The 142,887-nt window shown below is 46.7% G+C and overlaps 2 protein-coding genes and 3 long non-coding RNA genes across 9 annotated transcripts; 2 read left to right on the top strand and 3 right to left on the bottom strand.

The window, feature by feature from the left end:
* The first annotated feature begins 623 nt into the window (after window positions 1–623).
* On the top strand, window positions 624–4,173 carry INS (insulin). The gene is made up of 3 exons (XM_065685703.1): window positions 624–702; window positions 1,252–1,455; window positions 4,037–4,173. The coding sequence occupies exons 1-3, from the start codon at window positions 624–626 to the stop codon at window positions 4,171–4,173; spliced, it is 420 nt and encodes a 139-aa protein (XP_065541775.1).
* A 20,485-nt stretch (window positions 4,174–24,658) lies between these two features.
* Window positions 24,659–42,987, top strand: IGF2 (insulin like growth factor 2). Its single transcript, XM_065682764.1, has 4 exons — window positions 24,659–25,010; window positions 32,683–32,845; window positions 39,756–39,922; window positions 40,348–42,987. Exons 1-4 carry the CDS (start codon window positions 24,906–24,908, stop codon window positions 40,588–40,590), a joined length of 678 nt encoding a protein of 225 aa, XP_065538836.1. The 5' UTR covers window positions 24,659–24,905; the 3' UTR covers window positions 40,591–42,987.
* A 2,309-nt stretch (window positions 42,988–45,296) lies between these two features.
* Window positions 45,297–90,767, bottom strand: LOC136016096 (uncharacterized). Of its 4 annotated transcripts, none has more exons than XR_010613494.1 (4): window positions 90,626–90,767; window positions 86,437–86,578; window positions 85,695–85,839; window positions 45,297–45,409 (listed from the first exon to the last, which is right to left on the bottom strand). It is a non-coding gene; the product is annotated as an uncharacterized LOC136016096 (long non-coding RNA). The 4 variants fall into 4 exon arrangements; XR_010613493.1 differs by lacking the exon at window positions 45,297–45,409 and adding an exon at window positions 70,134–70,407; XR_010613492.1 differs by lacking the exon at window positions 45,297–45,409 and adding an exon at window positions 80,675–84,611.
* Window positions 90,768–92,761: 1,994 nt separating this feature from the next.
* On the bottom strand, window positions 92,762–96,131 carry LOC136017412 (uncharacterized). The gene is made up of 3 exons (XR_010613932.1): window positions 95,689–96,131; window positions 94,457–95,078; window positions 92,762–93,035 (listed from the first exon to the last, which is right to left on the bottom strand). It is a non-coding gene; the product is annotated as an uncharacterized LOC136017412 (long non-coding RNA).
* Window positions 96,132–113,946: 17,815 nt separating this feature from the next.
* Window positions 113,947–142,599, bottom strand: LOC136017406 (uncharacterized). 2 transcript variants are annotated; one of them, XR_010613931.1, is made up of 4 exons: window positions 142,563–142,599; window positions 142,360–142,441; window positions 117,670–117,731; window positions 113,947–117,142 (listed from the first exon to the last, which is right to left on the bottom strand). It is a non-coding gene; the product is annotated as an uncharacterized LOC136017406 (long non-coding RNA). The 2 variants fall into 2 exon arrangements; XR_010613930.1 differs by lacking the exon at window positions 142,563–142,599 and having other exon boundaries at window positions 142,360–142,526.
* Between the last annotated feature and the right edge of the window lie 288 nt (window positions 142,600–142,887).

Below are 142,887 nucleotides of genomic sequence, written 5' to 3'. Positions count from 1 at the left end.
ACTATGGCACCATGCTGAGCTAAAATGACCACCCAAACGTCTCTTGCTAAACGCAGATGTTATTTCTCCCCCAGCCCTAGCCGCGGACGTGTGTCTCTCACTGTGCACATGGCCAGCGAGTGGGGCTGCAGACAGCCTCAGCACAATAATGTGTTTTCCTTCTTCTAACACCTGACAGTGGCATGCTCTCACGACAACTTGGTCCCATCGCTGCATACTTTCCAAGGTGATATAAATCAAACAGATTAACATGTTTGCCTTTAATTTTACATTTTAGAAACAGCTGTTGAGCTACCTCAATGCCAGCAGTGTCTATTGCCAGCATTAGTGTCATTAGTAATCATTGTGGCTGTAATAGCACCATTATCTCCCGCTAAAAGGGTCACTGATGGCTCAGGACAGAGCTTCAGGGAAGTGAAAACAGGTCAGATGAAATGAGACGGAAACTGCAAACTGTTGCCTCTATCTTAACTTGCATAAGGATCTGTGGATGCTACATAGAGGGAAATTAATGTGCACAAGCAGCAAAAAATTTGGCTAGAGTGTCATTGAGGAGGTGGGGTTCGCACTAGCTCTTGTGTTATTTGGGCTAATGTAAAGCATATATATATGGGAAAGAGACAATGGGGATATTACTACCAACCAACCAGTCTTCACCTCTCGAAGCAAACTTCTCTCCATCTCTTGCAGCCACTTCTTCGGGTAAGTCTGATTGCCGCCCTTTTAGCTTCTGCCTGTTTCTTAGAGCTGTTTTCTTAAGCTGATGTAGCTGTGGTGGTGACAAGTGCTAGCTTGTTAGATCAAGTCTCCTCAGGTCTTTGAGCACATTGGGCTGTTCTTGGGCCATCATCATAAGTAACAGGCCTTTATGGCTTGTCAGAGAGAGTTTTTCCTCTGAAGGTCTCTGCTGATCTCGGCTCTCCTGGGCACATGTGCTACAGGACTTGATGGGATGGCTTTTCCAGTCCAGTTAGGCCTTTTGGGGAAAAACAGCAGGGAGGACAGAAGTGACGCATGTGAGCATGTGGATAGAGGTGGACTTCTGGTTACGATCATTAGTCACTTACTGTGACTTGTAAAGCCTGATGCAGAAAGCTTTCATTTCCCGTCAAACTAGGGCATCTTTATAAGGTCCATCTGCTACTTTGGTCTCATTTTCCTGCTCAAGGAGCTAAAGGACATAATTTGCTTGATGACAACCAATTTCTTCCCCCTAGACCTCCCTGTGTCTCATCTGCTTCTTAACCTTAGGCCTCACCCTGCTAACCATGGCTCTCTGGATCCTATCACTGCCTCTCCTGGCCCTTCTTGCTCTTTCTGGCCCAGGGACCAGCCATGCAGCTGCCACCCAGCACCTCTGCGGCTCCCACTTGGTGGAGGCTCTCTACCTGGTGTGTGGAGAGAGGGGTTTCTTCTACTCCCCCAAAGCCCGGCGGGATGTTGAGCAGCCTCTAGGTAAGTGAACACAGTTGTATGGTATATGATGCAAAATATAACAACCGCCTATCTTTGACAGTGACACCAGAAATGTCCTTGATGGGGAATGCCAGGAATACCTTTAGCATATCAACAGCATCACACTGCCAATGAAAAGCTCTTCAGGTTAAAAAGGTGGATGGGAGGGCAGGCAGGGAAAGATTTATGAGGCAAAAGGAACTGCTCCTGAAAGCTCAAACTCACCTATTTCTTTGTGTGGCCATTACACTGGCCTGGGAGCATTCATAGAAAATGAAGGTGGAAGGAACTCAGGGAGCCTCTTTCTGCACCAAGACAGGATCAGTTGTCCCCATCCTATTCCTGACCTGTGCTTGTTCAGTGTGTTCATAAAAACCTTCAGTGAGAAAGCTTCTTCTATCTTCTGAAGCTGCCTGTTCCCATGTTTAACTGACCTTCTTCTCGAGTGTTTCTTCCCAGTATCATCCTGATCATCCCCTGCTGTAAACTGTTTCTTCTCCTCTCCGTAGTGGACATGCAGAAGAGTCTACTCTTCTTGCAAATTGTTCTGCACTTGATCCGCATCCTTACTGACTGGTGATGATGCCTAGAGAAGCACACAGGATTTCAGCTGAGGCCTTGCTATTGCCAAGTAGAGTGAGAAAACTGGAAGAACAATATTGCATGTTTTTCACACCATGTTACTGTCTACACAGACAGCTTGCTTTTTTCAAAGCAGCACTTCGCTGTTGATTGACAGTGATCACTGTCTCCCTTGGATGCCCTAGCCTGCCTTCAAGTGGATCAGCAGTCCTTAGACAGCTACCACAGTCAAACCTTCAACCTGAATGAGCAACAGTCTTCCTGCCTACCTTTAGCATCTTTCCCATTTTTCACTGAACAGCATCCTGTCTTTTCAGTGCTTTTATAGTTTTTAAGGTAATTTTTATTACTAATCTTGCTGTTCATGACGCTTGCAGCCCTCATAGATTTATATCATCTCTTATTTTATGGTGGTGAAATGCTGGTGGAGCTGCTCTAGTTCCCCTTTTTAGGACTCCTGGACTGCTGACAAGTGTGAACCAGGAGGCAGGAGGAGATGACAGACATGTCTGCACACCTGTGGTGCGGGGTCACTGCCTCTGGTTCAGCACTTTGCGTCTGTGTGGCAGCACAGGTAGGATGAAGCAGCCCAGAGAGCTTCCTTTCAATAAAGTGTTTGTATCTAAGTGGGGACAGGACCTGTAATGCTCCAGCTGTAAAGCAAGGATAATGTCTCTCCTAGAGATGGACACCACAGCTCCTCTCAGCTTTGGCTCCTTTAAGAACCCAACAAGCACAAGGGTTTTTCATGATTTGTTTTGAATAGCCAGCTGGGCAGTTAGTTGCCTCCTTCCCTGGTTATTTGTTTCTGAAGACCACCACGAGTGGGTTGGAAATTTTGTCATCCAAATTTTCTAAATACTGTATAGAGAATTTAATTAAGGCCAACCAGTCTGAAAGTGTTTGAGGACTCTCTGGTTTTGTTTCCAGGACTTTCGGCTGAGCCACCACTTCTTTGTCACAGAAGCTGGTTGTGTTTAGTCTGCTCACAACCAGCTTGAAGGATGAAGACAAGTAAACCACAAAACATTGACTAGCTATTTCCTCTTCTTCTTAATGTTGGACTAAATCTTTCCTAAATTTTCCCCCTAGCACACTAGCACAATGATTTCTTGCTACTCTTGTGCCTTGTTCATTGCGTCACGCTTTGGGGGCTTGGGGATTTTGCATCTTGCACTGTACTTTCCTATTGCCTTAGAAACCACGTCTCATTCTTGCTTTCCAGGCATATTCTTTTTGTTGTTATGGTGTCTTCTCTCCCTTCAGGAAAAATCACTGGTTTATTTGCCATTTTCTGTGTTTTCGTTGGACAACTAAAACCTGAACAGTTCGGTTCACAAGTTTTCCAGCTCCCACCAGCAAATGAGGCATTTTGTTGAGTTTTGTCTATATCCAGATACCCCAATTCACCATTTCTTCTAAAACCTTGTCCCCAGCTGTGAAAATGGACATACACAAATTCTTCTGCCAGCAGCTCGAGGCTGCATCCAGACAGCCAACAGGAGCAGGCTGTTCAGGACCAGCTGGGAAAAGCATCCAGCCCCAGGACTGGCCTGTCCTTGCAATCCCAGGGACATCCCAGTTGTTTGCCTTGGCTCCCAGAAGAGTAACTGCCTGAGATGGGGATGCAGTCCCAAGCAACTAATCTCCCTGGAGCAGAATGGCCCATTTTATTGTCTTACTTGCCGCTCACCTCAGGGAGGGTGCGGGGTTTCTCTTCTCCACACAGATTCCTCAGTAAACCCCCTGTATCCCTTTATACCTCATCCTGCCATCCACTCCATAGGATTCTGGGCACCATAGGATTATTCTGGGAGAAGAAACACAGAGCCTGAAGGTGCTACAGCAGCATCAACCTAGGGAAACTTTTGCAACTTCACTTTTCCAGCTAACTCTGGCTTAAAAATCTGGTGTCTTCAAAAGGGGGTGTCTGCAGGACTCAACATCCAGAGATGATGTTGTGTGATGTCCCATGGCTTACCCTTTTCTTCCCCGGCAGTGAGCGGTCCTTTGCACGGTGAAGTAGGAGAGCTGCCCTTCCGGCCGGAGGAATTTCAGAAGGTGAAGCGAGGGATTGTTGAGCAATGCTGCCACAACACCTGCTCCCTCTACCAACTGGAAAACTACTGCAACTAGCAGCAAGGCCAGCAGCAGGGAGCTTGCAGGCCACAGGTAGAAACATGCACTTATACTACTGCACCTTCAAGGCAATTGAATAAATGTTGTGGATCTATTTGAAGGACTGTGCCAATTCATGTGTCTGGGTCTTGGGGAGGGGGAACTGATGTTTAATTTAGCATATTGTCCTCTGTGCTTGGATAAGGCAGTTTTAAAAGGTACTGGAGCCACCCATCATTTCCCACTGTCCTTCTGCCATCCAAATGAACTCCCTGGGAGGGAGGAAAGGAGGATTACACAGCACTAGAGTGGGTACACATTGCACCCAGAACCCCTAATGCTGGGAAGACAAGAAGGAGAGGGAAAAGAGGTTTGAATGAGGTTTCTCTTTCCAGGGAAATGTTACAGGGAAGTATCTGTGGCAATATCATGATGATCAGCTTCCTGCGGTTCACAGCCCAAATATAGCCAGGCAGCTGGGAGACCAAACTTCCTCAGCTGCGTAATGGAAACAGTTCAGATTAAGCAAAGAATGAAGTCACCTATTAATTGTACCCAGAAAAATCATGGATGACCGCCATGACCAATTTAGAAAGTGTGTCCAGTTCCTCCTTCTGCTTGTGGCAGGCCTCGGCAGACTCCCTGCTGTGGGACGTGCTTGTCATTCACAAGTATTTGACAAGTCACATGCAGAAAGGCAGTTTAATCCAAAAGGAGTTTTGAGTGTATTGGTCAAGAGCTGGGCACCTCAGGGCAGCATCCCTGCTTCTCTTGATGGAAACTTCTTTCAAGTAACTGCCCCCAAAATCTCTGCTTTCTGAGAGGGAAAGCTGCCATGGAATGCCACCTGGCTGGGGTGGCAGACAGTGTGGGGAAGGGTCATGTCCCCTCTGCTGAGGGACTCCTGGGACAGTGTAGTAGAAGCCATGCAGGGTCCATGTGGGATGGGTGCAGTCTGGCAGAGGTGGCAGCAGTGACCAGGGCTGCATTTTGCTGGTGGCAGATTTTGAAAGCATCTGAGAGGAGGCTATGATTTTGACAGCCTCTGCTCCCAAGCCACACCTGGCCACTATTGGAGCCGTGCAAATAGAAGCTGCCATCTCATCCCTCCCAGGATGCGTTGCTTCTGCTCATATTACGAGCACAAAACTGGCAAAACCACTGCAAACTGGAAGAGCTGTTGAGAAGACACATCCATAAAATAGGAAGGAAATCAGAAAGCACCAACAGTGGTGACCCTCCATATGGGCTCCCTTGGCGCATCCCACAGTCCGTGACAACAGCCCCCTCCTGCAACTGCCACACCAGTGTTGCTCTGCCAGTGCTGCTCCCTCTTGACCACCCTTCCACCTCTCTGTATCATCCCTTCTTTTGGGCCCTGCCAAATATTCCCAGCAGCACATCTTGCAAGTATGACAGGCAGCCTTGGGCCAAAATCTTGTGGTTATGAAAGATGGCAAGACACTCGCTGTTTCCGGGGTACTTGGCTCCCACTGAGTAAACCTCACAGCATACAGTTCTGGCAGTTTCTAAAGGGGGCTCCCTAGAAACAATTCTCCTACCTGTCCTGGTGCCCCATGAGATCAATGTGTTACTGGTGTGTTACTGCAGTGAGAATAGCAAAGACAACGCTCATGGTAAGACCACCGTCATATTCAACATGTAACAGAGTTCCAGCAATCCCATACATCTGTCCACTGCAAGGAGATGCCACTCTGGTCCCAAGGGCAGAATGTCAGGTGCACTTGCATGGCCTGAAGGGAAAGCACATCCAAGAGAAATTCTGCCCTCCACAGCTGAAAACCCAAGCCTTGCTGGAGTCACTGACACTTGCCCTGCCTCAACTACGGCCAAGAACCTGCACTCAGCATTAGGGGTCCGTGGACAGCAAGGGAGCAGAGAAGCTATTCTGAGACAAGACTGAGAGTTTCTAGTGCAAATCTGAGATTTCCATCCATATGTACTTAACAAAATTGTACAGGTCTGCTGATGAGAAAGGTTGGAAGTACGAATACTGCTCCTACACCAGGAGCAGCCTTACATGCCTGACTGCCAGACTGGTACTAGTACTTCACTTCTCCAAGTGCTGCATAGTGGTAATGGAAAAAGCTAGAAGAGGATGGATATAGACAAATCTGTGGAGATACCTCTGGCTTCTCCAGGAATGGGGAACATGGGTCATGCCAAGGACAGGCACAGTGTGGAGCTGTCTAGAGCCCTAATTAATAATATCAGAGCTGCATTTTGCGTTACAGAGGTGGCCTAGACGTGTTCAGCACCAAAGAGACCAGCACTCACCTGCAGCGAGGTCAAGCTCCCACAGCAGAGCATGGTGGTTCCTGCATCCATGCCAGAGCTGTTTATCTGCTGGCACTCCTGCCCTGGCAGTAATGCTTGGGCAAGGAAAGTGCTTCGCAGATGCCCAGCGCATTTCCTGCCCTGTGTCATTGTTTGGTTTGCTCGTTTGTTTGCTTTTTCTGAATGCTCTCAATTAGGACTGGTTGGAAAATTGTTAATACCACGGGTTTTTTTCTGGAAAATGTTGATTCATCAAAATCAGGACTTCCCACAGGACTGGGCTGGTTTCAGCAAGGCAGGATCTGAAGGGATGAAGGAACATGGGAGTTCAGGTGCCTGCTCTGCAGGCATCAGAGCAGGGATTTCATCCTTTGTGCCCGATTGCCCAAGACCACATACTAACCACCAGGCTTTGGTCTACCCTGGGGTGGACTCTTCTGCTGAAAAATTCCAGTAGGTTTTAGCAAACACAGAGTGGGAATTGTTTTGAAACCTCAAGATGGGGCAGGACCATCCTCTCCTACCCAGCTCAAAATGCAGTCCAGTATTTTCTTGGCAGATTTGGATGCTAGGTGAGATGGAAGTCTGGATACATCAGAAGCCCAGCTGGTGATTACCTGGGGCTGGGGCAGAAGAGAGGAGCAGAAAGAGGTTCTTATGAATATTCCCAACCTGTCGTTGTGCCTCCTGGGAAAAGTAGTCAGCAGGTCCCTGGTAGAGAAAGGAAGAGGATGGAGTGGTGACCACCTAGGATCAGGGAGGGAGGCATGGCACCACATCCACTTTGGAGACACAGACAGTCTGACTCTGCAAAGCACATGCAGATGCCATTGCTCCCTTCCTCCCCAAAGCAAGAGCTCTCCAGGAAGCATAGAGTGAGCTACACCACTCTCTGGGAGCCCCAGGAGAAAATGCTGCACCAATTTAAAAGCTGTAGGAAACCTAGAAATAATACTAACAATAAAAAAGTCCTTACAAATACACTTCTCTTTCCAGAACTGAAAACAACATAAAGGGACAGCTCTTCACTTTCTAAAGGGTGCAGCAAGGTGAAGGCCAAGGGAGAACAAAGGTACTTTTTTCCCTTTTTATTGGGACCCTGGGGAAGGAAGCCTGAAGGCAACCCTGCACACTTTCCACACTGGAGCACACGGCTGTTCAGTTTGCAAACATGATGCTACCAGCTCACTGGCCCTGAGCTGCAGCTGGGAGGGCAGCCTTAGTCCCCTGCCTACCCAACCTGAGAATGGGCAACAGCCCAGGATGTCCTTAATGGTAGTCTGGGATGGAATTTCTTTATAATGCCCCTCTCAGACCCCTGTGCCCTCACCCAGGCCATTCTCTGGTCTTAGATATGCTTGGGAGATGCCAGATCTTATGAATTTCTGCAGAAGTGACTCAGGGACAGGGAATGCTGCATCCATTGACCTCCCTCCCCACTCCTCCTCCTGCGTTGTGATCTTTGGGAAGCAAATGCATCCAGCCCCCTTTCTTCTGACTCAGCAGTTGCTTTGAAGTATCTTTGTGGTAGCGGTGGAGCATCATGCCTGGCTAAAATATCTTGGCTCTGCTACTCTCGCAACAAACTTCCAAAGGTCTCATGCTAGCGGTGGAGGGCAATTTGAAGAGAATGCAAATAAAGGTTTCAGTTCATTCATGCTGCTTGAATAGAGAATAGAAATCTGAGCCACAGAGGAGTTTGCAAGACAAATTCTTTGGACTGATGAGCTGTTAACATTGCCTAGAAAAGAAAGGCCCAAAGTTACCCGTTTCCTGTGTGCGTGAACACTTACCCAAAAGGGCTCCACTCCAGTTTTGAGGAAAGGGGAGTGACAAGCACAGAAATGGGAACGGAGGGGAGACACTGTGGAGCACCGACCGGAAGGGTCACTGGTGGTTGGGTGACAGATCCTGTCCTCCAGGTTGCTGGATGGGCTATGCTGCTCCAGCTTATCTGAAGAGGAGGGGAGGTCATCCACTTTCCCAGAGCTAATCTGACTGTATTATTTCCTTTTCCTGGAAGCCACAGATAGGAGAATGCTGTCTATTACCCTGGGAACACACAGATTCACTTTATGTAAGAAATAGTCAGACTATACTCTGGGTTTTTTTTCTTTTCTTTTTTTTTTTTTTTAACCATCTTATGAGCTTTTTAGGAAATTTTAAACCTGCTTATGGCCCCTTTCCTTATCTGCAGCATGATTCCTTAAAAACTGGCTTGCAGCAATGACTTGACTTGGAAAGCATGCACTGAGCACATTCAGTGTTAACAACCCAAATTCCCTCTGATTTAGACTGACCTCATCAAAGACACCTATTTTGAACAAAAAATAGCCTTTCCTCCTTCTCCTTTCACCCTGGGCAGGAAGAAAGCTTTAAGTCGGGCTATAAATTGATCTGGAAAGTCACTGCCAGCACATTGTCTCTGGGTAAATTATTCCTGCGTGCCGTGGGGAGGAAGGAGGCTGGTTTTTTTCTGAGCCCAATGCCAGGCTGGCTCTAGCTTTCCCCGTGGTCCTGTTGGGCAGAGAGGGTGAGAGCAGGTCCAGGACAATAACGGGAAGCAAAGCAAGCCCGTACGAGCACACAAGGAAATGATCTGAGCCTCAGTCCTTTCCCTCTATCCCCAGCCAACTTCAGGAGCAGCAGTGGGAGGTGAACAAACCATTTGGGCTCCTCCAACCTCCTTTCTGTTCCAGAAGGAACTGGCCAAAATATGGCCTTTTTTTTAAATGCTTGGTAAATGCCAGGATTTCCGGGATGTGCATAGTTGTTCACACTGAAATTTCCTACTACATGTTTTCAGATTTTGGAAGAAAATGAGTAACGTATATATATTTGGCTTTTGATTTTCAGCTTGTTGTAATTTGGGCTTGGTAACATAGGATTTTAGGGATGTACAGAACCGCCGACTTCTGAAATGTAACTTTTCATCAGAAAATAACACAGCTTCCTCTTTTCTAATCATGAAATGGAAAATCAAATACAAATGACACCACCAGCCCTGCACCGATGATAAACCATTCTGTGGATGTTTCTACTCTTTTTTTCCACTTATCAGAAACCTCCAGACTGGAGGTTTGGACCCAGCAGGGTCCTGGCTCTGCAGACATGCTTGTCAGCAGACTCAAGTTTCCAGCTTTTCCTACCTGGTATGGGAACATTTGAGGGATTTTTAAGACTTATCCTTAATAAAGTGTCTCTTGGCCCCTAGGCTTCTGCTGATTGCAGTGGCAAGAGAGAAATCATGGTGAAACATCTCAAGACCTGCAAACTGCAGCCTGCTCCTCTCCTGCCTTTGAAACTGCTTTTTCAGTAACTTTCTAAGTGTCTGCAACCTAAAACTGGCCACATTTTAACGAATGCTGACATCCTGTCCTGGAATAATGAATTACCACCTCAAACGAGGAAAAAACCTGACCTCACAAAATTCCAATGAAATATAGAGAGTTATTTTTCAGTCCTAGTCCCAGCACAGGTATTACAAGGCAGGTGTCCAAAGTGCATCAGTGTGCACCCAGGTGCATTTTGGCTGACCGAAGCACAGGTCTTTGTCAGTGGTGAGGAACCGGTGGCATGCAGCCGGGGTGGGGAGGGGGCACCTGGCTCAGCCAGGCTTATGCCAAGGAGGTGGGAAGTCCGCCAAAGGCTGAAGCATCTCTCAGAAAGCATTCCTGCAGTCGCTCCTTTGCTCCTGCAAGATTACTGACCTCACCATGGGGCATCGAGCGGCACCGAGCACTGACGTCTTGCCTGGTTTTCCTTTATGGTTTTGACTACAGAGCCTCAATGTCATTCTCAAGATGCTTGACCTTAATCTTCACCCCGTGGAGCTGTTGCTTTGACTACCCCATTTCTCTCTGCATCCCATTTAAGAACATAGGACTGGGAGTGACTTTCAAGCCATTCACCTTGGCCCTCGCTAACCTCGCGTCACTGTGACTTCTTCATCTCCGAAAAGGCTTTTTACATCCTCATTTCTTCCTTTAGACTGTCTGCAGTTTTAGTTTCTGGAACCTTTCCTGAGGAATTCCTCCTCTCCTGTTGGGCTTCGCAGTCCTCACAACCTGGAAAAGATCCCGAGGTTTCACATACCTGTTCAGAGCAAAGCAATTATCCATGGCTCTGCCACCTAAATAGGGCACCACAGAAATGCTGGGAATCTGTAAAAGCCAGATTCCTATGACAGCTTTTCCTTCTACTGCAGTCCCAGCTGCTGCCAGGGGATGGAACACAGGGTGGCCCACAGCTGGATCTGGCAGCCCTGCCTGTAGCTGTCTGCACTGTTTAAGGCAGGGCAAGGTGGCGGGGCACCAGGGACCCCAAATAATAGGGGGGAAGGATTAATAAATACAAACGATGCAGGATGTTGGAGGAAAACTCACTGGAGATGGGATGCCAGAGTAAGACTTTGCACCAGTGCTGTAGGACTAACGGATCTGGGGCATCAAGGTGATAGCTGGAGCAATGCAACCAAACTGCCTGTTGACACATGTGTGGCTTCTGACAATGACACCAGTCCTTGCTGTCATGGCCAGTGACCTGGAGCTATGATGACTTGGGTTGCTGTTCCTCTTGCTCTGGTCTTTGTTTAAGGTTGCATTTCTCCAACAAGGATTTTAGTTGCCTTTTTGAACCTCTGGGCTCTTGAAGCTGAGACTGTGAGTGCAGCTCTCACATCCCAGGGTACCCTCACCCCTGTTCACTTGCCAGCCCACAGTGCACCTCTCTGCCATGTACTCTGGGGAAGCTTTACCTGCCCAGTATTTCCCCTGATGTAGCATGTACCTATGGAGTGTTTGGGCTGCATGAGCATCTGTTTTCAAGTCAGAGATCTCCTTTTGAGTAGACTTAAGTTTTAGGTCTTCAATAACCTCCTGCCCCAAAGAGCTTGTGTTGTGCAACAACCCCTGGGCTCTTCCACCTTTCGCTGGCACTGAAGGACTGCCGAAGCATAAATACATTTCCTGAATAAAAATATTAATATTTCAAAGAAATCTGGAATGTCTCTCCACCCAGCGTTACCACTGGTGCTCAGATCCTTACTTCCGCCCAGCTCAACAGAGCATTTCATGGGATCATGGTCCTCCTCCTCAGCCGTGACACAGCTCTGATCCGCTGCTCTGCTAGCTGGAATAGGCATTACCCCTGCCAGCACCCCTCCCGAGTGGGGATGAGGCCCTAACGAGGGGTAATGAAATTATGAACTGATGCTGTAGCCAGTAGAGGGAGCGCTCAGAGTTTCAGCCGAGCACAGGGACAGCTTGGATAGCGCTGGGACGGTGTGTTAAACCCTGGCTGGAGCGATACAGAGCGGAAACAGCGGTTTGCCAGAGCTCAGCCACCTGCCTGGGGATGCTCAGTTGTGAGAGGATGAGGGAATGGATCTGCCACAAATTCCCCTGGAGACCCCAGGTATCAGGTGACCCAGAGATAAGGACCCCAGCGAGGGATATGCTCGAGACTCTTAGACTTCAGTCATTTTGCAGTGCCTGCTCCAAGCTGTCAAGTGAAATTCCCCCATTAATTCAGTTCTGGCTTTGGGTTCTCACAATTGCTTTCCAACAGAAGGTGTTGCTGCAAATTAATTATCAATTATTCTTATAGCATTGTATTTCCAAAGGCATCATACCTCCATCCCAACACCAGCTCAGTCCTTGTGCCTCATGTCGGTGTCAGAGCCAGAAGGGACATGATGGGCTGGCAGTTGGAGGAAGCTTGGGCTCAGCTCCACCCACCACCTGAGTGTTTTAGGTAGAGCTTCGTTTGAATTTAGGCCAAACAGAGCAACACACAGCTGATTTGTATCACATTAGTGAACTAAATACTTCACACCTGGCAGCCTCTGTAACAGCCCCTTATCTTAGGAAAAGGGTCTAAATTATTCTTCATGAAATGCCTCAGTGGTGGGGGGCCCTCTCCATTCACATACAGTAATAGAAATACAATTAGCTACCCAAGTGCACATTGCAAAGACTTGTGCCCAGTCCCTTTCTAACTGTGGGGATCCCCCAGGTTTTTAAATGAAGACTCTTCAAGCACCAATGGGCAATTTTTCAACTTGTCTCTAAGCAGATCAGTAATGTAACTAAGTCAGGTGTCTCTAGGATTGAGTCAGGACAAGCCCGGGAGGGAATCCTGATGTGGATGAGATAAATATGTCAGTAAATCACTTGCAGAGTGAGGTTACCTAGGAAAGGCAGAGTGCTGAGTGTTGGGAAGATGTTGTGTATGGTGAGCACAACCACAGGATGATTAACACCCCTTGTGAAGCTTATTGCAAGCCCGATAAAAGACAATGGGCCACATTTTCACTGCTAAATACATCAGGGATGAAAGGGAGCTGGGGAAAGAAGCAGAAAAGAGCAGCGGGAATGACCTGACCTGCCTAAAACCTCCCTTTCTTCTGGAGAGCAAAGAAGCTCACTCTACTTATCAAAAAAAGGTTGAGAGAGACTTTGCCACAACTGAGATGGTGGGTTTGAGAAGAGTCCTCATGGTGCACAGTGGCCAAATGCCTTGCAACATTAAATGTCTGGAAGGTGAAGTTAAGCCCATTTTGATTGGAATAGTGTTTGGTGGGCAAAAGGCAACTACTCAGTGGGATAATTCAGCTGTCCACATGAAAGATTTGTACTCTTTGACTCAATGGAAGATGAAGCTTGTTCAGTGGAAACTGGTTGCTCACCCCAGCATCAGGTCCTTGCTCTGGGAGTGGCTGGATACAATCTTCTGGCCATGGCGTGTGGAAAATCCCCCTTTCTCCACTCAAAACCTGATGTTATTATTGTTCTCTTTCCTTAGCCAGGATCAAATGAGGAGAATAAACCCCAGGAAGGAAAAGTTCCCTTCTCCCTTCACTTGCTTTCTAATTAATCTTCCTCCTGGTTCAGGAGAAATCTCATGCAGCTCTGCAGCAGAAGACATTCTCTGCCTTACCAACTATATTGTGTGCTGGTCCCAGCTTTTAGGTGGTGATGCTTTCACCCAGGACAGCCTGGTATTTCCAGTTTATAGCTACTCATAAAATCTGAGATGAGAGCCAGCACTTGCATGTGATATGGGTGACTTCTTCCAAACCTGAGCCTGTCTCACTCACAGCAAATAGGGACTGGGAGGCCTTCAGAAACATGGGATGGCAAAAGCTGCAATGGGTTCAGTAAAGAAATAGAGAAAAAAAATAATCAGTGCAACAAGGCTCAAGCAGTGATTTGTTTGGACTTTGCAATTTGCTTCAAATCAGCAAGCACAACCAAATTGTTGGCAAATCCATTTCAGATATGAGTACCCCTCCAAAATCAGTCCTGCTCTATAGTATTCTCCACATGTGCTAATACACATTCCCTTTTTGACAACACCCAATGCCTGGTGCAGAAGTAGGAGAAGACTTCATCTCCCAGGGCTGTAGGAATGGGATGATGCCTTTCCCCTTGGCTACCACATACTGCCCCTGTAACAAAACCTGTGCTGCAAACCACTCTATCCCACTATTTCTGATCACCAAATTGTGTATCCTCTGGGCAGCCCAGTGGAGATATGGGCACCCTGCCTGGGCACTCACCAGGGCACAGTGAGGTTCAACACGCCAACAAACGTCCTGCAGGAAACTTCTTGCCAGGGCTGCAGGTCCCCTGACTTTGTCTCAGAGATGGGGATGTAGGGATGCTGTTTCTGCAAGGGAGCTCCAGGCTCCCTCTAGGTTAAAGAGGTCACAGTGTTCTCCCTATAGTACATGGTCTTCTGAAAGCCTCACGGGATCAGTCCTGGTGCTGGAAACCGGTGGGCAGAGTGAGGTAGGTCAGAGGGGATGGCATGTTTGGTACCCAGAGGCCATGTGTCAGTGGCAGGGGGAAGCCTAGAAGGTGGGAACCACCACCAAAATCCTCCAAACACTGTTCAAGTCACTTCTTTTGTCACAAGCTTCTGCAGTGGCCTTGTGCAAAGCCTGCTTTCAAACTATTCATGTTCCCTGGCTCTCACCTCCCCATGAATTGCCCATCAGCGAGGGCAGACCCTCCAAAGCAGTTAGTGAAGCTCAAGGGCAGGTTTCCCATTTTATTGTGGGAATCTGGGGCTATTTTGATTCCCAAGACCAGAACCTGTCTCCAGTCATTGCTATCCTGGCAGAATTGTGCCCAGAAAAGCATGCTTAATTATAAAAGCCAAGTGCCAACATCCCAAGCCAGTTGTTTGGACTAAATGAAAGGTTTTCATAAAAAAAAAATCAGTCTGACTTAAATTCCACCCCGCTTCCCCAGGAGATTGCTCCCTATCTGGTTGCCTCCCAAAGGTGGGAGCAAAGGCTTCACGGTGAGTCATCTTTTACTTTGTACACCCCGACAGTGCTATTACTGCTTTCATGTGGGTCTCCAGGAACGGTGAGGGTGGTTGTGGGTGGGAAAAGAGGCTGTGAAAAAGGCATCAGCCACGTGGAGGGGTTTTATCCCCTGATTGCATCGCTGGGAGGGGGATGACACACCAGTGAGGCATCTCCAGATATACTGCCCTCTCCAAGATGGCTCTGGCTTGGGGCACAACCTGCACGAGTGGGGTCTCCACCAGGGATTAGGATGGGAGCTCTTGAAGCACCCCAGTGACTCAGGCAAATAGGAGATGATGCCCAGGCAAGTCAATTAGGGAGCAATGGCAGTACTCAGCCTGCCCAACTGAGCCTGAAGCCGCAGGGCTGACTCCCTGGAAACTGAGATTCACCCAGAAAGGGACAGTGAAACGGTTTTAAGAAACAGCAGTTACAGGCGCTCATGACCTCTGACGACAGGAGACCCAGAGTGGGACCCAGCAGGTCTGGCCTGAAATAATTCCCCAGCTCTGACACTAAGGTTTCTTGGAAGAAAAGCAGCTTTCCTCTAAAAGCCCCTTTTAGGGATGTCTGCTGTTCATTGTTAGATTTTTCTCTCTCCTTATATCAGACACAGAGACAAAGGAATTCACTCTATCTATGGAAAACATCTTTTTCTTTTTCATTTTTTTTCCCCTTTGGATTAGGTTAGTGGAGAAGAGGTTGTTCCAGTCTGGCACCTCTTGTGGTTACTGTGCTTGTTTTGACTAAAAAACACCCGTGTGATCTGTACATATTTGAAATGGTTGCCTTTAATGCAAATAAAAATGAAAGAAATCTAAACGAAAACCTACTCACTGTACTTCCAAGCGAAAAAAAAAAACAGACCCAAAACAACCTTCTTCTGCCTGAAGATCTCCCTGGTGGACTGAGATGTCTCAGCAAGAGACCCACCTGGAAAAATAAAAGGAAGACTGGCAGGCAGACTTGAACCAGGGGTGCAATTTCCATTGCTGTAATTACACTTACTAATCATCAATCATGTCCAGGTATTTGTGTAGCTACAGAGGCTCACTGCAGCCACCTCTCATGACTAGGGATGCCCTAAACTGGGGCCTACCGAGATCAAGAGCATTATTTCCACCCATTTTTGTGTTGTCTCATCAAACATTTGTTCATTCAGGTGTTTTAACTACTCTCTGGCTACCATGGCATAAGCAGCTTGTCCTTGCACTCAGCCCAGATACAGGCAGAGGGTCTGTTGCTGGGCGAGGAAGGGCCATGCATTGCACAAGAGCAATGTCACAGAGATGGAGGAGCCACCTTCAGCTCGTATGGGTCCAACATTAGGGGGTTGATTGTAGGGGCTGCATCCCATGAGCTTCACCGGGGGTGGCTGATGGTGTGTATATCCACGTATGGATTATGCAGGGAAAGGCTCGTGGGGGGTCTCCCTTCGCTGTACTGATATCTTGCTTTGCAGATTTCTTTAAACTGTGGGAAGCTGAATTAGGTGAGGAATTCCACAATTTCTTAGCTTTTCAAATAACATGTCCGCGATATCACCCAGTCTGACTCGCTCTCCCACCTGCCTTGGGAATTCAGTTAACCCTTTGCCTCTTGACTTTGGGGCTTGCACGGAGGCTTCGTGGAGGTCCTGTTTGGAGCTTGTTGTCTTCAGCTGATGAACAGACAGGGACTCAAGCGGCAACACCAAAGCGGTGCCAGAAATAGGGGGTAGCATCTGAATCACCTGCCATTTGGCTCTACCTACTTAGCCAAGCACTCTCTTCCCCCTCAGCACAAAAATACATGTGTGCACACACACGCCTGCACATGCTATGCAGGCATACCACCTGCTGTTTTGAAAAGATACATGCATTTCTTTTGGTGGGGGTTACCTTCCTAGTAATTAGTCATTAGCTTAGCAGTCCAAAAGATCCTATCTTGTCAGGTCTCCTGCTCCAGGAGCGCTGCGATGTCTACAAAAACTTTGCTTCTCCTACCAGACCCTTTCTAGAGCACAACCACAAAACACCTTCTCTCTCCTCAACCTACCCTAAATTGCCCTATGCCTGTTTGCCCTGCAGGACTACTTGGAGATGCCAACCCCATCTATACACCTGTCCTTGGAGGTTAAATAGCTCCCACAGCCGACAGGAGACATAGAGGTGAGGCTTTCAAGGGTGTGTGATCCCAGGTGGAACCACAGGCAAGAAGCAGGAAGCCCAAAGCAATCCCCATGCACTTTCCCCCGACCCTCCACCCTCTGTCCCCACGTGAGAGACCCTGGAAGCCTTCTGCCAGGATGTGCTGGTGACTTCCCCAATCCCACTCTGGCTGGGGCCTGGTGTGGGGCGCAATCCCCAGCTCGGCTGCCTGTGCTCTGCCAGCACCACGCCACACTATCGCCTCACTTGGTGGATTTTTCAGCAGTGCAGTATAAACATTTCTAGTGAAGTGCACTTAATGTAAGTTGCTTTGCCAAGTGCTGTTGCCTCCCTTCCTTCGTTATGATTACAAGAGAGTGTTTTGTTTAAGCAAGAAAACAAATTGCCCACACATCCTACCTCCCTGTGGGCATCCATCACCCAGGGCAAGAACATGGTCTGGAGGGGATGCTGGCAGCACTGGTGGGCACAGTGTGTCCCTGTGTCACCTGCTTTGGGAATGGGAAAGAGCGGAGGGGGCAAACAGTGGGGACATTATTGCAGACTCCCGTACACCCACTGCCAGCCATTGGCATTGAAAGTCCCAGCCCCTAAGGGGATGAAGCAACAGTGGACAGATTTATTCCTGTCCTGAGCTGATGATGGGGATGCAAACCAGAGGGAAATTACGATGATATATGGATGCAGTGGCAGAGCAAGGCTACACCTGGGGCACAGGAGCCCTGCATGAGTCCACACTGCCCCTTCTCTGCACATCCACAGCCACCTTCCCATGGGACTGCAGCCCCTTTTAAGACTTCACTGCTCAGCTCAGACTGCTGAGCACCAGTGGCTGGGCCTGGTAACCCATTTATCCTGCCCAAAAAGCTCCTGGCCTGAAGGAATGAGGGGGTAACCACCACTGCAGGCAATCAGAGGTGGGGAGAGGGGTCCTGATAAGGGGTGAAGCCCTGGTCTGGGGAAGATGCTGCCACCTAACCTTCTGCCCAAAGACAATGAGAGCTGTGAACAAAGACCTGCAGTGAAGCACAGCAGCAATGCAAAAAGAAGAAGAAGAAGAAAAAAACAGAGGAAGAAATGCCTGAAAGATACATAGCTGAGATTCCTGAACCCCTCAGAGGTATTTGGGCTTAGCCAACAGGCTCGGGTTTTTTTTTTTTTTTAAAGCCATTAATTACACAACAGAGACGTATCTACACCACTCCACCTCTCCACAGCAAATAAGGGCCCCATGCATAGTCCTTAAAATGCATCACCCTCTGTGCTCGGTGCCATTGCCTCTCTCATTCTCTTGGAAAAATAGCCCATCAGAAGGTGATATTTCCAGCTGGCTCTTCCATCTGATTTTCTGCAGTCTTGACTAGGCAGTCAAAGTGTGCTCCTCCAAAGGGTGCATCTGAAATATGTGAGCTGCATCAGTAGCAAATGCCAGAGGACACAGCAGAGGGCTGGAAATACCATCCTGCTCACCTGGGCAACTTTGCTGAGTGAGCCAACTGCATGATGAGGCAGTCGTAAGGGGAAGCTCTCCAAGAAGCTTTACCAAGTTAAAATCAGTGCAAGGACTGCATCCATCTCCAGCATGACCCATCGCAGGCATTTCCACCGGGCACTCAGCCATGGCTGCTCTGTTGAAGCTGCTGGAGAGGACCTCAGCAACTGTTGTATCTCCTTTTTTTGAGGAAGGAGAATTTATTAAGAGCTCACCTGCTTTTGCTTTCGAATCAAGCAACACGCAGCCAGACTGACAGGCTCATACTGATGCTCCCCTGGGAGTAGGATGAAACAGTTTTAAGAGTGAACCCTGAGTTTTCTGAGTAAGGGTAGAGCAAAGCAGTATGTGAGGGTGGTGGTGGGAATGAGTGGCTGAGTGGTACTTAGTTGCCAGCTGGGATTAAACTCTGACAAGGTGCCATGCTACCCTTAGCGGGCACAGTGTGCTCCCACTCAGAGGCGGGTGGCATCCCTGAAGCCCACCTTTCCACTGCTCAGCTCCTCCTTGGGGGACATGATGATGCCTGCTAACACTGCCATGCTAGAGCATACTCATTAGGCTGTCCTTGCAGGGGGACAGCTATGCAGCACAGCCTTCACCCCAAATTGATTATAGTCAGGTTTCCCACTGCTTCCCGCAATGCATTTCATTCACAAGCTGTTTTGGCTCAGAGCTTGCCCCGTAGACAGACCCATATTTGTACAATGCTATAAAGAGCTAACTTCATCTCCTGATGTTTGGAAGAACTAATTGTACCTGCTGGAGATTTTATTGGTCCTTAAACAAGCTTGGACTTCTTCTTCCCCATGACATTCCAATAAGTATTTTCATGGAAATGCTTTTGAAAAAATAACAAAAACAGGAAATGGTGATGTACTTAGCTGTTAATATAGGCACAGACCCATCTTCCTTCTCTGCTACTGTATTTGTTGCACATTTTTGACACAAAAAATCAGACAAAACTTGGAGCCTTCCAGGCTCCCTCTGCAATGAGAAGAAGTTGGGAGGAGGGCGGGCATTCCTCCTTATCTACTCTATTCCACCTTTCTCCAAAAACCCTTCTGGGAAGCTGTTAGCTGAGCCGGAGTAAACTTTGGCAACCAGGGATGACCCAGAGTTGTTTGCTGTTGCACAGGTCATGGGGAGAAAGGTGACATTTCTCTCCCTTTCTGGGATCATCTGACCCTGGGACCCCTTGTCCTCCTTCTTTTGGGCCATGCTGCAGACAGCCTCCCGACAAGCAGACCCACCACATTTCACTTGCTGAATGTCATTCTTGCTTGTGCAATTCTTACCTCACACTTGGACACCATGACACCACCCTACCTCTTGAGCCTTTTGAGCCAAGCGAGGCTGCTCAGGCTGGAGCTTTTCTCTGATTGCTGGGGAGGCTGAATTTTAAAAGATGCTACAAGAATACCAAGTCTGTCTAGCCCACAAAAATGTATAGTTTGTCTTCCACATAAACAGGGGTGAAAACACTTGTGCCTTTTACCGCTGTCACAAATTCCTCTGGCATGGTGTAATAACTTACCTTGGAATTACTTAATTTGTGCTATGCTCAGCACCTGCCAGGTCCTCAGGATGCATCTGCCAACACCCCTCCTGAACACCTACGTCCAACAAGTGCTCCAAGGAATTGTTAGACCTGGGCAGGAGTTGCTACAAGAATCCCTCTTTCACTCTGAACATGCCAAAGAAATGTCCTCTGCTGATGCGTAAGGGCATCCTGCTTTTCCCCTGCCCATATAACAATCCTGTAGTAGAGACCCTCTGGGTTACAAGCATGGCCCCAAAATGCTCTCCCCACCCAGGGGTGACAGAAGCCCTGAGCAGACCTGCCCAAACTCTGCTCTTGTTTGCTGCTTGTTGACCAGGGGCCCAGGTGAATTATTTCTCCCACGCTTAGCTCTTTGACTTCAATTTCACACAGGGACCTTCTATATATCACATCCCTTTTTGCCAATGAATCTCTCCTGTTCCAACAGTTTAGTGTGCCCAGAATCAATATATTTTAGCAGCATGCAAGGACACGGTGTTATTGCCAGGTTCCTGAGTTGTACAAAACAAAAGGTATCGCTTTCTTAATGCCACTGAAAAATCCTCTGGGCCAAGTACTATTGTTCCTCTGCCATTAAACAGCTGTATACAGGACTCTGGCTAATCACTCTCCATTCTCACTAGGGATGACTTTTTCTCCTAGTCTTCAATGACAGGAGACCCAAACCCAGGGACCACCCTCACCCTCCTTTTGTCTTGTCTTTGGCATCTCAGCCTGCAGTGCCCAGATCTGTTGGGCACACCAGCAAAGCAATCTAATTTCTCCCGATTGTCCTCACTCTTGACATATGAGAACATAAGGTGCTTTACAAACTGGGGTACCTTTGTAATACTGTAGGTACCCGAACCAAGCACCTCAAATCTCTATTCAGCTCACCCTGACATCTGTGATATAACTGTGAAATAAGCCAAACGAGCATCACGGGGTGTCTTGGTTGGGCTGGGATTAGGTGACCTCTTCCCTCTTTGGATTACAGGCGAAGAGAAAAGAAAAAGTCATGTAAATGTGCCCATCCCTGAAGGCATCTGCCTGGCTCAGCTCCCCAGCAGCATTGCTAACATCCACCCTGGCCCACAACCACTGCAGTTCTGCAGCTATTTACATTCCTCTGCCTTTGCTGAAGCTCACATCCCTGCCTGCAAGGTCCGGGCTGGCTCAAGCCTTCCTGTTCTTCCCCCTTTCCCTGGAAAGCTTTCCGGCTCACTGCCGTGTGTTGGTGGCCACCCACGATCCGCTTTGATCAGCTCAGATGGGCAGTGCCATCAGGGGCCTTTGCAGCCTGTCTGAACACTTCTACAGCCGTTGCAGCAGCAGAGGCTTTCTCCCCAAGTCCCAGGCATCCCCTGGTTTTTTAGGGCACCTTTCAGATGTCGCATTTTATTCCAGGTCCTGCTTAAGTTCCATTTAGTTTCAGCTTGCTTTGGCTGACTTTGCTTTGTGAATGCTGTCCTTGCTTCTTGTGAATTTAATGGGAACCCACAACCATGGTTTCTCTACAATTTCTCTCCCAAACTGTGCCGATGATCATGGAGGTCTGACAACTGCAAGACATGGTGGGCTATTTTTACCGCATTTCCAATGTTTTCAGGTGATGCTTTGCTACAGCCCATCTACTTTCAAACCTAAATGCTTCCTGGGGTGCTGCGTTTTGGCAAGCCCCTGGTGGTCAGTGCTGTGATCCAGAGGCCTTACTCTCCCTCTTTCTGCCTTTCTGTCCTTAGGTTAGCCATGTCCTTAGCTTTACTGGTACTCCTACTTTCCTTCACAAGTCCCCCTTGCAGGCAGTGCCAGGGGCTGGAGTTTGGGGTGGAGGCAGCTATTGTTCCAGCTATCTGCAGTGTAATGTTCCTTATGACTGTATTAAATGAAGGGCGGAGGTCACACATCCCTAGCTTAATTTAGGTTTAGGCTGACCTTTAACAATATTACACTCGTGGATCCTCTCATAACTCACCGAATAAACTCCCAGAGGGTTTTACCACCTCCCTCTTCCTACTGTAAGGATGCCCGAGGCTTAATGCACTTCTCTCCAATTTCGCTTTGATTTCTAATCCTATCCCCTTCTCCCCACCAAATACAGATATATTCACTCCTTTAAAGGTGGGGGGAAAGAACCTGTTCCTTTTCTCTTCTGGGCCACAGCTCTTTCTTTTGTGTCTCTTTCTTCCCTTCCCCGCCCCCCTCCTCTTTCTTGACACAATGCACTATTTATTTGCACTGAAGGATAACTAAGAAGCAATTAAAAGATCAAAAGGCACAAACACAAGTAGATCCAGTGGCAACTTGTGGGGTTTATTTTGCTGCTGCTGCTGTTGCTGCAGCAGCTTCACCAAACTGCTGCCTTGTTTTTCGCCCAGCCGGAGAGACACCTCTCTTGTTGGGTCGCCTCTTCCTCCAAGGCGACTTTTTTATGATCGCTATTTTTCACCCCCATTGTTTGCTATTGCAGTTGTTTACTGGAAAATCAGTTGTTTTTCTCAGGGAGATTAACCCTCCAAGCTTTCTTTTGTCTACTCTCAGGAGGTCCTTGTGGTGAGCTGGGGGAAGGGAAAGGAGCTGGGCTCCTTAGCTATTAACAGTAGCTTACAGCCCTGCTTACCCCCCTGCCAAGGTTGGGTCTTTCCCTTTGATGGGGTTTTCCTTTTGCACTGAGGAAAGGTGGTTAATCTTTGTTAAGGAGACCAGCTCTGCTGAGCGTTTTGAGGACCCACCATTAGGGTTTACTAAGTGCTGGGCATCTAGGAGAAACTCTTAAAGCCCAAGGTAAGCATTGATGGAGATGCCTCTTTTCAGGAAAAGTCTAGAGCCCCGACACATGCCAGCAGATGCTCAGATGGCCAGGCCACTTCTTTACATGCTTAAATATCGGTGTAGGAACTGAGACTCGATGCCTGTTTGAGTGTGGTGTGCACAGAACTGCTTCCTCAGCATCACCTCTCTCTCCCAGGTGTGCTGATGTTTCGGTCAAAGCCAGCAGCCGTGACACGAGGTCTGCTGGGTACGATACCCAGCGACACAGCCTGGAGAAGCACAGCCCAGAGGACAGCTCAGAGAACAGAAGGATGCTGGGGAAGGAAGGATGTCCAAAGCCTAGTGAGAAAGGACATGTCCTGCACACATTTTCTTGGGCATGTTTAGGGCAAATCATGTTTGGACATGTTCAGAGATGCACCGAGCCCCCATCCTTGACAGAAAAAAGTGCAAACTTGAAAAAAAAGAGAAAAAATTGTTTTCTTTATTGCACTGGCTGCTGTACCCTTGCCCTTTCACGCCACTAATTATGGCAAGTGCTGCCCGAGATGGACCAACCTGCTGATCAAGTTCAGGCAGCGCTGCTCCTCTTCACACCAAGGATGGTGTGTGCCCCTACAGAGGAGCACCCACCAAGCAGCAGTGAGGCTGTGGTCACTGGGTGCTGGCCAGGGCTGCGAGTGGGGTCCCTTCCCTTGGAACAGCTGCTTACCCAGTGGGGCAGACTTGGAGGGCAGCTCTTTGGGAGAAGGTGAGTTTTGCTTAATGCAGCACAATGTGACTGCCATGCAGCACGGGCAGAGCAGCGGGAGCGCCTTCAGCCCGCGCGCTGCTGTACATGCACGGTGAAGGCTGGGAAAAGTCCCTTTGCCCTAAAGGCAACTGTGCTCGCTTGCAGAAGCCCGCCGGAAGCAGAGGTGACCAAGAGAACAGGAACCTCTCCCGCCCAGGTGCTCTTGAGGGGTGCAAACCCGAGTGCCGCTGCCCTGTGGAGGGGCAGTGTCCATGCTGTCCGCACGGACACACGCGGGTGGATGCAGAGGCTCGCTGCTGCCGCTGCCTTCCTGCACCGGGACACTTAGCGCGGGACAGGCGTGTAAGCCCAGGGGAACCCTGCGGCCGGCACCCCTGAATGGCTGTGCGTTCACCGGGGAGCCCTTCGGAACAGCTCGGCGCCAGTGCGGGGCAGGACGGAGGGTGCGGACACCTGTGTCCTGTGCGCGCCGAGAGAGAGCCCCGGGAGCGGGACGGGCAGAGCAGTCCCCCGCTGTACCCTCTCATCTCCCCCCACCAGGGCTTGGGGCTCGCTGCTCGGCAGCGAGAGGCGCTGAGGGGGTGCCGCCCAGCATCTGGGGCATGGGCTCGGAGCGCAGCCCCCCACCTCCTCCCCTCACCTGCGGGGATGGCGGGGGATGCTCTCAGCCTCCCCCCGCCTCCACCCTCCGGGACCAGCCGGGGTGGGTCGAAGCTCCCACCCGGGAGCAACCAGCGGAGAAACCGTGCGGCAGAAACTTTCTGTCCCCTCTTCCCTCCCCGAGCTGGACTCCTGAGGGTTACGAGGGAGAAGGAGGGAAGAAAGGAAGGGAGGGAGGGAAGAGAGGGGGTTAGACCGCTCTGCAACATTATTGGCTGCGTGGCCGGGCTGGTGCTCGCTGGGGACGATAGAGCATGCCCATTGGGGGGGTATAAAAAGGGGGCAGACTGAGCGCCCTGCCTGTCTCCTCGCTCGTGGGGCAGCCAGCCGGGAGCAGCGGGCAGTCAGGTAGCCAGGCCCTCCGCCCCAGCCAGGGGAACGTAGTCAGTAAACACAAAAGTGAGAGCCACCCAAGAGGCAGCCAAAGCAGGAAGAGAGAAAGAGAAGGAAAAAAAAAAAAAAAAAAGGAAAAAAAAAAAAAAAGGAAAAAAAAAATCAACAAAAGGAGGGGGGAAAACAGGAAAAAAAAAAAAAAAAAGAAAAGAAAGGAGAAAAAAAAAAAAAAAAAAGAAACCGGAAAGGAAAGCGCTCGCTCGCTCTCTAGAATAACAAGATACCTGATCGTAACAAAATAACATCCTTCTGACAAAATCAAGCAGGGACTTGACATACCAAAAGGCAAGGCAAGGCGAGGAGAGCGAGCCAGGGCGCGGGAAGGCGAGCCAAAGCCGCGATCGCTGCCAGGGCAGGAGAGCAGCAGCATGTCAAGCGCAGGGGCACACACGGATGAGCGCTGCCGGCAGCCTGCCTTCCTCCCCGGCCCGCCGCCGCCGCCAGAAGTTGAGAGTAGCAGCGGCAGCTCCAAGGTAAGCGCCGCTCCGCTCCGCGCGGCTCCGCTCCGCTTCTCCGCGGGCAGGGGCAGGAGCGCGCCCCTGCTCCACGCCGAGCCGCGCAGGCTGTGTGCCGTGCCGTGCCGTGCCGTGCCATCTCGCGCCGTGCCATGCCATGCCGAGCTGCGCCGTCCCCGCTGCCCGCCGTCCCCACGCGTGTCACTAGAGGGACCCCGAGAGCCGGCCGAGGCGCGGGCTGGCGGGGCGGCCCGCTGCGGTGGGTGCGCGGGGCATCCCCGGGGGGCAGCCGGCACCTCGGCTCCGCACCCGGCGCTGGGGGGGGGGGGGCTGGGGGTGGAGGGAGCAGCGGGGCCGCTTGCGCGCCGTTTGCGCGGCCGAGCAGCGGCGGCGTGCCAGCGCGGGGCGGCCCCGCGTGGGGAGGCGCAGAGGGGCGTGCGGGGCCGGGGCTACGCGAGGTCACGCGGGGCTGCGCGGGCCCGGGCGCCCGTGGCGGTCCTGCCGCTCGCCGGGCGGTGTGGGGAGCGGGAGGCGGCCGTCGCGGCTCGGTCCCGGGCAGGGACAGACAGCTCTCCGGCCTCGGAGACCGAAGAGATTGTTCAACTCTCTTCTGCAAAACACTGCGGCGTGTTGGGTCTCGGAGGGATAAAAATACAGAGAGGAAAAACAAGAAAACGAAGCCAAAATGGAGTGAGAGTTAATGGTTGGCATGCAGCCTTCGACTTTGTGTGATTTTTATTTTTTTCTCCTTCTTCTTCCTGCCCAATTGCTTTTCCCTACAGTAATTGTTTTAAGAGCACAACTTGGAAAGGTTTTAGCACTCTGTTGAGCAGTAGGGAATTGGGGCACATGAGGAAACTCGGATTTAGCGTAACTGTACCAGCAGATGTGGCTGCCTTGCCTTGAGCCAGTGGTACTTCAGCAGGGTTTCTGGTGCCCCAGGGCTCACTCCGGCAGTGTGGAGCAATCAAGTGTAAAAACAAGGGTTGTGAGGGTGGTTTTAAATAGACACCTCGGGAGAACCGCTGCTTTCAACCCTTGAGCCGAGGCTTCCTATGCAAAGTCTGTCGTTCTCTTCCATATGCTGGGATATGCTTGGGAGGCCGAGGCCTGGTTTTCTTTGGGTTTATTTGTTGTCAGGTTGTGTGTGAGTGTGTGTGTGTGTGTGTGGTTTTCCCTTTCACTTCGCAGGGTTCAGCGTGTTGTTTTTTTTATTCCTCCTCTTGCCTTGATTTAGAGGGGAGTTGCGGAGCCTGGGTCGCGTGGTTTTGTGAGGGTGACTTTGTGCTAAGGACATCTGGAGGAATAAAACTGACTGACACTTCTGATTTGAGCTTCACTGAGCTGTTCTGGACCCAACTTGACAATTTTGGTGGGGGTGAATGGGTCAGAGCTGTAAATCTCGTTCCATGTTGTCGACACCCACACAAGTTCACTCAGCCTTTCAAAGGGGCTATCCCAGCTCCTGTGAAAATTCATTAAGGGATAAAAGATTTGACACCGTGGGTCCCCTCCCACCGCCGCATGAAATTCGAGAGCCAAAATGTGTCTGCGTGTGTGTCCCAGCGTTTTTTCTGACAGGTGATCCTTTTTGCAGCCCGGCTGGAGGGCTGCTGCTTTGACCAGGCAGCCCGGAGGTGTCAGTGCGTGTCTTCCCATTGATTCCTATGGGCTTCGGCGCGAGCCCGGCTTGCCTCACGGAGCACCAGAGAAAAGCGTTTCTGTACTTTTCTTTTTTTAAATAAAGCAAACACAGCAGGTGAGGTCTTATTTTTAGAGGGACCGAGGAGCTGGTGTGTTTCCAGCAGTGCATACGAGCGCTGTAAGTGGCCCACCCTCTCCCTGCTCGTGTCCTGGGACTGACCTTTCCGATCCTTCTTTGGATTGCCTTTGCTTTTAGAGGCTGCTGTGTGTCTTAATGGGGCAAAGGGATACCGGCCTCCCTCAGCGCACTTGAGTAAGGGGTCAGGAGAGTTGGGGGCACCAGGGGAAGAAGTCTGCCTTGGGGTAGCAGTCCAGCTCTGAAAGGGTTAAAGCCGCTCTGCCAAGATATAAAGCAAGTTCAACGTGTTGTGGGAATATCACTTGCCAGTAGACTCCAGTCACCACAACTTCTGATTTAACAGCTTAACTTGCTGTTAACTTTCCCTGATACACTCCAGGTTTTAGATGGAAATGCAGAAAGGAGAGAGGAACAATAAAGAAAGGAGTTAAGTGAGGCTACTAAAATGGACTTATATCCCTTCACTGGATCCTGCCAGCTGTCTTTAGAAGAGTTAAGCAAGATTGTGTTTCCTTTTTTTTTTATGCAATAAATCAAATGTTTCTGGGCTGCATACCAAAATTTGTGCAATACAGCCTTACTCCCCAGTGGGGTGAGTAAATGGTACTGAATACCCCATTCACCTTTTTCAGCTTGATTTTTCCATAGCTATGGTAGTTCTTGCTGCAGCACGTATAGACATGGGGTGTGGGCAGTGCTCCCTTGTCCCCAGGCAGAGGAGGCAGGTGCCTCTCCCCACTTGCTGGAGAGAGGCTCCGGAGGTGAGAAGGTGACCCCTGATGTGGGGTGGGCTGCTGATGGGGATGAGCAGCAGAGACAAAAAAGTGAGGGCTAAAAATAGTGGCAGCATTGCCAACCTCAGCCATATGAATGTCATGCGAGCCAGGTGCCAAGGATCGTGAGGTTTTTATTTTTTTCGAGCCTGAGCTAAACAGCAAAACCTCTGGTCCTGGGTCAGTTTTGTTTGCCTGACAGCTCCATGGTTGAAAGTTTTGTGTTTTGAAGCTTGCTTCTTCCAATCTGTGGGTTGGAAATGTCCTCCTTTCTCTTTTCGATGGAAAGGAAGGCTCTTCTGCTGCACAGCACGCAGCGGCTCCTGTCCCTCTGGGTACCTCCTCCTTGTGCCTCTGCCCAAGATGCAGCCTCTGGGTGTTTTTCAGCTGCCAGGACACCTGCCTCTCCCCACTGGCCTCCCAACAGCTGTTTGCTGCTTGGCACCTTGGGGTGTTGTGGCCCGGTGCCATGCGTGAGGTTGCCTGTGGGCAGGGGTGGCATTCACTTGGCACGTGTGAGGTTGGCATGTACCCCTGTCCAGCCCCTCCGGGAGAGCTGAGCTCAAAACCGGGTCAGCTGCCTGCTCTGCTGAAGCTGCCCACCACGAGGAGTAGCACAGAGAGGCAGATGCTCAGTGTCTCTCACAGCAGTCATCAGAGGAGCACAACCTCAGTCTGCCTGCTTTGTCTTGGTGGGGTGGAGGCTGATGGAGGCTGGGATGTGCAACCTGGGGTTTTCCCCTCCTGCACACACCACTGGGTTCGGGCTGATGACTTTTAGCTGTGCTTCCTTCTAAACGCTGCACTGCTCCGCAGAGAAGTGAGATTTTTTTTTCTTTTTGCTGTCCAAATCCAAATTTTGCAGACTGGGCCATCTGTCAATTCCCTCCTACGTTGTTCTGTTCATATTAAATTGTAATGAAGGCCAGACTGAAGAAGGAATTAGGTCAGACAGGAGGTTTAGTCTCCGTTTTTGGGGAGATGTTTGTTGCCCAAGAGAGGCATCGTGGTTTGGTTGGCTCAGGACAAGCCTGGATGCAAGGGATGCCTGAGCTGTCCTCTGAGATTTGGCGACTGGGTTTTTTAGCACATTGTGGCCTCTTGGCCCCTACTCCCCAGCAGCTGGACAGAAATCGCAGATCCAGCTGATTCTGCAGCAAATCCTGAGAAAATCCTTTAACAGCCTCAGGTGGGAGGGTGGCTCCGCTGCAGACCTGCCCCTTGGGCTCGCTTCAGTCATGCCACAGCCACTCCAAGAAGACCCTCTCTGTTGGAGTGTTCCTGCTGGCTGGGTGGCTGCTGAGAGGTGTTTGGGGGTCCCCAGCCATGGTGCAGAAGTGTGTGCTGCAAGGGGGGAAATACACAGGAGTCAAGGCAGTATCATCATCCCGGGTATGGCAGCTCAGCTCCAAGCTGGCTCAAGCGGCAGCCTGGGGTCATGTGGGGACTTGGGGATATGGGAGAAGGTGAGAGAGGGACACAAAGGATGAAGAGCAAAGCAGATCCTCTCCATGCAAGGAGAGGTGAGCGGTGTGCTCCAATGGCTTGTCTTAGCCTCTTTGGCACCAAGACGGCTACTCTCAGACACGTGTTGTTCAGAGGAGCTTTAAGTGCAATTCCCAGGAAAGTAAAGGACACCTGTGCAACCAAGAAATTCCTCTTGCATCACCCTCCAGCACACTGCATGGGGTTTGAGCCTTTGTTAGGAGGAATTCGGCACTCAGGTTGTTGGGGATCTGGCATATCTTGCACTTCTATTCCCACCGCCCATGGTTAAAACTGGATCCTGAAGTGTTTGAGCTCTCCACATGCACGTGAGGCGGAATGGCAGCTGGCCCTGCTGATTCAAACCATTTTGGCAAGGATAAAACTTTGGTGGGTGTAGCCTCTCTCCTAGCAGAGACGGGACCTTGTTCTTTTGGAAAGCACCCTGCTGCCTTATTCCTGTTACGTCTCACATGAGAGAGGTGTTTTGATAAAAAATGAAGGGTTTTCCAGCCATCGAAATGAATTTACTGGTGTCCCACAGCTGAGGGGGCTGTCCCTGAATGTGTGCTTGGACTAGAATCCAAAAGCAATGCTGTCTCACATTTCCAGTGGAGAATGAAAGCTCGGATGGTTTCACAGGGCTTTGATTCATGATGCTGAGCAGGATTTGGCCATGACAACAGAAGCCACATGCAACCTGTGCAGCTGGCATGGTGCTTGCACTGGGTCACAGGCTGCAGGTACTCAGCTGTGCCATGCCACCTTTTTTGGGGATCAGCGCCTGCTCCAGCAACCATGGCAGGGTGGGTGCAAGCTTTCGTGAGTGGGATGCTGCTCATGCTTGCTAAGGAGGAGCAGGAGTGGGAAAAGATCAACTAAAAGGTCATCAGGATGTGCTGAGCTGGTGATGGCACCATGGGAGCCTGTCTAGCCTTTTGGGTGAACCCTGGGGCCTTTTCTTCTGTAGGTCCAAAGCAAGAGAGAAGTGCTTATGGGGTTGGGTTGGGTTGCAGCTCCATCAAGCTGGAGAGAAACTGCCACACTGGGTAGTAAATAAAGACGCTTTTTGATTTGCTGCCCAGTTTCTTGTTACACAGCTGCTGGAGGGAGCGGGGAGATGCCAAGGTGACAACGGTGAAAAGGACTGGAAGCTGACACATGGGCAAAGGGGGACATCAGCGCGTCACACACCTCCACATTGGCCTGGCTCTCGATGACAGTGTTGGGGCCGTACCTGTCCTCATGGCTTCGAGGGGACTTCCTGGCCAGGGTTACAGGGTGCATGGTCACCCTATAAGAGCTCGCTGTGGAGGCAGAGAAGGCTGCCAGGGGCCACCTTGTGCTTGTGGTGCAGGTTGTGCAGGAGCGGGTATTTTCCAAGGAGCACAAGATTTTTTCCAGAGAAGGTATCAGGTCTCCCCAGCATCAGATATCGCCCTGCTGACAAAAACTTGCTCTCCCCTTGCTTCAGAGCATCTCACCCCTTTGTTTAGACTGAATGTGGAGGAAAAAATGCCTTTGTCACCCGTGCCACCAAGCAAGCCCCTTCTGGGGGGCCGTGTCTGGCTTGGGGGAGGCCCGCAGGCAGCCTGCTCGTTAGCCACGGTGCTCGCAGCCAGCATGAGCCTAATTGGGGACGAGGGATTATTTGGGTGTCCTGAAGTCCCATGTCAGCAGCTTCAACAGCGGCACTGGCTGGCACACATCTGCTGCCCCAGCAATGAGCTGCCAGTGCTTCCTGCACCCTGGGGACACCAGCAATCAGGAGCTGCATGTGAAAAAACGAGGGAAAAGTAAAGCATCATTGGGCTCTTGTCAGCTGGAGATCTGGCTGCCAATTCTGCTGCACCAGGAGCATGACTCAAGCAGTGAAGGTGATGCTGTGGTAGTGATGGGATGCTGTGGTCATGCTGGGGAGGCCCAATATACACCTCTTGGCTGGCCGCTTGGTAAAAAAGTCAAGGTGAAAAAGTGTTGGTGGCAGAACACTGCAGCTAGGAAGTGTGGTGCAAGAACAGCCTAGTGCTATCCCTCTGCTCCTATGTAATACAGATCAAAACCCCCCCAGTGTGCTCTGGGGACTGGTGCTACTGGAAAAGCTGGTCCAGGTCCTGTCACTTGCTGGTTTGAGCCCAGTTTGTTTCTAGGGCTGCTGCCTCTCTTGTCCAGAGCCGTGGAGGGGTTTGCCAGCCTTGCAGGTCTCTGCCAGCACAGGCTGAGCAATACGATGGGCATCGAAGCACATGCAGGGGGGATGCCCCCCCCAGCCCACCCAGACAAAACCTCTGTTTTGGCTTTTCTCACTGCTGGTTCCTGTCCTTCCGCTGCTCAGAACAGTTTGCGACTTGTAAGCGCAGCACATTTCTATCAGCGACGATTTGAGCTATGTGCTAGTAAAAAATTGGTAGCAAGGGTGGCTTTATTGCTGGCAGGACTGTAGCGGTGCCCCGGGGGAGCTGGGCTAATTTCCTGGCTGCACTGCAGACTTCCCCTGTGACCTTGGGCGAGTCATTTAATCTATCCTGGGCTTCGGCTCCATCTCTGAGCATCCCGGGGGGAGTGAGGTAATATTCATTAACTGATATTATTCTCGAGTTGCTCAGATGCTATGGTGATGAAGGCTGGATGTGAAACCCAGCATCTTGTCTGAATGTTAGCAGGGAGCGGGGATGCTTCGCTTGAGATTTAGCATTACCCCATGCCAGCTGCTATCTTGCCATGCTTTCCCTCTTCATTTTGTGTTCACCTGTCTGGCCACCATCGTTATTTGGCTGTATATATACAGTAATGGTCATCACTGAGGGACTGTAATGCCTTGAAACATCCAGGGGTTTTGCCTTATCCAGTGAGGCAATAGTACCCTCTCTCTACACCTGCAGAAGCTAACATGGAGGTAAAACTGTTTGCTGGAGCTGAGTCAGGGGAAATCTTTGGGTTAGTTAGGAAATGTCCAGGGAGTTTCTTTTTTAATCCCTCACACCCTAATACCCCCTTGGCCCTCCTTGGTGATGCCTCAGGCAACTTTCCTGTGGGACTGCTTTGCTTCTGAGGGATGTCTTCTTGGTCCCAGCTCTCATCAACAAACACAGCTTGTGCAATCAGAACCTCGATTGCCTGAGCCTCGGCTGTACAAGTCTCTCGCATGCCCGGGGCAAAGGCCGCTCCCTGGCAAAACCCGGCTTTCCTCAAAAGCAGCTCTAGGACAGGTTGAAACTTCATTTGATTCTGCTTTGGATGAACATGTGTTCATGTGGGTCATGAAAACCTATAATCAGAAATGAAAAAAAACCCCACCTTCCAATAATCATTTGAATGATCTCTCATGAAAAAGGGGTAAAAATAAAAAATCATGCTGTTGAAAGAGCAGGGGGAATAAAACCCTTTCAGAGGTAGGCTGAAGTGGGATTTTACAATGGAAAAACTGCTTCAATCCAGACCTTGTCTGACTGGAGCAGCTGATCTGTGGGGCGAGAGCAGGGAGCCAGCCTTGCACCAGTGGCCAGCTCAGCGCTGCAGGTCCTGCCCTGCAGCATCCCGGCATGTCTGGGCATCAAACCCCAGGCACGCTGTGGCAGGGGGCTTTGCCTAGGGTAGGTGGCAGAGAGGGGTGTCTCGTGCCACGTTAACACTGTGCCTTTGTCCTCAGGTGCAGAGGATGTGTGCAGCGAGGAGGATGCTACTGCTACTGCTGGCTTTCCTGGCCTATGCGCTGGATTCAGCTGCAGCGTATGGCACGGCGGAGACCCTCTGCGGCGGGGAGCTGGTGGACACGCTGCAGTTCGTCTGCGGGGACAGGGGCTTCTACTTCAGTAAGTGCTGGGCAGCTGCTGGCAGTGGGCAGGATGCTGCTCCCACCCTGTGCCTTGCTTCGGTGGAGCTGGGATGGGAGGGAAAGGAGGGGTTTCCCAGTCTGGCTGGGAAGTCTTTTTGTGGTTTCCTTCTGCATGGTGGTAGGCCTGGAAATGAGTGAGAAAAGCAATATGCTCAGGGTGACATGCACCCATCTTGCGCTGATTTTGAGGACTCTCTAGTCCCATGAGGAAAGTGGGTGCAGCATTTGATGCCTGGGAAAGTCAAATATCGCTGAGGAGCCATAGGTGGTTGGCTCACCCAGGATGTTAAAATAATGAGGATGTCTGCAGCCAGCTCTCTGCTGAGCTTGGGCCCTGGCTTATTTTTAAACCTTGCTGCCTATGTGCTGCACCTGAGAGCAGACAGGGATCTGGGCACTCGCCCTTTCTGTTCAGGCTTTGTTTGGGAATGGCAGCAGTTTCTAGGCTGCTCCCAAAACACGCTTTGTGGCCTGCTGGGTACCCAGTGGTGAGCCTGTCTCTAAAAAGTGATGTCTTCCCGTTTTTGCAGCACAGCTTGTGCAAAAAAATGCAGTGTTTCAGTCATCCACAGAGCGCAGGTGGCTTCAGGACAGTTGGCTGGAATGGGCTTTCCACAAGGATGCTTGGGGGTTTGGACTGTTGGCATTAGCAATACAATGGCTTAGCTGACAAACAGGGAGGAAGAGAAGATCACTAGCCATTGACACTCAGTTATCTATCGGCAAAGGTGTCTTGAGTTTCATGCCCTGCTCTGGTGTTTTGGTCCTCTGCTCATCTTGGTAGAGGGAAGACCCTGTGTCTTGCTGCCCTCTGAGAACTGAGCCACAGGATCACTGACTACAGGAGAGATGCAAATGAAGCAGGGGGAAGAGGAAGGTGATACCAGCTGTACATGGTGCTGTGCACTTGGCAGTCTTGCGTCTGCCTTGGGAAAAGGAAATAAAGAGTCATTTTCACGTAACAGGGTGTTTTTGGAGTAGTGGAGTTGAGAGCCAGCCTCCCTCTTGTCCCAGTGTGCCTGTGCAGAGAACAGGGCGCTGCAGGAGGCTATCCTGGATGTCCCTTCCCAACCTAGGTCCTCAGCCAGACTTGGCTGAGGTTAGGCAGGGAGAAGCGCAGGACTCCTCCATCCAGCAGCAGCTGTGTAACTTCGGGCAGGTGGTTGGGCTGCAGGTGGCTTTGCAGCTCACTGGGGTGATCCCCCAGCCCTATCCCAGCTGAGCAGCAGATGTTCGCATCATGCTCAGGGTGTTGCGGGCAGGTGGCGCTTTTGGGGACACCCTGGGGATGCTTCCTTCCTCTTGCTGAGTGGCAAGGGTTTGCATGTCAGCTCCCCTTCCTCTTCTCATCTCTCCCTTTCACCTTTCTTCTGCCAACGAGCCCTGCGCTGTAGCTTAGACAAGGCAGTGAGTCCAGGACTGGCCTTACTGGTGCATTGAGGAGGCAAGCTGCTGTCCCGCTGTCACACCTCTTCCTCTCCCTCCGATACATAGAGGAGAACCTGTCTCCCTCCTATGGTTTCTCTTCCCTCCTCTCCCTCTCTGGGGATGAAAGGGAATGGGGCTTTTGTTTTACGGACAAACTGACCTCTTTTCACCTCAAGTAACCCAGCAATCCAGGCCAAAATAAAAACACTTTTGAAGGCAGAGAAGTTGCTTGGTGCCAAGTGGCCAATCTGACGCTTGCAAGGGAATTCTTGCCTTTTTTTTTTCTTTTGTCCTCTCCTGTCCCCCCTTTTTCTTTCTGAGTATTTCTGCAGAGCTCAGGTCCTGGGGGATGAAACAAAGTCCCATTTTAACCACTTCAGCATCTGACCAGCATGTGCTGTGCAGGGCTGAAGACATTTGCGTGATGGCTCTCTTTGACAAAGGGTTTGGACATCCCCAGCTTGCTTCACTTTTTCTCCTCTACCTCCATCCGTTGTCCTCATAAAGTGATTCATTCTCCTGACCATACTCATCTTCACTCCTAAACCCTCATGGCTGCACTGTTGTCACCATCTAGGCTCAGTAGGGCATTGGTTATATTACATGATCATGGGTTTACATCTTAAAACTGGACCTGGGTTTGTCATGAGTACTTCACAGCATGGGACATGTGACCTTGCGTTAGCACAGGCTGCTCATAGTCATTTGTACAGGAGGTAAATTACTTCGGCAGCCTTGTCCTGCGAGTACAGGTGGGCCCTGCTGGATGGGGCTTGTTGCAAGTATCCAACTGGCAATTTTGGAAATAAACCCCAAAAATTATACAATAATGCATTATTGGTTCTCTGCTGCAGCAGTGATTTAAGGTCTTAAACAGTGCTCTGCATTCTTAAAAGAGAACACTTAGCTAGCGAAGCTACCTCTGAAACGCAGCACTGTTTGCACCCATGCAAGGGGATGCAATGTGCTGACAGTGTGCCATTACCCTGGCATCTGGTGACTGGGTAGTATGCACCCCAGACTGAGGAGGGTGCACCCCCTGGTAACAGGGGTGCCCGTCTGTCTGCTGGCTTCAGGAGCAAGTCTTGGTCCCCAGGTGTCCTTGGAGGTACCATGGCTGGCTAGTGCTTGGGGCTGAAGATGTTGAAGCTGACTCTGAGAGCTGGGGCTGCAAAGGAGCTACACCAGCAGGGGAAGGAGCCAGCAGCACCAGTATTTCTTGCCACGGGACACAGGGTGGGCATGGCAGTGTGCACCACTCCAGCCCTGTGCTGCGTCCCAGGGGTGCCTGGGCAAGCTGCAGCTAGAGCCATGCCTGCATTGTTCTCTGCCCCAGCTATGATTCCTCCCCTCCGTGACTTTTAAGGCCTTTGGGCACCTGATCTGCAGGTGCCAGCAAGGTGGTGATATCCTAGTGTGGCTCTGCTCTGTTGGGACCTGCTGTCCCTGCTCACTAGCACCCATCCCGGGGATGGCAGCATGGCCCACTGAGGGATGCTGAGTGCAGCTCTGAGTGAAGAAAGCGGGGCAGATTGAGAGGAAGCCCTGGCCGCGAAGTTGCTGTCATGCAGTGCTGGCAGGGAGGGGAGAAGGGGCTGCAGGGGGAGAGGCATCGGACTTCTCTGTAAACAACAGCTCCCGTTTCCTCCTTTCCAACAGCTGATAAGAATTTAGCTCTTTGCAGCCGCTTGTGCTGACAGGGCACATTCTTGCGCACCCGCCGCTCCTCCGAATAATACTAGGAAAAAGCAGGGGGGAAAGTGCGGTGCCGGGGTGGGGGAGGGACAGGCCAGGGGCACTGGGACGGGGCCCGGTTCCGCACAAAGGCCCCCTTGTTGCTCCCAACATTCCTGCGACAGGGGCGCAGGGGCTGTTTACACCCAAAGTCCCCTTCCACTCGGCTTGCCGCCTGATTGACCGGACAAGAGGGGACCCGGCCAGGGTGGCACTGGCACCACGCACCCTTCCCTGTGGCCCTGCTGAGAGTGGGGAACCTGGAGCAGCAGGGTGGTGATGCCAGGGAAGGGACTCTCCTGTCCCACTCCAGTGCAGAGGAAGAGCTGTGCTGCAGGTACGCGGCCACCGGGTTCTCCCAGGAATGGGTTTGGCTTTGTACTCCCATTGGGATGCTCAGATCTCTCTGTCAGAATGGCCTGCTGCCAGATGGGAATAACCCTGGGCAGCCAGAGGGCTTTGGACCATTGGACTTTGCATCACTGGGCTTTGCACTACAGGGCTCGGCCCCTCAGCAGAGCTGTGGGAGGTTGTGGTGAAGCACGACTTGGAGAAAAGAGAGCATAGCCATTCATTGAAGGCCGAGAGGAAGCGCACTTCCTCAGGAGGAGGCGGTCGTTGCTGCAGTGGGAAGTGGCTCATGTGGCGATGCAGACCGCTGCCCGCACAGCTCTCCCATGCAGGCGGGGGACAAAGGAGCAAATCCTTCCCTGGGTTTGGCAGTGGCAGTAAAGCAAGATGCCACCCATGGGCAGAAGCCAGGAAATTCAACCTTTAGTCCATGCGTAAATTGTGTTACAGAACAAGCGTTTTTCCCAGTCCAGGTCAGCAGCGATATTGCTGTTAACCACCAATGTCCTGGCATCTCTTCCTGGGGTTGTTGTCTCCAGGTACTTTCAGGGACTAAATCCCTGTTTGTTTTGTTTGCCTGTTTTTTTTTTCCTAAAGCAACTCTCCCACAGAGGATCGTATTGGCATTTGGCGAGATCTGTACGAACAATTATGTAATGGAAAATGTGCCCTATCGGACCATCGCGGTGGAGCTGGCAGCAGTGCCAGCAAGGGGAACAGCATGCAGTGGCTTTATGCAAATGAAGGGGCAGCGCATGGGGCTAGTGGCCGTGCGTGTGCCCACAGATCTGGCAGGGGCAGTGAGTGGGGAGAAAAGGGCCATGCCACCATGGTGGTCCCTGCCGGGAGCTCAACCTGGTGCTGTTTGCAAGTGTGCCGCAGTGATTTTCTCACGTGCTCCCATGCCACAAAGTGCCTGTGTTGGCAAGGTGGTGAAATGGTCCTGCTTTCCTTGGGGTTTTTTTCCACCCTCTTCTTTCCAAACAAACATGTAGCTGTAAGCGGGCAACTTCTGTTTTTGAGAGGAGACGTGTAACCTTTCAAAACCTCAACTTCTCCCCAAACTGTGCGTGTTGTCACTTGTGCAACCTTCTGTTCAGCGGGAGTGTGAATGCAGCCCTGTGGGGATGTGCTAGCAAGAGGGGGTGACTTGAATTTTTTTCTCTTTTCCTTCCAACCTCGCCTTCTGCCCATGCTCAGGATGCCTTTCTGGAGCAACCTAATGCTTCAGCAACCTGCCACACACACAGGTTTGGGCAGTGGGGTCGGTAGGTGATGACTGGGGGCCATATGTGTTGTGGGATGCAGCAGCACACGTCTCCCATACACCTTGCTGGGCATTGCATGCGTATAGAAGAATACATGCACCTGCCCCTAAGCTGATTCCTCTCCCCCATCTTCCTCGGACATTGCAACCTGGATTGCCTTCACTGGTATCATTCATACGGCCGTAGGCACCCAACACACCTGCCCTGCCTTTAAAGTGAGGGACTAATTCAGTGTGCTTGTTGGCCACAAGCATTTACAGAGAGAAAGTTAGACTCCTCAGGGTGCTTCCTTTGCTGAGCCTTTACTAAGAGGGAACTGGTCTTTTCGCCTTCCTGTAGGGCTGGCTAAAGGTCATGTCTGAATTTTTTTCCTGAGAAAATGAAAAGGAAGGTGGTGGCTCAGGGGAGATGAACGTGAAAAGCAACGCATTTGACATGACTGCCGAAGGTGCACTGCATTTATGGGTCAGCTGCCCCATCACCCTGCGCCCTGATGCTGCAATTGCTCTCATGACCTGTGAGTGCAGTGGCAATGCATGGGCATGGAGCAGAGGGCTCCCTGTGGATGGAGGCACAGCTGATTGTAACAGAGAGCGGGTGTCCTGCCACCAGGGGATTTGCTCTTGCAGAGTCCATGGTGAAGTATGGTCGTGGGGTTTTGCATGCCAGAATTAAACACGTGGGGTGCATTGTACACGCAGGACTGCGCTGAACATGCAGGTCTGCATTGCACATGCATGTTCATATTGCTCATATGGGGCTGCTTTTCACATGTTGGGTTGCACTGCACACACAGAAAACTCCTGTGCTTTGTACTTTGTCCTGAGGCACGTTGGGTGGGCACCCAGATAGAAATTTCTCCCAGGGAAATTGGTCAGCACCTTGCAAGCTAGGGCCCCAAAATGTTCAACCAGGCCAAATACTCGAGTGCCTGCTTCATCATTGATGCAGGAGTGGATTGCAGGTTGTGCACGGGGCCGGTGTGGACTGTTTCGTTTGCTCCTGCAGGGAGGTGCGGGCTCAGCATGGCATGGTGAGCAGCATTAGACATTGCATTTCCACTACTTGCTCTCAATCAAATTCTCCTGGATGGAGTGTGGTAGAGGATCCTGTTTGCAAGCCCCGCTGATGCCAGCTCTGCTCCCCTCCGTTGGAGCACCTTGTGCTGGGAAGAGGTGCCGATGGCAGTGTGTGGAGCCCTGGCTGCAAACCCCAGCACAGCACAAGCACATATCGTGCATAGAAGTGCAGAGAAAATCCCTTTGTTTTGGGCCAGTTTGTGTCTTGGAAGTCACAGCTCCCAAGCAAATTTGTTTTGCATGAGAAATTCAAATTTGCCCATGTCTTTTATTTTTAGAGTGGAAGGAAGACCAATAAAACTGATAAAAGGTTTTCCTCTGGAGTGCTTTGGCCATCATTAAGCGGTGATATGAAATGCACACGGTTGTTGCTGCACTGGATATGGGCTTTCTCATCCTTCTGCAGGCAGAAATGGGAGAGGAACCCTTATTAAAAGATTAAGTTTAATAGCTATTCTTGGCAGGTGCGGGAGCCTGTATTCTTTCTGCAGCTGTCTCAGAGCTATCCCATCTGGTAGAATTTAGCCGCCTTGGTTCGCTTCACCTGCCTGAGTGTCGACCTGGCGGAGGGAGGTTGGCAGTGGCAACGCTGTGCTGCTTCTTTCTAATAAAACTCGCTTGCCAGGATCAACATCGGAGACGGTCGCAGTAATCGGCGCAGTGCTGGCGGCGGGGCTGGGCTTGAGCTTCATTGCTTTAGCTGCTCCCAGAAAGGCTGCTTGCACTGAAGGTATACGAGGGAAATAAATCACCACCATAGAAAGTGCCTTTAATTAGTGCTGCGCGCACATGGGGAGCCCTGTTGGCATTAACAGCATTTGTCTGGGACAGTCTTTAATGTGAAACTCGTCTGGTTTGCAGGCACTTGTCGGCTGGTTTGGGAGAAGCACTGCTGGTTTTGAAGTGTGGACCCACCAGTCTCTGGTTGCTGGTGGAGGGATGCCCACAAGGGGATGTTTTTGCTGTTGAGGTGGGAAGAGGGTCCAGTCCTGGTTGGCAGCTAACACTGGGGTCTCTGCTGTTGCAGGTAGACCGGTGGGACGAAATAACCGGCGGATCAACCGCGGGATCGTGGAGGAGTGCTGCTTTCGGAGCTGCGACCTGGCTCTGCTGGAAACCTACTGCGCCAAGTCTGTCAAGTCCGAGCGCGACCTTTCCGCCACCTCCCTGGCGGGCCTGCCGGCACTCAGCAAGGTAGGAGGTCTGTGCCAGGATGGCAGCGCTTCCCCAAAATATATAGCAAGAGAAAAGATGCGAAGGCCATGAATGGGAGAGGACAAACCCCAAATGCAAAGTCCGTCGCTCCTGCAGAGCCTTTGAGATGGCCACCGATGGCAACTCATGCTAAAAACCCTGTGGAAAGTCAGCTTTAATGAGGTGGGACAAATCATAGAACAGTTTGGGTTGGAAAGAACCTTTTAATGTCATCTGGTCCAAACCCACTACAATGAGCAGGGACATTTTCAGCTAGACCAGGTTGCTCGAAGCCCCCTCCAGCCTGACCTTGAATGTTTCTGATAGTGGGACAGTGTTTCCGTGGGATGGATGGAGTTCAAAGAGGGGAAGCCCATCTGGAGGGCTTGCGGAGAGGCTAACACTGCTATCTCATCCCCTTGCAGGAGAGCTTCCAGAAGCCCTCGCATGCCAAGTACTCCAAGTACGACGTGTGGCAGAAGAAGAGCGCCCAGCGGCTGCAGCGGGAGGTGCCCGGCATCCTTCGGGCTCGCCAGTACCGGTGGCAGGCGGAGGGCCTGCAAGCGGCGGAGGAAGCCAAGGCTCTGCACCGTCCCCTCATCTCCCTGCCCAGCCAGAGGCCCCCCGCGGCACGAGCCTCCCCGGAGACGGCCGGCCCCCAGAAATGAACCCTGACCAGCCGTCTCGATTTTTGATCGCCCGGGGAAGGGCGGGAGGACTGGCGAGACCTGGCCCCCGAGCCCCTCCGTCCCCGGGGCCGCCGAGCCGAGGAGCGGGGTGGCGGAGCACCCTCACGCCGCTCCGGCCCCAACCAAACAACTGACACAGCAAGGAGGGGATGGCGGCGGCGGCGGCGAGCAGCTCCCGCGGCATCGTCCTTTCGGGGTGGGGGGGAGGGTTGTTTCGTTTCCCAGGCCTGTTTCGTTCCCCCGCGCCCCCAGTATTTCCAAGCCTGTACTTGCAAAGGGACAGTTTGGCACTTGAACTTTTTGCTGCCGGGCGCTGCGTGACATCCCCGGTGCCAACGCCAGAAGACAAAAGAAAGAGCAAGAGGAAAAAAGGATTTGAAGTTAGAAAAATCTTTTTAAATCTTTTATTTTTTTTTTTTTCTCAAGAAGAAGAATCCATTCCGTGTCTTTCTTGACAATAAAGTGAAAAAATAAAGTAAAATGGGGAGAAATACTGAGGGATAGATTTTTTTTGCCTCATTCCCACCCCACTTTTTTCTTCTTCTTCTTCTTTTTTTTTTTTTTTTTGTTTTCATTTGGTTTCCTTATTTTTATAACTTTCTTTTGCACCTTTAAAAGAAAAACGTACCTGAGAAGATGTTCCGAGGAGCCCCCATCTGCATTTTTGTGTGTGTGCTTCATTACAAGATTCCAAATCGACTTGCACCTTTTTGAAATCATCGTGAGAAGGAGAGGAAGAGGAGAGAGAAAGCGAGAAAGATAAAAGAAAAAGGAAAGGAGAAAGAAGAAAAAAAAAGTGAGCTGTTGCTCACTTTAAATGGAGGAGGCGTCTGCATTGCACATTTGCCACGGATTTAGTTGATTTATATATATAATATATTATATAACTTTTTTGGCAAAAAAAGCACTATTTTTATGGGACATTTTGTGTAGTATCTGAAGAGGGATTGTAATGTTTAAAATGTGTTATGGTGCTAAAGTAAGTTGGAAGGGAAAAAACCCAGAAATAGCAAGGGAGGGTGGGGAGGGAAGGACAAGATAGCGAATACTGAACTTGAAATTTTAGCTTTTCGTTTTAGGAAAAGTGTGATAAATGTGTTTCTTTTCTCTTCTGAAATATAGCTTGGTCATGACCATATGAGCTAGTTGGCTGTTACTCATGTACACAGATGCACGCACACACAGAAATACATCGACACGCATCCTTTTTAAAAAAAAATAATAAAAAAACCCAAAAAACAACCAAAACCACCACAATTTAGACTAAAAGGGAACTGTTCTAGAGACAAATTATTTTGAATGGTGAAGGTATCGCCAGTTACAACTCAAGGCCCTGCTTCTGCGTGGACCTCCAGCAGAGCTTGGCTTCCAGAGCCACAGGGGACCTACCACTTTCCTCCCCAGCCTGCAATGCTCCGGCGAGCGGGTGGGACAGCAGCCACCACCGCCAGGCCCTGCAGAAGCACCAGCTCCATGCCCCACCATCTTCTTTTCCTTCTCTTGCCCCTTGCGTCCTTCTCGCTGGACCCGCCCTCCCTGCCCCATGCCCCCCACCCTTCTCCTTGTGCCCCCCCCCCCCCCTCCCCGGGGCTGCAGAAGAGGAGGGCTGCACCGGGTGGCTGCAGGGCTGGGACTGCTGCATAGGATGGGGGGGACGGCAAGTCTCTGGTTTGAGGCCTGGGACTCAGTGAGTGGATGGGTTTGAGAGGTGGTCGAGGGCTGTAAAATAGGTTGGCTTTAAAATAATATATATTATCTGTCTAGGAACCATAAAAAGGGGGGAATCAATTACATCTCCCTAATATACTCTCACTTGCTAATAAAATGGGGACACTCTGTTAACCAGTTCTGTACTTGCTTTGTCTTATATATCCATACATTTAAAACATAAAAAAAAAAAGACTACTTGAATTGTATTCTATTTCGTGGTTTGGAGGGGAGGGCTAGGGGAAGTCTTGAGAGGGGGAGGATTTTAATGTATAATCCTTTTGTTTGTTATTACCTTGCAATGTTGAGCCATGAAGCCTTTGTTTAAAAAAATATGGCACTGCAATACACGACAAAGAAAATCCTTTATTTATTTTATTAAATATATATGGAAAGAATGAAAATTGGTCCAAATTAAAGGGGGGGGGAAGGGGAGTGGGTGGGGAAGGCAGAACAAACAGAGCAATTGCAAATGATTGACTTTTTTTTTTTTTTTCCTTTTCATGTGTCTTTTTTTAAAAGAAACTTAGTTTTTATTTTTTAAAAAGAGAAGTAAAAGCTTTCCTGGATGCTTTGTACCAAAAAAGAAAAAAAAAAAGAAAAAAAAAAAGAAAAAAACAAAAAAAAGAAAATCTGTTTAAGCAAATAAATATCCATCCAGAATATGAAGCCTGACTTTTTCTTTTGCTTTTCATTTATTTTTGCTCCTGGGGTGCGAGTTGGGTGGGAAAAAGGCCACGCTGAGTGCCGCTCTTTGTGGAGGAGCAGATTGTGTGGCAGCTTCTTTTTTTCAGGGCTCAAACCTGCGACAAAGGGTGATGTGCCCTCAAAAACAGCCATGAAACCTCAATCCCATAGCAGATGTCCCTCTGAACCCACTGAGATAAATAAGCGCTTGGTGATTCTTGGTCAGATTTGGGGGGTGTTTCCCAGTGGTTGTTGGTATTTGCTTAGCTTTTACTGGTTTGGGCTCTTCCCTAAAGCTGGACAGGAGCTGAAGATGTGCCAAAGACAAATAAAAGAAAAGAAAATGTTGTATCTAGTTGGGTTTCACAGTACACAGTGCTTCTCTGGTTTCTTGGGGTCAATATAAGCCTCTCTTAAGTTTTCGGGGACACTCATGTGCTGCCTTTTATCACATGCAACCATCATGCACAAATAGGAGGTAAAATACTACAGTTCCAGGCTGGTAGTAGAAAAACTGATAAGCAAAACAGTGCCCAAGCATCCCTAATCCCCCAAATCGGGACAGTCCATCTGGCATGGTCAAGACCCCAAATGTCACTATGGGGTAAGGGACATGAGTAAGGACTTCACCAAGCCCAACCTCCTGCCCCAGATGACTTTTCCACCTCAAAAGTGGAGTTGCTGATTTAGGCACTTAAATGTTTTGCACCAGTTTCCTTTAAAAATATCACAGTAAGCAAAACAATCTTTTTTTCTCAGAATTTGGAATTTTTGTGGCTGGTCAGGGGGTTTTTGCACGGATGCAGGGCTGGCTTCTTCCTTTGGACATGTGTTTCATTGCAGGTGGAGAAAGGACTGCCTTCCTGTCCCTGTCCTGTCACCTGCTGCAGACATCTGGTTTTCTTTGCACTGAAAGGTGCCCCTGTGAAGGGTGAGGACTGAATTCATCACAGCTTCTGGTAGCCACTGCTGGAAATTTTGCCTTTGGAAGCCTTCTTTGCTGTGTAAACCGCTACCATGGGGGACATTTAGAGATGATAAAACCAAGCAAAACTTCAGCTAAATCTCTTGCCTGCATACCCCAAGGAGCAAAGCAGCAATGCTGGAAGCACCATAAGGGTGATGATGCTGTTTCCAAGCACAGCTCATCTTTAACACTGCTTTCTCTCTTATCCTCTTGTGGGTCACCATGGGGCCAGATCAGAGCAACTAATTTCTGTTTTGATACCAGGAGACTGTTCAAAGTATGACATCCTGCCTTTTGGTTTGGCAGGAACTGCCTTCACTTGCAAGGAAAGACTAAAGCAGCCACAGGGACCTCTGAGCCTAGTCCTGGCCAGTTGGTGGAAAATGGGGTGAAACTGGACCTTGGCTTCAGCTCAAGTTTATCCTGTTGCCTGCAAAACCTCTTCGCAGGTCGGCAGATAAATCAGGGTCTTAGCCTGAAAATCTCAGACTGCAGGCTTGAGAACAAGCCCAAGATAGCGTGTTTGCTCAGATGGCTGGGCAGAATTGACTCTGATCTTTCTTATGATGCCCCTACACACAGATACAGCTCCAACTGCTTAGCTGCTAGGTCTCAGAAGCACGGGAGGCTGCAGCAGTGGCCAGCAGCGATCCCTGGGGAGGGACACCTGGAAGGTCTGGACACTCAACACACTTCCACAATCAGCCCAGCTGGTCCAAGGACTTCCACATGCTGTTCTTCTGACATGCAAGAAGGTGGGGAGGCAAAGGGTAATTTCAGCAGAGAAGTCCTAAAATGATGCCTAAGAGTCCCAGAAAAGACTGTGAAAGCCAGCCCCTAGCCCAGCCTTAGATCTGGTCCCTGGGTCTCAGTACTGTCATGTAGCTCTGCAGGGACCAAAGGCCAAATTTTTTGTCATAAAGCATCTCTTCAGAGGGCATTTTCCCAGTATGATAAACACAGGGATACCGGGAAAGAGGGAAAGTGCAACTTGCTGTAATGAAGTGGACAGTCTTTCCAAGATCTGTAAGTCGGTGTCTCTGGATACAGGCAGATACAGGTGGAAAAACTCCACCAACCAGTGCACATCATTCCCTTCTTTTCACCTTCTACAGTATTTTTTAGCGTTTTTTCAAATCCATTTTGTTTTGTTTTATTTTATTTTATTTTATTTTATTTTATTTTATTTTATTTTATTTTATTTTATTTTATTTTATTTTATTTTATTTTATTTTATTTTATTTTATTTTATTTTATTTTATTTTATTATTCCAGAAAGCAGCTGAGCTCTTTTCACAGCTTTCAGCTAGTCATGCTGGTGCCATCAGTATGGACTGAGCCTCCAAATTGGTTCCTGTGTCTCGGGATCTCATAGCAGCTTCATCCCTTTCATTCCACCTGCTCTCCAAACATTGTTTTTTCAGTGATGTACCTGCACTAAATGAAGGGAAGAACCATGTTTGTTATTCTTTAAAATATACCTGATTCCCTTGTTGCATGTATTATTGTCCACTGATGTTTGCATGGCTGCGGGGAGGCCTGGGAAAGGTATTAATGTATCAGGGATTATTTCACTTGCGTACACTCAACAGTAGACAAGACTCAGATGGTTTTTGCATGTATTGCACTTCTCATTTGTAATGCAGTATCTATCAATAAAGCAAAGCAGCTATAACAACCTTCTGACATCTGGTATCTTTTTTTTTTCCCCCACTTTAAGAGCAAGAGAGCTGTAAAACACCCTGAGGATGGAATAGCACAGCAATTCCACAGCTCCTGGTGCAGGCAATGGGGGAGCCCCAGTTTGCAAAGACAAACAGACCCCATGTCCTGTCTGTCATTGCCACTGAGGGGCTGGGAGTGGCTCTCATCCCTTTAGGGCACTGAGGGTGCTCTGTCAGTGAGCAGTGTGCTGTGGGAGACACAACTTCAACATTGAAGAAAGGCACACATCCTCGCAGGAATCTTGGCCCGCTTCACTGCTACGCTCCCAGCTGTGCATGTCCCAAGGAACGTTCGTTCGAGTCATGTCAGCATTTGCAGAGAGCCCTGTCAGAGCCTCTTCCCTTATCTTCTTCTTCTATCTTCTATCCAGCAGTGGACTGAAAGCTGAGGTTTCGAACCTGCCAGGCTCTGGCTCAGGAGCAAGCAGTAGCCTGAAGGCAGGGAATTTCTGAACTAGAGCAGTTTTTGGCTTGGGCAGCATGGAAGGTCAAACTTGACACTCAAAACGGGCTCTTCTTGTCTTAATCTGGCTGTTTGCAGCCCTGGGTTTGGGTTTCCAGGACAGGCAGAGCGTGCAGCAGTGACTGGAGGTGAGCAATCCACTGTAGAGCATCAGTTCCCATGTATGCTCTCCAAAGAGCAACATGGCAAGCAGCATTAGCTGGAAAGAATCAAGCATAACACAGTTTCAGATGAAAAAAAGACACTATTCAAAATATCTGAGTAATTGACAGACAGCAGCAAGAGACATGGGCTGAACTTACACCCTGTCACCAGCAAGAGATCACCTATTTCACTTCATAAAATTACTAGAGATAAATTCGGCAATTCGGCTTGTACTGATTTTCAGAGCTCTCACATCTAGTTCATGAATATGTTTGTGCTTCTTTGCTGGCCAGCTTTAGGAAGAGCAGAGCTCACAATCTGGGACAGTGAGATGAAATAATAAAGCAAAGTATATTCATGCTTTTCCATGGGAGAAGTGCTGGGACAATCTCTGTGCCTCCCTGTGCTCCTACCAGTTTGATTAGACGAAGGCCATGCTGTAAAAGACCACAAGTTTCAGCTGTGTCAGACATGAAAGGAACTGATTTAGGAAGGCAGTCAAGACCTGGGGATCTTGCTACAAAGCTTGTTATTGGAAACAAATATTATTAAAGAAATTAATAATATAATAATAGAGATCTTCCCCAAAGCACCCAGGTTTCTTGTCTTATTGCCTCTACTGGCAGATCAATGGTGTCTTATCACATCTGGTGGCTAGAAACCATCTCCTGACGACCAGATGAAGCCATCCTGATGATATCTGTTCTAATGTCAGCCCTGTCTTTTGTCTTCTCTCCATAGGTGAAGGAGCCATATCCTTCATTTCACCAAGGTGCTATTCCAAGCTCAGCCAGCATTTTGGATCCAATTTTCTTAAGCTCCATGTGAGAAGAACAGGGACCTCTGACGGTGCCCCTCCAACTTCTAGGACAAAGTATCTCCCCATCATCCCCCCCAAAAAAATTTAAAAAATTTAAAAAATCACCAGGAACCGGAATTTTGGATGCTTGGTTTTCCCATCTCAAGCCAGAAGGGCACACTGTTAATGGTAATCTTTGTTTTCTTCACAGCTGGTGCATAGCTGCAAAGGGAGGGAGGCAATTAAGAGAATATTAAGACTTCATCTTCCAAGACGTTGTTGCTTCTGTTCCTCCTCCCGCTCCCCTCTGTTCCCCATGCTTAGCAAAGAAAGCGGCAGGAGTATTATTTCTCAAGGCCTACGCTGACGTCAATACGCAGGGTATTTATTTATGAAATCGAATCTAACAGTGGGGGAGAGAGGAGCAGAGGAAGATGGACGCGCAGAGCTAGCAGCTGCCAAGTTATAATAGAGCAGCAACCTCCCAGTATTTTTCTACCCTCTTTCTGGGGGAGAGATGCAGTGCCCAGAGCTTTGGAGGCCCAGGGAAAGTGAGACAGAAAAGAGGAACAGAAAAGGCAGGCTTAGGATCGAGAGCAAAGGTATGGTAAGGGGAGGACTTGAACAAGATAGTCTTTTTCTGGTTCTGGGATATTTAGGTTCAGTGCTTGTGCAGAGAGGTTAGCACTGCAGACACTTGCCTTCAGGCAGGCTCTGACCAGGCTCTAGAAGCTCTTTCCTCTCAACCTCATTGGTATTTACAAATTGGTATTTAAAAACCAGAGGGAAATTCCAGCCAAACAAATCATTTCTCCTTTTGTTGACCCATTCTTGCTCCCTGTTTCACACTCAGGCAGCAAAACAGCTGTCTGGGGAGCCCTGTACTGAAGTTAACATGAAGATTAAATTATCCCTTGCAGTCAATGAGAAACAGTTTGTCCATTGATGTTACCATTTGCAGAAGCGTAGAAAGATGAAGCTCAGAAGAGTAGTTTCTTTTCTTTCCCAAGAAGATCACAAGCCCCAGTGAGAGCACCCAGATTGGGGAGGAAATCCTGAGGAGCTTGAGGAGCACAGATGACCATGACAATATAATGCCTTCACCTTCAGTTCTTGCAGGTGTTGGGAGAAAGTGCCTTTGGGCATCCCTCACCAGCCTGAAAGTCATGCATGCATATGCACTCCCTCAGGGATGGAAGTTGAGGAGGACAACTTTTGCCTTTGCCTCACCAGCTTGTAAACTGGTGTAAACTAGGTAGGTCTGGGCAGCGGCAAGAGGCAAAGTGAACATGGAAATCAAATTCCCTCTCTTTAACCGTCTGGGCTCCTCCAGGCTTATTGCTGGAAAGCCTTCTCTGTAGAGCTCCTCTCTCAGGTGGAGGAAAGCTTGTTATGCATCATGATGCGCAGCTGAAGGAGCCCAAGTTTGTCGTCTCTGCCTTTCCTGGGATTCCCTTGCTGACTTCCCATTACCATGCACAAAGAGGAGGTGATGCCCTGTGTAAATTCCTCCCTGCAAAGGCTCTGTTCATACCCTTGCAAACAGTGTCAAGGTGTCAGCCAGCTCTAAGCTTATTGTTTCTTCAAAATAAGGGAAGAGAGACACGTTCTGGAGATCCGTTTACAAGTCGGACTATCTCCAGTTATATAATGGCACAAGACTGACTGCCAGCAAATTGTTGTTCTGAGCCAGGGAAGACAATCAGATTGCCTTTCAGGGCAGCCAGCATGCACAATGCAGGCTTTGTGCCACCCTGCCACCAGCCCCAGCATGTGCAAGCGAGCCTGGCTCACCCGTCGTCTTTGGAGGAAGAGGAGCAGAGGGAAAGGAAAAGCCCCTGGCTGCAGAGAGGCAGCACTTACACCTCAGTGGGTACCCCCGCATCCAGGCAGGGATCTCTGCAGAGGGCTGGGGCCGCCAGGGATGGAGCCTGTCTGCAAGCACTTTCCTGTCCCAGCAGTGAAAGGATGACGGTAAATTGGTCGTTGCGTTGCAGGGCAGAGACGGCACTGACCCCTCTGTTGAAAATGGGATGGGAAGTTTCGGTGTCTGGCTTCCTGCGCTTCCTGGTGCGCTGACAGATTTAGGCTCTCACTGAAAGTCCTGGCACTGCCTGCAGAGTCAGTGGAAAAAATGTGGTATCTAGAGATGGGAAATACCAAACCCGCTCAGAAATGCACGGGTGGAAAGGGAAAGGTGGTTTCCGGGTGAACTTGCATTCCTGTCCTCAATGGATGTGGATGGGAGCAGGGCTTTGGAAAATTCAGAATCAGGACTGCTGCAATGCAACTGTTGATGAATGATAGCTGGGTCCTGCTCAGAAACACACCCGAGCCACAATACGCTTCTAGTAGGCTTATGCTACCAGAACTACATGTCTGGCTAAGGGGGAGGGACTTGCCACTGCTGTCCCATTGGCATGGTGGGGCTGGGACATGCCATGGAGCTGCATATGGAAGGCATCCCTCAGCTCTCCTACATGCAACAGCGGCCCTAGTTTCAGCAGGCAATAACGCATGGAGAGAAAAGACGGTCTGAAATAAAATATCTGATGTCGTCAACAGACACAGATTAATTCAGTGGAATTGCTAGTTGCTGCAAGGAGTTAGTGAAAGAAAAACACTGGGAAAAGAACGGCTATCGCTCTGATGAATAAGGGTACGCATAGCTGCATTTCACAGGGGAAATGTTGATAAACATCACTAAACCCTCATGCTTCAGAGGAGCTGAGTGCTGATAGCCCTGGGGCAGAGGAGACTTCTGCTGGCAGCTTGCTAGGGCACTGCAGCCCACACTGAGCACTTTTACCTTGTCCTCTGCAGTGTTGCTACTGGTTTCCTGGAAGTGGAGTGTTTAATTAAATGCACCACTGCTCCAAACCAGTCAAGTAGTTCCTACTTGCCTGGACAAAGGTGCCCATAGACGTTTTTCTGTCAAGAGCATGGCAAGCATCCTTATGGTACTGACACTGGTTGCAAAAGCTATGTGTAAATATCCGCACTGCAGAAATACAGGTGCATCCTCTGCTTGAAGAGCTCCTTCAGTGTTCATGAAGAACATCCGCTCTGAATGCCCAACATACTGTTTACTGGATGTTCAACCCATCCACACGTATGTCAGTAAAACCCTAATGGCAATCATGTACTTGCCTAACACACAATACCTCCCTCAGCCCAGTCCAGCAAAAACAGTTCCCTCTGGAAGTGAGTCATATTTCTTCATCTTTAGAACCACTTCAAGCAATTTATCTTGCAGACTTTCTGACTACATTTACATAAAATGCATCCTTCCTCCCTTTCTATTCCTGGTTTTATGCATGGGGTTATTTTAGATGACGTGCTCAGAGATCACTGTGACACACAGACACACACACACACACAGAGAAGATAGCATGCTATGCTTTTGGTACGTACTCAACAACGTTTATGCAGGTATTGGTTTCCTTGGGCACTTACAATAGATTTACATGCGAGCACAATGAGAGAAAAGGCTAAGATGCTGCTCACTGCCAGAAACTTTGTAAATTTGTCTACAAAGTGCAGTTTGTATGCGTGAATAACATCACAAGACCCCTGGAGGTAAATCTGGGAACATAGGTTACTGGCAAAGTTGAGGAGGTGTAAGGGAGGTTGGGAGGGTGAAGATGCTTCTGGTAATGGCTCATGCACCCGTACAGAACTGTTAGGAACTGTTCCTCCCTGGAATTTAGTGCAGGCTATTAATTATATCCCCATAGTTCTGCCAACACATGAAACTTACAGCATTAGAGCTGGAGCTCAAGCTCTGAGCAAGCTGGAGGTTTTCGTTCACAACTGCAAGATGCAGCAAGACCCTTTGGAGTCTGAGGACAAGTGAGGCCGTATATAAAAATAGCCCAAGTCCTTAATAAATTCCAGCTTATGGATTAGTTTTCTTCTCAACTCAAACAGGTATCTTCAGGTAGAAAAAGAAATGACTGGAAGGTATATGAGAGAGTTTTCTGAGCTTGTGAGTGGCATGGGAGCCGGAATGGGGTAGGCTTTGCTGTCTTCCTGTACAAGAGCAAGCAGATTTACATGAAGTTAATAAGAGCAGGCTGAAAACCAGACAGAAGGAGATAGCTCTTCATGCAACAGGTTGAAGTGGATCTTCTTACCAAAGGATGTTGTGGAAATAAGAAGTTTATATGGATTCAAGGAGAGTTCACGGAAAAGAAATCCATTGAGAGTTACTGAATACATAGAAACTGTATCTGGCTCAGGAAGTTCCTGAACTGAAAATAGTTGGAGGCTGGGGGAGAACTGAGGGGAACAATTGCATATGTTTGCCCTTGTTCTCACTTCTCCCTAGGCTTCCACTCATGGGCTCTGTTGGAGTCCAGATGTTAGGTTAGACAGACCTCTGGTCTGATCTGGTGGATCCTTTTTTATGTCCTTATGTACCTACATATTCATGAAAGATGACTTTATCATGTTGCATGGTTACTTCCCAAAGGTCACCGTCTTCAAGCATCCTCATCTACTCTACATTCACTGCAGTTCAGGCACCACACACACCTTTTTCCAGGCTGCAGTTGACAGAGCAGCTTATAAGATCGTGCCTGCTGGTAGACAAATCTGTTGAATAACTGAAGGTTTGTGATGCCTGCCATATGCATCATCCCCAAGAAGGCCATCACTCTGGGGTTTGATGTTATCAAGTGTCTGGCAATAATATTGATGTTGGACATTGCTACTCCTCTTTCCTCCTTGTTGTCCCACCTGTTGCTATCTCAACAAACAATGTCAAAACTGTTGTGAACTCAACAGTTTGCAATAAATTATAATTTTGCTCTGGTCACCAGTTAGCCCACTTTGTTCCAAGTTTGGCTATGGAAATTAAGTCCTTTTTGGCATCTGTGTTAAAACATGCTGAAGCTGCCAACACAGTGCATGTCTTAGATGAACTGCTCTGGGACTCTATTCATCCTACTTGGGATATGTTTTGAAGACTTTATTTGTAGCTACAACAGTCAGAGCCTTTCTCAGCCCTCTCTTCCCTGAAAAACAGTATTTGAAAGATAAGTCTTTGAATAAAAACTGAGCAGCCTTGTTAGCCTTCCCTTCACATCTTCCCAGTTGCTCCTTTGAGGTCTTCTGTCCTAGGTCTCTTTGAGAAACTGCTGCAAACCAGGAGCAATCAGGATGGCAGGGACCCCTGACAGGGAATTAGGAAAAAATAGTTTGGAAAGCAGACAAAAAAATCAATGGAGAAAGGATATATACCTGGAGCCCACAGATCCTGTCGTTTCTTTGAAACAACTAGAAGGCAAAGCAAGCTACACTGAAAGCTATCTTCTGAGATAAATACATCAGTTCAAGATTTTGGGGGCTTCATAGCAAGCCATCTGTTGTGGAAACAGAAAATCTAGCTCTATCGCAGTTCAAAACTCGCTGGGGTTGATGATATCTGATTGTCAGCATGTTTGCAGTACTGCAGGGATTACATGACGCACATCAATTGCCCTAACTTTGCTACCCCTTTTGTCACACCAACTGTGGATCCCGCGTGAGGGAGAGCTTCAGAATTAGCCAAGTGCCACCCAGAGATCTCTGGTTAGTGGACTGCTCTTGTGATGGGTGGAGTGGGATTTCTGCCTCCAGTAGCATTCACATTGTTCATACACTTTTTACTTTTTGCTGTTGCTCACATAATGGCAGGAGTTATTCTTAGCCATAGAGAGCCTAATCTTTAAGAAAAGAAAAATCCAAACAACCAAAACACCCCTCTGTGAACCATTTCCACAACAATAACTTGTAACGGAGAGGAAAGAGGGTAGGCCAAAATATGTAGCCCTCTTCACCAAATAAGGACCCTTGTAAAGGCAGCCCTGAGTGCTGCAGGGCTTAGGAAGGACAGGGAGGGCTTTGGAGTGGAAGAGTGAATCAGCATGGCCATCAGGTCACACCCACATGAATAATACCTCTCACTTCCCTTGAATTGTACATTGTGATATAAAACTAGCTGCCTTTTTTGGTATTCCAGGGTCTGCCTGAGAAGAGCCCGAGTGAAATTAGGTTTCCTGTACCTTAATAGATTAATTTAGTTTGAACTAAAAATGAGGGCATGAGTACTGTCGGGAGCCAAGGGGCCTCAAATGACATGTCTCCTTTTTAATCCTTCTTTCTGTGTGTGCTTGGTGAGTCTAAACATTCAATAAAACATGTTTTCTCCAAAATTTTTAAAGTTTACCATTAAAAGCAACCCCACTGATTGCATGCAAGTGCATGCATCCCAAGGTGATGTCCACGCTGTTATCTGCTCAGCTTCTTGGGACCCCATGAAGGTATTTCTGTACCACTGGAGAAATATTAACTCTTTCATTTGTCGTCCTTGAAGTTTGCTGCCTTAATAGCTGTGCTGGCCCCATCAACTCTCCTGACTTCCCTCTGAGCATCTGAAGGAGAACACCCTGGCTCATGTTACCCTTTTATTGTGCCTCATGGCAGGAAAGATGCAGACCCTACATCTTATCTACTAATGGATATTACAGCAGAGATCCTGGGTGAGAACAGGCAAATGAAGCCAGGACAAAACTGTACTTCCAGTAGGGAATCACAAAATCCTCATGTTGGAATGTTACGTTTTTCTTCAGAGACCCATAACAAGTTTCCCTCTCACGGAGGCAATATGGGTGGGAATTTCCACGGTGCCTATGAAGACACCATCTTTATCCGAAGGTAACTGAAGATAAACTTGAGTTTTGGAGAAGTTTTCCATGCCACCTGGTGAAGGCTGCTAAGCATCTTGAACAATCTGACTGAGCTTCCTTACACTTTTAAGCTCTGTCCTGCTAAAAGAAGTGTTTGCAGTTTTACCATGAGATTAGCTCTGTCCCTTTAGTTTTACAGATATAGGACTGGCAGGAGACTAAAGTGCCCAGTTAAAAATGAACATGTATTATTGCTTGCTTCATTCAGAGGATACCAATGTGCACTTGTAGCATGCAATATAATGAGAAAAAGATAGAAGAAATGTGTAGGTAATAGGGTTGTCAGAGTAAAGGGATGGTGTCAAAATCATCTTCCGGTCCACCTTAAGATTGCCTTCACATCTTAAAAGCAACCGGTTTTAGAAGATTTTCAGTCAAAATTGGTGCCAACTCTGATTCATAGACAAGACTCTACTGCATGAGGTCTTTCTGTAGTTCCTACATCTCAAAGGATGTAGAAACTGGTGGTCTGACAATATCTTCAAATACCAGAAGGAGTCATAAGGCTTTTCACCATTTTTTTTCCCTCCATCTCCTTTTTTACCTGTAAACCCCTGCCATATTCAGCAATCAGTAACATGTCTGGAAGTGGACAGAAGGCTCTTTTCTTGCCAAGCAGAGTCTTGAAATCTTATAAATAAAACCTCATTTTTTGGGGTGGGATAAACCTCAGTTATCCCACCAGCTCTGTATTTTGGGAGGTGGCACTGGTTAACCTACTGGGTTTATGGCACAGGTTTTTCTGCTTTGGTTCTCTGGTTGCAGTTATAAAAAATTCCATTAAGCTGCTCCTGTTATGATTAGTGCCACAAGTCACCCAGTACCACCTGCAGAGCACCAACTAAAGGTGCACCCCAAGTCTTCTCTCAGGGCCGTGTTGTACAGTTATGTATCGACATTGTCTTCTGGGACTAACAAACTCAAACCTTATTCTTAATAAAGTGTTATCTTCTGCAGTTAAGAAATGCACCTTCCCCAGTGCACTGCTATGCTGCATCAACTTACTGCTTCACCCTGTCATAATAAAAGATAAAAACTCCTATCTCTTGTGCTGCTCCACTAGTTTCCTTGCCTCTAACTAATATGTTTTTGTGGCCACCCACAGGCTCAGCTAAGCCCACAGAGGAAAGTTCTCTCTGAAAGCCTTAAGCTCTGGGTCCGCAGCAGGAGCCCCTCTGTGGTACCATGCTCATTGCCACCACCTCCTCCTCCCAGCTGGCTGGAAGGAGCCCAGAGTTTCTGATTCTCCTGTCCTTCCTTTTTAAAGTGGAATTTCAAGGAACTATGTCAAGCCAACAGTCCGGGTCAAAAAACAAAACAAAACAAATCAAAACCCAACAAAACCCCCCCCACACCACAAAAAAAAAAAAAAAAAACCAACCAAAAACCACAAAACAAAACAAAAAAAAGAAAACCCACAGAAAAACAACCACCAGGAACATCCTGGAATTTCCTAGTGATTGCTGATAGCAGATGAAAGGCAATGAAGAGCAGCATCAATGATTGCGATGATTAATGTCTCTCTCCATATGAATACTACCAAAGGAGGAGAGATTGTGTGCCTTGGGAGAGCACCATTCCTTTGTCTTGCTCATCCGCCCCTCACACAGACCTTACTCTGTGTTTTTAAATCTTAAAAATGGCTCATAAGAAGGTAAGTCCTCCTAGCCTTGCAGGTTGTGTTGCTATTCTAAGCCTGTCCTCTGCAGGCTGGTCAAAATTAAACCGACAATATTTTGGGTCCTTTCCCTCCCCTTTATTCCCCTTTCTGCTAAGGGGACCCATTTTAATTATTATTTAGGAAAAGACAGCTGCTTCCTGTTTGTATCATTAATTTATTTTGTTTCCTGAAGGGAAGCTTTGTCGAAAAGAATCAGTGGATAGCTGGAACGTCTCACAAAATATCCCTGGCTGCATGGGGCAAGGTTAAATACAATAGCTAGGTTTATTTTTAAGTGATTATTATTTTTCTAAGTCCATGCCAAAGCAGAGACTAAAATTCTAGCACACGTAACTAAGCTTTTACAGTAAATTCTGCCTTTCCTACATAACTCCTCAGAAGGGAGACAGGCATTCTTAGTTACAACAAAAGCTAAAACACCAGTTTCCCTCCAACTATTATGAAAACCAAGGCCGGAGGGAGAAGAGGTGCGGTTCCCTTTCTCCAGTTTCTCAAAACCTCACACTCTGGTGAATCTGATATGCTGAAATCATGCCTGGGCATTGTGATAGCCTTCTACAATAAGATGAGTGGCTCCGTGGATGAGGGGTGTGCAGTGGGTGTTGTTTATGCCAGTTTTAATGAGGCTTTTGACACTGTCTCCTGAAACAATCTTATAGACAAACTGATGAAATATGGATGACATAAATGGACAGTGAGGTGGCTTGAAAGCTGGCTAAACTGACAGGATTGTGATCAGTAGCATGATGCCCCTCTGGAGACCAGTCGCTAGTGGTGCACCCAAGGGCCAGCACTGTGTAACATCTTCATCAGTGACCTGGGAGATGGGACTGAGGACACCCTTGACAAGTAGGCAAGTGATACAGAAATAGGAGGAATGATTTATAGAGCAGATGGTTGTGGTGCCATTCAGAGGGACTTCAAGGGGCTGGAGGTAGGGGTCATCAGGAATCTCACACTATTCATAGGGAAATGGATAGGGGAGTAACCTCACAGACTGATATGAACTGGGGGCTGACCAGCTAGCTGGAAAGCAGCTCTGCAGAAAATGACTTTAAGGTCCAATAAGCTGACCATGAAACAGTCAATATGGCCTCATGGCAAAGATGCTGAGAGCATCCTGGGCTGCATTAGGAAGAACACTGCCAGCAAGCTGAGGGAGATGTTCCACCATTCGTAAGCTGGATTCAGTTCTGGGTGCCTCAATACAAACCATGGATGTACTGGAACAAGTCCAATGAAGACCCCCAAAGATGATCATAGCATCTGTCATACAAGGAGGGGCAGAGAGAGCTGGGACTGCTCAGCTTGGAAAAGACTCAAGGGGGATCTTATCACCATGTATAAATATCTGATGGGGGGAAAGGAAGACGGAGAGAGACTCCTCCCAGTGATGCCCAGTGGCAGGAAGAAACACCACGAGCACAAGCTGAAAGAAAAGAAATCCCATTTGAACATGAAATGCATTTTTTTCTTTAGCTGTGAGGGTGATTGTACACGGGCACATGCTGTCCAGAGAGGTTGTGGAGTCTTCATTCTTGGAGATGCTCAAACCCCGATGGGTCAGGGTTTTGGGCCTGCTCTAGATGACCCTGCTTGACCTGGGCACGTGTAGTATATGATCTCATGAGATACCTTCCAACCTCAGCTACTCTGTGATTATGTGAACCCAAGACTAACAAGAGGACCAGGAGCAAATGAGGTGCTAGACCTTTTCCAGACCGGTGGTGAGACACGAGTCATACCCCTGATGCCACCACTGATTATGTGAGGAGCTTGGAGCTCCACCTTGCCCCTAGTCAGTTCTGTTACAGCATTTTTGAAAGCTATTAACACCATCCATTTCCAAGCCATCCACTCAGCCCCTGTTCAATGTCTCATTGTTTCGGCAGCCTCATCCTTTCCATTCATTTCAGCTCAGAGGTGCCCACTGGCCCCAGCAACCTCACTGCTGCCCAGTCTTCCTGCTGTGAGGAGTTATTTGGCACTGGTACTATTGACCTTTTCACAAGACCAAAGATTATGGGAGGTTTTATTTATTGCACATGAAGTAACCCCTTGCCCCCTGCCCTGTTTTTCCTGGTTTCCTTTCTTATGGCTTGTTCTCTCCTTCACTAGGAGCTTTCACATGCCAAGTGGCTTTGATGGAAACCATTAAACTTGAGAAAGAAGAATTGTACAAGTCTTCTACTAGCTCTTCTTATACTAAGTATTTTTTAAAATTAAATAATAGGCATTTGTTTCCTTAGAAGAGTATTTGCACTACAAATTCAGCCATAAGAGGTAGGATATGCTAAGGCATACTCCAAAGAACAGGGTTGTAATGGCTTAACAACAAACTGGGCAAGTTTTTATATATAGGGAAAGCTACAAATTATTACTTGCGCATCCAATGACTAAAATGACTAATGGTTTGCTGCATCATTCTCTTGGAAAATAACTTCATCTTCAAGTGAACACTTAATTTGGCAAAGTTAGAAACTACTAAAAAGCAGTCTTTTAACAAAAATACCAGATAACTTTTGGTCTAAGCTAACATTGCTGACAGCAAACTGCTGCAGGATTTTCAGCAGAGAGTGATTCCTGCACATCATGGGGCTTGTGTAGAGAGAGCAAGGTAGGGTGAGCAATGTGCTTGAGAAGGCATGTCCTCCTACGCCACAGAAACATGGCACCCTTCAGCTGCACATGATCAGCAGAATGAATGAATGAGCACTGAAACTGCACACAGGATTAATTTCTGTCACATCCCAGGAAATGGTTCTTTCCCCGGGAAAGAAACAATATTACAATGTGCGTTAATGAGCACTCAATGCAGGAAGGCAAGAAACGCTGTTTAAAGTTGTGGCTGAATTTGAGGTTTGCCCGTCCCGGGGCTAACTGCAACCAGTTGAGATGGTTTCCAGCTTTGTCTGCAGCAGGCGCTGGGTCATGGCTTGCGCCCCACCAGTTAACACATGCAGTGCTGCTAAGCCATTTCCCAGCAGTGCCTGTGTCAGAGGCTGGGCTCCCACTTCACTTCCGCAGCTGGGTGAGGTAGAGCCCTGGAACTGTAAGAAACTTGAACTTCCTTTTTATCTTTGAGATGGGAGGGAGTCTTTTGATGGTACTATTTCCTGCTGGAGGGACAGAATTAAGAAGAAAAATAGAACTTTAACCTCTACACTCAGCTATGGAGAAGACAGTCTCACCATTGGGCAAGGTTTATTCTGCTGGGAAGCTCAGACTATTCCCATCCTGGGTATAACACAAGGTCAACAGCAGCAGTCTCCAGGAATATTAATCTTTCACCCCTCAGGCCGTGCCATGGGTAATTAATCACTTGATTGCATAACTTCTTGTAAGACAGGAAAAATAAGCTGCCTTTGCCAGCTTTTTGGACAAGTTATTTCACATACATTTGAACTTTCTTCCAGTACTTGTTGGGTTTTGATTGCAATGAATGAATCGCATCCAAACCCCTTCCCAGCCACGGAGGAGCCAGACAGCATGGAGGCGTGTGACGTCCCAGTGCAACACTGGGGAGTGGGTCACTGCGCTCTTTTGAAGGGATCCCTCTGGCCTCCCAGTGGGTGGGGGAAGGTACAGCATCCAGTGGAGCAGCTCAGCCCAGGGGGGAAAGCAGAGCACTGCGTTACCCTGTGTTTTACATCTGTATGTAATTGAAAGCAGGATCTGGCCAAGTTGCTGTTGACTCCAGAGAGCTGAAGCTTGCTTAAGAGCAAGGAAATCCTGGAGTTTAATCCTAGAAAGTGAGGTTGTGTTTTGCTATGATCACCTGGGATGTACTGCTGAGATGGGCCCAGCTGCAGGAGACCCTAGGGCCCCAGAGATCATGTAAAGCTGTTAGGGGGTGTTGAGCCAAGCTCATTGCTGGAGTGGCTATCAGCTAACCCCATCTCCCCAACATGATGCTGGACTTGTTCTTCCTTTCTACAGCTTTATTAAATGGCAGTGAAATACAAAAGGTTTTCTTTAAAAACATTTTCTGTCATATGCTAATGAAATGGGAAACAGTGCCCAGAGGCTACCTCATGCCTCATGCTCCCATGGACACCAACCAGCCTGCTTCCAACCCTGTCTCCAACTTTGCCTGGAAGAGAAAGCATCCCTTTGTGCCTCAACACTGGGGCACCCCCCAGTAACCCCAAACATCTAACAACCCAACTGCTGCCTCCCAAAGCAGGTGATGGCTGTCCTTTGGTTCTTTAGGTTGCCCTAGCTAAATATTTAGTGAAGCTTAATCCTCACCTCTGGGTGGCTCAGACTTTCTTCCTGCTCAGCCCGAGGCTAATGATAACACAAAGGGATTAAACCATGGAAGAAGTGATGGAGTTAAGTGATGGAGTTAAGTGTCCCCCTAAATCCTAAAGTGGAGAGCCCTCAATGATGCACTGAGAGGGAAGCTGAAAAGATTTTATTGGCCACAAGAATCAGAACTAAATCCAACTGATGGATGAAAGTGCTATTCTTTAACAGCTCCTGGAAAAGCAGTCAGGAAGCTTGGTCTGAAAGCATTCCTGTGAAGATCACTTTATCCTTTGGCTCTAGGTAACCTTTTGGTAAAAACTGAGAGAAATATTTCCCTGTATTAAGTATTTTGAGATCCTTGCAGGAGAGATGCTAACAAAGTGTATGGCTTAGCGATTAAGGCTTACTGTATGCTACAAGAGTTACGGGTGACGTAGGGAACTGGCACAGTCAAAAGCAGTTTTTCAAAGCCACAATGAGTGGGATATCCCATGCAGGCATTCTGAACCCACTGCTGTAAAGGGTTGTCCTTCCACATCATCTGCTTAACCCAAGGCTTCTTGGTGCTTCCCACCCCCACCCCACTGTCCCTAAATGTCTCTGGAAGGATGGAGGCAGAGAAAAGGTGTTCACCTATCCTGGGCACTGGAGACCTCTAAGAAACACCCTACACGTTTTTATCTGGTTGCTCTAGCTTATATTTTGTGGAGTAAAACCATCTATCAAATGAGCCGCGATGAGAGCTCTGACGTCTTCCCAGCAGTGCACATTAACATGTTCTCCTCACCATGCAATGTGTGGCCACAAGCGGCTCATGCTCCATGTGGCCATAGTTAAAGGGCTATCAAGAATAGGTCATCCGCATGAATTCCTTCCAAATCTGGTATTGCACCAATGTAATGACATGATGCTGCTGAATTACAGACAAATTTAAACCAAGGCCAGGCTCAGCTATTCCCCAGGTACCATTCATATGAATAAACAAGATAAAGTCTGGGAAGAAGAGAACAGGAAATGGTTCTATTTACAGCTTGATCACACATCTTCCAAAAGCAACTGAGCCAGCTGGACAGCTTACTATCTTCAACCACTCTCCTGCTGCAGGATCCTGCCCCTCCAGATTGGTTGGCAGCACACTGAAAGTAGCTTAGAAAGCAACCGCCCAGGCAGTTCAGACAGCATATCAAAAAAGATAATAACTTCCAACAGACGATGGTGAGATGCAGGTAAGGACACAACAGAGGGGCTGATGCCTTCAGCCAGAAAGTGAGTAACACAGCAGGCAACTAGATGATTTTGAGGCAGCAGCAGAAGAACCAGTAGGAACCAGTTCACCCAAATATCTCACAGCTCATGGACCATGAAGCATTCCAGTTTCCATCTGTGGAAACCCTGCTGCTTGCTCAGTTTCCTGAAAGGAGACCCTGCTTAAACCAAAGTTTAGCTACTCCCATGACAGGCACTGCAGAACCAGCTTAGGTCAGAACTTGGGAGGCTCAAAGCAGCTGTAAAACTTCTCAAAAAATAATATTTCACGTTTGCTTGATCAGTGCAAGAAAGCTTTACCCATCCTTTTCCACACTTTCTCTGCAACTCCTGGAGAAGGAAAGAACTGCAGTTCTTTCAGTTGGGGGATTGACCAGCTACAGAGGCTTTGGGAGAACAGTATGCCATAGATGGGTACACGTCAGTTAAGCTATGTTAAAAATAATTTTCAGCAGAGCGAATGAGGGAACACCCATTTCAGTTCACACAGTTGCAGCAGTTGCACTTGGAGCATTCAAGCTGAGTAAGCCAACGATTGTTTTCTTGAGCAGAATTCAAATAGACAGCTGAATGTGTGATCACTGGTCACTGCTGAGTGGCACCCTTACCTTGACTCTTGTCCAGTGGTGGACAAAGGTGGCTTTCAGCAAGGTGTCCAGCAGCACCAGGTCCCTGTTCCTCTTCTCCAAGCTGACTAATGTCAAAGTCCTATGATCTGGATTTGAAGGAATTGCGTTGCTAAGGTCAGGAACTACTATTTTTTTTCTTGGCTGATTGCAAATCAAATGTTTAGTTTTGATAAAGTAAAGGTTAAATCACTCTGGATTTTGCACATTTTTGTATGAGTGTGGGGATGTGTGAGTATAGTCCGGAATTGTTGAAGACAGCATAATTAGGAAAGCTTCAGGTTGCATAATGTCTGGAGTCTGCGAGTTAATATGGCACTGTTGCTGCTTCATGCATGGCAAATTTTCCTGAGCAACTTTGTAAAGCATTGGTGTCGTAGGGGAAGATTGTGTTTTTCTTACTTACAGAACAGTTTAGCCAATAAGGCAAGTCAATCAGTGGCTTTAGTGGGACACCCGCTGCCCATATTGGTGTCCCAGAAATAAAAATATCTCTGGAGTCCATTTTGGAAGTGAGAAGAAAGAGCTGTGAGTGCACTGTAATGCTTGTGGCTGCAGATGATGATACAATACCGACTTTGCTGATTGTTTTATCTTCTCCCACCTCTTCCCTCCAAGTTGGTTGCAAAGAAATTCCAAACTCCTTAGGTTATTAATGTCTAAATACCTGCCAAACATTTTCATTGCTACCTGTTTACTAGGAACTGGAGAAAAAACAATTCAAGCTTATTTCCAACTCAGAAAACATGAAGTTGGGTATCCCCTATGGAGGACACTGATTAGTTGGGGCTGCAGATTGTCTTCTACTCTTACTTGTTTGCTTTGTTTGAGCTTCTAACAAGTTTTTTTCCACCTCCTCCTAGAATTTTTCTGGTTACATGAAGGTTTTGACACAGAAACCAGGAAGGATGTGAAGACTTATCATCAATCTTCTAGTACTAGACTGTATGGCATTATAAGGGTTTTCCCCTCCTATGGTTTGCACAAGTGAAGAAAGGCCTTATGTGGCTGGACAGTGAAGACTTTGAGAACGTGAATGTCCCCATCAAACCAACATGCACATCATTTAAAAGAGCAAAATAAATAGTTACTTGAACAAGACTATACTAGCAAAAGGGTATGTGGGTCATGAATTGTCACTGCTAGCTTCCTTTCTTCAGGCAAAACTTGCTGCTAGCAATGGAATTCATGAAGGTAAAAGAGGATTTCCAGGAACATATGTGTATTTCCAGGGATACCTATTAATTATCTTACCTCCTATATATTCTAGGCCAGACAGTTGAAAATAATAAACCCTCAAGGAACTTTGCTCAAAATGAGCCAGTTGCTTCAAAGACGTCAATGCACTGGGCTGGATGGGTGATCTGCGAATTTGGCTGTAGAAGTTCAGTAACGAAGAAGAAACAATATTTTGGTTGGGAAATATTCAAGTCTCTGGTTTGGTTGGAAACACTAGACATCCAGTTTTTCTGAGAGGTGCCATTAACTCTCTCACCCTCCACACCCCAGTCTATGCTCATTTGAACTGGAGGACCAGTCTGTAAGTTCTATGAGACACAATTGTGCAACAGCATGATGGGTTGGCCAGGGTGGAAAGCCCCCGGCTAGCTTGGCTGTACGGTCACTGTTTGGGTGTCTCAAGGTCTTTAAGTAACTCCACTGGCTTTGGTGACATGGTATTCTGCAAAAGAAAGGGTATTTAGCCCACCAGTCTGGGCTTTACAGAGCAACTGCTTCCTGTCTCCACATCTGGCTGCTCATTAATGGGCTCCAAAATGAAAAAAACCAACCTACCTGTCTCTTAGCCTGGAGCTTTGGGTAGTCATAAGACAAAGTCATAAAACTGTTGCGATGCCAATTGAGGGGAGCTTAGAATCTAATCATAATCTTGGCACCGCAATCCCTCTGTAATATCCCCCACCACTCCAGGGTGCGGTGCCTTTGCTTCCAGCCCTTCGTGTGCCAGGAAAAATGGAGGCAAGAAGAGTGAAAATAGGCATTAAACATAGGACAATTGCCATTGCATGATAGCAGTCTCGCCTCCCTGCTGCTTTGGAGATGGTGCATGGAGGAGACTTGAGCTGTCCCACAGCCATTCTTGGATCAGTTTGTAGGTGGAGTGATACACATGCTTTTTCAAGGAGAGAATTCTTGTTTGCCAAGATACTTTTGGATCCTATGTGCTCACATACATACTCATACGGCTATTCATACCACCTTGCAGTCAACACGGCACCAAGGAGAGCTTGGTATGACCAGCTTTCAACCATGAAACTCATCATGAGTGGTCTGTCTGACAGCAGTTCATCTTTGACACAAACAACCATAGGTTGTCCTAATTCAGACAGTCATCCCGTCATCCTCTGGCCGTCAGAGCACAATCAATATATCTGCAACCATACATGAAAAGAAGACGCTCTTAATTCGTTTTGGCACCCACAAAGGTCTGAAAAGTGACCAGTGAAAGAAGAAAACTCCACTTGGTTGGTATTTTTATTTTGTTTTTGCAAACCATGTGTTAAAAATGCTTCCTGCCCAGGGAGACTTTGTGAGAGGGAAAAGTAAAGCTAAGTTACAACTGCTTAAAAATAGGAATAGCATTTTATAATTCTTTCCCTCCTCCCCCCCCCCCCCATTACCATGCAAAGCCACCCCACCCACATGAAACTGCTGTCTGACTCACCCTTGTGTCTCACTTGGAGAGAAAGGCTTTCCCCCAACGGGGGCACCTGGTCAAGAGCATGACATTCAGGGTGGTTTTGCCTCTTTGAATCTTTTCAAATAGCTTTATATCTATGACTACAGGGACCTTCACACAGACATAAGCATTACCAGTGGAAGAGACATGTTGTCATACCCTTGCAGTAAGTAAAGAGATCAGATCTTCTGGAAAATTAGTCTTCTTGGGCCAAGCTGACTCAATGGCTTGGACAATAAGACATCTCTTCTGTATCGGCTCATTTTCAGTGTTCCACTCCTCAAGCAGCAAGTTCTCTCTACTATTCTGGGAATACACATTTGACCTCTGTTACAGGGGTTTATTGTCAACATATGTCCACTGGGAGCCTCAGCAACTTCTCCCATTGTCTATTGTCTTATAAACAAGCTTATAAAAGCACTGCAGGAAAGCCAATAATTCACCAAAGTGGAAATCACTCGTAACTCAAAAGTTTAACTTTCAACTTCTACGTCTTGCAGTGGCAGGAGAGGTGAGGCAAGGGAGAGGAACTTGCAGCTTGCTTTCCTTAGTGTTCCTATGCTGTCACACGTAGCTAAGTTGGGCTGCAGAGATGCCATGATGCTGCAAGCTTGCTCTATGCACATCAAAGAGGAGACCACTGACTCCAAAAGTACAGTGTGAAGTGGGGTTATTGGTCTCTAACGACTTCAAGGGGATGAAACTGAAAGAAGGGAGAAAAGCTGGTGGCAAAGTAACTTTGCTGGCTGATTCTAAAGCAAAGTGTAATTTCTTCTTTACCAAAATTCCCAGTTTGTGGTTGGGCTATTGTAGTAAGCACAGAAAAAATGTTTTTTTTTTTTTTTTTAACAGTTAACAATACTTAAGTCACTCAGCTTAATGCATGAATGAAAGAAACCCTGGAGATCATGCTCACCCAAGGGAAGGCAGCATCCTCAGGAAATGTCCCAGTGAGATCAATTTAGTCATCTTCAGTTTCATAACATTCAACCTCCAAACTGTGATGTGCAGAGGCAGAATCCCCTCTGAGTTTTGAGGTGGTCTCACCACTTCTAATTTGCTCTGTGGCCAGCCAAACAAAGGACACTTGCAGGCATTTTCAAGAAAGAGAGCAAAGTTTCTTCCCATGCAGAGCAGCACCCAGCACTCAAGCAACAGATATGGATGTGCAAGCAGCTAAGTGCTTTTGCTGGACTACCAGACCTGACAGAGACAGGAAAAGGAGAAAATGGGAAAATTAAAGACTTATGTTGGCATTGCTACCAGAGGCATCCCATCCCTTCTAGAGGCAGGGAAGGGATCACTGCATCCTTCCATAGCCATCAGTAGTTTCCAGGGCTAACCAGGTGCCAGCTGTTGGGATATGCTGTAATGCTCAACTAGGGCAAAGGGAAACACTCAACAGAGCTACACAAGCATGAAAAGAACAGAATAAAAAAAATAAAAAAATAAAAAATAAAAAAATAATCACTTAACAAAGAGGGAAACAGGTGGGAAACACCAAAGAGACAGACAAGTTGCTATAGACTCCACTGCCCATCCCTGACACATCTCTTCCTACATGTCACAAATGATGGTGAGGTCAAGGAAAAGTTTTGAGCCTCTCTTTGTATTTTTAATGTGCCTGGTGCTCTCCTGCCCTTTGTGAAACCTTTGCCTTCCTTTGAGTGCTGTCAATGTCAACACCATCTGATGCTGCAGTTGCATCCTCATTGGGTACACCCCTGAACCAGGCTCAGTGATGCCATGGTTTGCAGAGTAGGACTGGGGTGCAGTCCTGGGCAGCCCTCACACCTGCACTGTGCCCTCACCACTGTCTCTGAGCTGTTTACAGCCCACGGTCATGCCTCTTTCTCCAGGAAAGCAAAGGCTTCCGTCCCAAGAGGGACCATTCAAGAGTTGCTCAAGAGCTTGCAAAGGTTACATCTCCTTGCTTTCTGAAGGCAAAGCAGTTTTATCTGGAAAAAAAAAAAAAAAAAGAAAACCACCCAACAGCAGCAGCAACAACAAAAAAAGAACAACCCATGGTGTTTGTTTATGAGAGGACATTCATTAGTGTCTGGAGGGTTGACTCAGTCTAAAATGAAAAGGGGTGGCACCAGGCAAGCTGTGCTGATAAACAAGTCCACCTCCCACCGTGGGGTGGTCCGAGAGCTGGCTTTCTTCATCTCACCAGGCAGGCCCAGCCTCCTCCTGCAATGGACCCTTCCCACGGTGAACCCCTGGGGAAGCGTGGCTTTGAGATACTGATGGACAAGCAGCTGCCACCCTTCGCTGGGCATCCCTCCACAGGGTGCAGAAGGGTCTTGGCATGAAGGGCTGGGCTTGGTGTCTGCTTGGGCATCCCTATGGAGGAAACAGGGGGCCTCACACCCCCGTCCACTTTGCTCTGCAGGGCTGTGCTCCTCCTTGGTGCCTTGCATGCCTGATTGCATGGAGGAGACCTAATCTAAGCTTACTTGGCATGGAGCAGAGCAGAAACTCCCACAATCGTGCCAGATCTCATCCAACTCAGTGTTCAGCCATTTCACCATCTGCAAATGTACAGGCAAGACAGAAAGGTTGTGTTTTGTCTGCTCCTGGTGTGTAAGGCATCATCACATCGTGCAACCTGGTTCAGTGATCAAAGGGGCATGGAAATACCACCAGGACATGTGCCAAGATGGGTACAACATCAGTATAAGGAAGGCTAGATAAAAGCATGTGGGGGCTCTTGAAGTCTCAGAAGTAGCATCCATGACTGACTGTCCATTCCAGTATACAGTTGTACTCAAGTAGAACTCACACAGCTGATGTACAAGTACTTCTACATTGAAAACACCTTCAAAAGAGTAACAACCAGTTAACAACCAGGCACTTTTAAAGTGCCTCTTTTAGTTGCAATTAATATCTGAATTCTGCTAATGACTTCTTTACCTGTCAAAACACTATGTTGCTCCTCAAAAGCAGGGTCAGCTTCTTTAATTGCAGCTTGGACCTCAGCAGTGAAAAGAAACACTTTTAGAGTCACAGAGTTATAATCTTGCAAAAAAAAAAAAAAAAAAAAAGAAAAGATGGACTCTTTAGAGCCATTAGTATGTTCATACCTCGCTGTACCTACAAAGAGAGGAGAGTCCATTTTCACCCTAAGGCCAGGCAGTGGGAGTGTATCTTGTTGATATGTCTTCCTCTAGAAAAGTGTCTTCTTCACACCCAATAGAAACTCTGTCAATGCCATAACACAGGTGGGGACAAGGGCTGCAGACTTTTGGAGGGGAGATGTTGCCTGGCTGCAGGACTATCCCCATCTTCATGGCCACAGTATCACCCTCTAGAAAGCAGGTATCCAGCTTTCATCCTACAGCTGCATTATTCAGCTGATCCTCTCAGCTCTGATTTCATTTCTCCTTAAAACTGCTTTGCTATTAAAATATGAAAGCAAAGCAGCTGTTCGAACCTTAATACTTAAAACCTCAAGTCACAAATCTTCCATTTATGCTTTTCTTATGTGGTCCAGACACATTTTCCAGGCTTGTAGCATCATCTGAACCCTATTTTCCTTTATTTTGCCTCTCAAACTGGAACTGAAGTCTGTTTGCACTATGTAATCAAAAGGTATATTTATCACCGCAGCACTACATCTTGCATGGAAAATGGTTTCTCTCATTCCCCCCCCCCCCCCCCCGCCCCGGTAATTCTCAGAGTAGCTTGTCACTGTCAGGGACAGGTGCTTAAGAAATGCTCATATATGGCAATTTTATGTTATTACATGCAGCTGAAACTTGTTCTCCATACTGATATAACAGAGGACCACTACTGTACTTCAACTAAACCTTGGATTTATTAACAGCACGGGCTGGGAACATGAATGGCTGGCAAACCTGTATCCTCCAGCATCTGTAGAAAGACATTATGAATTAGAAACCCCTTATTCCATTAAGAAATTATTTCAGAAACCCAGAGCACAAGTGGCGAGTGATGGTTGGCTATTGGCGATGTCAGACGCATGTCAGTAGTATTACTTAATGGGTTTTCCTTGTCTTTATTCATAAGTTCCATTTCATGCAGCCATTGCCCCGAAGGGTAATTATTACACTTTTTGGGTGGTTTTGCTCTTTTGGCCTTTGGTCTCATGCCTCAGAAAACCACCCAGGGTACCTGGTCTCATAGGAAGGCTTTGTGGCCAGTTGTGCTTTCTGGAGTAAGAACTTCCCTCCCCCTTCCCCCAACTTAAATAAGCCATGTAAACCCTTCAAAATATCTTTGGTTTCCATCAGTCCCGCAACGTCATCGCTCACCCCAATGAAGAGCTGTGTCTCTGGCCAGCTGAGGAAAACAGCTCCAGTAGGATGCTCATTTTTCTCGAAGGAGAATAACAGATACGAGAGCATGTTTTGTGCAAAAGGACATTTTAGAGCAACTGTTTTACTTAACGTTGTATATTTACACAATTCTAGTGTCTTCAAACATATGACGCAGTTAGGAGCCTCAGAGTTGGTATTTACCTGTCTTAATACATCTCAGTATGTACTTGGGAACGTACTTTGAAGTTGAGTGACAAGACTCTTTACCCATGCACTTTCAGTTTTCTTCAGATTTGAAGCTGATTTTTATACCATATTATAACCATATTTATTTAAGTTCCCACATTCTGTCAAAGTCTGTTTACACAAAGAACATTTGTTTTCACTACTGCTTGCGAGGAATGAATATAATAAGTGCCAAGGGATTTTAAGAAGTTGAGAGAATTAGTATTTGGAAACAATACATTCGGCTATTTGTTAGGGGAAGATTCATGGAGCATAGACACATTCTCCACTAAATCTATCAGGATGTAGTTCTCATGGAGACAAAGCATATCCAGTCTCTTCTCAAGTTTCAAGCATTTTATAAAATCAAGGGAGTTTCTGGAAAAAGCAAAGTGGTGGGGTTTTGGGTTTTTTTTTGCTTTTGTTTTTGTTTTTCTGCAGAGAAAAATGGATAAAGTAGGTTTGCATAATTTTGCGTGTTGAAATCAAACTTAGTCTGACACTAAAAACTAACATCCGCTGCTGCCCAACAGCACCCCTTTCCAATCGCACTGTTTTGCCATGATGCATGCTAAACTGAGAGTTATGACCAAATTATTTGTCAGAGGTTGTTTGTCATAGCTTTAATGCACCACGGTAGATTTCAGCATGTACTAGAATGGGTAATTCAGATTTTTAGACTGTCATAAAGAATATTTTATCTCACTGAATACTGCTTGCAGCTCTGAACATGTGGGGATTTGCTTCAACATTTCTGTGTCTCAGAGGCTGATGTTACAAAATATCAGGGGTAATCTTGAAGCTTTGGTTTGCAAATAAGGAAAGGTAAAAAAGAGGGGTCTATGCTTTATTTTGTGGTATTATTTATAAAATGAGGAGAGCACCTGGTTGCAAGGCAATACTCATCACATCTGCTGCTGAGGTGCAGATTGAATAATGGCTCCCCAAAAATCAGCATTAGCATTACCAGTTGCAAATGCTGACACATCATCAAAATTCATGTCACTTGATTTTAGGTATTATAATACCCTTTACATTTCAAATATTCCTAGGAGATTTCAGCTGCTATCTGGAAAATAATGAAGTATGTAATGGGTTATTCCCTCCATGACTGCGCCCTAACAAGCTAGGAACATGGGGATATTTCCATTGAAATATTACAAAAAAATAGAAACAACAACAACAACAACAACAAAAGACTAGTCTTTTTCAACAAGCCTTCAATTATAGATTTATTCTGATGCAAATATATAGCTGAACTGAGGCGTTGTATTTAAGGTATGTGCGAATGCCGGACAATATGCCTGTATTCTGTATTTTATATTCATTTCTTTCAACATGATTGTGTTGTACTTTGACCCATTCGCATGCCTTCTGTAGAGCAGATCTTGTTTATTTTTCCCTTTAAAATCCCTAAGCACCAACCAATCCAAAGCTCTTTCTGGAGGTTTGTTGTTGGAGGCTAAGCTAGAATATATTTACAATCCATTTTGTTTCCCCGTTGCCTTAAACCTGGCCGTCCATCATGAGCCGACAATATTTTCCTGCAGAAAAAGGTTTTCTTTACTGCTCAGTAACAAATGGTTTATGTATTTACCCCAAGTCCCACAGCTCTCTCCTGATTCTTACCACCCCATCCAGTGCCAAGCTCCCTACTAAAAACACTTTTAGCTTGAACTGCATTGACTGTAAAGCACAAGAGGTTGCAGGAGACAGGCAATGCCTCCCAGTGAAAGCACCTGCAGAAGGCTAAATGATTATATTTTATCCACAGCCTTTCTTGGTCGAAGAAGCAACGTGACTCATCTCCTGCTTTCCCCAGAGCAGCCCCCAAATACCTGTAATTACTGTCAGTCTTTACCCACATTAAAATGAAAGACATCCCCGCTGTGTAGCCTGCAGGAACACAGGCATCGCAAAGGATGTTTGCAATGTAGGATGGCAACAAGAGAGCTCAGTGGTCCAGACAAAGTCACCAGAGGGAGAGCCAAGTCTCCAAATCTTCCTATTTGAGGTGTGCTATGAGGCTCGACATCATATTAAATATTCAGCGATCATTTCTGTTGCTGGAGGACAGTTTCTTTCTGCACTCAAGACTTGGCCTCTCTCCTAATCAAATTTGCTCAGGCAACAAATTAGTGACAGCGTATGTGTCTTATATTTTTAATATATAAAGAACATAGAAATAAAGAACATAGAAATTCAAAGTGTTCCCTCCTTGAGTTGCAGAGTAAGAAGCCAGTTAGGTCCTGTTAACACTTTGGCCAGGGTGTCTTATGAAGCTTGGAGAAAAGCTCACTCCATCACAGCTGTGCTCATGCCCTTCTTATCCCAGCTTTCGGTGTGCAGCTTATTTGCTCTTCATTTCTGGAAATTGTCTCCTAAGAGGCCTGTGCAGGTACCTCTGATATTTTCTGCCACATATTTAGCACAAGACCCATGAGGCAGGAAGCCTTTTGAGATTATAAATGATGCACAGAAAAATAATGCAACTTTCATGAAGTGTCAACTGAATTGAAATTTGCAGGGTCACAGTCCCTAACCAAAAGTGCTCACCACAGCTCAGAAAGCCAGAGGAGAACCCTGCCATTTGAGTCACACAGCATATTTCTCTCATTACTAGATCGACATGAGCCCAATTCAGGGATGTTTTTCCAGGCCACAAGCTGGTACAGAGCAAATTTAATTGCTCTATGAACAGTCTCCTGCATTTGTTTAGGGTTTGTCATTTCCACAGGCCTCTCATTAATAAATGAGCATGCAGGAATATTCATGTAACGCTATTAGCCAGAGGTCATTTGCTGGAAGATTTGAAGTGACCAGTCACAGAGAAATCATGTGAAGCCTTCCCATGGGTTAAGCAATGAGCCTGATGGCTCCATGAAGCTGCTGTAGGTTGCTTTGCTGTTGTGCAGGTTTGCAGAGAGGTTGCGCTCTCTGGCAGCGCCTTGTACTGGAAACCAACAGCGGGGCTCAACCACAAGAGCCTTGGCAATAAAGCTGTGTGGATGCAACATGGCTTCCTTATGGTCCTGGCCCCAGGGATAATACTCTGGGAGGTTGCATTAGGAAAATGCCCAGCACCACGCAAGGCTCCTGCCACCTTCTTCTAGCCCTGTGCATCAATCCCTGCCCTCCCTGATAGCTGTAGCCCCCTCTCAGCTGCTGTTTATTTATCCTAGCTGTAGCGTAAAAGCTATGGAATAAATAGACCAGGCGGGGGGGGGAATGAAGCACCAAGCTAAAATAAAAAGAAAACCTAGTCTCAATGAGGAAGCGAGAGAGGCGGACTCCTGCAGCTAATAATTCTCAGCATGGCCTAGAATAAGCTAAATCAGGGCTGTTGTGAGACATCCCTGGGGGTCTGCACTGCCTGGCTCTCCGGGTGCGAAGAGAGGCAGGAAGAGCAGCCGAAGAGTTTGTCTAGCTGGGCAGATCCTATCCTTCTCTTCGTTAAAGGGCACGACCTTTCACTGCCCATAGCTCTGCATTAAAGAAGGGAGGGAGATATGGGAAATCCTCTGGTGGTGTGACCACTTCACTGCAGCACCAACTTTGGGACTTCTGGCAACCTGAAGCAGGGCAGCCACAGCGGAGATGCACATTTTCCTGGGCTCATCGTCCCTACCCCTACCTGTCGCCTTCCAGGAGCTGCAGCCCTCCCCCCTGAGATGTCTGTCTCTGCAGCGGTCAATCCCAGTTGCAATCCCTTGGGTTATTCAGGTAGAAAGTGAAAAAGTGACAGTGGTGCTGGAGGTAGCGTGGAGGTTACCAGGGAGAAAGCATGCTGGAATGGGAGCCGCTCGTGACACTGGTGTTCCTCGAAATTGGAAGCAGCCACACCTCTTCCCACATGCGGCTGGACCCTGGGGCAGGCTTCCTGTTATTAGAAAACCTCGGGATGCTCTCGCAAGAGGCAAGCTTGTTTGCGAGTGAGTCAGAAGAAAAGAGCATTACCCTGTGCAGCCCTGACAGTGGCGCGGTGGGCTGAGACCACCCAGCTCATCTCAGCTGTGGGCTCATGCCCAGAGGGCATGGAGGAAGAGTGGAGGGAGAGCAGGAGCGCAGTGCTGGAACCACCACAGCCAAGCACGGTGAATAGCTACACGAACCCATCTGAAATTCCCGAGAATAACAGGAAATCCAGACACTAATCTTCCGTCTTGCTTGCTTTGGGGCATGCACACACCCCACAAGGCCCATTGCTGGGGACCCCCAGCACAGCCTTAGAGTGGGGGACACTCAGGTGAGATATTCATGCACTCCCGGGTTGTGAGAGAAGAAAATAATAACGAACATTAAAAACAAGGAGCGGTGCCCTAGCAAACAATAGTGGGGATGCTGAGCACCCACACAGCTGCCATGGGGAGGGACGACCCCAGCCCTGTTCCCCCCGAGCAAGCACCTCAGCTGCTGCCGCGCTCACTCACCATGCACTCACTGTGCTCGTTTCTCCCTGCGGCCACGCATTATCATCATTTATTCATTCCATGACCTTGAAATCCCTCTCCCTTACCAGAAAAACAACGAATCCCCATCAGAAAAGTGGGCTCTACAAAAGAGAGGGAAACAGAGAAGAGAAAAAAAAAATCCTAAAAAAATCATGCAACCTCCCATGTTGCTTGTATTAGGTCAGATGGGAGAACTTATTTAATTAGTGACTTTTATAGGGCTTTATTTTTCGATGCCCAGTGGAGTAGTTAAGATTGGTAATAAGAAAGAAGTCTGGTCCCGTGCCAGCCCTCCTAAGACAATGGCACTGGGAGGAAAGAGCTGAGCAAGATATTTAAATGTTTTCAATGCCTTGGGTTTTTGGTGTTTTTAAACTTTATTTTTCAGCGCCATATCCTAAAACCATTTGAAGGATGTACATGGAGAGCATGGGAAGGAAATCGTTCAGGGTGGCCCGAGGGGAGGACAACGATGAATAATGGAATGAACACCGGGAAACTGCTTCTTGCTCTGGTTTCTCCATGGCCGGGGAAATTTCCGCCAAATGAGACCTGCTCCAGCACAGAAAGAGGATGGCTGGAGGCTGGCCAAGCACCAGATTTTCATTGCAGATGAAGGTGGATGGGTCAGGTGCATAGTCACAATGGATAAGTGGGAGGAGGGGGCATAAGAAAAGTGCCAATTCCTGCTCTGTTCATGCTACCATCCCTTCTCGCAACCTTTTTTTGCCAGTCATCCCCATCAGAAAAAAATACTGTGGGATGTTTCCTCCTGTACTTTCCACTGAAGCAACAGGGAAGGAGGGTTCAGACTTACAAGTTTCCCATTGCAGGACTGTGCATTTCTCAGCTTGCAGGACTGGCATGATGATCTCCCTGGCAAATGCTGGGGAGCAGGGTACCTTCCCCAACAGCCCCGGACCATTCAGCACATGTCCTGAGGATCCTGGAGCCACTCTCATGGGGTAAAATGTGGCACATATAGAGTACAAACAAAACCAGAAGCTTCAGTAGAGATTTTATGGTAGCAGGGTTTTGCTTTCTTCAGGCCCAAGAAGTGTGCTACCCACTTAGTGCCCACTGACAGGGGAACTTGCAGAGGCAGACTCCAAAGTTCTTCAATACCAAGTGTTTGAAGGATGTACATGGGCCACCATGTAAGACAGTAGCCTCACCAGTGGCCAAAAAGCCCCATGCAGTTTGATTGCTCAGGAGCCAAACTTTGCTACTTGGGAGGGGAGTCAGCCTGTTTCCTGACAGCAAGAAGAATAATGTAGCAGCATTGAATAAATTCCTAGCAAATGCAATAAAAAAAAAAAAAAAAGAAAAAAAACCCCATAAAGTCCTGTTGAGCTTTGTCCTTTGCAAAATGAGAAATATGGTTGTTTTGCTCCACAGGAGGAACAGTGGAATCAGCTTTAAAATCGACAGCGGATTTGGCCAGATGCCACAGCCCTTTTGGCTTCAGCTTCCTTCCAATAGTCATCTCCCTGCCAATTTGGAGTGCACAGGACACAGCTACACACCTGATGATACGCTGAGTAATGGCCTTGGCTTGCAGCTATCTGGTCCATGCAGCAAGGAAGTGGGAGGGTGGCCATTTATCAAAGTCATTCATCTAAGCCATTGTGGCTTCCCCCTGGCCACAGCTCCCTGGTCTGGGGGACGGCACTGCAACACACTGTCAGGGATGTAACTGTTGGTACGCAAAGGATGTGTCCCCTGGGTTCAGCAGGCAACTGGCCGCAAAGACACAAGCTCACATATCACCGATGCTCTTCCATCATCTTACAACTTCAAAGGAAAGCAAATTAGACATCCTGGCATTTAAAAGTTAGGTGAATTTGTACTGTAGGGATGGTGTTTGGAGGGCATTCAGGAGTTCATCCTTCTTCTGGACCTGTCCATGCTGTAGGTGAGGTGCTTGCATCACTATGAGCTCCTGGGCTGCTTGCTGCATTATGCTGACATCCTGCTAGTAACAGATTTCTTCCCCTACCACATTAGGGATCCTGCTGTAACATTGGGTAGTTTAGGGTTTCTTCTCACAAAGTGCATGCAGCATGGGGGTCACTTCAGCCCAAGTGCCACACGGTGCTTGTGCTCCCTCCCAGCACCCAGCCTGCTGTAAAGCAGGTGCTTTACCAGTGTAAAGCGCTGGTGCTTTACAAACCCTTGTCTTCTCATACCTGCCTCTCATTCCGTGCTCACCAACCACAGCACCATTGCAAAGCAGCACCCCCAATGCCATTTCCTGGTCCACAGGGGAAAGATTTGCTTGGGAGAGACATAGGAAAGTCAAGAGCGCTGCACTGACACAGCAGCTGAGAGGCAGAAGGGCTCTTGCGCAACAACAGAAACTTTAGGATCATGTCCTGGTATCTATATGGTTATTTGCATCAGAGCGCTGACAAGAAGGTGCTTTCAGCATTACAACTTGAGTGACAATATTTCTTTACTCATTATCCCTGCCTTGACATCAGCAACAGAGTCAGGGCATCATAAGGCAGAAAAGACAATTAGAAGAAGTTAGAGATGGAAAAGGACAAGTCATAAAAGTCATTATTAAGCTTTCTCTTTATTGCCTCCACATTCTTCATGGGGAAAAATGTTCCCTCTGCAAAAAGAAATTTGGAAAATTTCCACCTATTCTACTGGCTGCATCCATGAGAGTATTTCTGCCTCTGGCAATAGCTTCTGCTCGAGCCTCACTGTGCTGATGAGACATAAGGCTCCGACGTATGGCTCCAGTATCTTTCTTGAGCAAGGGCTGGTGTGAGCAATACAGAAAGAGGTGCTACAAATAGGCAGAAAGTTTTGCAAAAACACGGAGTGGGAAGAGTGTGCTGTTGCAGCTGAAACCTGTGCTTGCTACATCTAACGCAAACAATCCTCTGCTTCCAAAGTTGCAGAAAGCTGGCAGCTGAAGTAATTGCTTTTTGACCTTTTTATCTTCTCCAATCTCTCCGAGCCTTGCTGTTCTCCTCTTGCCTGCCCCAGCCACCTGCCTTTGTCATTAGCAATAATCAGCAGCAATAAATAGGCGACATTTCATTGCTGCGGAAGGAGCCTGAGATATTTTGGGCCAAGACAGCCAGGCTGGAGCTAGCAGAGCCTGCTGGCCAGCAAGAAAAGACACCACTAAAGTCACCTTGCCACCCATTCTGGTCTGCTGAGAGCAACATGCCTGCGTACAGCAGCTGGGAGGTTTGGGGATGTCCCGCTGGAAGCTGGCTGTACTGGAGAGGAGTTACTACCCTGAAGAGACTCCTGGATCACCAAAGAAAGGAAGGAGGGAAAACCAGTGGCAGCATGGCTGGAAGCAAAAGCCAAGTATGAAGCAGCTCTGGTGGAACTGGTGAAAGGGTAGAGAGGGGATCTCTGCTGGGGGAATAGATATTTGACAGCAGTCTATGCAGGTCCCTGCTGGACTTGCAGAAGAGGCAACCTTTTGGGCGTCCGGCAGAACTGACATGACTGAGAGCAGAGGGGACCCCAGACCAGCAGGGAGGATGGGTCACCAGGGCAGTGGGATGGAGGTGCCCAGCTCTTCTAGGTGCCCAGCTCTAGAGGATCTATTTGCAGAGGTACCTTTAAGGCTCTGGGCCTCACGTGCTCCAGTCATATTTTAAAAATAGGACGGGAGGCTTCTACATCACTAAGGTATTTTGGAAAATTTTACTCAGCCTTTCTGCAGCTCCTGTCAATCCTTCTCAGCACGGTGCTGAGACGCATACATGGCACATACACAAATAGCACTCTTCCCTAGTTTCCTCAGCCATGGCTGGAGACACTTCAAAGGACTTCCCCAGTACTCCTCCACACCTCAGCAAGAAGGACTGGGAGCGACAATACCTCTGTCTCTCTTGGCAGCAGTGCCTCCATGTCCCCATGGTGTCAAATGGGACAGCAAAAAGCCCGCACCAGTGCAGCACCAGGACCAAGGGCATCTCAGCAAGGAGATGCTTTTACCTTCAGCGTGAAGGTGATGCTCAGGTGCAACCTCCTCCAGGCTTCCAGGGAATGTCCCACCATAGCAGGCACTGACCCAGAGCAGAGCCTCCAAGGTCTTTACTGCAACCCAGCATAGAGATGACAGCACATGACATGGTGTGGATCCTTTCACCTGCCCTGCGGTCACTGCTGGACAAGAACATCAATGTGTGATCACAAAGAAGCAGAGCAGGGCAAGTATACTGCCCTGTATACCCAGTATACATATCCCACGGGATACTGCCAACCACAGGAAGCAAAGACTGTTTCCTATTTGGGCTTTACAGATCAGAAAACTCTGTGAAGTTCAGCTCAGACAGTCCTACCCAGATTGTAGGGACTGTTTGTTCCCAGTTTTGGCAGAGTCATGAATGATGCATGAATAACAGCATCCCTTAATTAGTGTAATATGCTGTACCAGGTTAGAAAGCACTCTGCTTTTGTTTTTCCTCCACACATGTGTGTGTATATTTCTCTTTAAAAGGAGAAGGGAATGAACAGAAAACATTGTAGTTGTGTTTTTGTTGGTTGGGGCACCGATGAACCCTGTTCCGATTCGGCTGGTTGTGAATCACTGGAGAGCTATATCCACACGAAACAGAGCTGCAGCCAACCTAATGTCTGCTTGGCAGTTGTACTGAGCAAAAGCCTCTTAATTATTGGTTTTGTTGTCAGAATCTTGGTGGAATAAAGAGTCAAAAATACCCAGTCACCTTTAAATTGATGAGACTGTGTGCATAGGAGGGTGTGTGTCTGTGTGCACCTGCATGCATGCGCATGTAGTTTGCTTTGACACTTGGGATAAAGCAGAAAAACTCCATCACGGTTTTTATTTTCCTTTGTCTATTGACTCCCTTTCTTCCCTCCCCTGGCTGTTTTTGTTTGAGGCGTTTGCAATGTGCCCATCACATCCCAAACATCAGGAATGATGTTTTCATTACTGTGACCACAAAGGACATTGCCTGATTGCCTGCCCTCTCACCCTTCCTCCTGCAGCGCATTCCCCCAGCACAGCTGTACCCAGGAGCAGCTCTGCCAGCCCCCAGCCACTGTGTCTGCCCGCTCTCCGGAGAGGGACCCTTCACGCACATCCCACCGGTGCCTGTCTCCACCCCGAGCATCTCTCGTGCTCCCAAGACGCGAGGTGGGCTGCCACCCACCCCGAAACCCCGGGCTTAGCCCCTTCTCCTCTGACTCATGCTTCTTCCAGGAAGGGATGCCTCGAAATCTCCCTCCTTTTTCTCCTTTTCTCCAGGATGTGCCAGAGCCACCGGAAAGGTGCCACTGGATGATGCTGAGCCTCAGCTTGGGTTGCACCAGAGCTGCTTCTTCCCTCAGGACCCCCCCTGCCTTGTACAGGGAATGGGGTGGCGGGGGGAAATCACAAGCACCAAGTGCTGTAGAGCAGAGCGGCATCGGGGTCTCGTACCGGTGCGGAAAGAGAAAGCTCTCTCCCACTGGGTAACCCGGCAGCAACTGCTATTTCAGTAAACATATCATTTTGTGCTCAGTAAACACACATTCCAGAGGAATGCTCTCATTGTTTTTTTGCTCTGTAATGCATTAATGAAGAAATAAAGTTTAGGTTGTGTAATGGTGACAGCTTGAAGTCATTTTGCCTAGTGTTATTTCTCAGCAAAGGCTCAGCTCTCCCTGGAACGGGAGGAAGAAAAGACCAGATTTTGCTTCAAACTCACCAACATGTGCAAAAAAAATCAAAACACACCAGCAATTAACTCCCCTCCACATGCCCCAATAAAACCACCTCTCTCGCTCACTCCGAGCTTTGTCACGTATGGGGCTGTTTATGGAGGAGACAATACAAAGTGGGTTTATACAAGGCTCTTGTTTTAATTTTTGTTTTATATCCACTGGAACCCTCAAGTAGTGAATTCATTTCCTGATATAGTAAACATTTCTGATGGCCAGGATTCTTTCTCTTTTCCCAAATGAACACAAACCCCTGGTCTAACTCACCAGCAGTGCAGTCCATACAAACAGACCCATCAGCTACATTTTCAAAGAACGCATCTTAAGCACGCAGCTAGGAAAATAAACAAACAGCAACGCCTTCACTAGAGCCCAGCAGACCCCGCTGCAAGAAGGAAGCTTTTTTCCCCTAAATTTACTCGAGCCCTCAGTTGCATGTGGAAAAGCTATCAGCTTTTCCCCATATTCCAGAAAACAATCCTGTTCTTGCAGTTGCACACCGATGTCTGCCTGCTTGCTGCTAAATGATCTATGCAGTCCCTCTGATTTGTGACCCTATTTGCACTATGCAAATGTCTTCTGACAGCTCTCTTTTCCTGTCATTAAAACAAACAATGGCCCCTGAAACCAAAAAGGAAATCAGTAACAGGCGAAAGCTGTTCTCTCTTTTTCTTTGCCTTTCTATTTTTTCTTTTTTCTTTTTTTTTTTTTTCCTTCTGGTTCTGGAACTAACTGCTAGTAATTACCCTGAAATATTCACAAACCTTTTCCTCTCCCAAACTGTTTTACTCATCCCAGTGGCCAACCCAACATGTCTCATATAATTGCCCTTCCAAAAGACCTAAAAATGAACACAAACACACACACACACACACACACACACCCCACCCCTCACCCGCAGTGATCAATCAGGTAAAAACCACCTCCCGTCTTTTTTTTGGATATACAATATCTCTCTATCCATACACATACAGACAAGAACAGAAGATTACACTGGCTGATTTGAGAAGCTTTTAAAGTAGTTCCTACTCTGCCAGGAATAATTTAAATATTGTTCTAAAAATGGAGAAACATGAAGTAATCAGAAATAAGAAGGTATCGGTGGCTGGGAGAGGATGTGCATAGGAAGACACACCTTTGCAGTGCTCTCTCCATTCTCTAGAGCATCCATCCTGTCACAGCAAGCCCAAAAAAGTGCAGCGTTGGTGGCCATGCCTTCCAAGTGGCAGTTAAGGGACACCTGATTCTAGCCCCTCCCAGTACACAGATGGTCTGGCTTTGATTTCAGTGGGAAAAGGGCTGAGTTCAGAGACTTCAGGGCGCTTGCACACTCCTGGGACTTGCTTCTTTGTCTTTTAAATAATATGGTATACATAATGCTAAACTGGGACAGTTTTCCAACCCATCACACAAGCTTTGTGGCTGTAGGGCTCAGCTGAACTCAATGGTGTTAATGTTGACATAAGATTGTGATGACCATGTGGGAAATTAGTCCCGTAACACTGGATTGTCTTTTGCAAAGATTTTCTAAATGGTCTTAATGGTTTTGTTTGTGGTACGTGTTGCTCACTCCTGATTGTACCTCTGCCAAGTTGTACTTTAAACAGTAAACACTGGCCTCTCAGAAAATCTGAAGTAAAGCAAACCAAAAAAGATGTTCAAAATAATGTTACAACCTAATTTAATTTATCCCTTGGTAATTTCATTTGTAGGAAATGAACAACACAAACAAAACAGAACCCAAGCCTTTCCAGCCATCGCAATTGCTTTCACATGCGGACACATCAGTTACAGCCAGCATACAGTTAAGTCTCCAACTGCATCAGGAGAAATGTTTGTGCAAAGTGACACCTGCCTTGGGTCCCTGCTCTAAGGGGACTAAACATCAGCCCCTCTGCCCATCTCTGCTAGCCAGCTCAGTCAGCTCTCCTGTTGCTCTTCCTTTTCCTGCAATTCCCATACTTAATTCTTCCAGTACCAATTGATCTGCTCCATGCGTTGATCCCTGAGGAAATATAGCTGGACGACTACTCACCAAACTCAATTAACCACGCAACTGTAGTCCTCTCTTCTGGCCCTGTTCCAGTAAGATATTTACACGCTTGCCTAATTTTAATTGTATGAACTGCTCCAAGTAAATCCTGTTGAACTCAGGCCTCTGTTTGCAAAGGCTGCAGGAACTTTACAGATGTGTTTGACAATCTGTTCTTACGTGAATGGTTTCTCTGGCCATTTCTCAGTCTCTGGGTTGCTTGTAAACTCTGCAGCCTGACTGCAGTTCAACTATTTGTTAATATATTTGTTATATGCCCTATTCTTTTGATTTGTGCCCTCCTCAGTGAGTTTATGCGTGTGTCCCTGTTTACCTCCGTCACATTGCAGAGCTTCTCCGCTTTGACTCCAGGAATCCCGAACCCACAGGCAGCTCTCAAAACCAGTTATGCAAACCCCTCTCTGTACAGACCCGTGTGAACACAGATTTGCACAAGTGTTTGCTCAATGATCCGTATTTACACAAGTAGCTGCAACATGCCCCGATCCTCTGAATATTTCAGCAAGTGTTGTTGTACCTGCCTGATCACTTGCCAGAAGCAATCACTAGGAAAATCACTGTCAGTGCCAAAATAAACACATGGTTTTTATTTGAGGGAGGACTTGTAAATAGTATTTTTCTAGCGTTCATCCAGTTCTCGGTGAAACTCCCTCTGTGATGAATGCTGTTTACAGCGCAGCTCTGTTTGTTGTGAAACAGGGAAAAAAAGGCAGTTTCTTGCACTTGCAGGCAGCATGCCAATGCGGTGGAGGAAGGTACATCCCCTCCTGCTGTCACTCTTGCACGAAAAGCCGATGCCCCAATTCTTGCTCTGCTTCACACTAAAAGCCCACACGGATACACAGGATTTTCAGGCTCTCAGAGTGGCATATTGTCAGAAAGATGAATGGGAAAGTCCTAAACTGGGTAGAGAATTTTTGACATTTTCTCTACAAATCTTGCCATGTCTTTACCGCTCAAAAAGCCATAAATGGAAAGACATTTTGCACTCTGTAAGGAATTATGTGTCACATAAATTAGTAGATTTAAAGGCAAGGAAAGCTCATTGCCAAGTAGGGAAAATGAAGGTAGCAGGTAAATTTCTGTAAAGCAGCTCTTCCTGGACCAGCATAAAGCTGTGGGACATGAGAGGATCAGGAGTGGGGCAGGACCTGGTGCAGCACAGCAGGAAGGTGGACCAGAGAGCCAGAAATCCCATCTCCACCAGTTTGTCTTTCCAGGTAATTGTAGCTTCTCCTGTGCACCCAAGAAACCCACACTTCACAATGATGAAATCACACTTTTCTCCCACAAGGGAAAAGGGAGTATTTTTCTTTTTGCCTTTTCCTATTTTCACTGTGTTCAGAGTGAAAGGGAACTCTCTTTACAGATGGAGCGTAGGAATGGGAGTGTTGCAGTGTCTTTGCAAATGCCACATAGTCCTTCTGAAAGCCTGCATCTTCAACCATTCAAGAACTGCCATTTTCCTCTCCATACTACCCTTAGGGAGGAGAAACATCTGGAAACTATTGGTGGCTCCAGGGTGCTTTGGAAAGCTACATGAAGGATCAGGCAGGAGCAGCAGCTCAGTTAAGGCAAACACTGTTAGAAATTGAGTGTGACTCTGGTGGTGTGAATGGCTTCACTCCTGATTTCTGAGACCTGAAGCTGCTTTTGGTCCTGTTTTTGGCACAGCCCCAAGGTCTGATCACTTCTCTCTCAGTGCTCATGTCTTAAATCAGAGCTGGGTGCAAGCTTCCACTGCTCCAGGGAGTCCTTTGGTCCCCAGGCTGGAAAGCAGTTGCCACCTTTAGAGACACTTTAACCTTCTTTTTTCCATTTGAGTCATGTCCTCTCTTCACCTTTATTTTTTTGCCTTTGTTTTTTTTTTTAATCCCCATATTTAAAACTTATTACTTTGCCTGCTGCATTAGACATTCACCTGTTCCTGTGACTGAGGAATGGCTTAAACACTCTTTTGAGACAGTCCCTTGAAAATGGGTTGTTCTGCTGCAGTCAATGAACATAGCGTGGGAAAAATGCATTAATACTTTCACTGGTAACACTGAGGGTGGCTATATATAAACCCTTCATTACAGTATTTATATATTATTACATCATATAGCCACTTAAACCAGAGAGCAATTGGAAGTGTTGAATAATGTAAGGATAATCGCTTCCACATTAGTTCCACTGTCATTGGCATTATGTATTTCTTGGTGATATTGCCATCCTCGTTGCTTCACCCAGTGTTGCGTGACATTGGTGGTGACTTTAGAGTATCAACGGGCCCTCTGAAAATGACATACAGTACTTTGCACGACACATGTAGTCTGGCATTATATAATAAGGGTGCTCCACTAGAGAATTTTGGCAGCACATGCTTTTTCTCTGAGAGTTTCATTCAAGTGAGATCTTCATTTCTTGAAGGTTTTCTTTAAAGCAGCCATCTAAACATGCCCATCCTCATGCATGGATAAGGGAGATCTGCATCATGGTGGCCAACCGTCCATCTTAGTAATCACCCCACGTTGTGCTGATGAGGCACATTAGCTCCCAGCTGGCTCCCACCTGCTCCTATCCCTTCTCCAGCCAAAGACATAGCTGAGAGAGATGGTAAAGGACAGGAAACTGAGATGGTCAGAGCTTGGCAAGAAGGCATTTCAGTGGTGAGACTCAAACTTTGGTCGCCTGAGTCCAGTTATGGGGCATATAGAAGATTTCCTCCCAAAACGAATGAGATTAAAAAGTGCTATTAAAACAGTCAGAAGTATCACAATTCTTTTGTTTGGTGGTTTAGTTATTGGTTTTTTAATGTTATTGTTGCTGTTGTTGTTGCTCTTCTTTTTTCAGAGGAGGGAAGTGAGTGGATATGTGCTTGGTGTGATTGTGCTTCAACCATGGCTGAAGAGCTCTCTTGCTGACTATGCCTTTCAATTTACTAAGTTTTGACAAGCTTCCCCTTAAAGAAGCCCAACAAAACAAATGCCCTTTCTCTGGACTTGAATGTCTCACTGCTGGTTTTCATGGCCCACCTCAATTACACTGTGGTCAACAGTGTTCAGTGCCACACTGATCGTCACTTGTCAAACGAGCTCCTGTATGGCATTGAGGTCCAAGTCCAGAGGAGGATCTCCACCACAGTGTTTGGAAGGGGCTGCTCCAAAAAGCAATCATTTCAGATGTTGAGAAATAGCTTCTCTGAACCTTGTCCTCATATGACATATGACCAATTTCTGCACAAAGATCTGCAGTTGACTTTTATTACAGCTCCAATTTAGCTGCTTCTTTGATTTATCGCAACAATGCACATTCAATATCTTTCTTCTGATCTGGAGGCCAGAAATATAACTCTACTCATATGTTTGTATTCTTAGGACTTGGGATTTCACAGATTCAGAAACTCATTCATAGATTCACAGGGTTTAAGGCCAGAAGGAACCATGAGAACATCTGGTATGACTTCCTATATTTCAGAGCCATTCGGTTGTAGCCAGTTAGCCCAGCATTGGGCCCAGTAGCTTTGCTGCATCTTCCAGAAAAGCATCCAGCCCCGGACACACTAAGATATGAGAATGTGAACACATCGGAATTTGGAGATTCACCACTTTGATTTTGAAGCACATGAATTAAAAAATGTGCTTTGCTTCTAATCTGCATTTGTTTGGCTTCACATCTAGCTGTCTGTTTTGCACCTTTCTCTGCTTTGTAGCCTGGCAAGCTACATTTTTCAAACTTTGGGGTTTGTTTTTATTTGCCTGACATCTGGATAAAATGCTGATGTATCATAAGTATTTGTGACTCAACTTTAGTGCAGTTTTGGCTATTAAAAAAACATTTTACACTGTTGCTAGCGGTGTTATTTGTTCTTAATTAATACAGAGAATACTAATCTGGAGTATTTTAAAAGCATTTTTCGAAATGCCTTCATTTAGAAGTATGAACAGAAATTGAACTTGCTGATGCAAAAACCGATATAACGTTTTTTGCTGAAACAACGGCCATGTCCAGCCTTGCCAAAGGGCTCACCCGTCTCCCTGAATAGATGTGTTGTACATTATTACTCTCTCACCATCCTTTTTTGACATGGAGACAGATATAAACCTGTCTCTCACACCACCAGGTCATATTTGCCAGCTTTGAAATTAGTTGTGCAATCTTACTCTGCACCCTTTCTGTTTTTCAGTAGGTATGTCATTCACTGGGACTCCTGATCCCGAAGGGCTTGATCATTATTGCGGTTTGTCAAGTGCATACTCTTCTCACCAGTGCCAGTTTACACCAGAAGCTTGAAAGTTGGTGGTGTTTTTTTTTTCAGTATTATCCTTCTTTCTACTTTCTGAGTGGCCAGAAATTTCAATGTTACATGAACAGCCCTCTGAAAAAGGCTCATTTCAATTTCAATTTCATTTCCTGAACTCTATGACTTTCTGCCCTCCAAATGTCATTGGCTTTCATTATTTTTAGTATACTTAATAAATAGCAGTGTAAGTGCTTGGAAGAATCAGATTATTATTGTCTCACATTGATATTTCTCTGTTCAAGAAAAAAACCTGCTGCACGCTGGTAGGCAGAAATACTGGTGACACTAGTGGCAGGAATGTGGGTACCACGTAGCTGTCGTGTTTCTGCTCCTAGATTTTACCTCTGGGCTTGAAGAACCATGTCATCCGTTTAACTGGGAGTCATGCTTTGTACTTGTTTTGGAGAGCCGGTGCGTGATTGTAGCTAAGGAATGTGGCATAAAGGCATCCAGTCTGGCGCAGGAGGGACTGTTGGCTTCCCAAGAACTAGAGTGTGCAAGGAGAAGAACATCATTAATATTAATAGCACCAGCCTTGAAGGATCACCCTAGGGCTCCACCAGTGTGCATGACCCCAGCACACCAGGCGTGGAGCAAACAGCACTGTCCTTTTGCTCAAGGACAATCATGAGACAGATGTACCTGAATACTGCAGGCACAGTCAGTTACTGCACGTTCATAAGCTTAGAGAAATGAGCTATCACCAGGCCCTTCTGCAGGTTCATTTCATCAAAGTGGGGTATCCAAACACAAGGCTACGAAAACTGAGTCTTTGCTGGTAAGAGGAAAGCATTCAGAGGCAGCCTGCCTGCTTGTAAAAAAAAAAGGATGTAAAGTCTGTGGCAAAGCCTGTCATTTCTGGAAAATTCTGATCTCCTTCTATCTGGGTATTCCTACAGATCCATCACTTACGAAATAGTTCTACATCCCATGCTGTCAATATGTGATCCTCACATAGCTCCTACCAGTTTTATAGGCGAGGAGCTGAGTGACAAAAGAAAACGAGAGGAGCTGAAGGATTGAGCCACAGGGGAAACCTCTGCTGAAGGAATGAGTTAGCCTGCTTTCCCCCAACCACACTTACTCTCTTCCAGTCTTGCAACAGCCATAGGAGAGAAATAACCAAGCTGGGCAAAGCTGCGACCTGCTCCTGTGGATCCAGGCTCAGAGGTCTCCAAACGGTGAGACCATTTTGGCGTGGGTGTGAAGGCTCAACTTCTTCTTCACTAAAGAAAAAAAAAAAAAGAAAAAAAATGTAAAACTGCTGTGGGGGAGCCAAAGGGGATTTTTATTTTTTCTTGGCCCTCTTGCTACTTCTGCGGGAACCCAGGAGTATTGTTTCCAGAAGGCTTGGTCTCTGTCACCCAAGTCTTTGCCATGTTTGGGGACACCCTTTACTACTTCCCTTTCCTCCCCTGCAGAAGAGTCCAACTCAGCTTTGACCGCAAAGCCCAGGAGGCCTTGGAGTTTGTCTGAAACAAAAGAAAAAGATTGCGAAAGGCACTGGTGTCAAATAATGCTTCCATTTAGTAGGAATTTTGCTCCCCTTGCATTCCCAGGCAGCACCTGCTGTGTGAGGCTCTTGGCCAGCTCCTCTGAGCCTCTGTGGTAAAACAAACAAAAACAGCAGGAAAAAAAATTCCTCTTTATAACGCCTATTATCCTCAGGCTACCTTCCAACACCGCCTCGCCTCCCCATGTCAACGGCACTCTCCAGGGAAACAGGCTACTATGGGGCCAGAAAGCCTTGTGCAAATGGGCAGTTGAGCAATGGAGGAAGAGACCCTGACTTATTGAAAACAAGATTGTTTTCCTTCTCTTCCTTCATGTCTAAATGCAGAAGGGTCCTTACTGACGTCCCAGCCAGGAAAAAAGAAAGGGGGGGGGGGAAGACACATTGTTACTTCCATAGCAAAAGCGCTATTAGGGATTATCTTGCATCAAGAGAAAATAGGGATGGGAAGGAAAGGGATGGGTGTTCTGTCTGCAAGGGCTGGGGGACATGGTCTTTGGAGATGACTATAACCCTCTGTTCAGCCCTTGTTATCCACTGTTCCGTTTCACATGTCTTACCATTTCAGGTTAATTTGAAGCCATTTTGTAGTTCTGAGCATGATGGAGCCTTTCGCTAGTGTCTGGCCCAAACAGCCCACCCACCTTTTACCTGCTCAGCCGCTGGTGCTTCCACACCACCAGTGATGCTGGTGGGGACTTGTGCAGCCTTCAGGAAACAGGCTACCTTCTCACAGGGGCTTAATAACATCTTTCTACCCTCACACACACTCCTGCAACCTGTGCCTGCTCTACCATGCTCGATTGAGGAAGAGAAGTCTTTCAGGACTTTGTTTTTGATCCTACCTTTAGGCAACACCCTCCAGATAGCTCTCCCTAGGCTGACTAGCCCTGTGCTTGATACGGACAGACTCACAGCCTGTTGTGATCACTGGCCTGACCTTTGTAGTACAGGCTATTGAATAACTGCTGGCATCCAAGGCAGACACAAGCAGCTTGTAACCCTTGTTCTATTCACGCATGCTGCCTTGATCTCACCTCAGATAGAGCTCCAAGTCAAATGTTCCCAGCAAACTTTCGGATCTACACTTCAACTAGTCTCCCTCTCTTCCTTCCCTCTTACTACATATCAGATTGGGGATAAAGAGAAGAGTAAAGATGCAGGAAGATGGGTTTGTGGAAGTGATGGACCTCCCACTCTCCTCCTCATCAGAGCTTTCCCAAAGTTGGGCCAACACCTGTGTACAACCCACCAGGGATCATGTTCAGAAGAGACAGCTCAGCTCCTCATTTCATTGGAAGCAACGTTTTAGCTCTGTAGGATGCTGGAAAGGGACTGTAGTGATATGACAAAGGGTAAGGGTTTAAACTTCCACAGGGGAAGTTCAGATTAGATATAAGGAAGAAGTTCTTTACTGTGAGGGTGCTGAGGCACTGAACAGGTTGCCTGAAGAAATGGTAAATGCTCCATCCCTGGGAGTGTTCAAGGCCAGGTTGGACAAAGCCTTGGGGGACATGGTTTAGTGTGAGGTGTCCCTGCCCATGGCAGGGGGGTTGGAACTGGATGATCTTAAGGTCCTTTCCAACCCTAACTATTTGATGATTCTGAGCATGTGCTGATTAAATCAGTGTGTGTTAGGTCTGGTAGCAGCAGTGTAGCTCTGTCTTGCTCTTGTGACATCCACAGAAATTCCAGATACCACATAGTCTCCATAGCTCTAGTGTAGCCACAAGCTGGCAATTGGATGCCCAGATGATGCCTGTTGAGTCAGAGAACTTTGAAATATTAACTATGCAGTTAAAGTAAATAGACAGAGATCACTGGTATCTGGGATTTGATTTTAAGAAGGTGTGTTTATATGGATATTAAAAACAATTTGCTTCATGGAGGGTTTTCCCATTTAGTTGAGTGGGAGGTGTCCCTGCCCATGGCAGGTGGGTTGGAACTAGATGATCTTGAGGTCCTTTCCAACCCTAACTATTCTATGATTCTATGACTCTGTGTGTCTGCCAAGACACCTCTGCACCCTTCAAATGGAAGATGTTTTACAAAGGGCTCCCATTCCTTCTATGGATTCTTGTTCTCAGCAGCTGTGCTTGTTGTGCGATGTGCATGTCCTTGTTTTTGAATGTGCTACTAAAAGTGTCACAGAAGAAATTCAGATGCTGCCTGGAGACTCCCCATGGCCCAAGAGTGAGGTCTTGTTTCATTGTCCAACAGCCTCTGCCTCAGGAGATAGCTTCTGTTTCTGAACACAGCCCCTGTTCCTACAGTGTGAGACATCACTCTTGTTTTGGTCAAATCTAACAGTGGTGATGAGAGAGCCACAGCCTCTCAGCTGTTATTTTCCATGCAGCTGTGGGACAGTTCCTCCAAACAGGTGTAGGTGTCCACTTTAGGACGACATGAAACACTGCAAACTTCTCTGTGTTGACTAGGCCACACGTGACTATAATGTGAGTTTGGATGCCCAGCTCACTTGTGAAGACCTACACTGGAGACAGCTGAAGTGAGGCAGGATGAGCAGAGGATGCCTGATGTTGTGTCCCCCAGTTCTGGACCATAATCATAGTGGAAATTAGTTCAAAACCAGCAGTGAACTGCAGCCGTAAGTCTTACAATGGGCAAGAACATCAGTAAGAACCACCTGTGTGAATCCAGTATCAAACACGTTGATTTGCCTTAAGCAATCTTGACATTATTTCTGTGATTTTTTTTTCTGACACTATTTGCTCACATCCTCTTGAAACTCTCTTGCCTTGTTAGCACAACCCTAGTGATTTTAGTGCATGTTGCGCTGTTGACTTAGGAGCTTTAGCTACCACTTCATTTTCTGTAGCAGAAAGTTTAACGCTAGCATTAACACTGGAATTACCACAAATGCCAGTGCTGAAGAAGGTCCCAAGCCACCTGCCATAGTCCATTGCTCATGCTCACAGAAGCAAACTTCCCATAGTAGCGTATGCCCTCCAGCGCAGGGATCTCCACTAAACAACCACCTCCTGGTTGCAATTCCTTCTCCTGACCTCCTTCCTCCCTCTACACCCCTAAAGGCAGCCACAGCACATTGGCTTTGCTTGGCGGCTTTGTGATTTCAGGCTAGAGTTAGTATTTAACTAGTCAGAGCGGTGCAAGGAGCCTGTATAATTACTGCTGGAATTGTGCTGCGTAGGCCCCATATAACAAACTCGCCTCAAATAACCCAGCTTGAATGTCAGAGCCCGTGCTGTATTGTGTTTCGCATTCTGGCTGTGGGAGCGCTTCCCCAGCAGGAATCAGGGTAACAAATCCCTTGCTCTCGCAGGAGGGCCCCATAAAATGAATGATTCTGGATCTCACGCTCCTGAGGAGGTCTCAGTTACTCCAGCAATTGCCGCTCGTAGCGGGAGTGACTGTAGGGGATGGAAGGAGGGAAGGGCGGTTTGGCAGGCTTTGTCGTATCGTCACCCCTGTGCTAGAGTGGGAAGGAGCACCAGGACTCTGCTCTCCCCTCCAACATATACTTTTGCATAGATGTTAAATTAAAAAGAAACCAAAAAACAGAGAGTGGATAAACCCCGAGGGTGAGATTGAATCAAATACATCCGCTTGAATTCCTGCATGGCCACTGATGATGGAAGGCTCCTGATTCCTCCCAGCTCAGACTTCCCTGAGACCAGCACCAATGTCAGCACATCTATGGGGTGGCAAAAGTTGAGGCAGTCTCTCCCCTTGCTCCACGTATGCTGGGGCCAAAACCCTCCACCCCCTCATGGAGTACCTCACGGCATGCCCTCCAAGTCCTGTAGCTCGGCAGCCAGCGCAGCTGCCTCTCCATCCATGTCAGAAACCTGAACTCCCCCTCCACTCCTTGGGAGAGGGAGGTTGTTCCCTGAACTATCTCCAGTCTCTTGTTATCTTTCTTCCCTTGTCAGCCAGTGAACTGTGAAGCAGCAGTGCAGAGAAAAATGAACTCTGACCTCATTTCCCCCCCCCCCCCCCCGCCACAATTAGCCAGAACTGTGCCTTTTTTTACCTCACCACTTTTTAAATGATTAATAAGACAACTTGGTCCTTAGCTTCTGCAGTGAGGCAAGTGTGCTGACAAAGCACTGCGATGCCTCTTCCAGGTCACCCGGCAGCAGGCCATGTCTTTATGAAAACATAAAAATTGGAGGGACTTATTTGAGGAATTTGGAGACTGAGACACAGGAATTTTGCCCTTCAGACCCTGGCAACTGCATGTCTGCAGGGGTCTCTGAGCCGCAGTGTCTGTCATGGAAAGGAGTAGCTGCTCAACAGCAACCTGCGAGCTCTGAAAAACAGATTTTTTCCCCCTTCTTTTATTATATTCTTTAAAATATGCAACCACTGCCCTTTGCCTGCTTTATGCATTGAAGACATCGGGGTGTGTAGCCAGCTGGATCTAGTGGCAAAACATAAATCCGTAAACACCCTCGATGGCAATGCACAAGGTAATCCTCACTCACGCTCGCCCTGCACCTTAGCATTGCTTTTCTACATGTGTTCATCCATCTCTGGAGTTTCTTAAGCTCCCATTGCAGTGGGGATAAGGGAATTTAAGACCAGGTGGAGCCTATTCTCTTAGATGTGGCAGGGGTGGAGCATTCACCACTTCTTTGGGCAACCTGTACACAGGTCCTGTGAACCACCAGTTAACCTGCTTCTAGCTGTTGCTGTGGAGTGGCCAATAGAGCAAATGATGTGATTCTTGTCATGTGGTGATGTCCTTGTGTGCGCGTCACGGGTCACTCTGTGGAAAGAGGAGGGCATGCTCTTGGCTGTAGGACAGGGGTGGCACTGCCAGGGGGACTTGCTGAATAGAGGAGAAACCAGTGGGTAAGCATGGAGTCTCCTCCGGAGCCATGAATAAAATGGCAAGCCTTTTATTACATCTCTTGATACCATCCATATGGTTAAATGTATTTCAAGGCTGCAGCACTTGCCTAAAAGAGGTATATTCTGGGATCAAGGGTCTCGTGGTTTCACTCAAAGATCGTCTTTGGTAGCCTTGGTTTAATCTGTTTCACTTTCAACCTCTAGGTGACAGGGTCTGCATTAGACCGCACAGCCTCTCTTGGCCTTTCTGCCCTTGACCCCGACCAGCTCTGAGGCAGACGGCTTCCCTGCCCTTTCCAGGAGGCCTCACCGGCTCTTTCAATCTTTCTCAGAAGAACTGTTATCTGTCCAGATGTTCACAAGGGGAGGACTCTGAGAGGAGCCTTCTTCATTACCTCCAACGGACTCTCCCTCTTCTCCAGCAGATGCTTCCCACTCCTCCCACTGTGCAGCTGGGACAGGGAGAAGATGTCAGAATTTATGGGACTGGTAAACATGGCCTTTGGTGTAGCCACAGAAAAGGAAAGAAACAGCAGTCACCACCCGTGGACAAACACCCTAAAGTGCCAGAAATGTCCTGTTAATTCATGTATGCCACTTAATAATTAAAACCGCCCATTTAATTGTTCAGCAAATGCTAGTTCTCAGTCATCATAATGAATTTTTTTACTGTAATACCTCCCAGGAACAAGTCTGATTGAGTTCTCCTCATGCTATGCAATCTGCAAGCAGCCAGGGAGGCTAAATTCCTTTCTCTAGGAGTTGACACTCCAAATAAACAAGGCAGACAAAAGAGAGGATGGGAAACAGAAGCTCAGGGGAGGTGAAGTGAGTTGTCCAAGGTCATGCAGCAGGTCAGTGCCAAAGCTGGGAGCAGAACCCATGCTGCCAGCTCTTGCTCTCATGCCCTATATCCCTGGGGAAGACTGGGCCAAAATAATTTATGAGACAAAGAACTTCTATCACATTCCTCCTGGCACCATGAAGTTCTTCAGCTTGTGCAAATAAAGCACAGCCAGATAAAAGGCAACTGGGAGTCAGTTATATTTTGGTTTGATAGCTCTTTATTTCTTCACATTAGTAATGTTAGAAAAATTCTTTACCATCTAAACTAACCCATCATCTGGATAGAAGTATCAGAGTCAAGGAAGAGCTTTGCTTCGGGCCACTGTTCTGTATACCTGGACGATGGGATTCAAGGTTGGATGGTATCTGGTGGAAGAAAGATGCTGGCTTCCAGCCGCTAAGCCAGCATGGCTTGGAGATGAGATCTCTTCCTGGTGCACACTGACACTGAGTACGCTGGATGCGGTGACAAACAGCCTGAGCAGCTGCAGGAAGAGAAAAGGGAGAAAGAGCAGAAAGCTGAGATGAAGTAAGGAACCAGCCATGCCTCCTCACGATTTCCCTCTGGAGGGAGATGAAGCAGCTGATGAGGCCCCAGTAAGTGTGACCAGGCAAAGGACCATCTCAATCTCGTTTCAGAGCATGGTCAAGGTGGTGTGACTGCTGCTTGTGGGGAGATAATCTTGGGACTCACCCTGTCTCTCCTGAGGAGTAGGAAAAGCCAGCAAGGAAGCAAACAAGCATCCTTAGGGACTCACCTGTTCTTTGCCTGAGGCAGAGCTGCTGAATCTGGTGCTCTCTTGATCCCACTAGAGGCATTACTGCCTTCATGTTCCATAATTCATCTTTCAGCTGTTCCGCAGGAAACAGGGTCCTGCTGTACACAGCATCCATACAGGTGCATGTACCTCACCATCAAAATGGTATTGACCAGTTCTGCCTTTTCTTCCTTAGGCAACAGGGCACTAGTATAATACTTACATACTTACATGGTTTTGATTTGTTTTTTAACTTCTAAACTCTGGCTGGTTTGTTTGTATACTGTTGTAGGGAGGGAAGGCTGGTTGCTTGACTAAGATACCTGATGTGCAATTGAGAGGCTGTCAAGCTCAGACTCAAGCCCTCAAACCCTTGTCTCCCCTGTGCTATGAGGCAATAACCTTCCTGAAACTAAATTACCCTCTGTCCCATCAGTGTCATCCTTTAGGAGCAAACTTCTGAGAAGAGCTGCAGCATCATGTGGACAAGTGTTTGGGAAACTGGAGAAGTGTCTATTCTTGGTTTTACAGGTGATGAAATGATATTTCATTAACAGCTGTAAAACAGAAGAACTTCCACTTCCCTCTTTTCCCCCCACTAATTTTCTTGCAAGGCAAGGAATGCCTGATCTTGATGGCAGGGCTAGGTAGGTGGAAGCTGAAATGTAACTGGCTGACGTTGTTAGTTAAAAAAAAGTTCATTATCTCCTCCATAATGCTTTTTGCTCAGCTGCTTGACTGCTCTATGGGCATGTGCCCTCAAACCTCCCGCATCCCATCTGAGGCTCAAGTGATTTTTCAGGGAAAGACAAAGACCACAGTAGCATCTGCAGGAGCATATGGTAGTAGATCAGGGTTGGAATAGGAAGGACAGCCCAAGAGACCCCATTCTTGCTATATGGGATATATTTGCATGGAAAGGCACTTGTATTGGCCCAACTTCCCAGCATGCTGTGCTGTGAACCAACCTGCCTGCCAGATAAAAGAGTGAGAAGAACTAAAAAACCAAAAGGAAAGCATATAGCTAATTAAGTAACATGACAGTTTAGTAATGGGCTCCCAGAAAGTCTCAGCATTATCCCTGAGGTCAGGTTATCAAGTGCCACATCTGACTGAGGGGCTGCCACAGCTGTACAACATATCCTCACCTGTGGTAAAGCAAAACCTTTGTCCTCTGTCAAACACAGGCAGTGAAAACACGTAGGTTCTGTTCATTCCATCCTACATCAGGCTTTGAAATGGGAACACTGGTGCGGTCATGCAATGAAAAATACTGACTTCAAATCTTCTGTTGGTGTACCTTTCATGTTGATGCACCTTTCATGTTGGTGCCACCGAACTCAGGAGAGAGATTTTTGACTGATTACCTGTCAATGAGAGCACTTGAAAGTGTTGGCCTGGATGTCAGCTTGAACCTTGCCCAAATTGTTTTTTGGCCTGGAAATCATGAGAATTGATCAGAAAACCTGGTTTTAGCAGGTCAGAACTTCTGACAAGACAGCATTTCTCAGGGTATTTTGGTGCCTTTGCCTTCAGTCAAATCCCATAGAGGGCAGAGGAATGTGAAAGTTGAAAAAAAGGTTGACTGAACTTTTCAAACTGACAGAAGGTCCAAGTGTAGTTTGGTCCAAGTCTCAGGCGAAGGCTGGGTACAGGTCTTTGTCTGTCGAGAAAGGTTCACACACACATGGTTCAAACATCACGTCATGGCCATTGGGCAGGAGAATGAGTAAGGAAGTGGACTCAGCTTAATTCTCATTGAGCATATGACTGCAACAGGAAAAATATGTGGTTTAGCAAATCTATTACTATCAGCAGTTTCAGGTCAGTAAAGGGTTGAGATTGCCAGTGGCCAAGCAGAGGCATGAGTTACCTGCCCACAGCCTTGTGGCCAGGCAAAGCCCCTGTGACTCCATGAGTGCCATGCATGGGCGCCCATGAGGCACACAGCCCCATGAGAGCACGAGCTTGGCACAGCTTCATCACCCTCCCCTGTAAAAAGAGAAGGGCAGGTGCCCAAGGCCAAAGGGCTGCTGTGAGATCTGAGGTACACTGGAAGGACTTCATGGTGATCCACTTGCCATGCTGACAAATACTCAACTCAATCCTCTGTGCTGACACCAGGGTTTTTTCGGACTTTGGGTAAATTAGTCAGACCTCATTTTTTAAAAAGTCCTCAAGAGACTATGGAGATAAATAAGCATAAAACTGAGTCTCTGTGGTACTGTGGAGATGAGGGAAGGATGCCATGTACATACAAAGAATGGGAGTTACGCACACATACATATTTGCCCATTTCAAGACAAGGCTAAGGCCCTACTCATTCATGCAGTTCTGAATTCAATAAATACCCCGTAATGGGAAAGCAAATGCCACTTACAGGTAACCTGAGGTGCTGTTTACATGGGTGTCTTGAGGAATACAAACAGGTCTTTGGTGTTGTTTTCTCTCCATTCTTCACCCTCCCTCCCACCTGAAAGAGTTTGAATTGGCGAGGAACAGCAAGCAATGACACGGCGAGAGTTTAACCATTAATAAGGGTGGACAATGGTTAGGAAGGTAGCTAAGTAGTTATACCTAACCAGCCACCTTCTTGTCTCTGTGTCATTGAGTTTTGAGGGTGTTTTCAGCAAGCTGGTCCTGTCTAAAGTCTTTTTGGGAGTTAATGAGCCAGGGGAGAGTCATCTCTGGCTCATGGGTATGTTTCAAACCTATGGTTCTTGCAGGTTCTCTTGGCTACCATGTGCAGTAGCATGGCTGTGACCAGGGCTGTAAATGATGGCTCTTTGCCAAAGGGCTACACAGCTTGCAGCAACTCTGGCTCTCTTCTCAACAGGCCCCCAGGGAAGAGCAGGTTTTAGATCCAGGCCAAACTGAATGGTGCTGGGGCAAAGGCAGTGTCTGACCTAAAGCAACAACAGCTTCAGCTGTCATAAAAAAAGAGACTTTTCAGGGCTACTGTGATGTACATCCAGCTGCCACAGCTGAGCTCAGTCGAAGGATGCTGGGGGCATAGGTCCTTGCAGCCTCTACTCCCATCCTTTGCCTTCATCTGGATCAGTCCCTCCTGATTAGAGGGACTCATGAGTACTCGTGGCACAGGAATGGCTGATCCTTTGGCTGCCTGGCTGTCACTACGTGGGAATGACAGCTGGCAAAGCTGCTCATGGCAAAACTACCCCTAGGACTTGCCCCATTTCTCAAAGAAACCTGTTCACAAACATCCCAAGATCCATACAGCAACACTTGTTGGCACTAAAACCTTGGTCACTTTTCAGCTGCCTGTTTAGCATCCTCAGCTTGTTAGTGAAAGAAAAATTAAAAAGGTGCTCTGATGTGTTTCTCAACTGAGGAAAGAAAAAGGTGCCACAACATCTAATGCTTGTCAAAAAGCAGGATTGTGTGTGTGTGGGGAGAAGTTGGGCAGCTTTTCTGGGGCTGGCACTAGAAATTAGCATTTTGGGGAGAGGGCAAAGTTTGCTGTCAGAGAAGTGACTTTAATCAGTTCGGGTCTACTGCCTCTCTGCCTCTTGAGTAACATGCAAGCAGCTTTGAACACTGACAAAAACATGTTTTCACAAAAGTCAGCACTCCCAAGTTAGTGCAAAACTAAGAGAGGGAACTGCAGGCCAGTTTTTGCTTCTCCCACCAGCAAGGCCACCAGCCGAATCCTGACCTCAGCATGTATGTAGTAGGGGACAGCTTAAAACAAGGATGTTCAAGCACAGGGATATGAACGTACCAAAAGCCACCTGAATCCTCCTCTCAGATGTGAACTGAAACCCTTAAGAAACCATTTCAGAAATTACAGTGAAGTTCAGAGCTCTGTCACAGTCCATATATCTGGAAACTTTTAAATAAGCATCCCGACTTGCATAGAAGACTGAAGCAACCTCACTTCTTGCTCAGATACTGTGCAAGACTTGCAGTGTTGCCAGGTAGCAGGAAAAACTGCCTTGGTTTAACCTATAAACAGTGTGCAACCTGGTAAAAGGCAGGAGTTATTCAAAGGAAATGTATTTGGGAGGTAAAGCAGTTTTGCTGAGGTCCTCTTTATGGATTTTGATCTGTGACGAGGGATGCTTCGGTTATTGGCGAAAACCAGTTCTTATGAAGATTGCTTTCCAAACTATTGAAAAACTTGTTTCCAGCTTTTGTATGAGCCACAGATCTGCTTCCATTCTTGCTGGTGTTGCTGGACATGGCTATGTCCTAAGTAAATGATGGAACTTGGGAAGCTCTTCTTAAAGTGCAAACGGCCTGATAGGAATAATCCCAAACTGGACTCAGAAAGAAAAGGGAACAAGCCACACTGTATCAATGAACTGGTGGTCTTGCTTTCTCAGGGCCTCATATCAGGCACTTAAGGTCCATGCAAAACCTAAGAAAGGAACACTCAGAGGATTTATTAATGCAGAAGAGAATCTCAAGCTCTTCCCATCACCACCACCCCAAAATATGATTGCATTTTAAAAGCACTTACCAGCATGGAGACAATCTTCATGCCTTGTGTAAAATCTGGTATTTCCCAAGTGGCATCTGAAAACATGCCCTATTTCTGTCACACAGGTCTCAGCCTGCTTAGCAGCTGGATATTAGGATGAGCTGCATCTCTGATTTAGTATGTGCATATTTGCTATGTAGCACAGCACAAGAGCAAAGAGCCTTGATACGTAGTGAATAACCAACAGACTAAGTGGGAAACTGTTTCCCAATGCTGTGAAAATTTCCAGAATACCCAAAATGCTTTTTTCTCTTTCCTGAATCAGGCAAAACCCAAAAGTTGGGAAACTTCATTGAAGCCTGAGTTACAACGAATATATCCAGAGAAGGTCAATGGCAACAAAACATTTCAGTGTTGACCTTTCCCAACTTTTTTGTTCCATGTTCACTGCATTTGTAATAATTTTACTGAACCTAAAATATTTTTGGTGCAGAATTCCCCGGAGCTGAAACTACTGACAAGAGCCTGTGCGCATTAGCTGTTATTGAAGCTGCTCTTTTTGTGCAGATAGTTTTACGTTGGATTAAATTGCATTTTCAGGTGAAAATCTTTAAAAGAAAAGACTCCTGACCACATTGAAGAAGGAGACTAAATAAGGGACTGTAGCTTGCTCACTGATTTAGCCTGCAAAGTTTTCCCTCAACACACTGTCTTGGGCAGGACTAAGCCTGTAGAGCTCAGACCAGCTGTAGAGAAGCCACTTGCTGCACCTTGTCATCATCCCCATGTCTTACCCAAGACCCCTGTGGATGCAGATCAGGGATTTGGGACCCATTTATCAGCCAGAGCAGACAGGTTTTGTGTCGCAGAGGGGCAAGCATATGCAAAACTAAAGTCATATGCAGCTCCTTCAGAGGTGGTTCCATGTGCACCTGGCCAGGCAGTGGCCACTGCTTTGGGAGGCACAGGATCTACCCCTCCAGTGTTTGCTGGCTTCCTGGCAAGACCCCGCAGGTGGCTCAATCTCCTACACCAGCAGACCCAGTGAAACTTTCATTTGCTCGCTCTTCCTCCACTAGCTGTACTTCAGGACACAGAGAAGGAACTGGGAAATGAGCTGAAATACATCTTTCCCCAAACCACAACATTTGCTGCTGCTAATGCTTGGTCCTATCTGATAAAACAAAACATAAACAGCTAGACTTGCTCTGCTCGCTTCCTCCCTCTGACGGAGAATGAGCTCAGCATGCCCTGGCATCTCAGCCAAATCCCGCAGGGGTAATTTAATCGCATTCCTGCTCCATCTGCCTCAGTTACCCCACTTGGATGTGTTACGTCTCCACGCTTCCTGTTGTGGCATCCTTGGCATTCCCCACTGCACTCCCAGCCACATTGCTCCTCCGCATGCGTCACTGCACAGGACTCTTTTCTGGCGCTCATGCAAACTGTCAAAGGCAGTGGGATATATTCCTGGGATAGATAGGTAAAAGTCATTCAGATCTATTCCACCCAGGACTTCACAATCATGGCCGATTTGGGGATGCACATGTGTTTGATCTTTGCCTTGGCACCATATTGAGAGAAGGGAGCTGGGGGAGTTTAGGGTTGATTCTAGGGGATTGATGGGACCTACCAAGTGCGCGATTCCCCTCTCCTGGAGTTTGCTACTGGAAGCTGAGTGAGAGTTTTAGAAAGAGCACAAAACTCATGAGTGCTGAAAGCCACCTTAAAAACACCTTCTAATGAGTAAATTAACAACAGATTCCCAGACCTAATCAAGCACGGTTCGCATGCAACCCTAAAAGATGGAAAAATCTATTTTAAGAATGTTCAGGGAACTTCTCAGAATGTTTTTTTGGGTTTTTTTTCCGGTCCACTGAATGTAGTACTTTGTCCACTGCTGCAAATCCAATCTCTGCTCAGTACCTGAAATAAGTCCAGACACACAAAGCACTGAAAGACATGGGGTAGGGGACTCTTTGGCAAAGAGTAAGTGATGAGACACCCTTTGGAAGCATTTGCTTTCAGCCAATATCAACATCTTGCCTCAGAGGTGGATATATATTAAACACAAAAGGCTTGATTTTCCAGGTCCAACTGATCTGTATTCTTGTCCATTTTAACGTGTGAACACTGGAGCAGTTCCTGAGTGACTGGGGTAAGAGGTGGGAGATGGTGAAAATAAGGGAATGGGACAGAGTGCAAAAAACCCATCAGTCATGTGATATCATTGCCCATCTTGCTGAAAAAGTCACACAGGCAAAAATATAATTACTACTTCTAACTTGCGAACCGTCAAATGCTTTTTTCATCAGAATTTCCAAATGTCTTCTGTCTGCAAAATCTTTATCAGTTGTTGGCTTTTTATTTGTGTGGTTGCAGCTGGTCCTGGGGCTGCATTCTGTTGCAGGGCTGAGTTGGTGGGCAGGCTGTCTCCTCAGCCCATCCCCACAGAGGACTCTGATCCCATTTGCTGCATAGATGCTAGGAGATGTAGTGACATTACCTTAGCCTGGAACCATGCAGGAGTGTGCTGCATCGCAGGCCACAGTGATGCTCCTTGGCCTGTCTTCTGTCACTGCAAATGATGGATTTATCAAGTGGAGAATTAGTCAAATGGAGTGGATAGAGGAGATCGGGCTTAAACAAGGGAGGTGCAGCTCAGCCCTAGCTACCATAGACATCACTGAAGGTAGTCAGGAACAGGCGCATAAAGATCACCAAAAATATTGGGCAGCAAGAGGGGAGACCCCACTGTTTGGCTCCTCTTCCCTCCCCACCTGCTCCTGTTTGTACAGTCCCCACAAAGACACAGCTATCTTGGCCCGCTGGACTTTTGACTTGTGTGTGTGTTTTGGGCACTTATTTCAGAGCCAAAAACTAGCTAGAGGATGAAAAGAAAACAAATTTCCAATACAGCTTAGCTGGAACAAAAGCACTTCTGCTACCCTGCCTGACACCCCAGTTGAGGAGCACCCGCTGGGTCACAGACCCCTGCTCGAGCACACACCTGGTCAGCCCTGCAATGATGGGGGTACAAAAGCCTGCGCGGAACCCTTGTTGCAGAGACTACCTGCTTCCAAACACCCATGCACCAAAGCCATGGTCAATGCCATAAACTTGTTGACACGCTTGTGACAGTGCAGAGTATGCAGCTCTCTGCTGCTCACTTCCAGGCCTGTGCTGATTACTGCTGGAATAGGGACTCCTAACTGAGGACAGCAATTAATTGTTGCTCGTACAGCAGAGCAGGGACCCATGCCCACCATGCACACTGGGAGAAGCACTTCCCAGCCCCGCTCCTGGCCATGCAGAGCAGCCAGGAGACATGGAAAATAAAAAAGCAAGCGAAAGGCAGGCAGAACAACCTGCTCCCAAAGCCACTGTGAGAAGCCCAGCCTCAGAAATGTGCCAACTTTGACAGTCCTAGTGCTGTAAAGCACAGGAGGGGAATGGCTTACCTGCAGCATGGGTGCTGTCCCAGCAACACCCTGCAATGCACATGGGGAGGAGCCAGCCAGGGAGAGAGGAAGGTTTGGGAGGGCTGGGGGACTTGGGAAAAGCATGGTCTCAACTTCTGTCTAGTTATCAGGGCTTAAGAGTGGCAGAAGTTGTTGCTGAGAACTTCATTTTTTCCTTGAATGTGTTCTGGTGTCCAAGCTGCGCATCAGTCAGTGAGAAGCCATGCCGAAAGCAGAGGCAGAAAAGGGGATTTCTGCAGAAAGGGGGCATCAAGAAGATCGGTTCTTCTGTCTGTCCCATCTACCTCTTGCTGGCTTGTGGGCACCTGCAGCATTCACCAAAACCTTCTAGGAACCAATCACCTCAGGCAGCTCCAGCCTTCCTGTCTCCAGCCCTGGGAACACCAGCTCCGTTTGCACTGCAGCAACTTCCCAGCACACACGCAGTGCGCAGAGCTGATCACCCTAGGATGAGAGGGCTCATTTGGATTTACCAGACCCTTTCTTACACGTGCAAGCCAAGCTTTCTGAGGCTTCACATGCCTTTTGTTGCTCCAGAACACGCTAATTTTGGCATTTCCTTGCTAATAACGTACCCTTGGTCTCTGAGCTCAAGCACCTAGCTCATTTGGGAATGGGCAAGGCTTTTCAGTACTGAAGTGCCTCTTGTACCAAAGGGAAAGGACCATTTTGTCCAGGCAGCACATGAATAATCCCAGGCAACCAGAGCTAGGCTTCGTGGCATGACCTCCAAGGCAACATCTCCGTAAAGCAAATGCAAAGGTGTCCTCCAGCCCCATTATGCAGAGCATTGGAGATTAATATGACTCATGCTAGGTATCAGAATGAGTGATTACGCTTTATGGATAATCTCTTGGTACCTTATTTCTCCCAGTATGAAATTAGGATGATAGCTTGCTGTTATCTCACAGGTAAGCCTCGAAGATATATTAAAGTCTGGGTAATACTTGTGAAGGACGCAGACACTAGGGTGAGACCATCATGGAAACACCCAAAAACTAAAGCCTAAGTTAAGACAATATTCTCTAAGTGGGAGACATCAATCTTGTGACAATGTTTAGTTACAGTGACTTTTATCTCTCACATGCCATCAACCACTTAATCATTGCATTTGATGGATGCTGGGGCAGCACAGCCACAATTGCTCATTGTCAGGCTGATACAGAGGTCACAGGCTTTGCTAAGCTTTGGATCAAAACCCCAAACATCCCCTGTCACATCTGCCAAGCTTAAAAGAATAATAAATTTACTAATTTAGCTTTAGTGTTGGGTAGTAGCTGGTGCCACCTTTGTCTGTTTCTCCTGAGAAAATAAACCCAGCACCATCATCCCCACAGCAGCATGGTGATGCTGCAACATGCTGCTAATCTTCACAATGTGAGACAAAGGTTTGAAGGGAGGTGAGGGCAGGCACAAATTTGTGGGATGACTCAAAGGCTCTGCAACATCTCCCTTGCCAGACTTAAGATGCTTCATGGAAGTGGCCAGGTGCCCCTGAACTTTGTGATGGGTGGTGAGACTGGTGAACCAGATCCTGGATGCTTGCTGGAGCCTGACACAGTGTGGTAAGGACACTATTCTTGCAACGACAGAAAAAAAGGGATCACCATACTGTGCCTCACCCTTAATCCTTTAAAAATTAGTGTTCAGTCTACAGCATTATAACTAGCCCAGACAGTTTAAGGAAGGTGCAAGAAGCAGCCAGAGATAAACCATCTCCAATCCTAGCTGTTGATTTATTTTAAAGTTCTGCTTTCCCCGCTTTAGTTAACATTTGTTATCATGAAGTTGTTGATGCCACCGTTTCCTACATTCCCTCCTCCCCCCATTCTCTTTTGAATCTAGCTGTGTTCTTAGAGGAGCCCAAGATGATAGATGAACTGTACCAGATCAGAGATGGACAGAGAGGCATGAGGACGAAGCCAGAGGAAGAGCAGATGGGACAGGGGAGATGGGAGGCTGGGACTGGTGAGGAGGTACAAGCATGACAGAGATGGGGGGAGCACTGTGAACTTTATTCTCTGGCTGCAGGAGCATCAACATTGAAATCTCTGCTTGGATCTGGTTTTGTTGACAGAAAATCTACTGCCTGAATGTGGGGGGTTGGAAGCAGTTTACCTGTTACATTCCCTGTGCTATCTCAGGAACATAATAACTCCACAGGCTGGAGCAGTTGTAGTGTATCTGCCTGTCTCTTATCTAATGTGTAACCTCCTGGACTGAAGACATAATGTACTATCTATCCCTTCTGTGATAAAAATAAAGCATATAAAAACACACACACACACAATCCCAGGCCAAAAATTCTCTTAGGGGAACATACTGTGACTAGATAAGAAGGTACTAGCTGGCACGTAGTTACCTCTTTGCTTCCTAACTGGGACACTCAGGGAAAGGGTGGAGTTGAGGCTGGTGGGGGCCACAGGAGGAGAGGGGGGAGAGATGTCATGGGATGGATAGAAAGGGAGAAAAAAGCGCTGGGGGGTATAGCTCAAGGAAAAAGAAATCAAAAGCAGATGACTGTACTCAAGGCTTTTGTAGCCCCGTCAGCCAGCTTTAAAATCTGACTTCTCTGGAACTGTGGGCAGCAACCCCTGGTAACGTTGCCCTGAGGGACCAAACAGGGGGTCTTCAGAGCACCATGTGAAGTGGAAACAGCTCTTGGAGGGTCAGCACATGTGTCAGGTGTGACACCGTGTCTTCCTGGTGCTTGACCCACCACTCTTCCTGAACGTCAACCTTTCTGGTGGGAGATATCTGATCTCTTCTGGGGCTGATTTTTCTGCCTTTCTTTGCCACTGATTCCCTTCAGTGGTCCTGCGTAAATTTCCTTATTACTCTATTGCAACATTTTCTGCCGAATGACCCGTGTGACTTGCATCACCTCCGGGGCACGTGGGGAGGCTCTGCCACTAGGTCCCGAGAGCTGTGCTGGACACGTCAGAGGCTGGTGGGACTCGGGAAACACTGAAGGAAAGAGAGCTTTGAAGGAAAGATGGGAGTGAAAGAAAAGGAAAACCAGAGGATCAGCACGACTGTGAATCAAGCCTTGCTGGAGCTCCCAAACCCAGCTTAGCATCAGGGTCACCGAATGCAAACCACTGCTCAGTTTTTCACTCCCTCTTGGCTCTTTTTGTATGCACAAAGCAACATAAAAGATGATGGAGAATTGCAATACTCATCAATACTTATAGTCAGTATTAACACAGGAGTTAAAACCGGTCGGAGTCATACCAGTGCTTCCTATCAGCACCTTCCGCTGGCCCCACAGTCTGGCAGCACGCAAAGCAGCAGCAGACCCCATGCTATGCTTTTGTACCACTCTGCATCCAGCAACTCCCCCCTAATTCCTCCCTTCCACAACATTTCCTGCACTCGAGCACCTTCAAAGAGAGCAATTCTAAAAGTCCAGTGGCTTGATTAAATTTTCACTTTATCTTGCCTTTGGACATGACGTGATAACCTGTGTTGTACCCTGCCTCTGCCTTGATGCTCCCTGTGCGGGAAGCCAACAGCGCTGATACCCTGCCAAGGATGCATTTTACAGGCTTATGCACAGCTCAGCTGGCAGAGGAGGATGCCGGCTGCCTGAAAGATCACCAACCACAGGCATGGCTCTTTGGAAACATTTTCACAACTAACTGGCTTAGCCAGTGGAGTAAACCATGCATTTCCCAAAAAAGGGCAACTCATTTTCTCTTTGATGGATTGGCTGAAGTCTTGAGTCAGAGCAAAAAGAAAAAAACTTGTGGAAGACCCAGTACCTTAGAGGAACGTAAAATTGTTGTTTCGTTTAGTCTCTTTGTAGTATTTTTATGAAAAAGTTCATTCAAATTTGAAGAACTGTGCCAGGATGGAGTAGCAAAACATTTGGTTCTGAAAATGTCAATATTACATATTTGGACATTTTCTGTGTTTGTTTTTTTTTAAACAAACAAAACAAAACATTGAAATTTATACTGGCTTTGCAAAAAATGTCAGTTCCATCAAACTGACATTTTGCCATGAGAAACTGGTTTATGCTTTTTTTCCCCTCCTCTTGCTGACTGCTTGTACTGAACTGTTCAGAAAAAGTGGCTGTATATTGGGAACAATCACTTCATGTGCAGGTGCATTTGCACATGCAAACCCATCTTTGTTGGTGTCAGTTGTCGGTGCCTGCACAGGAACTGGCCCATCAGTAAAATGCAGCCCCTGCTCCAGGAGCCTTTGCCTGCGATTTTCTCAGGTTGGGTCAAGGAGCTGGCAACCAGCTCAGGAAATAAATTTAAGCATCCTCAGCCACACGGACCAACCTTCCCCAGAGGGAGATGCAGCCTTTTACACCTGTGCTGCCAGATCCAGTGCTGGTACCAGCCAGGCCCTGCTGCTGCCCTGCAGTAAAGCTATCTAGCAAGTGGACCCTCAGGTAGGGCCAAATATGAGCTTTGCCTGGGCACTCTGGCAGGAGGCTGTGAGAAAGGACAGCTCGGGGGCAATCATTAACACAGGTTGCACTACGGACACCAGTTGTCAGACCATTTGAGTCAGTGAAGCGTACTTCCCATGGGAACTCTTAGTCCTGGCTAACTGGAGGCAGGACCAATTAGAGGAGGCAGTAAATACACTTAGCATGCTCAGGAAAATACATCTAAAGCTGTTTATACACATTCCTTTGGACCAGTCAGCAACAAATATGTCCTTACAGCTGTTCTGTCCTTTCCTTCTTCCCCCTCTCTCAGTGCTGCTTCAAAAATAAAACTTGCTCACCTCACCTAACCCTTGCCGGGTTTACTCCTATTCACTCCCAAGTCCACCAGGTCTTGTGTCCCACCAGCCCCTCGACTGGTGAGCTTCCTGCAGACTTCCAATTGTTGCATTTCTGCTAGCTCTCCCCAAAGCTTTCATAATGAAATAGGATCCAGGAGGAAACAGGCTTGCATATTTCCTTGTCGTTGAGGAGCTGGTATGCAGTACCAAGTCACCTCCATCACTTCTGCCTATCTTCGTCATCAGGTTGGAGTTTTGCGCACATAGTGCAATTAATCAGTACTAATAGCACATTGACAGCCATTGCCAAAGTGGTAATTTAGGCCATGGGGGACTGCTATGTAATGAGGATGATCTGAGGTGATGGGGCCTTGGCCACAGGGATAGTTTGCAGGAAACAGAGAATCCAGATCTCATGTCCCAGACCATTGCCCTAGCCACAGGGTTGTTCCTCTTCCTCACTGATATCACGCTTGATTTGGCCTGCGTGAGCATGATCTGTCATGTCAGCTGCATGGCACTTTTCCTGTTTTCCAGGTGGGGGACTGAGCTTTTTTGTAAGAGGACTCCAACTGAACGGTTATGCAGCATTAATAGGGTTTCATCCTAAAGCAAAATGTTTCTACTAAGTTCCATGGTGGACCAAGACTTTGTTTCACAAAAAAAAAAAAAAAAGTGAGGAACTGTAATCTGGAGTCACTCAAGATCAGAAGGATTTTCTCTTCAATACCAGATAAAACCTGAATATGACTTAAATCTCTGTGGGGGAAAAAAACACACCAAACTTTCTTATCAGATCTGGTCAAGACTGGTTGAACTTATTTACTTTATATTTTGTATTACCTAATGCACCACATTCTAAAAAGTTATTTCAGGATTAAAAAAACCAACTTTTTATCCTAAAAATGTTTCAAGACATTTGGAGTTTTGACAGGACTGCACTCTCTAAAAGAAAACCCACTCTTGATGCATTTTCCCTACCAGCTCTTTGGCAATTTTGTGCATGACACAACAGAAGTGTTGAAGTGAAGCACCAACTGCCCCAAGATTTGCACTAACCAAACCCAACTCTCGTGTCCCCTTCCCAGCACCAGTCACAGGGACATGGCCACATGAGACTGGAAGAGGACATAGAAATCTGAAGATGTGCTGGTCTGCTCTACTTCTGGCCTATTTAGTTGTCATTATCTGGTTTACGGACCTTGTGGCTCTCTCCCTGTTGGTTCAGTGTGATGGCTGGGGGTCTGCAGCATCATGCCCTCCCCAGCACATCAGTCTGCAGTGTCTCATTCTACCTGTGCTGCCTTGTTATGAATCTCAAAGTTACCAGCCAGCAAAGACAGAAGAGGGTGGTCAGGCACAAAGAGATGCAGTGAGAGGTGCTGTCTTTCCCTGTTCTCTTACTGCTTCAGATGGTACTCTGAATACCACTGCTTCCCCCCACAAAGGCAGCTCGTACAGGGCTGGGATAAAGTGAGCGTGGAGCAGAAGTGCCTATACCTGTTCCTCTCCTGCCAGGTTTGCCATGATCAGTCTCTTGAGTCAAGCTACTTCAGAGAGGTACTGGAAGACAGAAGACAGCTGATGGGTGTGCCCTAAAGGGACAACAAGAAGCCCAGCAGCCAACAGGCCATGCATCACATACAACCAGGAAAGAGGTATTTGGTCCTGGAGATTTGTACCACCAGGGCCAGGCAGGCAAGAGGTAGCATGCCTCTCCCACAGCCGACAGGTACGAGGAAGGCTCTTTGGTTTCCAAAGCTTTCTCCTATCAGTGCAGCTGCTCCCAGAGCATCCGCATGATTGAATGACGGCCTGATATCTCCCATCAAGCTGTAGACCATCTCAGAGGAAGCCACTAGGTGCTGAGGCCACAGGTCTAAGTTTCTGCTGAAGCCACAGGGTCCAAGAGGCCTCTGCCAAACTCAAGGAGGCTGAGCCAAAGCATCTGGCTAAAACAGGCACACGCACTTGTGCACACACACAAAGGCAATTCTCAGAACTGAGACAACATTTGCTCAGAATATTTTAAAGCTTAATTCCAGTGATCACAGTGGCTTTGTGAGCACATCTCACTAATGGAGTGCTTCTAGGCTCTGTCTGATCAACCCTCTCCACCTTCCCTCACGCTTGTACAGCAGAGCAGAAACTAATGAGCTGGGTATGACTCAATGCCTCACTTTCTGGTCCATAAAGTAGGAAGCCCATGGCCTGGATAAAAATAAAGACATGCTCCTATGTGTGTGTTTAGGGCTAGAAGAGTAACAGTGAGGAAAGATTTGGTGGGAGGGGTAGGCAGGACCAGATGTGCTCAGATGAGCAAGAAAGGATGATATTGTGGTCAAAATGCAAGACTGGACACCTCTATTAACTGATTGGCTTTGTTGCAACCAACACTGTCCAGGAAAGCAGATGGCAATGTATGCCACAGCAAACCTTATAGCCATCCTGCAGGAGCACCTTTGAGGTAGGAAAACCATTCAGTCACTGTGAAAGTAAGCAAACAGCAGTCTTGCTGGAAAGCTCTGCTTTCAGTGAAACCCATGTGATTAATGCCTTTCCTTGAAAATTTTCAATTCTTTTCCTTTTATTGGAAATCTGAAAAGACTTAAAGTGAAACATCTTCAACAGCTTAAAACATATCTTTCATTTTCCAGTGGAACCTGTAAATTTCCATGGAATAAGTCAATGAAAACAAACATTTTGTCACTCACATCAGCATTTTCCAGGGAGGAGGGAGAGGAGAAGGGGAAACATTATTTTTGACAAGGTCTACTGATTGGCAGAGCGCTTTAATAAATAGATCAGCCCAGGGTGCAGGACTCCAGTCCACATGGAAGAACTGTTGGTCCTTGAAAGGCTGATAGAGATCTTGTTGGCTGAGTTTCCCCCTGTGGTTGACAGAGGATTAGCTAAAGACAGGATACAGGCAACCAGTCCTGCTGAGAATGACTGGATGCCAAACCAATGGCTGGCAAGATCTCTAAAGGCTTAATGACAGAACGCAAATGCTCGCATAGAGACTAGACCATCAGAGAATTTGCTAGCTGGGGAACTGCAGGCTAGCCACATACCATAACACAAGTTTGCTCTCAAGGAGTGAGCAAAAAATAAATAATAATAATAAAAAGAGACAAGTTCTGCTCTGCAAATATTTCCAAGGTGGATATAACCTTCCTCCAAGGAGGCAAATCCAACATTAAACATCAGGAGAATAAATCAGCTGCAGGGACTGGCAAAAGGCTGAGAATCTAAATTACAGCAAGGTCAAGAGGAAGCAGGGGGCTGCTCAGAGGGAGCCAGAGTGAGAAATTCAGCACATCTGGTAGGTACAAAGCAATGCCCTTCGGGCAGACTCAGCCCCCAGCCCACCCCTACGCTGTGCCTAGAGCTCGGCAGAGGGAACAACATGCGCAGAGGCGGCCACAGGGAGGTCCTGTCTGAGGGAAATCCGTCTGCGAGAGGGTAGAGGGAGGAAAAGGGGAAAAAAAAAGCAGGTGAATAAATGAGAAGCAGCAGCATTAGGGTCTGTGCAGCTCATGCAGCTGCCTGAGCAGCCAGGAGCTGCTGCCCCCGCTGGCTCAGGGGATGCTCTCCTGCTTTGGAGACAGAGGTGGTCATGGCACGTTTCTTTGGCTTGCCTGCGTGCATGTCACCAGCATGGCTGTGCAGCCCATGGTATGGCCAGCTCCATCACAGACCTCGCGTGAGAGCTCTGGGGCAGTCATGCATGGCCCCACCATAAGCCGCAATGCACTTCGACAGCCCTCTTCTTCCCAGGGCTCCCTGGGACCTAAAAATCAATGCAGGGAATCCTTAAAGCTTCCTGAAGTGTCCCTGGGGAGCAGGCAGACCTGAGCACTGGCTCAGCAGGGAAGGAAGTCCAGGTGGATCTCTGGAGAGGAAAATAAGAGTAGAGCAATCGATTTTTCTGTTGATTTGAAGACACTTGCCTCATCCTTTGGATGTGCAATGGGTGGGTTGCAGCCAAAAAACATGTTTACAAGAAAACATCCAAGAAAAGTGTATAAGCCCTGAATGTACATGTAGAGGCATAACATGGAAAGCAAGCAGAAAACCAGGACAAGGAGCAGCAAAAATAAGAATAGAAAAGGTTTTGTTGGAGACAAAAGTAGGTCAGGGAATGATGACGTTCTGGGGGATGCATGAAGGCACAACTGGATGGCATTGCAATGCTGAGCCTCCCCGGGCTGTGGAACCACCAGAAGTTAAATGGGCGGGCTCCCCTGGAAGTGTCACCACTGTTTGCACTCTGGTGGGGTAAGTTCTGCTCTGCTGGGGTTCAGCTAAGTACCCTCGTGGGATGCTTTGATTTGTTCTTAAGTTTGAATGACCCCAGACCAATTCTCAGACCTCCTTCTGGGTTTAGATTTGAGTTTGTCACAACATATAGAGAAATTCAAACATTAATCTCAAATACCCCAAAGACTGGAGAAATATTATCAATGCTTACAAGTATTCCATTAGTATTTGAATACTCTACAGTATAAGTTCCTTTTAACAGTGCATCTGTTACATGCATTTTTATTTATTTTTTTATGTTATTTGTTGCATATCTAAAGAGATTGCCCTTTGTAATTTAATGCAAAAAGACATGTGAAGGTAAATATGCTTTGAGGGGGACATGGATGGGACAATAAAAAGAAGAACAATAATATATATTCAAGCTGGATCAAATCTGGAGTTCTGCTTAATGCAGGAGCTTGTACCTGACAGCAGCAAGGGAGGTGCAGGAAGCCTTACAGATGGAAGCTCCTGTGTGATGTACAGAAGAAAGCCTTTTCTTAGGTCCCAAGGGAGCAAACAGTGATGTTTTGTTTCCGTCCCACTGATCCCAAATGCAGGTATTGGTACAGTGACAAGGTGCTGTCACCCAGCTCAGACTGACACCAGGAATGGATCATTTCTCCCCTATCTTCAGTCCAGCTGTGAGCTAGTTCAAGTATAGGAACACCAGGATGAGAATAGCATACGTATTTAAACATATAGAAACATATAGATCTATGTATTATTTATATATGAATAGACATTTACATTACCTTTTCATTCAGCTGTAGCTCACACTGCTGACCTCCCTCCACTTAGCCCATCCTGCAGTGACCCACTGAAACAGCAGCTCAGGTGATCCCTTTGCTCCAAGGTTTGGAGGAAGAGGGGTGCTGCCGCCATCCCCTCCAGAGCCCCAGCACCACCAGGACAAAGCCAGCTAGGGTCAAAGTCCAGCTTGAAAAGCTTATAAAGAAGCATCTGTAAGTTTTCCAGAGTGGATTTAAAGCTGGCTGTGGATGCAGTGGACGTAATGACTAAGACTGCGATCCTCAAAGGTATTTAGGCATTTGATTCTCCAGTCAAGCCAAACCTTTGAGGATCTGGGCTCCTGCACAAAGGCTTTTTACCTAGACAAGCATGAATAATAGCTTGGGCAAAAGCGCCAGCCACGTGGCTGACACTAACCTCCCCCCCCCCCCAAATGGATATGGTCCCAATAAGTGGCTTAGATGCTCCAGGCAGGTGGGTCCTAATTCCCAAAAACTTCTTGAAACTCTATGGGTTTCCCACATATCCTGCTGTTTGCTCATCTCTGCCTTTGCCAGCTCAGTCATCCCTCCAGCCTCCTTTTCCCATGGCAAGGCTGAGGTTCTGCGGCACTAAGAAAGGCAGAGAGCCTTTCTGGGAAGACAGAAAGATGCAAGGAAATGCAGAAACTAAGGAAAGACCAGTTCAGTGAAGGGACTCGACCGAAGAGCTGCTCTAAGGCAGGATGGTAGGTGCATCTTGGGGATGGGGAGAGTCATTAAAGTGCACGTGCAATGGAAACACTTTTAATTATGGGTGGCTGTTGCCTCATCTAGTCAAATATACCATTTGCCTGAAGCTAGCATGTCTCTGCCTCTAAATGTGGAACATTTCAGCTTCAACTGCTTTTATCAGGAAGCATTTCTTGGGAGAAAGGAGAGAGAGGGACTGAATGATGCTGTTTAGCTGGTGTTTAGGACATTGGCCATACTTCAAAACCCTGTTCTGCCTGGTTCAGAATGATCTCAAAAAGCTCTGTGAGCAGAAAAAGAGTGAGACTGGGAGGTGATGGTTTAAAAACTCTGCATTGGAATGTTTAAAATATGTCAAAACCTTTTCTTTTTCCTTTTTTTCTATGGGAAATTCATCAAACCTGACACTTCCCATGAAGAGCTCTGGCTCTTAACGAATCAGTATATTTGGACACCCCTGAGTCCCCCCCTTCACCACCATTTCAGCCAAATATTCTTGGCTGGTTCTAATTATACAGCCATATATTTTTATACACACATACATCCAGTGCGTACACGTGGAGGCTCAATAATCATGGATCAGACGGGGAGGAAAGTGTTGATAAGACCTTAGCTGCTCCAAAAGAAAGTCTGAGAGCCGCTCCCCCCCCCCCGCTCTCTTCACCTCAACCTTCGAGGAAAAGCCCAGCACCAGGAGCTGGGGGCTCTGCAGATGGCAGCCACATGCACTGGCTGCCCGGCCCCCCTGCTCGACGTTTCTGCACTTCTCTAGTGCCCTCCTCAGGTTTTGCAGTTCACCTTCCTCTAGATGTGAGGTCGCATCTGGCCGTGCGGTCTCGCTGCGTGGCACCCAGGACCCTTGAGGGAAGGTGAGAACTGGTCCTTCCTGCACGTAGCAAGAGGCTAGGGAACCTGAGAAGCCCAGGGGAGGCGATGTCCTCAATGATTAAACGCATCATCAAGAGCTTCAGGCCTTCGGGGTGTCTGCACAACCCAGAGCCTCAAGACCTGGGATCACCAGTGAGAGCTGAGGGCACTCAGCACCCAACAGGACGCATCCAGCATCTCTCGGGATCAACCCACAGTTCAGGGCTGCCTGACAGGGCTGGTAGGAGGCATTCCCTAAACCCAATGCTGCTGATAAGGTTTCAGTGGAGCTTCCTACACCACATGCTCTGAGAGTGACCCTTTTGAGGAATGGGAGTAGGGGAAACGGTTTTCACTGCAAATGACGAAATGGTTAAAGTTGAGAGCAAACAGGCCACCCAGCTCTCCCTTTAACCCTCCCGCACCAGCAGAGACCCAGGGGCCAGCCAGATCTACCAGTTCTAGGAAATTATGTTTAAAAAAAACAGACATACACACACGGGGGGTGGGGGAAAGACCAATCTATTTTCACAAGAATCTGTCCTTGATTAGAGCAGAAGCATGGCAGCGGGGAAAGAACCGATTATTCAGCAGCGAGTTCAGAGAACAAATAAAAAAGAAAAAAAAAAAAGGCATATTTGTTCAGGGTGTGATAGAGAGACTTCCAAAGCGCATGGAGACAATTGGAAATTACATCTATTGAAGCGGAGGCATTTGCTGCTCAGGGTGAGGAATCAAAGGGCAAGTCCCGGGGAGGCAAGAGGGTGGGGTGGCCACCCCTGGGTGGCCAGTGACAGGCAGGCTCGAGCGTGTGACCTCTCATAAAATCCTTCCAGGGGGCTTTCACATATTGTGTGGAGCATAAGCCGATTTCCACACACAGAGGCTCCTAATGAAGATGTCCTTCAGGAGGCAAGGGGAGGAGACCCAGTAATGAAACCAGTCTGTTTGCCAAGCAGACGCTTCCCCCCACTGAAGGTGGCATGCATGAATAATGGGAAATGTGAAGGGATGGGAAAAAATGCTGCTGACCTCAATGCCATATCATAAAACAACAAAAAAAAAAAAGACTCTTTATACATTAAATCCAAACTACCCAAACACCAGAGGCTCGAAGGAAGGTCAAGGATCTGCACGCCCCCCAGTTTCTTATTGCAGACCAGACCTGGGCAGCTTCCCCCAGCTGGTTTGCAGAGTGCCTCTGGTTAAGAAGCAGTTATCTGCCTCAGATTGACCTGGCCAGAGTCTGAACCAGTCTGAACAGAGATTTATTAACCCTCGCAGTCAGAGATCAATAAATAGCTTCCTCTCGAGCAGGCAAACTGCCTGGAATACAAAAACATGAAACAAGCCCACCACCAATCTGCTCTCCCCTGTCCAATAAAATGATGCTCTAATTCACCAACAGACAGCGATTTCTAATTTCTATAGTGTTTTGAAGCCAACTGTAATATTCACATCTTATTACAGGGCCCTGGATCACTGCCATGCAGAATATAGTTGTTAACAACATGATATGTACACTTTTCTGGGGTCATTTGGAAACTATCTGCTTATAACCTCGCCATCTCCTCTGCTAAGTGTATGCCGGTCACTCAGTCTTACCACATTGTAAAGGGCAAGGTACACCAGTGAGATTTATGTGCGGGTGAAGAAAGAGCAGACGATGTTCTTCAGGGACAAAGCCACGCTGTTTTTCATCTCTCTGATTACCTACTCTGCTAGAGAGAGGGTAGAGATAAGGTTAAAAGCGGGGCAGAATAAAAGATTTTAATCTGCGGTTCGAGATTTATGTTTTTTTTATAGAAACTTCAGTGGAAGAAGGGCTGAAGGTTTACTCAAAACAACCCATTTTTCAGACAAAATTCAAAACTAGAGGGCTAGCATGCTTGGTCTAGAGGGCAAACTGTGGCTAGGGAAAGGTGGTGAAAAGAAAGATGGTCTAAAAACCAAGGTTCTGCAGGATCTTTTCCATTAGCCTGAGTGAGAAGTTCCACTTGATTTTGAAAAAGTCACAATTATTCTTATTTGTATTCACACTGCATTTTGATATTTCCTAGCCATGCCTTTAAACAAAAAGGTGAAGCTCCTGGCTCAAAAAGTCCCTGAGCTACAAACCTCTAGAGGTTTTCACTCAGTCTGCATTGGAGACTCAGTGGTCCTCTGCTTTGAAGCTCTCACGTGCATTTGCTGTTGGTCACAGGCGATTGCTTGGCGTGGACCTTCACACTGAGTCATCAATGTGAATACTTCGTATTTCCCAATCCCTTCCTACATGTCATCGTTCTTATTCATTGACTCCCATTTCTCATAATTCTGTTTACAAATCCTCCTGGCTGACTCTAACACATCTCCAAAATACAATATACTCTATCTTAGAAAAGTTTAAGAGCTGGTGCAAGTGGAAAGCATCAGCAATAGCTGCGTGCTATTCACTCTTCAGAGGTTACACAGTGGTGCAGTGGTGCAGCAACGTAAGAAAACCCTCTCCAGTAAATCAGATCACAGTTTTTGACAGTCAGTGTTTTAAGACGTATTCAAGCCACAGCTAGAGCTTGGCAGGGAAGACTTTCCCATTCTCATAAAAGCTTTTGAAATTTCAACTGACTTTCCTCTCAACACCAGAAAAAAAACGGGAAGAAAATCTCAAAAATGTTCACAGACCACCAGAAAAAAACAAAAATAAACCAAAGCAAAACAAAAACTGGTATACATAAAAAATTATCTTCAAATATTTGATTTTGACCTTTTTCTCGATGCTTAATCTTTTTTCTCTAGTAAAAATTCAGTTAAAAAATGAAATGTCATTTTAATGTAAAAAAGCCACAAACCTCTAATCATTAAAAATAAAAGCAGGGGGAGGGAAATGATTTTAAAAGACTTATAACCTTTATGTAAGCTGGGAAATCAGGTGAAACCATCCCATTTCCCACCATTTCAGTTTGAATATATTTGCCTTTGTGGCAGAAAAAAAACATGCAAAATAAATCTTCCAACCAGCTCTAGCAATTATTTCATTATTTTTTAACACTTTTCAAGGTGCGAGAGGCACCAAAATAAAATTCTGACCTTGCTCATCACTCAGACTGGTTGGATGTCAGTCACCCCAAAGAAACTGGTGAGCCCAAGAGTGTTGATAGGGGAAAGAGAGAAGATTTGAACTGAACCTGAGCAAAAACGCTTGTGCCAGAAAGGAAGGTTTATCCCTTCTTTCCTGAAGCTGGCTGGTCTGCTGCAGAAAATCTCCAAAAGCAAGGGGATACAGCACAGAGCCAGGAGACAAAAGTGGCTGGTTGACCTTGAACAAGCGTGAAATTCAGCAGGGGCTTGAAGGACGATAGGGGAGCCAGGAGATGTGGTGCTTGCTCTGACAATGGATGTAGTGTACTTTTCCAGTAGATAAATAATGCTGCTTTCTAACAATTTCTATCAGCTTTCCAGCATTTTTCCATCAGTGTTCAGTTCTCAATGGGACATCTGACACTTACTTTATAAATTCTAAAAACTGATCAGTTTGGGGCATAAAGGTTGAGGAAAAGAAAAGGGTCAACAGACAGCATGCAAGGCAGCTGTAGTGCTGATGTAAGGGAGAGTTTGCCAAATAGCTGCTGAGTGATGTGACAGTGGCGTGGCAGTCATTTCTCCTTCAGCAGGGCTGGTAAATGGAGACAGAACATATCCAGACTTGCACTTGAGGGCTTCCAGGATTCATTTGCCCTGACATCTTCTGCCAGAAATAGAAGGAGACATTCTGAAAACCACATCCCTGTCAAAAGGCCATTGCTGCACCACCTCAGCTTCACTGCATGACTCTTCCCTTCACTACCCTTTTCTGTGCCAAAGGCCTATACCAACCCTTCTGGCCATTGCTGAGGAGGTATCCACGTGCCTTCTCTACCACAACTAAAAGTGGCTGGGATAGAAGCAACTATTAGCAGAAGAAATTTTGGGGCCTGTCTTACATGGAAGATCAGGTTCTGACTGCTGCAGCTCCTTTGGCCATTAAAAACAATCAGGATTTCAGGGTCTGACATGGTTCACTTGCACAACCCTTACTTACACTAGGACTAGTAGCCTTACGGTGAACATGCAACATACAAAAGGTAAAGACCTTTTGGGAGGTTGGTAGAGAGCTCAGTCAACTGCCAGCCCCACTGCAGGCAGGACTGCATGTAGGAGAAAGCATTTAAGAGACATCAGAAAACCACCAAATTTGCTGGGATCATTTTGCATGTTGCCTGCTCAGTGGGGACCATAATGAAAAACAGGAAACCTCCCAAACTTCTTAAGAACATAAATGCCATATTACATAAGACCAAATGTCCAAGCAGTGCAGTATTTTGGGTCTGACAGTAGCCGGCAGTGGGTATGTAAGGAAGAATGTAAAGAATAGGGCATAGACAGATATTTAGCTTCTAGGAAATAGCAGTATGGGGACCGAGCAGAAATGGGTATCCGTATCCCTTATGGATATCACGACACATTAGGAAGCCGCCTCCTACCCTGGAGAGAGAAAAAAATGTCACTCAGGGAAATGTGCCCAGTGGCAGTGAAGAAAACATAAATGACTTGTAGCCTGGCTCTAGCTAACTACCAGGCAAGACATTCATCTAGCCTGTGCCTCAGTTCCCACTAAGAGATAAATGTGTTGCACCACCACGGGATGGAGACAATGAAACCATGTCATGACTAAAAAGTCCTAGATGCAAAGGATGAGGACCAGATGGGGCACCTCCGGATGGGTAGGCTGTATGGGTGTCCCCTTTCAGTCGCTTTCCCTTTGGCATCTGGGTTTTAGTCCCAGTGACTTGGTAACATTGCGAAGACATTGTTCATTACGCAAATAACTCACAATTGCCATACATTGTACGTTATTTCCTTTCCCTTACTCACTCTTTCTTCTTTTTAAGAAAGAAAAAAACGGCTGCCCTCATCCAGGCAAGAGAAGGACACAAGGCTTTTGGCATGCAGTCAGAATGAGTGAATCATGTTTCCACTCAAGTCGTTATTAATCTGGGGCTGAAACTCACCTAGAGGAATGATTCAACTGAGTGATGCATGGTGGGTAAATTCGGGAAGTTCCTCAAAGCACCTGAACACATACACAGAAAAGACATCTAATAAATGCCCTGCCAACATCTCACCTAGCTGTAATATCAAATGTAATTAAGTAACACAAGAGCCTGAGCTCTCCCTACCCAGCCCATTTCTTAGCTGATAACAAGTTAGATGTGCTGCAGATGGAAAAACAGAATTTCTAGACCTAACTCAGTAAACCCAGGAAACAGGGCTTCTACTAGCATATGACACTTCAGCATCTTACTCTTACCTGGGGCATGTGAAGTGAGCACCAGACCATGCCCAAACTGCTTACAAGCAGAATAAGAGAGGCAAAGTTGCCAAGTGAAGAGCTGAGGCATGTGCTTCAGTGCTTTCAGCAAAGGCGAAGGGACATCTGGGAGTCCCGCACCCAGTTCCACACCACCCTGCAGCCATCTACTGAGAACATCCCTGCAGGTGCTGCTGGGTCTAAAGACCACTGCTAGCCCGTTCTGTCCATGGGAAATCATTATGACTTATATTATTATATTATATTATAGATATAGTTATTATAGATATTATAGATATAGTTATTATAGATATAATTATAGATATAATATATTATATTATAGATATAGTGATCTGGTTTTGGTAGGGGAAGTTGAGCTGTAAGCACCTTGCTGGTAGATGGGGAGGGAGCATAATGCCTGAAAAGGCAAACCATTCTCTAAACTGCAACCAATTTGTGGCACTGCCAGACCCTTTTTCCCCAAAGTAAAATGGGCATTAGATTAGAGTCATCCAGATATTAGAGGAATCTCAGCTCAGCTATAGATAATACCAAGCATCACTTTCTGGTTTTAGGTGAACTATTCTAAGTACTTCTAAACCAGCATGCCTCAGAATCCCAAAATGCATCTTCGCTGTTGAGCATGCCAAGGTTAGCAAGCCAGCTCGTGCAGGGGAGGACCAGAGCCAAGACCCCCTGAAAACAACCAGACAATAGTCTCTCTGTCTGAAACTACTGCACTCAGGATCTGAACTTGTGCCTTTGTTGAAGATGCTGTGGGCAACCTCAGTGTATCTAGCTCAATACACATGATTTAAAAGAAGTCTGAAGGTTGGTATAAGGTCAGACAGTCTAGCAAAGGCTTACTGGCTTTAAAGCCTAGGAACTTATAGGAAGCTGTATGAACAGACACTGCTGTCTGTTCCATCTCTCTCGATGGGATATGCTCTAAGACAAGATTAGTCTGTACTGCATGTTTTCATGTGCCTTGTTTCTTGAATTTTCCTCTGAGATTCAGCCTGCATGAGCATATATAGCAGTAATTCTGGAAGAGAACAGAGTTAAGGCTATTTTGACAGTATAGCACAAACCTTTAAGTTTCCTACTTTTCAGAAGTTCAAATTTGCATTAATTTTTCATATCCTGCTGAGGATTAATCCACTATGCATTCTGGAACAATATGAGACACCATTAGGCAATGTTAACTTTGCGCTGAAGTTTTTTGGCATAAGATACTGTATGCTCTAATCTATTTGCAAATCAAAAGCCAATGCTTTGCACACTTCAGTGAAAAGCCAGAGGCAGCCTGCCCCACTAGAAAGGTCACTAGATTAGGACTCAAGGGAACTCTTCGAAGTTTTGCCACTGATTTACTGCTCAATCTTGGCCAAGTCATTGCTTTTCTTTGTGCCTCTAGTTTTCCTCCCATTCTTTGTGTTTTCTATTCAGGCTGCAAGTTCTTTAGGGCAGGAGCAGCCCTCTCGTTACATGCTGGTCCTGTGCCTAATACAGCAGGCCCCCCCCTCCTAGCTGGATTATGCCTACAAGAGGCTACTGCAACACAAAGAATTCAGAGCCTTAACAGTTTAAAAGAGCTTGGTTTTCACTCCCAGGATCTTCAGTCTCTCTTGCTTGCTTCCTTAGCAAAAAGCTTTTCAGAGAAGGTACCAGCCACTAATTTCCCAGTCAAAGGGTTAAAATAACCAACTCCATTAGATAAAGAGGAGAAAGGTGTAAGAGGAACTCAGATCGTATGCAAACTAGGTACTAGTTAATCAATAGTACTCAAAGGTGAAGGCCATATGGAAGAGCCAGGAATCATTGCACAAGTTAAGCAAAGTTTAGCAAGCCTGATAAAGCAAAGCGTTAACTATTTTCTGTGAAAAGTTCCACCTTTCCTCTAACCTAGCTCTGGAACAGGGACCACATAGACCCATCTTCTCTGTGACTGACTCATGCACTGATGGGTTCAGTGGAAGTTTTGAGACCAACCCGTGGATAACACCTCTTTATTGCCCTGACTGTTCATATACTACATGTTACGTATAATCCTCCTATTCATTGGACTCTTGATCCAAACTCTTCTGGTAAAAGGGCTTGTGGGCAGTTTACTTTCTGTCCAATGACTTCATTGCAAAGGATTTTTCTTCTGTTAAGCTTGCCATGTGCACAGTTTCTTTCCTCTTGTTTCCCTCCTCTTGTTTCCCAGTTTCTGGAAATAATTTGTGGTTTGGAAATGGAAATGCCCTCGTAGGCTTCAAAGAGCTTAAAGCCTGCCATACCAGATCAGTTCATTGGATCCATTTAATCTGCTCTTCTGTTTCCAGCCATGATCAATACCTGGTACTTCAGAAAACAACACAACTTTGTAGTTGCAGCAGAACATCAGCTTTAGACAGAGTCCCTTCTCTGAATGGGTGAGAAGCTGCTAAAGGATCCTTTCCACTTTCATCCTGAACTGCCCCAGATCTTCTGGGAGGGTTACTCAAGGAATCAACTAAAGGGCAGAGACCCCCCACAAGGATAAAGAGACTTAAAGGGGACAAAGTACATTGACACATCTCAAAAGAGGGTTTCCCAAAACATAGCACAACAAACACAGCTCAACCCCTTCCAGGACTGACTTGGCTTGCTTCCCCTGTTCAAAGAAGTTGGCAAGCAAATCTTTATTGTAAGAGACAGAACAGAAGCTGGAGGGGAGGTACTGAAATCTGGGGATAATTCACAAAATCCTAGCCTGTGGTGTAGAAAGAAACTAGTGTTATGTATCCATCATTTGTACTTCTTTTGTTATTGCTGCTAGATTTAAACTGATATAAGCAATCTATCAATGATCACATCTCATTTTCAGCTAACATCTTTCCTGGCTGCTTTTAAATTAATGGGAAGCAGGTATAACCTAGTGCAGACATTTTTTGGCTTGCTCATTCATGTCAAAGTGGTCTTGTGCTTCAACAGCTATCCTATACTCTGGAGCAGGAGTATTTTTTTAATAAAGCAAAATTTAGTATTGCAGAGGTATCAGATTTGGTCTCTTAAAAGTCTGCCATTTTCCTTAAAGACACCACGATCCTGCTCTGGCTTGGTGACTCCATACGCTCATGCCTCATCTTTCACCATGGTCAACAGCTAGTGGCAAAGCCATGTAAGCTGGTCTTTGTTCTTTATCTCTGACGACTTGGCAGCGAACCATCAGGCCAACCGCCTGCATTTATTTCAATTTGAGTCAGGCTTTGCCTGCATTCATGCCTGCAATGGGTGCACATAACCAAGGCCACCACTCTTGGGATGAGGGAAACTTCAACCAGAGGACATCTACCAGAGGAAATGGTGGAATGTGTGGTGTTACGTTGCCACCTTGTGGAGAGCTCCCAGTGGAGAAGAATGAAGAAAGATGGCTGACTAACGAGTTGTGGACTGTCACATGCCACAAGAACATCTCCCCCTTGTTGCATGCCCGCGGCTGGCTAAGCACTTGTACCCTTGCAGTGACTGTATGGGCCACTACACATTGCTGTTACTTCAAGTGACGAGGCACGGGAGCTCCATGCAAGGCCTGGAGGTCCTATGTATGCGCAACATCAACCCATTGCTTTCGTGCCTGGGTTTTTAGACTTGATACTAAAGTTTTGTCTAGATGCAGCCAAAGTGTAACAAGTCTGGTCCTAGGTCAGCCTTCAGGGGGTAGGAACCCACAGCATCACAGTTGCCACTAGCTTTTGTGGATAGCAGTGCTGTTGTCCACAAAAGAAGAGGATAGCTGAGCAATGTGAGTCCAGGCCTCTACAAGCTTGGGAAGAGAATGAAGGAAAACGTATTTCCTTTTGTTAAGTGCAGAAGAAGCCTTTGGTGGCAATGATTTTTATACTAGTGGTCCCCAGAGAGGTTCAAATATACAAACCCACAGCATGCTCCTCCTGTTTGCGTGATGGAGTACTGCGTTGACAGACTGGAAGAGAATTACTGACAAGTGCTACCATGTGGAGTCTTACAGTGATGCCATGTATTGATTTCCATCTGGCGATGATGTGCACTTTTGCGATTGCATTGACACCATTCTCTCTCTTAAGAATCTGCAGACTAAGTTTTTGGAGTGAAAAGAATTCGCGTTGTTAATTATTTATTCAGTGCTAGAGGATGCCTGTGACTTTATGGGCCTTTTACAATTACAATGAGGAAAAATGGGACAAAACCTGAAATCACAGGTACCTGCCCCAAGACCCTTAGCAAGAGAAATTAATCATGACAGAGCAAGACAGGCAAACCCCGAGAAGATGGGTTCCAAGAGCAGCAACGTATGAAAAGTGTGACACATGGATAAGTCTTTATTGCCTTTGCATTATGTTGGAGAACAGTGCAAGCTGTCCTACCAGGTTTTCCACTGCCAACCCATCCTATATTGAACATCTGGAAGTAAATAAGCAAATCCCTCAGATTTGGGGAACATGGCAGATCACCCTTAGAAGTATCTGAAGCGTAGGCTGAAGTTTTCAAGAACTTGAGAGGGAAAGAGTCTTTGATTTCAAGGAAATCTGATACCTCCTCAAAGAAAGGATCACGCTCTTTGAAATGCAAGATATGGACAACTATGGAGATGTTGGCCAACAACAACAGGACATGAATGCCGACATCTCTTGATGGGAATAAAGGCAGTGAATTTGAGGTTTGTGATGGGACTTTTGCTAAGCTCCAGTTGCCAGTAAATTCAGCTTCTGTTAGAAACAGACCTACAGAGATGTGAAATTTCTTTGGTACTTAGGAGAAGCACAGGCTGTTACCTTTCTTTGGACAAAGGCCTATGTTGATAAAGGCAAAGGCACTAGCAGACTATGTTTGGTTTTCTCCAAGGCATATAATTTGATATCTCATGAGATCTTAGTTAAGAAACAAATACTTTGTACTGTGTAGAAATTATAAGGCATGTATTAGACTTACCAACGTGTTTCAAGGACAACTTTCAACACATAGTTATTAACGGGGAAGCAATATAATGAATGGGACCATAATTAGCAAGATGCTTTAGAAAACTGGTTAGTCCAATAAGGTTAGAATTTTCAGCAATAATCTAGATAATACAAAATCTGTGGTAGTGGGATTTGCAGAAAGTATAAAAATTGCGGAGATAGTAAAGAAGAAAGCAGGCTTAGTTAGGGGGTTACAAGAATTACCTGCTTAAGTTATCACAATTCAATATGTGCATTTTACTAGAGGAAAGTGAAACATATCACACCTGACAATAAAGGCTGAAATTCAACCCCACCCATACAGAGACATACAAACTAAGAGCCTAGCTGGTCTAGCCTTCCTCTACAGTCAATGGAGAAAAAATGGCACTCTGGGGGTTAGGGGTTGGTGGAAATCTGGCTGAAATTAGAAGGGCTGAAGCCAAGCCCCTACAGGTGGGCAGACCTCTGTCCTGCAAAGCTCTACATAAAGAACATAAAAATTAACTACCTCAGCATGAGATTTTGGTGCAGAGTTTGATGACTACTGTGATACTTAGGTGTATTAAAAAGGGATTATCACATACGAAAAGGGAAGTGGTTTTGTCCATGGGTTGGCCACTGTTAAACTCATTGGAAGAATTATATCTTCAGTCTTGGCATTCCCAATTCAGGAAGGATCTCAGAGTTCACGCTAAAGCCGCAAAAAATGATCTTGCAAGAGAAAACAAGTCTTGCAATGCAATGAGTATACAACTTTAATCTACTGTGATTAGTCAAAAAGTGACTTGATATTTTTATATGTGTGTACTTTTGCATGCAAAAGACACCTTACCAACCTTTCAAGTCTTTCAGCCAGAGACCTAAAAGGATTCAGAAAGAATTCAGGCTGATGTTAGACAAATGAAACTCTGAAGCAGGATATGATTTCCTTGCTGTGCAGGTAGTTTAATATTAGAGATGTAATGAAATCACAAGCCATTTGGAGTTTTTCAGATGCCAATGGACATTTTAGCACTTTGACACATATGAGTACATAGGAGTACTTAAGAGAATGTTTTAAGTTTCACTTAAGTTTAAAAGCATGTGTTTGGACAATTACTGCAGAGCAGCTGATATACAGTAATTCATCAACTTAAGGTAACCCATTCTTGGTTCAATATACTTCATAAAATATTCACTGCAGCTCCTACAAAAAAAATCTGCAATTGATCTACACTCCAGGAGAAAAATATAGAGGCACACAGTCTATTCTTACCTAGAGAGCCAAGGAATAGAAGCCTACATTAGAAATTATAGGATATTAGGAAAAAACCCCAAGCTGTACCTCTTTATATCAAAGCAGTAGAAGTCACTTCTGGAAAGTGAGGGTGGACAGCTCCGTCACTCCAGACCTAGTCTTCTGCACTGAAGTAGCTCCCCAGTCTCTTGAAAAACCCTCCTGGGATGCTCAACTTCATTTTGTAGTCTTAGACATCCTCATAAACACTAAAATAATGTCTGCCTGCAGAAGCAGCTCTGATGGATGGAAACTGTCCTTTGTTTGAGCCAATGGTCAGGAAAAACCTAAAGGCTAAATTTAATTTCAATGGCAGTTGGCATGTCCTTACAGTTAAACCAGTAACAAATGCCAGTTTCACACACTTCCCTCTGTTCGTAGGCTGCTTTTTAAGCCCCCCAAGCCCTACAAGCCCTTCCTATTCACTTCGTTCGTGGATGAGCTTCCAGCCTTTTTCAGATAATCTCAACAAAACAGTGCCACGTTCACTCCACATAAATCTGTGCAACTCTGCGTGTTGATCATGCGGGGACAACATAAAATAAATGGAATTGAATACCAAGTTGACGCAGAGGAGATGCCTGTCCTTGAATATATTATTCATTTCCATATTTAATTCATTATGCTTCTCCTCCACCCCCCACCCCCCCCATTTTTTTTTCTTCCCCCCCCTTCAATTTATATGGAGCTGCAACACATTTTCCAGCCTGCTGTGCTGGAATGCTGCAGTGTCAAGGGACTTTGCAGTTAAATGTAAGACCTTATTGTCATATTGTACACTGGGCCTTCATCCTCAGGAAATCAACAGCTCCAAGTTAGATAACAACTGGTAAATCATCATCTTTGCTGAGTGTTTGCAAAGGCAGGTAGGGGGGAAGGAAGGAGGTTTCTTTGGAGCAGGAAAAGAAAGAAACATCTCTCCTGAGGGATTAAGAGCTTCTCTGACCACCCACCTTTGAGGTCTCCTCCTAAATCTTTGTCTTTCCTGATACTGGTATTTCTTGACCTGCTTTTTGAGTTGGAAGAAGATATCTGTCTGGGGATCACAGCAGGGTGTGAAAGACAGAGGAGATGTGAATCGGAAGGAGGAAAAGATGCCTTTTTTGGGGGTAGAGCTGGAAAGGGATGGGGAGGAAATGGGTCCACATCCAGAAGCCAGTTTCATTTTGTACTTCAGCAATGATCATTCATTATTCAATAAGGGTTAATCTTGTCTGGAAAGCCCATGGGAAGAAGCATACACTGGTTGGTTGCAGGGACTGGATAAGATGACTTAATACAACACATTTTCTTTTCTAGCTCTGATTCCCCTGATTTTGTAATACACCAGCCTTGAATCAGCCAGTGAAATTTACCTTCCCTATTCTCTGACTCTTCTCTAAATTTACCCTTGCACATCTGGAATAACCCAAAGTTTTACATCTTTCCCCAACAAGTAGAGAAAGTTGATGGCTTCTCCCTCCTGCCTAGGAGTCAATGCTGTGCTCCTCTCACCTCTGCTTCAGCCCCGAGCTCAACCCAGCTGAAGTTTTAATCGAGCACTAGTAACTCTCGTCTTGTTTTTTTCTTTTTTTTTTTTATTTGCATATGAAGTCATACAGTCCTATGGTGGCATTTTGATGCATTTAGAAGATAAAAACATAATACTTAATCCTAGCCAGATGAAATGAAGAAGGAAAAAACCCAACAACCCTGAGTTCCTCCACACTCCTGCTTGGTAATTTTTTCTTCTGAAGCCAGCTGTTTGACAGATGGCTTTAAAAGTGAAGTTGTGTTCACTTCTCTTAGATAGGCTGAGGGCCTCATTGTTTGTTCTTTTTTCAGTTGGAAAACTGTCTCCATGTTCGCAACTTCACTGTACAGCAAAAACCCCACTCTAACGACATAGGCTGCACTCAGGATACAGTGGTCTGGATCTGGAAGCAAGTTAGTCAGGGGAGAAGAGGCAAGTATGAACAGAGATTTTTCAATGCATTTCCTGCATTGAAATTTTCATTCTTGAAATGTCCACAGGTTTGACTTCAGGATAGTGGGATCTCAGTGACAGCAAAGACTTCTTTCACCTTAAAAAAATTATGTTATCCTCTGAGATCAGAGAATTTTTTCTTTTTCAATATCTCTGTTTTTTTTTGGCTTTTTTTTTTTCCCCAGTAGAGAGAATTGCTTAATCTCCAAACATTTTTGAAACCACTCTAGTTAGATCATTTGCAGTACTTTATTTCAATAGTTCCAGGATGTTCTGCTTTGGTCTTAAGACTTAATCACACCAGGGTCCCAGATGTTGTCAGTCTCTGTTCTCTGCCCCTTCCATTACTTCTGTAAACTTGGTCAGATTCCTTACCCTCTTCATAGCCTCCTGTCACTCCTACATGTCCTCCTAACAGCCCCATTTCTTGCAGTAACTCCAAATAAACATTTTTCTCCACAGCTTCCCTTGGTCACCTCCTCCTCCTCAACAGATCCCTACAATTTTGATTGAAGGCACAATTAACCCTAACCATTCATAATACTGCCAACAGCTGCCTGCTCTTTCATGCTCTCGGAGACTGCCCTGCTTCCCACCCCAGTGTATGTGGCTCAATCTGACAAGATCACAAGCTACTCAAGGCAGGAATATCAGATTCACATATATGCTCAACACACCATGAAGGTGCAAGGTGTTGGCCCCAGAGGTAAGGATCTGTTAGATTCGTATTTCTACATACCACAGTAAGGGTGAACCATTGCTTGGGTAACATTAAAACAAGGGGACTGAGAAGAAAGAAGGATTATGCAGTTTAGCTCTTGTGATAAGGAGAGAGGGTGACCATATTACTGGTTTTGGTCTCTCTCTTCATTCAACTTGCATTCAGTCCTGGGCTAGCACCTATCTGAATCCAGTGCATCTTCTCCCCCTTTCTAATCTTTTTAGGGAAAGGGCTGGCTATTATTTTGTGCTTGCATATCACCTGTGCTACTCAAAAAGTAGCTCTGGGTCAGTGAATGTCAGTGTAGTACTAGCATTCATCATGGAAATGGGAGGGACAAAGAAGAGGAGAGGGAACAAAAATGGCACAGATAGCATGAGTCTGTGGGATGAAGAATGGACAAGAGTGGAGAATAATGGAAAGGGATGGTGGGAAATTCTCTCAGCACATCCTGCATGGGTCTATTTACACAGTGTCTGTCACACAGGGACAGATAAGAGTAGCTGTATGACCAGTCAACAGCAATCCAATCTTCCAAGGAAAGATGACACTTGCGATGATGGAAGAATATAGATCTGACACCTCTCGGGCTTTCTCTGCCCAGAGGGCTTTTTACATTGCTAGATGTGTCTTTTTTATTGGCCACTGGAATCAAGAAGACACTGAAGTGAGCCACTTCACACCCACACATTTTCATTACATTTCCACACTCTGTTTCCAAAACTCGTAGCTATGTGGAAACATACTACAAATCACTTCAAGAATATTATATGACAGGGAAAGAGTTATGACACAAAACCTGTTTCTAAATGGTACTTATCACACTTTTAAACTCATCCTCAGTACTAATAAACAATGTATTTTTTTGCTTGCATGGTCTTCTAGAGCAAACACCAAGCAAAACAGATCAGTGAATCCTGTTTATCCTTTAATTGACCCATATACAGTTCACTGGCTGAAAGTCTATCTCAAAGCAATACAAATGTTACACGGGATCAGCTGTGCTTAAGAGCTTTGTGAAAGAAGCGTATTTTGCAGGAAGTACTTGAAAGATGAGATAGGGGTTGTTTAGCATGCAGATTTGCTCCAAAACCCAGTGAAGCTGGTGGAATGACTTTGGTTGATGCCAATGATCTTTGGATCAGAACCAGAGGAGGGAAGAACTACTGCTAGGCATAGAGGGCAACATAAAAGACAGCACAAAAAAAGACAATTCAAATGAATAATTGTATAGAGTGGGAGAAGTCTTAGCCATACTGCAAACTGTTAAAAGATACTGTTTTGGATCTATTGCTCAAATGGTCTGCAGCAGTGAAAGGTCCCAGATCCAGATCTTCTCTGACACCACTTTTTGTACCCTGCTACTACAAGTCATAGCACATGTTCCTCAACCAGGAGGTAAGAAACCATGTTTCAGAAGAAGAATTATCATCTCCTGTGCCTATGAGGTGGTGGTGTCTCTGCTGAGACAGCCAGTGTGTGCCAGCTGCTGTGTTTTTCATCTGTCCTGCTACACTGACATACTTATTTAACAGACCACTGCCATCAGATGCCAACAGCTGTAGTTCATCGGCCTACGGTTGTTTCTTGATGAAGTGCTTTTCAGATCAGAATATGCCAATCCATCAAACCCACGACTTCTGATGGGGGGAAAGAGTTCAACCAACTGCCTCCAGTTTTAAATTCCACTTTTGTTTTTAAAATTAAACCACTGGTAATAAAAGAGTAAAACACAAAGAAGAAGTCAATATTGAAATCAAATGTTTTAGCTGATGTTAGAGGAAAAGGATTCAGAACTTGGGTTTTCATTTTGCAAAATTCTTCAGAATTCTGGCTGTTGGCCCAAGTTTTAAACCCAGGTTTGGTTAAAAAGAAATAAAAAAAAAATCCTGAAAGTGTTCACAGGATAGGAAAGCCGTTTCCTGCCAGCTCTATATTGGCTTACAGTTCTGACGCATGCAAGCTGGATCTGAATTAGCAGATTAGGCCCAGATCCAAAGAAGGACCTAGGCGCTTAAAGTGGGACTGAGGTATGCGAGTCCCAGACAAAGGTCCTCAGTCCCTGGAAACCTAAGAGTTTCAAAATTAATAATTCTGCTTTGGAGCATGCCCCAAACCACCTCCGCTTTGACAGGCAGTTCCATGCCCACCTCCCCTCTTCACCTCCAGCCAGACCTTCCCAGGTTCCCCTAGATTGTGCCCACCAACACGGGCCCTTCAAACACACAACAGCAGCTCCACTTTCTTTCAAAACACAAATAGAGGAAGAGGTGGTACCACCTTATCATACAATAGCTCAGTGCTTGTAGCACACACCCAGGCAGAACTGGTTTTCCTCTCCGGCTTGCCGAGAGGACTCAGCTCTGTGCCACAGAGGGTGCACAGTCTGGAGCCCTCCCTCTTCCTCTCCCAGCGCTTCAGCCACATTTAAAAATTATGTTCTTGGACCTAGTTTCCTCTGCCAAGTTTTGTTTAAATACCTGATCTCGTTATTTTCAATGTGTGAACACATAAAGCACTGTCAGAGAGAAAACAGACACAAAAGCCATATGCTTTCTCTTTATGAGAGATTTTTTGATATAAGACATCCCTTTGCCCTCAGCATCCCCTTTTGCCTGTCTCAGGCACCTCCACAATCAGTATTTGCCTTTCCGTTTCCTATCTTTCCCCATGTTTTCTAAGAGGGGGCTCAGACCCCTGGTTCAGTGCTTCAGGATGAAGCTTTTTGAGTCTCAACCCTTGCACCCTATGAGAGACACAGGGTCAATACAGCTACCTATCACTTTTGCTGGCTGGCAACCCTGGGAAGAGTACACAGCCTGCTGCCAGGCCTTGGAGCTGTGCAGCCCCACTGTGCTGTTATGCCTGCCTGTGAATATACTGAGCAGGGATTTAGGCTTCCTTGTTTACATCTCGTCTTTTCATTTTCCCCACCCCCTCCTTTATTTTCCCCTTTCTTAATAGAGAATGTTTTAAAAACAAGTGCCTGTATTTGAGCTGCTGCGAACTCTAGTTTCCTTGGAGAAATGTTTGTGCTCTTTAACTTAAAGAATTTCCGAAACATATAGGAAAGGAATTTCATAAACTGCTCATTGAAAAACATTCCATACATTCCCCTCTCATCCAGAGACACCCGTGTGTGGTCTCCGACAAGGTCAGGTTTGGGGCTACGTAACGGGGACAAAGATTCCAGCGCTTGGAAAACAACAGATACCGCAGACCATGGGATGGGGGGGTAAAAAGGACCTCATGACTCCCATTGCTGGAGGCTGGGAGACCACCGGAAAGGCAACAGACAGTAAACACTGTGCGTTATCCCAGGGAGGAAAATCCCAGTGAGAACCTCCTGCATATCTGTCGAAAGAGTGACATCAGGCTCTGCAGTGCTAAGAAACAGAGAAGGGGGAAGGGGAAGAAAACAAAGAAAAGAGGAAAACAGGGGTTCCCACTCACTATTTCACCCAAGAAAGGTGAAGACATTGAGGGATGTCCTTTAGAGGCAGACTGGATACCTATTGCAAATGGTAGGCAGCCAGAGAGGGAGATGATTACAGATGGATATTGGGGCGGGAGCACCCTGTTTTTAGATTGCCTCCTCCCTGTTTTGAAATCATGGAGGCATATTTGCCAGTCCTGCCATCCCCTGGGGCACTCTGAAGCTCTAGGAATGAGCGCACTGCATATCTTCAGTTTATGCTGTTTGCAGAAACCATAACGGTTATTTCCAAACCAAGTACTCTGAAACATGCCAAAGGCACCATTCCTAATCCACTACGATGTCCATGACTCACAGCAGGTCTTAAAACAAAATTACCCAAAGTGAGGGGGAAAAAAAAAAAACCGCATCAGGGAAATAGTCTCTTGGAGAAAGTCCTTCTCTAGTACCTGATGAAATGTCACAAGACGTGTTTTATTACACAATTTTCCACTAAAGTCTACATGCTAGAATTGATTTCTGAGTTTAGATCAGCTGGAAACATGTCCACACACAGGAGACGTTCTGAGAAAATCATATATATAAATAAGCCTGAACTGGAAACCTGCTTTTGGTGGAAATTGGAAAGCAAGTCCACACCAGGACCATCATTTATGTTGCCCTCCTTATCTTGTGTCACGTTAGCATGGACTATATCTGACCAGTGGCACTGTGAAGTGGAATTGTTTCAATTTGGTGAGGTATCACTATTTTCTTAGAGCTCATTAAGGACCACACCAACTGCAGCACTCACTCAATACAATCAGGATGCAAACTTTTTCACCTGATCCTTGCATCACTCATGTAATTAAGTAACTCTTTCATCCTCAGCAGTCATTGGTACATTAGAGAGACTTGAACCTAGGCTATGCATTCTTGCTTGGACCTGGATCCATTCATGAGTGGGGAAAACCAAATAGGTTTTGTCTGGACATGTCAGATCCTTAGTCACCTTTACGAAAGTATCACATTGCAATAAACTGACCAGAGACAATAGCCTGTCTAGATTTCTGCAGCAAACCGCAATGAATGAAAAGGTGACTGACAACAAATACACACTCATAATATTATAGTTGCTGAACCCTTTAAACCTGGGATCTTAAATCAGAAGAAAAATGCAGGGAATAATTAGAAATATCCAACTTCATCTTGTGCATCATCTTGAATGGCCGAAATGGCTGGTGCAAATAAAACTGCTAGCAAAGCACAACAGATTGCCTTCATTGCTGCTGAAGGTTGCCTCTGCTCTCCTGTTTGCTCTCTCACAGCTCTTTATAAATTCAATCCAGCTATTAACAATATCCATTAGCTTCTCCAGAAGATTATCTCAGCTTTAGTGACTGGAATGCAGGGATTAGAAAAAACAACCATTCAATTTTGTTTTTAGTAAAAGTATATGTTGATTTAAACTGATGGCTTTTAACATCTGTTGTGCAAGTCTTTGTGGTAATAACCCTCAGAGATTGCTGGAGAAAGAGATCACTTAGGAGGTAATAAACATCAGTGATTTCATTAATGAAATATTCTAGCATAGACATTGCAAACGGGAAACAACAAGGCTTCCACCTGCTTAATAATTGCACTGCTGAGGCTAAAACTCTGGCTGCTGTTGGCAGGGCAGGAGACGCCCTGGTACTCTGCTCCCCAACAGCGGGCATGACAACCTGAAGGCACATGCTGCACCCAAGACCCATCAGGAAGCTTCTGATAATCACCATATGAGGCATTGATTTCAAAAAGCCTTACCAATAAAGGGTTGTCCTTAGTTCCTGACATTGCTGTAACCCAGTTGACAACACTTTCTTGGAGCACTGGTTGCCTGTTAGCTGGAAAACAGTCACATGGATTGAGCAGAGAATATAAGAATCCATTCTGCCAGCTGATGGGTCACCTAAGTAGTTACAAAGAACTGCAGCTCCTGGCAGAAGAGCTGAAAACTTCCTGTAGCAATCTTTTTGTCTTCCTCCACATGGAAAAGTTTTGAATGCAATTTTCAGCCAAAACCAAATTTCTTCTGGAAGTCTTTTTATCAATCATCTGTGTGAATGTGGAAGGGGAAACCCTGAGAGACAAGTTTCTCAAACGACTAAAAAGGTGAAACCTTCAAAGACAAAATTATAATGGGGTGAGGGAGGGAAGTTATTTCCTAGATAGGGTGATCTTGCAGGCCGTCAGAGAGCCAGAGAGAGAACAAATGGTCGGGAAATGCCCCCAGCCGTCCAGAGCACATTCTGGTGCCTGTTCCCACCAGGTCTCCTTTCCCTGAACACCAAAGATCAGGGCATGAGGGAGGAGTCTATACATTTGGATCCCAAGCCATCATGGAACCTTAGGCACAGCCAAAAACAACCAGTAAGTTATCTCGCTCTTCTCCCTTCTATCTGCTGTTCAGCAAGAACAAAAGAGCTGACCAGCATGCTCTTGTCCCACCTGAGATACTTGTCCTACCTTAAGTCATCCAAGGGAGAAATCAGTCCTTTTTTTGTACCTTACTCTCTCCTCAAGGAGGAGGAAAGGGGCTCTAAGGTGCCTTTCTCCAGCCTTGGCACTGTCACAGAGGTCATCCCTGCACACCAGAATCCACATGTCAGAAATACTTTTGCTCTTTAACCCACAACTGCAGAGAGAAGGGGACCAGATCAAGGAGGTGAAATGGTGGAAAAGTGGTTAGTTACAAAGGGAGATGCACAAAAATAAACCCCTTTGCTCTTCCACAGGGACTGGCTAAACCCCTTTGATCCAATCAGGGCTCTGATGAAAAGGATGCATCAGCTGTCCCCAAGCACACAACACTGCTGATGCTGGTGGACTGAGATACCCAGGGACCCAGGCCACAAAAGAGAGAAGGAACCTCAGCAAACAGCAGTTGAGGAAGACATACAGTTTTGCTGCTTCTTTTATCTCTTCTTAACGGCCTAATTGGAGTGTAATGAATTTAGGGTTGGTGCTCGCTGCCAGACTCACTTCTTTGATGTGTTTTTGGCCTCTGCACTACAAAAATGCAATGGTAACCAAAACCAAGATATTACACCTCCATAAAGTGTCTCTGGGTTTACCATAAGAATCTGCTGTTTGTGCCAAGTGGCCAAAGCCACTAACAGGCCCCTGCTCGCCAAGATGTTTGGGTAATGAATAAGAAGCAGAGAGAGATGCCACTGTGAATCAGAGCAAGGAATGTGTGCTAATGGCAAGAGGTGAATCCCAGGCTGTAATGTGGAACAGAAGAACACTGTGGTAGTGCTTCTCTGTGGCTGCAGCCAGCAGAAGCTGCTGCTGCTGTCTGAAAGACTGCGGTGGGTGAGGAGGATCTGGGGAGGCAGATAGAGTACCGGCAGAGTAGGGGCACACTGACACAGCACCATGAGCTGGTCATGCTGCCAACCACCCGGTCATTCCTGTGCCTAACAGCCTTTTCCCCACCTTTGCTCCTGTCTTAGCTCTTTGCAAACAAAATCTGTTTCCCACATGAACCTACCATGCCTCTCTTGGTTCTCAGCAGGGCACTCCCACTAGCAAATATTAGCTACTACATGATACGTGAGTCTCCAGCACACAAACTGCACTGGTTTGAACAGTGGATGCTCAAGAGGCTATTACCACCCACTGCCTGGTGTACCCCCATGCTGGGGTCATCATCCTGCCAGGGAGGAAGGCAGTCAAGAAGTTATGCATGCACAAGTGGCAGGCGAGGCTCTAAAAGGCCTTCTTGGGGGACAACCCACCCTGCAGACTTGAAAGGGGTCTCTACCACCTCACTCTTAGGTCTGTAACAACCTGCTCTTGGGCACACCTGAAAATCCTGGTGATGCTTACCGATCAAAATATCCAAGAGTCCCACATACAACTTGCTTTTAGAGACACACACATAAATTATGGAAAGGTTGGTTCGGAAAAGGCTGAAAAGTACAGATGTTTACCTGTTTATTTTCAAACACCAACCAAACAAGCTTATGTTAGATGAACTAACACATCTACCCCCAAAAATCACAGCCCAAAGAAAAATCCAACTGCTTATCTATTTCTCTGTCTGCAATGATCTTGCCCACAATAAAAAATTGTGTGTCTCCTTGGAAAAATCCTGGCCATTGACAGTTCACGTACTTGCACAACATCCAGGGCTAAATTCCCACCCTATTTAAATCAATACAGCTACATCCATTTTAGTGAAGCTACCCTCAATTGACAGATGCTGGGAACCCAGCCCTGAATCTGCCTCTTACTAAAACAGCTCTTACCCTGTGACTGCATGTTTGAGACATAGGCTGCTGATAAGATACACTTCTAGTTAGGCACAGCTCTCCTTCGGTGATGATTCATGTTTAAGAGCAGTTAACTGGTGCAGCTGTTCTGGACACAAGCCTGCCCTCTGCAAGAAAAGCACTTTCTAGAATAGGTGTACACGTGCAGCTTTGCTGGTAAGAAAATTATATACTCAAATACCTGGAACTGTGCTCCCAGATTCTGACACTAGAGGCAGGGACAAGCCCTCTTTCTGCCTTGCAGTGACCACTGTCACCTTAGCTCTATCATGTAAATGGAGAGCTACTTTCCACCTTGCTCGTTACTCATGTGGGAGTTGAGGGAGAAAGCAGGGAGGCTATAACTGAGCCTCTCTGTGCTCTGGATGCCTTAGATATCCACACCACCACCAGCATTTAGTAGGCCAGTAATAAACTAGTGTCCCATGGGATTAGCAAAGCAGGCAGCCCCTGTGACCAAGAAATGTGCCTGAGTTGCAGTGCCTTCAGGGTGCAGATGCTCTGGGGCTTCCCCTGTCCTGCCAGTTTGGGCTGTATGTTTGGATGCGGCTTCCATAATCAGAAAGCACTCTCATCCTCTGGGTGAAATATGGCTGTGTCAAAGCAAAATGGAAATAGAGCACTGCCTGAATATTAACCCCCCAGCTGCCTGAATCCCACAGGAAACAGTGCCCCATTCACTGCACCCAGGGACCATTGCTTGGCCAGTGCCACGAGCGCACCAGACCATACACGTGCAAAGAGACATATGCAGCTGAAGGGTTGGAACAGTTCCTTCTACTGAACATCTGGACTTACACATATAAACTACTCAACACTCACATCCAGAATTACAGAGTCTTTCATATCTTATCTCTCAAAAACCACTTATCAGCCCACGGCTTTCAGACTGCAGTCTCTCCCGTCTGCCAAAGTGGAACCCAGCCATGTAAAAACATGAATAACAGCAGCCCTTCTCTCCCACGCTGATGGCTGCAGCCCCTCTAATGGGTGTTTGAACTTCGGGGGCAGCAGGAATAGTTCCATCTACATCTACACTGCTGCCATGGGCTTGTAGAGGAAGTTTAACCACAGGGCAGTCACTTGCTGGATAATGAATGCCTCCTTGCATCCCAAGCTGAGGAAGGCAACAAGCTAAATGTATGTGTTTATGCCCTGTATTAGACAATGAGGAAGTATTTGTAAGCTAACACTGAGGCACATCACACACACTGCTGCAGCACTCAGAGGCTTCAGGTGTGCCCTGGAACCACCACATCCCAGCTGCTGTTCAAACATGGGCAAAAAAAAGATATAAAAATGTTCATTTATGGGCACAAACATAATGGGAATTAGTCTGGATTTTTTGTTAAATAAAGGTTTCTTTCTAAGGAAATATCAGGTTTGATTTAGCTCTAGCAAAATGCTTGGACAAAATTTCATTTACAGGTTGACATTTTGCAACCCTTTTCCAGGAGGGGAAAGAATACCTTTTTTTGTCCTCTTTTTTTTTCTTCTTCCTTCTCCTTTTACAGAAAAGAAAGGTGCAGAGGAAGAAATGCAGGAAAGGCTTTTCAGCTTGTGAGCCATGAAAATACTTTGAGTTTCAGATTCATTGGGCACCAAAACTTTCCCTTCCCATCCCACAAGCGTTTCAAATATTTCCGTGATAATTCTGAAATGAAATGGAAATTTCTTTCTCTGAGTTGTAAGAGACAACATCATTAGACTTCATCATGGTCCTAAAAACATGCGTGCGTGCTGTGGTGCAAGATAGCTGTCTGGATATCACAGTAACAAGAACCAAAGCTGACCAAGGGGGCTTTCAGCAAGCTAAGGGGGCTGGTGCCATGTCAGGCAAGAGGTGGACAGAGACAAGTCCGGGAGAAGGAAGGCAGTGATGTTACACAGGAGGAAAACTTCACATAACAGTATCATCGCTAGCTCCGGACTAGCTTAGCTAACATTGTATTTCTTGACTGCATGGACCGCACATGGGTCATACATGTTTTTTTCAGTCCAAAAGAGGTCTGTCGCAAGAGCAACTGTCTCTGCTTTTGTTATGAAACCAAGGTTCAGACACAAATCTCAGCTGATGGGTCTTGTTCCAGCGGCTGATGATACAACACAGGGAATAAATGTGATCACTGATAATCACAACCCCGGGAATAAACGTGGAAACAATGGGAACAAGGTCTCTAATAGCAGTGGCAGGAAGAGAGGGTACAGGTGCCTTCCCTTCCCTTCTCCAAGCATCCCCCAAGCCCACATGCACTTAGGACCCCATCAGCCAGTCCTTCTCTTGCAAAAATTCATGCTTTCAGATGCTGCTGCCAAACCTCAGAAATGTATATTGCTGTTCTGGCTATGTTCAGGAGGAAGGGGAAGGGAAAGCAGTGTGCAATTTTCAACAGTTTCTCCTCAGAGAGGGGCCCCTAATTTTCTGAAAGGGGCCATGGAGGAGGGGGGAGAAAAAGCAAGAGGCTCTGTCCCATTTTAATTCCTTTCCCCAGATCAGTTTTACATGAGGAATTCATGATGGAGTTCCCCCTTTGGGCTTTGAGCCTCAAAAACATTTCATAACATGCAGAGCTCTTCTGAAACCTTTTGATCACATCACTTTTGAGGCTGCTGTGTTTATATGCACAGCTGCGCACGCATGTAGATGTGCAAGGGAAAGATAGGCAGCAGAGGCATCCTGCACTCATGGCACTACAGGTAGGGTTTGTGGAACACCACCAGCAAGCAAAACCCAAACAAACACCAAAAAACACAACAAAAAAAAAACCAAAAAAACAAAAAAACAACCCCAGAGACCAATAAAAAAAAAAGGAATGAAATAACCGTGGGACAAAGATCACTGATGCTACTGTGAGAGCTCAGCAACATCAGCTACAAAACTCTTCCACACTACTGTCAGGACAGAGCTACCTGGAAACTCGAAGACAATTCTTTGCCCCATTGAAACCTAGTGCAAGGACTAGCAAAAGGTTTTTGCTCAATGGGAGGTCGCCCAGGTGACACAGAAACAACCCAAAATAAGGGCAATCACACAACCTGATGGGCTGTGTTAACCAAAGAGGTTTGGCATCAAGCAAGCACTACTGTGCATAGAGATGATTTCCACAAGCCCACGAGAGACTGAAGAGTTAGGGGTTATGGAGCATCTCCCTACCATATGTGTTTCAGTTACAGTACTCCATAGCCTTGAAACCTAAAAGATATCATAAATCGCTACTGGATTTAAATAATTTAGGATCCTACAGCTCCAAGTTATTCAGCTGACCAAGAACAGAAACCTCCTGTCAGGTTAATAGGAATGAAGTCTGCGAGCCAAGATCCTCAAAGGCATTAGAACCTCTTTGAAATCAGTGGTGCTTAGACATTTTAATAAGCATCTTTAAGGATCTGGATGAGAACACAAATTTCCCACACACACCTTCCCCCCAAAAAGAAAAAGTTAAGTGTCTGGGAAAGTTTACATAGGTGACTGGGAGACTCTGTCCACACCTGGGAGTCTAAGCAGGGCGATCAGTGATTTGGGCAACTTTACTCCCTGCTGGTTATTAAACCAGAGCTCAACTGGTTTAATTAAAATTCACAGTAAATAGATCGACTTTCTCCAGTGCAGTGCTCTGTACGGACACATTCAAAGGCATTTACTTCCATTTAGCTAAACTTCGTAACTGACTCTTCTAAATGTTTCCACATGGTGGCTTGAATTTTTTATTTTTTATTTTTTTGAAGTAAATCAATTTTAAACCAATTTTCATTACATTGGTGGTTTTGCATGTCCACAAGGCCTGTGGGCCTCTTGGATTTGAATACTTGGAGTGAAATTCAGCCCAAAACGCCAAGTGCTGAAACCCGATGAAAACGAAACAGCTGCAATCTATAGGGGAAGCTGCCTGCCACTCAGCCCTGCCTGTGCTGCCGGCTGGGCTGAAAGCACCTTCCCTAGGGCACTGCTCCTGCTCAGGACCAGGAGTTAGGCACAGCTGTAACCTGCCTCTGGACATTGCTGCTGCTCTGCCCCAAGGAGGTCTGGGATTTGGCAGCCCTGATCTCAAATCCTGGCTGGTGGAAATAGCTTGAAGCATAGCCTGTGGGAAGATCAAAATCGTGATCAGGAGCCTCTTTAAAAATGTGGCTTCAAAGCTAACTGGAAACCTGGCCCAGGGCTTCTTCCAAACCTGGCCCAGGGCTTTCCTGCAATTCAGCCTGGGTTTGCGAACTTGGCTGGTGTTAGGTTTATTGCACCTAGTTTGGGGCTTTGCTGTGAACATTTTGTGGAGATTCAGCTCTTGAAATTAAATGGGCTCTGTTGTTTAGACCCTGGACCAGTGTCCCTAACATCCATAAACTGCACACCAATCTGTTTGTGCAGAAAGTAGCTGAGGGTCAGACACTTTATTTTAAAGGGTGAGGTTGTTGCTGTGTATTATCAGTAAATCATATAATTAAAATCAGATGTATGAATGGATGAGGACTACATTCCATACCAAAGCACTTTGACGTACCAGAGCAACCTTTAAAATTGGTGAGAAGCCAGATTTGTTATGGTCCTGCCTCCCCACCGTGGTGTCTATAATAAGCAAAGCTCAGAAGTCTTGTAGAAGCATCCATTACTTGGGATGCTTCAAAGGAGATGCAGCAGCAGATTTAGAAGGACATTTGTTTTGAAAGCTACAAACAGAGGTGAAGATTTTCTGCCTCCTGGTAGGTTTGGGGCAATGAAGAAAACCAACAATACTGTTGGTTCCCCATTATTACTGCTTTTACTACCTCTAGAACTTAAAAAGAATGGGTTTATTCCAGAAATGGTGACCATTCAGAGTAGAGCCAAGCTGGCTCTTGGCAAAGGTTCAGTATGACTCTTATTACTGCAGGGAATGTGGTCATGTTGCTAAGATAGTGGCTTGACTCCCAGGCCACTGTTCTTGGCTACCCTGCCACCCCAATGTCCAACCTTAAAAAGTCACATCTCCCCTCCATGGCTGGACTTTCTTTGCCATCCTGCGCCTCTTGGCTATTTAGGATGCCAGCTTTATGGTCCAAGGTTTGCCTCTTACTATTCTTGCTACCACCATAATTATGAGGATTTGATACATGCTGTAAGTCAAGGGCTTGGAGGACTGCTGAGCTTTCTGGAAATTCCTTGGTTCCTACAGCCTGACATGCATGCATCCTTTTGCAAGTGGTACTGTGTTGCATGCACTTATGGGATGCTTTCTTAACTGAGCAGTGTAGCCCAAAGCATCAAGAGAGAGTCTGGGTAAGACACTAGCATCATTTTTATTGGGCTACATCTTTGCCCTGCTAGAGGCAGGACTTTTGCAACAAAGTAGTGATACCTTTTTCTTTACTGTTTTGCACCAAGGATCCTTAACTCCAGGAGCCACCACACCACTAAGAGAACAAGTCCTCCTTCTGCCTCAAAATCTCTCTGGGAGCTGTTCCTCAAGATGCCTTAAGGCAGCAGCTTGCTCGGTAGCTGCGCTTATCTCTGGTATTACAGAAGTCCTAGCTAGAGACAAGGCCTCCCATACAGTGCATTGGGCATGCAAACACGATGTGACAGTCCCTGCATGAAGACCTTTCAGTCTCAACAGAGCAGTGGCACAAAAGGAAAGACATTAAACAGTATCAGTGAGATCAGCCTGAAGCGAACTGGTGGGGGTGGGATTAAAACTCAGAGAGCACCACTTAGCTGACCTGCATGCTGGCACATGCTACCTTCACTCCTTTACATGATGCTTCCATGCATGTATATCAACATACACATGTATATATAAATATATGTATACATATTTACATTATATGTAAATATGTATAAAGACCAAGCGCATGGACACACATGCTATGTTGGCAAAGACAAAATACACGAGCACATGCATATCACCTCTGCAAGTGGGACATTGTGATTTTCTCTGTGCTGCCCCTGAAGTGCTCACAGCCCCTCTAGGATCATCCCTCTTGATCTTACCAAGCAGGAGCTATGCACCATTCCAACTCCTCCAGCTTAAGCCAGCACAACCAGCTAGGATTTCTGAAGGTGCAGATGGAACAGGCGGACGATAGCACTAGATACCATCTATTTCAGCTCCTTCTCAGAGCTTGGCTTCATGTATTTTGTCAACAAATGACATGTCTTTACTACTGCCAGCCCTGCTGAACCACTGTAGCTGCAGACAAGCAAGCTGCATTTGCTTCCCTTTCATTTGTCATCAACACAATGACCAGCCAAATTCTAATTCCAGCATCTTACTTGCTGGTAACAACACACACAAGCAAAACTGGAAAAGCTGAATTTTGGCTGGCTGCAGAGATGTAGAAGCATAGGTTTGGATAGGTAAAGTGAAAAAGCCACAATAAGAAAAGCACTGGGGGAAAAGATGCATTAAGAACGCAAGAGTTTAAACACAGAAAACATAGGTTGGTTCAAGTTCTCAGATTCCCCTCTTTCTGCTCTTTGGGATGGTGTTACGTATAAGTGCTCTTCCTTCAGCACATGGCCAAGTCCAGTTTGACTGCAGCTCCAACAAATATATGAGACTTGCTAGTAGTTTTGAAGATGTTCACCCATTTGTTCTCAGATAGTGATTAACCTTTCCTACCCCTTTTACTCCTGCCAGCCCCCAAAAGCCACGAGGAGGGAGCTTACATCCACATCACATCCAGGACTGCCCTGAGGTTTGTCGTCACTTGAGAAGCAAAAGATATTCAGAGAGTAAAGGAAGCCACATTCACTCCCTCTCTGCAGCTACCTGCTCAGATTTTGCTGCTGTCTGACTGCAGGAGAGGAGAAGGGGTGGGAGAGACATCAGGAGGGTGACACTGGAGACAGGACTGCAGCACAGAGGAGTTAGGCAGCTTCACCCCTGCTCCCAAACCACCCAGTGTGCCTCCACTCACTGGGGCTCAGATTTAGGTGACTACTGAGCTCCACCAAAAAGAGACCAAGAAACCCTCTGCAAGTGTTTCGTTTCCCAAGGCCTGAACTCAGGGGCCATTCCAGGCCTGGATCACACTCCTGCTATTTACAGGGTGCAGAGCTCAGGGCAGAGAAAATGCAGGGAATGACCCTAACAGACACCACAGACAGGAAGGTCTCTGAAATACGTTAGTAGGCTGCTGAAAGGAAGAAACAGTTTGAAACATGAGCACAGAGATAAAATCTATTCTAAGGTAAGGATAAACTAAATATGTCAAAGGCCTTTCAGCACAATCTGAGCACACATGAAACCATCTAAATAGTAAACAGCGCATTTACTACGAATAGCCTCCTAATTTATTTGTGGAGTCCCACCACCTTGCAAATCTCCATCATCTGCTTGCACACGAATCATCCTGGCACTGAGGGAGTAATGTGGGAGCTTTGCTCTGCCCACACGTTGCTACCTGTTTTAGGAGATAGGCACTAAATAAACAGTGCCCTGCAAAACACAATAAGGCCCACGCTTCAAGATGGTTGACTGAAAAGATTGATTTCCCAACTCCAGGATGCTTCACAAGCTGTCTTTGAGCACCTCTAGAAGGGGAAGGAAAAGGAAATACAACCACAGAAGCCAACACAATCAACCCCAGGGCTGGGGAATCCCTCCTCACATATATGCACGTGCATACGTATATATATCCATGTTAGTCACTGCTATGGCAACTAAGTCAACACAGATACACTTTTAAAGGCCCTGTGGTAAGGAGGAAAAATATTTTGCTATATATATCATTGCCTATTGACGTCACAAAATAATTTGAAATAAACTAACCTTTAAGTCTGGATCACACTGGTCCTTATTTCTTCTCTGTAAGCATGGAAATAACGTTCACGTCACAGTGAGCATCTGTTACCTTTCATGGAAAAAGTAACCCAAGAAAGCTGAGCTAGAAAGTTTTCTAAAACCCTCTCCCACATTCTCACTCAAACAACACAAAAAAAAACCCCTCTCCTAAAACATATGGAGCACTATACCCTGAGGGTCTTATTTAGTCATTCCTCAAGCAAGGCCTATCCTGGCGTCAGAGGGAAATTGCCAGTATTAGTAATTAGTGAAAATTAAGAACCTGAGGTCAGCTGTGATAATTAATTCAGCTGAGCATCTAAAGAGTTTGCTGGAAAAAGGCAAGCTGACAGAGCTTAGTCTGGGCTGAAATGTAAAAATAAAACATTACATATAAAAGTGATTTTAGAAAGTTTGTTTCCACAGCCAAGAGTTTGTAGATCAGAGCATTCCTGCTTCTTGTGCATGTGTATGTGATGCTGTGTACGGAAGGCCTTTCATATGACTGGCACTCTT

Source organism: Lathamus discolor, chromosome 6 (assembly GCF_037157495.1).
Source record: "Lathamus discolor isolate bLatDis1 chromosome 6, bLatDis1.hap1, whole genome shotgun sequence".
In the NCBI taxonomy this organism is placed as follows: Eukaryota; Metazoa; Chordata; class Aves; order Psittaciformes; family Psittacidae; genus Lathamus; species Lathamus discolor.
Note: the sequence above shows the minus strand (reverse complement) of the source record. Positions and strands in the feature narration are given on the sequence as shown.

Excerpts from the sequence above, each read along its gene's own strand:
- INS (XM_065685703.1), top strand. The coding sequence starts at position 624 with ATGGGGATATTACTACCAACCAACCAGTCTTCACCTCTCGAAGCAAAC. Across the intron at positions 703-1,251 it reads TCTTGCAGCCACTTCTTCGG|GCCTCACCCTGCTAACCATG; the intron begins GTAAGTCTGATT and ends TCTTAACCTTAG. Across the intron at positions 1,456-4,036 it reads GGATGTTGAGCAGCCTCTAG|TGAGCGGTCCTTTGCACGGT; the intron begins GTAAGTGAACAC and ends CTTCCCCGGCAG.
- IGF2 (XM_065682764.1), top strand. The coding sequence starts at position 24,906 with ATGTCAAGCGCAGGGGCACACACGGATGAGCGCTGCCGGCAGCCTGCC. Across the intron at positions 25,011-32,682 it reads GTAGCAGCGGCAGCTCCAAG|GTGCAGAGGATGTGTGCAGC; the intron begins GTAAGCGCCGCT and ends CTTTGTCCTCAG. Across the intron at positions 39,923-40,347 it reads GCCTGCCGGCACTCAGCAAG|GAGAGCTTCCAGAAGCCCTC; the intron begins GTAGGAGGTCTG and ends ATCCCCTTGCAG.